This window comes from Hyperolius riggenbachi, chromosome 1 (genome assembly GCF_040937935.1).
Source record: "Hyperolius riggenbachi isolate aHypRig1 chromosome 1, aHypRig1.pri, whole genome shotgun sequence".
Lineage (NCBI taxonomy): Eukaryota > Metazoa > Chordata > Amphibia > Anura > Hyperoliidae > Hyperolius > Hyperolius riggenbachi.
The window spans coordinates 600941595-601085773 of NC_090646.1; the positions used below are offsets into that span (position 1 = coordinate 600941595).

The following is a 144179-nucleotide window of genomic DNA, read 5'->3' on the forward strand; positions in this document are numbered from 1 at the left end:
TCATCATCGGAATACCCCTTTCTTGCCATGGTGGGCTGCTAAATTTAGGGGGTATTCCTCTGAGACTACGCAGAAAAAAGAGCACCTACCTAGCAAAAGGGAGTATTTGAGAGGTAGAAAGCTGTGCTCACTGAGTTTTGATAAAAAAAATAAATCAAAACTGAGGTTTACAGTGCCACAGCTATTGTACAGTGTTTTTTGCAGTGATCAGAAAAAAAATTCTGTCACTGCGGTGGGGCGGGCTGAACGCAAGTGCAGGCGAACGATCAGGCCTGATCGGGCAAACACTGCGGTTTTTTTTGTGGATCCTAGTGACCCTAATAGATCTGACTGCGATCAGTAATGATCACTTACAGATACTATATAGTACCAATGTTGATTAGCGACAGTGATGACGCTAATTAGTGACTGTGGTGCAGTGGGCTGAGCACTAACTGACACTTACAAAGGGGCCTAGCTAACTGGCCTAACTGCTAACACTAGTGATACTAAAAAAGTGACAGTTTTCACTGTTTTTAGATCACTTGGATAGTGACAGGGGGGTGGTGGCGAGTGGGGAATCGGAGGCAATCAGAAACAATCACAGGACAATCAAAGGCAATCACAGGGCAATCGCAGGCCAATCACAGGGCACTCAATTCCCGGGACAATCAAAGTCAATCACAGGGCAATCAAACCAATCACGACACAATCAAAGCCGATCACAGGCCAATCAAAGCAAATCACAGGCCAATCACAGGCCAATCACAGGGCAATCAAACCAATCACGACACAATCAAAGCCGATCACAGGCCAATCACAGGGCAATCAAAGCCGATCACGGGACAATCAAAGCCGATCACGGGACAATCAAAGACGATCACAGGCCAATCAAAGGGCAATCACAGGGCAATCACGGGACAATCAAAAAAAATCACGGGACAATCAAATACAATTACAGCACAATAAAATTGAATGTCAGCACAATGAAATTGAATGTCAGCACAATCAAATACAATTGCAGCACAATCAAATACAATGCACTGGGAAGGTGATTGGGGGGGGGGGGGGGGGGGGGGCTGAGGGCGATCTAAGGGTGTGGGGGGTTGATTAGGTGCCCGCACGGGGCAGACTGGGTCCTGATCTGGTGGGTGGCAGACACAGGGGGTGACGATAGGAGATCAGTGAGGGATTACAGGGGAGAATAGATGTAAACAATGCACTGGGGAGGTTATCAGGAGGGGGGGGTCTGAGGGCAATCTGAGGGTCTGGGTGGGTGATCAGGTGCCCCCAAGGGACAGTTTAGGGTCTGCGCTGATGGGTGGTGGTGACAAGGGGTGATAGACAGGTGATAGATGGGTGATAGACAGGTGATCAGTGGGTAAGACAGCTATATAGCTGTATACAGCATACAGGGGGGTGGTCTGGGAGGGGGGTCTGGGGGGGATCTGAGGGTAGGGGGGGTGATCAGGGGACCCTAGGAGGCAGTTAGGGACCTAACCTAGGGGATAGCGTCCCTAGATAGTGACAGGGAGTGATTGATGGGTTTTTAGGTGGGTGGTGGGGTGCAGATGCTGGTGTGCTGGGGTGGTCAGGGGGGTTCTGAGGGCTGGGGTGGGCGATCGGGGGGTCTGTGTGGGGCAAAGTGTGTTTTTTTTTTACTTATCTGTGGGCTGCCTGTCCTCCCTGATGGTCGCACGACGAGTGACCATCAGCGGAGGAGGCAGCCAGTATAATACACTTTGTTACAATAACAAAGTGTATTATACTCCTCTGATTGGCCGGATCGCCGCATTTGAAACCCGCCGGCGCTGCTAATTGGCCGGCGGGTTTCCGTGCAGAGTGGGCGGAGCCTATTGCCGGCGGCGATCGCGTCATTGATGACGCGATCGCCGCACAGCCACCGCTGATGCCGCCCCCGCCGATGGGCGTATTGCGGTCGTTTGGGCCCGGTCTTTGCCGCCGCCCATCGGCTGGGGGCGGTCCTCAAGTGGTTAAGATGTTGCTTATCTTTTAGAGCAGAGAGGAAATTCTGACTTCAGGTCCGCTTTACAATATAACGGAGCTCTAGGCAAACTAGCAATTTAGGTTCCTCCTCCTACTAATTTGTCCACTAGAATCAGTCGTGATGGACATTATTACAGCCCTTCACTATGCTAGTAGGCTTGACCAGCATATTAATACTCTACCACTAATTCCATGGCAGCACCTCCGCAGCCAATGCATGCTTTCTCACTGAGATCATACAGCAATATACAAATTCTTTATGTAAATTTATGCTGCTTGAAAATAGTCCAATCGTATTCCACCTTGGAGCTGGGTTTATATTGGCCCACTTTCAAGCTGCATAAATTTGCATACAGTATTTGCATAATCCTCCTGTATGACCATGGAACGATTTGTATTGCATTGACCATCCCTATTCTTTAATAAAGAATGTGGGGCTTAGCTGGAAGTCATGGAAAACTGAATCCCCAGGAATCCCCCTGATGGGATGATTGAGCTCCTCCCACCACAACCCCGTACAGCTCAACCAACACATCAGCCCCACCCCTTAAAGGGACTCCGAGCTCACCCAAAAAAAGAAAGTTGTACTCACCAGGGGCTTTCTCCAGCCCAGTGCTGGTCGGGAGGTCCCACGCCGGCATCCTGGCTCCTCTCCTTCTCCCCGCTCCGGAATGGCTGACAGGCCGCAGCGGCGGCCGGCGTGAAAGTACTGCGCATGTGCAATTAAAGCACGCATGCGCAGTACTTTCACGCCGGCCGCCGTGATGACGCGAGGTGGCCGGCGTGTGACGTAATCCGCGTCATACGCGGAAGGAGCAGCCCGACACTCGGGCGAGTGTCGCCCGGGCTGCGGCCTGTCAGCCATTCCGGAGCGGGGAGAAGGAGAAGAGCCAGGACGCCGTCGTGGGACCTCCCGACCAGCACTGGGCTGGAGAAAGCCCCAGGTGAGTACAACTTTCATTTTTTTTTATGAGCTCGGAGTCACTTTAAAGCAGAACTATACTATTAAAGTAAATCTCCACATCATCTCTGCTGAACCTTTAGGGCCCTTTTCCACTAGCGGTGATTGCGATGCTGAATCGCAAATCGCTAGGTTTTTCTAAATAACATAAGAATCGTGGTAGGTCTTTTCCACTACTGTGATTCGATTTTTACAAAAGCGCAATCACGGCACGGAGCGATTTTGGCCGCGATTGCGATTCAATGAAAAACTTAGGAACGCATGAAAATTGCTTTGCAAATCGCTATGCCAAACAATTTTCATGCCTTTTTTATCCAGAAACAATTGCTTTGTCCTAGAACGCATCTCCTGCCTCTTCCTGTTCACGTCCCGAGAAGAAGCAGCATGGCGTGGTTTACCACTGAGGGGCAAAATCCAGGCCTATCCATGCCTTTATGAGAAGGGGACCGAGGAATGTAGGGACAGTAGAATGCACGCGATGCCTGGATTGAGATTGCCACGGAATTGTTTAATGGATGCTGGGATGATCTCACAAACAAAGCAAAGGATTCTAAAAGTAAGAATACATATGTTGTTTTGTGTAAATAGCATGCTATTTTGCATTTCTTTTTCAATACTGTCATCTGCATGTATTCATGTATTGTGATTTGATCTGGCCCAGTTATATGGTCTGCCCCAGCCACATGGCCTGCTCCCCTCTGCTGACACATGGCCTGCTCCCCTCTGCTGACACATGGCCTGCTCCCCTCTGCTGACACATGGCCTGCTCCCTTCTGCTGACACATGCCCTGCTCCCCTCTGCTGACACATGGCCTGCTCCCCTGTGCTGACACATGGCCTGCTCCCCTGTGCTGCCACATGGCCTGCTCCCCTGTACTGCCACATGGCCTGCTCCCCTGTGCTGCCACATGGCCTGCTCCCCTGTACTGCCACATGGCCTGCTCCCCTGTGCTGCCACATGGCCTGCTCCCCTGTGCTGACACATGGCCTGCTCCCCAGTGCTGCCACATGGCCTGCTCCCCTGTACTGCCACATGGCCTGCTCCCCTGTGCTGCCATATGGCCTGCTCCCCTCTGCTGCCTCATGGCCTGCTCCCCTGTGCTGACACATGGCCTGCTCCCCTCTGCTGACACATGGCCTGCTCCCCTCTGCTGCCACATGGCCTGCTCCCCTGTACTGCCACATGGCCTGCTCCCCTGTACTGCCACATGGCCTGCTCCCCTGTGCTGCCATATGGCCTGCTCCCCTCTGCTGCCTCATGGCCTGCTCCCCTGTGCTGACACATGGCCTTCTCCCCTCCGCTGACACATGGCTTGCTCCCCTCCGCTGACACATGGCCTGCTCCCCTCTGCTGCCTCATGGCCTGCTCCCCTCTGCTGACACATGGCCTGCTCCCCTCTGCTGACACATGGCCTGCTCCCCTGTGCTGACACATGCCCTGCTCCCCTCTGCTGACACATGGCCTGCTCCCCTCTGCTGACACATGGCCTGCTCCCCTCTGCTGACACATGCCCTGCTCCCCTGTGCTGCCACATGGCCTGCTCCCCTGTGCTGCCACATGGCCTGCTCCCCTGTACTGCCACATGGCCTGCTCCCCTGTACTGCCACATGGCCTGCTCCCCTGTGCTGCCACATGGCCTGCTCCCCTGTGCTGCCACATGGCCTGCTCCCCTGTACTGCCACATGGCCTGCTCCCCTGTGCTGCCATATGGCCTGCTCCCCTCTGCTGCCTCATGGCCTGCTCCCCTGTGCTGACACATGGCCTTCTCCCCTCCGCTGACACATGGCCTGCTCCCCTCCGCTGACACATGGCCTGCTCCCCTCTGCTGACACATGGCCTGCTCCCCTCTGCTGACACATGGCCTGCTCCCCTCTGCTGACACATGGCCTGCTCCCCTGTGCTGACACATGGCCTGCTCCCCTCCGCTGACACATGGCTTGCTCCCCTCCGCTGACACATGGCCTGCTCCCCTGTGCTGACACATGGCCTGCTCCCCTCTGCTGACACATGGCCTGCTCCCTTCTGCTGACACATGCCCTGCTCCCCTCTGCTGACACATGGCCTGCTCCCTTCTGCTGACACATGGCCTGCTCCCCTGTACTGCCACATGGCCTGCTCCCCAGTGCTGACACATGGCCTGCTCCCCTGTGCTGCCACATGGCCTGCTCCCCTGTACTGCCACATGGCCTGCTCCCCTCTGCTGCCACATGGCCTGCTCCCCTGTGCTGACACATGGCCTGCTCCCCTCTGCTGACACATGGCCTGCTCCCCTCCGCTGACACATGGCTTGCTCCCCTGTGCTGACACATGGCCTGCTCCCCTGTGCTGACACATGGCCTGCTCCCCTCTGCTGACACATGGCCTGCTCCCTTCTGCTGACACATGGCCTGCTCCCCAGTGCTGACACATGGCCTGCTCCCCTCTACTGACACATGGCCTGCTCCCTTCTGCTGACACATGGCCTGCTCCCCAGTGCTGACACATGGCCTGCTCCCCTCTACTGACACATGGCCTGCTCCCGTGCGCTGACACATGGCCTGCTCCCCAGTGCTGACACATGGCCTGCTCCCCTCTACTGACACATGGGGCTTGATTCACAAAGCGGTGCAAAGTGTTTGCACGCCTGTGAAAAGCCCTTTATCACGCCTAAACTCAGTTTAGGAGTGATAAGAAGAAACTCGCGCGATCTCCCGCGCGCAAAGTTTTGCGCGCGTAGCGCACCGCGCTGCGCGCGCAGTGTGCCCTGCTTCGCGCGCAGCGTCCATTGAGCCCTATGGGACTTTGCGCGCGCAGCGCGGTGCGCTACGCGCGCAAAACTTTGCGCGCGGGAGCTTCGCGCGAAGAGCAGCACAAATCGGTGATAACTCAGCTTTGCACCGCTTATCACGCCTAAAGTCTTTTAGGCGTGATAACTGAGTTATCACCGCTTTGTGAATCAAGCCCATGGCCTGCTCCCGTGCGCTGACACATGGCCTGCTCCCCTGTGCTGTAGTAAGGAATTAAATACTTTTTTTTAATAATGAAATGAAGACACAATTAAATAAAATGTTAGGAATATTTAATAGAATTTTCACAAAATTACAAAACAGGTGCAAGTAATATCCAGTATAAGTAAAATTAGATGTAATCATCCTGCCAATAAGTAGAACCTTCTTCAAAAATAAAGTAGAAAGAAAGTATGTCTCTTTGTGATAGAGCAGAAATACTTCCTCTTGCGCTTGTTCCACTACTGATTGGAGCAATCATATTCTCCTCCACAGGGATTACTTCATGAGTCATGACATAATTGTGTGAAATGCATGCAGCCTTGATTACAGCTACAGCATTTGATGGCTTTAGGTTCAAGGATGTGTGGAATACACGCCACTTGTTGGAAAGAATGCCAAAAGCACTTTTCACAACTTTTCTTGCTTTGCTTAGTCTGTAATTTAAAGATTCTTCTCTCATAATTTAGCGTTTTGTGAGGTTAAGGCCTCATCAAATTTGTCGACAAACCAAATACCTCATCTCCCACAAAGGACGATCCTTGAGTTTCAGGCTTTGGTTTGTTGTCTGGAAGGTCCAGATCTCCATGAAGAAGTTTTTGTCCAAATCTACTATTCTGGAAGATGCGCAAATTGCTGTTTTCTTCGTAGGCCCCAACGTCTATGTAAAGATACTTGCTGTCCGCATCAGCGACAGCCTGGAGTACTATAGAGTAATATTTTTTGTAGTTAAAATAATAACTACCACTATGTGCAGGCATAACTACACGGACGTGTTTACCGTCAATTGCCCCAAGGCAATTGGGAAATTGGCGTTTTCTCCAGAATTTATGAGAGACTTTCTCCCACTTCTTCTTATCTGGAAATGCCATGTAGTTCTTGCATAGATTGCTCAATATTACTTTACACATAGTAAAGAGCTGAGCAGCGCTACTTAAAAACAGATGAATGCTTACCTGCAAAAGTGTGCAAGCCCCACTAATGGGATAAAGTACACACTGAGCACACACATGACCTGTCTACCGCTTGGAGGATGTTGGTTTCCTCTAACAGCTTGCATGCAACTTGTTAGGTACTCGTCCCTCCCACTGTCGTAGAAGTCTTTCCTCCATGGGAGGGACCTAACACTAACTAAATTATACCTATGCATATGCATAGCCTGGGCGCGCTACCAAGTAAAATTGAAAATTGCGTAAAAAAAGTGGGATCAGCGCATCACCAGGCCGCCACCGATTGGCCTCAACTCAGAGATGCGCTGAGCCCCCCCAGAGACTGCAAACGCACCTTGAACCAAACAGAAGCTCTGCATATACACCAAAAGCAAAACTGTTAAGTGGGAGCAGCTGGCCGGAAATAAATTAAAACATAGTAAAGAGCTGAGCAGCGCTACTTAAAAACAGATGAATGCTTACCTGCAAAAGTGTGCAAGCCCCACTAATGGGATAAAGTACACACTGAGCACACTTTTGGTGCTTTTGGTGTATATGCAGAGCTTCTGTTTGGTTGAAGGTGCGTTTGCAGTCTCTGGGGGGGCTCAGCGCATCTCTGAGTTGAGGCCAATCGGTGGCGGCCTGGTGATGCGCTGATCCCACTTTTTTTACGCAATTTTCAATTTTACTTGGTAGCGCGCCCAGGCTATGCATATGCATAGGTATAATTTAGTTAGTGTTAGGTCCCTCCCATGGAGGAAAGACTTCTACGACAGTGGGAGGGACGAGTACCTAACAAGTTGCATGCAAGCTGTTAGAGGAAACCAACATCCTCCAAGCGGTAGACAGGTCATGTGTGTGCTCAGTGTGTACTTTATCCCATTAGTGGGGCTTGCACACTTTTGCAGGTAAGCATTCATCTGTTTTTAAGTAGCGCTGCTCAGCTCTTTACTATGTTTTAATTTATTTCCGGCCAGCTGCTCCCACTTAACAGTTTTGCTTTTGGTGTATATGCAGAGCTTCTGTTTGGTTCAAGGTGCGTTTGCAGTCTCTGGGGGGGCTCAGCGCATCTCTGAGTTGAGGCCAATCGGTGGCGGCCTGGTGATGCGCTGATCCCACTTTTTTTACGCAATTTTCAATTTTACTTGGTAGCGCGCCCAGGCTATGCATATGCATAGGTATAATTTAGTTAGTGTTAGGTCCCTCCCATGGAGGAAAGACTTCTACGACAGTGGGAGGGACGAGTACCTAACAAGTTGCATGCAAGCTGTTAGAGGAAACCAACATCCTCCAAGCGGTAGACAGGTCATGTGTGTGCTCAGTGTGTACTTTATCCCATTAGTGGGGCTTGCACACTTTTGCAGGTAAGCATTCATCTGTTTTTAAGTAGCGCTGCTCAGCTCTTTACTATGTTTTAATTTATTTCCGGCCAGCTGCTCCCACTTAACAGTTTTGCTTTTGGTGTATATGCAGAGCTTCTGTTTGGTTCAAGGTGCGTTTGCAGTCTCTGGGGGGGCTCAGCGCATCTCTGAGTTGAGGCCAATCGGTGGCGGCCTGGTGATGCGCTGATCCCACTTTTTTTACGCAATATTACTTTACACGTTGTGTGTACAATTCTGTGTATGGTTGTTACTCCCAACCGAAACTGGTAATGTAGAGACATGAAAGTCTGTCCAGTGGCCAGGAACCTGTAAAAAAATATATTAATTTTATTTTAGCATAGTATTTTCAATATAATAATTACATTTCATTATTTCAGTTGCAGATCTAAGGAGGAGATGAAAGTCTGTCCGTGACAACTATAACTGTGAACTTGGAAAACAAAGAGAAGAAGACAAAAGTGGAGCAGCCGCTTTAAACAGAACAAATTACAAATATGCAGCAATGTTGGAATTCCTGAGATCATCAAGTGAAAGCCAACCGTAAGTTTTGAATAACATTCTGGCCTTGTTTCACTAAGCTACGTTGCTACAGTAACCTATCTGAATGAGAGCACAGAGCCCTCATTCAGATGGGTTACTGTAGCAGCGTAATGTAAAGAATAATGGTCTAAATTTTCTTTTTTTTGGGGGGGGGGGGGGGTGCTCCAGTATAAATTTGCAAATAAATATGTATGGAATCAAGGTTTTAATAATTATTTTCCTCTGTCTACAGTACAGAATGTAGTCTGATAGAAATGGAGAATACTTCGCAGTGTTCCACTACAGAAGATACACAGTTAGAAGCTTCCGATACAGACATGATAGAAATTCAAGATACACAGTCCCCAGGATCATCTGTGAGCATTCAATTTGCAATTTTTGATTAGTTTACATATTTGGAGAAGGTACCTTCAGGTCTAAATTTATCTTGCAAAAAGGCAATTATTGTTGTAACAGAGAAATTAATTCCCACTGATACTTCAAGTGATAGGTTTGGTGGATATGTCATGCCACCAACACCAATCCAAATACATAATCCCTATTATGAATCCAGCATTCCTCAAGTGCATGAAGGTAACGTTCAGTACGAATCTCAGTTTGATGCAAACTTAGTTTCAGGAAGAAGTAATTTCATGCCCTCTAGGCCAATGGGTCAGTACTCCAAGACTCCCTACCAGCACTCATCCCACACCATCAAGTACTGAGAGTTCAAACTTAACTTCCTACAACATTTTGCAACCTATGGTTTGGAAAACAAACCCAAATGACCAACAACTTGAAACAGTTAATTTGTCATTTGTTGAGATGCTGTCTGAAAATACAGAATAATTTGCACAATAAAGATATATACATCGTTTGTAGATTGTTAAACATGTTAACACAGTTGAGTACAAAATTGGTTCCACACATTAAGTTGTTTGGGTAGCTAAAACACTATTTATGCATGTTGTAGAGGGATATAGAACTATGAGTATATAATACTTAACTTTTATTGAACATTAACACTTCAGGCCTGTATTGCCATGTGGTTTATTTAAAGGAATCATCAGTCAAAAAGAAGAACATCCGCTTTACTTATTTGGGGCTTTCTCCAGCCAAGGTGGTTAAAAGTTGTTTAATTCTTTTAAATCACAGAATAATTAATACATATTCATTCATAACACCACCCTCCACCTAGCCTGACATGTTTGACTCCAATAACTACTTGAAGCATCATCAGAGGACACACAAATAGCAGTAGTGCAAAACATAGTTAAAATACATTCATATTACCATTATTCATCAATGTACTATAACCTCATGGACATATATACAAGCTTGTATATATGGCCATGAGGCTATACTATATTGGTGAATAATAATAATTTTGGGAATCTGGCATGTCAGGCTAGGTGGAGCGTGGTGTTGTGAATGAATAGGCATTCATTATTATGTGATTTAAAGGGGTAGACATCCTTTTAATACTGAGGCTACATCAATCCTAATAGGGTGTTGTGACATATTTTAACCTCTTATGTCACTTGTTAAAGGACTTAATAAAAAAAAAAAAAAGTTCTGTACCTGCATGATTTTTGAATGCATGGAGGACGCCATTCGCACCCTCCGTGCAGTTCCGCCGGGTCCCCGCTGCTTAATGTCCCCCCTGGGCCGACTCCCGACCCCACAGCCTGGGTCGGGCTGCCTGTCATGCCTCCTCAAAAATGGCCGCCGGTGGTTGCCGCGGCTGCGCAGTCCGCATAGACGCAAATGCGGCTGCGCAGCCCTAGGGCCTCCCTCCCCTATCCACACTATAGGCTGTCTCCTGTGCGTGGATCTGGGGGGGTCAATGCGGACTGCGCAGCCGCGGCAAACTCCGAGGGCCACATAGGCAATACAGGCCATGTATGAAGTTTAATAAAAAAGTTAATTATATACTGGTAGTTCTATATCTTAGTACAACATGCATAAATTGTGTTTTTTTAATGTTTTCTAGCATAGTGCTTACTGTTTGTATGGCTGACGGATTTAGAAAGTTCTTCGGTGTGCATTGATGAAACGTGTGTATCCATCTGCTGCCATGGTGAAGTGGAGCATTATCCAGGTGTCAGCATGCAGAAACTTTACTGTACTGCATGTGGAAACAGTGCAGAATAGAGCATGTTTATGCTGTTCATGCACACTGTTTTCCCATGCAGTACACTTTTGTTTCACATGTTGGCACTGGGATATTGTTCACCTTCACCATGGCAGCCAAAAGTCACACAGGTTTTCTCAATGCACTTCAAATATGTTAAAAGAAAAAAAAAATTACCCCGTGTGTTACAATAAAGTACATATTGTAATCATACATAACACAACGTTATCAGCAGACGTTCCGTTGGTGTCACACTTTTCCGGAAAGATGTGTCCGTCTTCTTCAAATCCTCGCCCACCAAAAGAAGGAGTCTATCAAAGCTAAAAGAATAAAAATAAAAAATGAGTTGAATACAACAATGTTTGCTATTGTAAGTTTTTCTAGTTGTCTATTTTTGCACTTTAAAAAGGTATTAGCACTATTACTACTGCAAAACAAATTGCAATTATTTTACACTACTATAGTGTTATTAGCAAGGCTACAAAGTATGAGAAAAGAGTTGGTTATTGTTTACAAGTGAATTGTTTGCACTTTAATTTTGAAGTTATTTTATTTGAAATTTATATAGAAGTACATAGTACAATACATATTTGTGTATTTTCAACAAGCAGCTTAAAGGGAAGGTCCAGGTAAGTAAAAAAATAAAGATCCACTTACCTGGGGCTTCCTCCAGCCCGTGGCAGCTGTCCTGTGCCCTCGCCGCAGCTCCAGTGACTTCCGGTCTCCTGCTCTGCTGAAACTGACCACTCCAGGTAGGCTCCCTGGTCGGCTTCTTCTGCGCTCACCCGGTGCAGGTCACGTGGTCTGGCTGACATCATCAGGATTGTACTGCGCAGGCGCAGTACAATCCTGATGACTTCAGTGTTAACACGTAACCCGCACGGTGGAGCGCAGAAGAAGCCGACCCGGGAGCCTACCTGGAGTGGTCGGTTTCAGCAAAGCAGGAGACCGGAAGTCACCGGAGCTGCGGCGAGGGCACAGGATGGCTGCCACGGGCTGGAGGAAGCCCCAGGTAAGTGGATCTTTATTTTTTTACTTACCTGGATGTATCCTTTCATGACAGTATGAGGTCAGTGCGAACTATTCTCAGGAATTGCATCTAGCGTGCACTGGTTATTTATGGTCGCAGCTCGGGATTAACGTCACTCTCATGAACCATAAGTAACCAGTGAACGCTAGATGCACTACCACTGCATAGCTCGCACTGATCTCAATCTACTATCAAGCAGAGCATTTGGCTCAAACCACACCGTTGTATTATTATGTTATAATGTTGAGTAGCATATTTCTATTAAAATATGTTTTCAAATTTGTACTGTCAGAGTATATGAAGGTAAACCTTGCACTATGATACATTCATATCTGTTGGATTTTTGTTTTCTATTTGCAATTAAAAAAATCCTTACGAAAAAAAGTTCCATTTACAATAAAGTTGTTGTAAAAAAAAGTCTTAATTTAATTATTATATTGTTATTATTTCTTTATGAAAGGATCAAATTAATTCACAGGTAAATCAAATATGGTGAAAATATCAAACCAAAAATGCGACTTTAGAAAAATGTGGTAACAGTACTTCACAAAATGAGGGCCGATTCACACAATATATGTTGCGCTGTCAATTTTGACACACTTCAGATATTGTTCAACCCACAGAATTACAAGAAAAATGCAGGTTGATATACACAAGAAACCTAATTACTACTACCAGCTGGGCGCTACAATCTACTTTTTTTTTTTCTTTAATTTTGTTTTTTGTTTAGTTCTTTTTTTTTTTTTGCTATGACCTACTTACTACAACCAGATGCAAACCACCCGGGGACAAGTACAGTTTTTGCTGCCCACCCTCTAGACAAAATGGTTGTGTCCACGCATCAAAATTTGGTCATGGAGCAGTCAAATGTACAAATGCTGTTTAGATAGCCAGATGTGCCTTTCCCCCCCCCCCATTTTGATAGCCAGATGTGCCCCCCCCCCTTTAGATACCCAGATGTGCCCCCCTTTAGATAGCCAGATTTATGTTTTTTATTTCTATAACATACTTACTACTACCCGATAGCCACTAAAATCTACTTTTTGTTTCTAGGTTTTTGTTTTTTTGCTATAACCTACTTACTACTACCAGCTGGCAGCTAGAGTCTACGTTTTGTTTTTTTTGTTAATCTACCTAGCACTGCAGTGAATGTGTGATTTTGTGCTGGTGTAATGAATGTGCACATGTTGTTATTGCAGTGTGTGGGCCATACAGGCAGGTAACAGTGCTGCTGTAGATGATAGTCACAGCTCTGTCCTCTATGGTGTAAATTACCTGTCTAGGCGTCTTCTGCAGCCTGGCCGGTGGATTCCTCAGGATCTCCCCTGCAGCACAGATGGAAATAGTGGTAGTCGCACAGTGCACAAGGTCGGAATCCACGGCCTGGGGGGAAAACGGCCACCTCCTCCAGGTACCTCTTAGCATAACGGATTGCCCAGCCATGGTGCTGCAGATGGTTCCTACCAGAAGTCTGGATGTTCCTCCATCAGTTGCAATGCTTACATGGTATACATATCATGTTCCATCATTTTTGGGTAACTTGCTGTACCTGGTCACAGCTCTTTTTAGACACCCGGGCCCTGAAGTGGAGCTTCAGAAGGAGCTTATTCCGGCGCTGGAGCAGCTTGGACATCCTGGTCTGCCATGTGGATCCAAGGGCCCAGGGGTAGATCTGGACTCGGAAGTCTGGCTCTTCCTCCTCCACCTGGTTGGCAAGGAACCTGAAAGAAAACATGAAAGTGTTATCTGGAAGTCCTCAAGCACTTGTCTCAGGCCAGGAATTCTGCAACTGTTTTGTCTGAAAGGTAGAAAACACAATGCGGTACTTACAGGGCTGGGAAGAAGTATTTCCCGTACTCCTCCGTCTTCAGGCCTGCGCGGAGGAAGTACGCAAGCACCACGGCCAAGAGTTACCTGTCGGAGATCTTATAGCACCGTTCCCAGGCCAGGAACTGAAGGATGTAATCCTCCTCCACCAAGGCGCAAAATGCGGTCCATTCCTCCGGCTTCAGGGAGATCCTGGGTTCCTCCACCGGCTGCTGCGAGCGGGCCATCCACTCCTTCCACCGCTTCTTTTGTGGCACCACAAAGGACCAGGAGGCTGATCTGTAAGAGGAAAGGAAAGGAGCATGGTAGTCGTATGTGTACACAACTTACAGACTGAGCACTGTTGCATTGTACAAATCTACGGTAGTTCAACATGGAGCTCAGAGAGAGAAGACACTGAGAGCTGTGGTGCTTAAATTGAACCTAAAGTGAAAAAAAAAATGCCCATTTACTCACCTGGGGCTTCTTTCAGCCCCTTGAAGTCTTTCCTCTCCCTCATTGTGAGTTCATGCTCAGCTGTTCCTCCAAGGCCCCCCTTTGTAATCGTCTGGCCACTACGCATGCGCGGCGACTGCTGTGCGCATCCTCTATTGCGCATCCTCTGCTGCTAATTGCCCTCCTGCACCCGCTTCCGGGTTGCCGAAGTCGGGCATCACTGCGCCTTCGCTTGGCTGGCTGCATGTCTAGGAGCGCCCTACACATGCGCATTACATAATTGTGACATCACACGCATACGCAGAGCACTCCTGCCCTGCGGTCGCATGCTGTGGGATGCGCGCAGTCGGTCCAGTGAAGGTGCGGAGATGCCCGACTTCGGCAACCCGGAAGAGGGTGCAGGAGAACAATTAGCAGCAGAGGAGGGGCAGAAAGGAGAATGGGGGGACGGTGGGCATCATGACGTCTCACCATACTTGCCAGCTCCCCCGTTTCTCCTATATTTTTTGCCTTTGGTATACTGTAAGTTTAATAAGCAGAGGTACAGGGGTTTCAGTAACCCATTAGCAATGCTTTACCATGTCCAGGAGCAAGGCAGAGCAAGCTGCAAATGAGCACAGATCCTCCCAATAGTGATGAAGCCATTTAGTGACTCCCAGCATCCACTGATTGGCACTGCTACTAATGTAATCAATGGATACAGTCCAGACAGGTATATGTGACCTTGTCTTAGCTTGACACCAGTAGTTTTAGCACTGGAGCTATTAGGGCTCTGCAGTCATTTAAAGTTCACAGTCAAAAACACTGGTCCACACGACAGCCAGGGCCCCAGTCTCTCTCACTGGCTGCGGCCCCCAAACCACCATGTGATACCTAGAGGAAAGTGCGGGCGAGCGAGCCCTGGACCTCTCACCCCCAGGGAATTCACCCCCACTGCCTCTAAACTGAATGCTTACTGCAACAAACACAATTGCTAACTCCCAGCTAAAGCAATTTCCTACCTTTATCTGGTCAGCAGACGCCAGTTAGCCACCAGTTATCTTGTAAGTAGTCTCAGCTGGTCCTCTTATACCTATCGCTACACTTTAAGTGGACCTGAACTCTTGCACAGGACAGAAGGAAAACCTAGAGAAATGCACCCTGTATGTATTTAGAGAGTTTAGCCTGTCTAATTCCCCCCTCATCTGTGACTAATCACCACTGTGATTTGATCTCTCAGCTGTGTCAGCTCAGGAATGTCCTCTGCCACGGCAGAGCAGGTAATTTGTAAACACAATGAATGAATTGTATGTGTGTCTACAACAACAACAACAAATAACATTTGTAAAGCGCTTTTCTCCCATGGGACTCAAAGCGCATAAGCATGGCTCAGACCGTCGTGGTACAGAGGAAGTCTGGAAATGCCAGGCTAAACAGGTGGCTTTTCAGTCTGGATTTGAATAGCTCCAGGGATGGTGCTGCCTTTACTGGGTGTGGCAGGAAGTTCCAAAGAGTAGGGGCAGCATGACAGAAGGCTCTATCTCCAGATTTTTTGAGGTGCACTCTGGGAGTGACCAAGTTTATAGAACTTGCTGATCTGAGGTTGTGAGAGGTGTGGTGCAGCTTCAGCAGGTCCTTCATGTATTCAGGGCCCATATTGTGCAGGGAGTTGAATGTCAGCAGTCCAATCTTGAAGAGTACTCTCCATTCTACTGGTAGCCAGTGCAGTGAGCGAAGGATCGGTGTAATGTGACAGTGGCGAGGCTGGTTTGTTAGCAATCTGGCAGGTCCTTTTTGGGGAGGCCAGCATAAAAAGCATTGCAGTAGTCCAGCCGTGATGTGATGAAGGCGTGGACTAGGGTTGGAAGATCCTCTGGGGGAATCAGATGTTTAATCTTTGCAATGTTCTTCAGATGAAAGTAGGAAGATTTAACTACAGATGAAATTTGGTTTCTGAAACTCAATTCCCCATCGATTAGTACGCCAAGGCTGCGCGCAAGGTTGGAGCTGTTTATGTCTGAATTCCCAATCCTGATTGGTGTTGCTTTAGGATAGAGCTGTTTTGATGGCGAGTGCTGGCTTTGGACAAACAGGACCTCAGTTTTGTCAGCATTCAGTTTCAACCAGTTATCATTCATCCATGCCTGTAGCTCAGCTAAGCAAGAGTTTATTTTTGGAGTAGGGTCTGTTCCACCAGGTTTGAAGGACAGGTATAGCTGTGTGTCATCGGCGTAGCAGTGGTACGTCAGGCCATGACGTATTATAAGTGTACCGAGTGGCAACGTGTAGATTGCAAACAGCAGAGGGGATAGGATTGATCCTTGTGGCACTCCGAATTGTAGAGGTGCAGGTTTGGACATAATAGGTCCTAGGGATACTATCTGTGTTCTGTCAGTCAGGAATGAACTGAACCACTGGAGGACTGATCCACTGATGCCACAGTACTCCTGCAGTCTTTTAAGCAGGATTTCATGGTCAACTGTATCAAAAGCCGCTGAGAGATCCAACAGGATTAGGATGGAGCATTCCCCTCTGTCCCTTGCCATGAGCAGATCTTTGCAGACTTGGATGAGGGCTGTTTCACAGCTGTGGTGTTTCTTAAAGCCAGATTGTAGAGGGTCCAGGATGTTGTTCACTGACAGCCTGGTTTCAAGTTACAGATAGACATCCTTTTCAATAACTTTACCTAAGAAGAGGAGGTTGGAGACAGGTCAGTAGCTGCTCATAGCATCTGGATCCATGGAAGGTTTTTTAAGAAGGGGCTTGATGATTCCTTCTTTTAGAGAGGTAGGAAACTTCCCTGCTTGCAGAGAGCAATTTACTATTTTGTGAAATGCTGGACCAAGCAGGTCAGGGCATTTCAGCATATGTTTAGTTGGTCCAGGGTCCAGGTCGCAGGTTGTCTGGCGGAGGCGACGGAGGATGTCTGAGATCTCTTCCTCACTAATACTTTTGAAGTCAGTCCAGGGCGTTAGGTTGTTTTTGCAACTATTTCCAGGAGTTTAATAAGTCTTAGGTGCTGTGGACTGAATGAGAGACCGAATAGAGGATACTTTGTCAGCAAAGTAGCAAGCAAATTTCTCGCATACTTCCTGCTTTCATGAAAGCAGAAATAGGGTTAACATTATGTGCTTACAAATTAGCTGCTCTGCCATGGCAGGAGCTGACACAGCTAAAGAGATCAAATTACAACTTGTGATTAGTCACAGATGAGGAGGACTTAGACAAGCTATACTTTCTAAATAAATACAGGGTGCATCAAACCATAGCAAACTAATCTGCCTGATGCGGTGCAAACCTATGGAGCCCTGACCTGACCTGCTGCCAATCAATGGCCTCAATTCACTAAGATCATGCTGGAGATAATAAGGCAAGAGAAAACTTACCTCCACACAGTGAGAGCGTTATCTTATCTCTTCATTCCTTAAGTTACCTCTGTAGTTATTTTCACATGCAGTTAATTAACAGCCTGTTAGAATTCTGGAGTTATTTTAAGGATTGAAGAGTTAACTTAAAGACAGAAGAGTTAAATTTAGGTTTGTCTGAGGTAAAATGTTTTCTGAATACTGCATGCCTTGTCACCATGGTGATAACTCTAGAAATGTTATTAAAGACAGGAGATAAGCTTAGTGAATTGAGGCCAATGTCTTCCATCCAGTGAGATTGACCAATTTGATAAATCGATCAGGTTGACATGGAATAATGATTTCTATTTCTAGCAGATACCATGAGAGAACGGTTAGTGAATGGCCACCTATAATCACCAGGTCCCCTCCCCCCCCCATCCTCTAGATTACATGGTATACATATCATGTTCCATCATTTTTGGGTAACTTGCTGTACCTGGTCACAGGTCTCTTTAGACACCCGGGCCCTGAAGTGGAGTACGCAAGCACCACGGCCAAGAGGTACCTGTCGGAGATCTTATAGCACCGTTCCCAGGCCAGGAACTGAAGGATGTAATCCTCCTCCACCAAGTCGCAAAACGTGGTCTATTCCTCCGGCTTCAGGGAGATTCTGGGCTTCTCCACCGGCTGCTGCGAGCGGGCCATCCACTCCTTCCACCACTTCTTTGGTGGCACCACAAAGGACCAGGAGGCTGATCTGTAAGAGGAAAGGAGCATGGTAGTCGTATGTGTACACAACTTACAGACTATGCACTGTTGCATTATGCAAATCTACGGTAGTTCAACATGGAACTCAGAGAGAGAGAGAAGACACTGAGAGCTGTGCTTAAATTGAACCTAAAGTAAAAAAAATGCCCATTTACTTACCTGGGGCTTCTTTCAGCCCCCTGAAGTCTTCCTTCTCCTTCATTGTGACTCCATGCTCAGCTGTTCCTCCGATGCCCCCCTTTGTAATCGGCTGGCCACTACGCATGTGCGGTGACTGCTGTGCGCATCCTCTATTGCGCTTCCACAGCCGGTAACATTAGCATATGCAGTGATAATTTTTACATACTACCCAAGTGCAGAGCGCTGGAGGAGGCGCCTGGTATGGGGCCGCGCATCCAGTATTGGAGGGGGACACCGGAGGAACAGCGGAGTGCGGGATGATGATGAGGGACCAGGAAGAATTCAGGGGGATGGAAGAAGCCCCAGCTAAATCAATGAGCATTTTGTTTTTACTTTAGGTCTCCTTTAAATCAGGAAGGCAGTAAGCTTATAAGATTCTTCTAGTAAGATTGCAGAGCTGAAAGAGTACTTATGTACTCTTTTCCCTCGCTACTCTGCCGCTGCTCCACCGATAGTGGGGGCGCCCCTGTTGGATCAGGTCAGGCACGGCATCCCCCTATTTTGATCAAAGTGTCAGATAAATCCTTGCTAGCTGCACGGAGTGCCATGTAGTAACAGCATTACACTGGTGACCATGCAGGGGGGTGGAGCTAGAGCGTGCAAGCTTGCACTGCCCCCCCCCCCCCCTCATATGCCAGGTCACCTCCTCGCTCTAAAGGCACCCTTAACCCCCTCTACACCATGAAATTTCACGTGCGATCGATCACATTTGATTGGACCGAATACGATTAGATTGATTAAATCTGACATGTCCAATTGGGATTCGATCGATCTTGTGATCGATTTTGGTTAGTTTTGAATGCAAAATCGATCACACGATTGATCGAATCCCAATCGATCATGTCGGATTTAATTCGATCCAATCAAATATGGTCGTTCGCACGTGAAATTGCATGGTGTAGGGGGGCTTAAGTCTATGATACGGACTTGAGATCATAACTATGGTAAAGATTAGATAGTGGCTACAGATATACTGTACTATTTAGTTCAGCACCACCCACTTCGCCTCCGTAGCAGTAATCCCGAGTCAGGCTCGGGACAGAAATCCGCAGCTCAGAGCGGTAATCCTGTGCCTGAGTGAGTTATATGCAGGAGTTGGTGCAGATCTCTCTGTGGTATGAAAAATTTGCACAGCTTTTAGGCCCTAAATCTGAAAACAATCATAATGCCAGGGAGATTAATAAATATAAATATAAAATACACAATTGTGTCTAATTATTCCCTGTCCAACTGGTCATAAACAGAACAGAGCGCTGGAGGAGGCGCCTGGTATGGGGCCGCACATCCAGTATTGGAGGGGGACACCGGAGGAACAGCAGAGTGCGGGATGATGATGAGGGACCAGGAAGACTTCAGGGGGATGGAAGAAGCCCCAGCTAAATAAATGAGCATTTTGTTTTTACTTTAGGTATCCTTTAAATCAGGAAGGCAGTAAGCTTATAAGATTCTTCTAGTAAGATTGCAGAGCTGAAAGAGCTTATACTGGTTGAACTCGATGGACGTATGTCTTTTTTCAACCAAAATAACTATGTAACTATGTAAGAATGGCCTCAATTCAGTAAGATCATGCTGGAGATAATAAGGCAAGAGTGCACTTGCCACCGCACAGTGAGAGAGTTATCTTATCTCTTCATTCCTTAAGTTACCTCCTCTGTAGTTATTTTCACACGCAGTTAATTAACAGTCTGCCTTTAACTTTAGAATTCTGGAGTTATTTTAAGGATTAAAGAGTTAACTTAAAGACAGAAGAGTTAACTTTAGGTTTGCCTGAGGTCAAATGTTTCCTGAATACTACATGCCTCATCACCATGGTGACAACTATAGAAACGCTATTAAAGACAGGAGATAAGCTTAGTGAATTGAGGCGAATGTCATGCAACACTCCTGGCGGCTGACTCTCTCCTTCCGCCTATGTCATCAGCTGAGCAGGCCGGCCACAAGGAGTCACGATTTTCTTCAAATCAAAGGACTAAAATTAGTGATTGTGGCGCTTAATTATTGATAAATGTATAGGCTGCAGAAAAAACTATGAGGTTTGCTCTAACCTCATCAATTCTAGTGTACAAAATGCAAAAAAAATTCTTTCTGTGCAGAAAGACATTTTTTGCATTTCTTCAAATCAAGCCTTAGCACTAAATTCACAATGCAGTTACATTTACAAACATGACAGAAAATGACATACTATAAATTTGATAGTATGATGTCATTTTCTGGCAATGCATGTCTGTAAATGTTACTGTACGCTGTGAATTTAGTGTTAAAGTTTGATTTGAAGAAAATCGTGAATCGAATCGAAATTTCTGACAGAAATTGGGCAATCTTTTCCTAAACTCGTTCAGGCCTAATGTGCAATATTGCATTGTGTGAAATCACACTTTGCTTTTCAAGTGTGGACCCAGCCTGAAGGACTAAATCTCTGCATGCTTCTACTGTATATGTAGACACAGCAGCATCAGCAGCCATTGGATGGGAATCACTGCAGCCATCATCGGGGGCGATGGGAATGGCTGGTGATCACACAGTGAATGCCTGACCTGCTGATGTGTCTACACACGTGTCCACATGCAATCAGGTTGTGATCAGTTTTCCCAACTGCACCCATTTATTCTTCAGGGCCTACATGTTATACTTACGATGTTCCTTCTCCAGCCTCCTCTGGTGCCGGACGCTTCCTCGCCCCATCTGGTGTCTTGGGAGGTCTGTAAAAGGAAAATATTATTACACAGATATATGAGATCACTCCATATCATCAGATATTACTTTACCAGTTCATATTTGCAGGGGCGTAACTGAAAAAAAACTGGGCCCCCTTGCAAAACTTTGGATGGGGCCCCCTCCTCCTCCAATCCCCCATCCACTTTCTGCACAGGTTAACTGAGAACCAATGTTATTTAATTAGCTAGTGCACACTTGAATATGTTTTCCCCATGCCAATAAAAACAGACAGCAGTGAAGCACTGCACATTTTCTACATCAATTACATTAACTTCTGTGATAAAACGTTCATGTTTCACACATACAGACACACATGGTGTGCAGAAAACCGACAGACGAGTGTGCTTCCAGCCTCAGCTTATTACACTCACTCTGTCCACCTCTGATGGAGCAGAACTGGCTCTGCAGACTTCTCCAGCACCACTACAGTACACAGCACTTGGGGAAGGGTAGAGAGGTTGGGGGCTGGGTGCTGTGCACAAGACCCTGCTTCTCACTGTATAGGGACTGTGTACAAATCTTTGTCTGCAAAACTGTGATTCCTTATCAGTGGCAGATTCAGTCTTTAGCACAATTGTGCAGAGAGCAGAAAGTTTTTTTCCATCCGTGCCCTTAGTTGCCAGTCTTTCAGGACAGGGAAAAGAAACTCCTGCGCCCGCTCTGCCCCCCCACCCCTGCCTGTAATAAAATAATGCCCCAAATAGGTTCTTACTCAAGTAGAGGAAAGGCTCTGGAGAATCCAGAGGTGTTCCGCATCCCCCTCCTCTTTACCATTCCAGGGCTAGGACCTCGAAGTCCGCCAGCGAAGGCTTGATGATGGAGCTCACCTGCACTGCGCACATGCCTCCCACCTGCACAGGCAATGATCAATGAATGTTGTAATTAGGCAGCACGGTTATTGGCAGAGGGTATTGCAGCAGCGGGGGAAGGGGGTACATTAGGGCTAGGCATCGATAGAGAAGGGTGTCAAGTGAGAGCACGGTAGGGATTATTAATGATAGTAAAATAATTTCTAAAAATCACTGATATTCAATTATCTTACTAGCAATTATCTTATCTCACTACCAGTGCCTAAAAAAAGCATGCCCTACCGGGCAGGAGTTTGTGATCTGTTTCTGCTGCAGTTTTAAACAGATGCGTTAAAAAAATGGGACAAGTCAGAGCGGTTCCTGTAGATAACATAGGATCCACTTTTCTCTGGTACAGAAAATGGGAACATTTTTATGTATGGTGTGAACCAAGCAAGAACTATATAGGCTGAAAAGAGACATGGCAGCACAGGGACTCTGATCTATACAGGCTGGAAGGGGGCATTGCAGCACAGGGACTCTGATACATACAGACTGAGAGAAGGAGGGATGGCAGCACAGGGACTCTGATACATACAGGCTGGAAGGGGGCATGGCAGCACAGGGATTCTGATAGATACAGGCTGAAAGGGGGCATGACAGCACAGGGACTCTGATACATACAGGCTGGAAGGGGGCATGGCAGCACAGGGACTCTGATACATACAGGCTGGGAGAAGGGGGCATGGCAGCACAGGGATTCTGATAGATACAGGCTGGAAGCGGGCATGGCAGCACAGGGATTCTGATAGATACAGGCTGGGAGAAGGGGGCATGGCAGCACAGGGATTCTGATAGATACAGGCTGGAAGGGGGCATGGCAGCACAGGGATTCTGATACATTCAGGCTGGAAGGGGGCATGGCAGCACAGGGACTCTAATAGATACAGACTGGAAGGAGGCATGGCAGCACAGGGTCTCTGATAGATACAGGCTGGGAGAAGGGGGCATGGCAGCACAGGGACTCTAATAGATACAGACTGGAAGGAGGCATGGCAGCACAGGGTCTCTGATAGATACAGGCTGGGAGAAGGGGGCATGGCAGCACAGGGTCTCTGATAGATACAGGCTGGGAGAAGGGGGCATGGCAGCACAGGGACTCTGATAGATACAGGCTGGGAGAAGGGGGCATGGCAGCACAGGGACTCTAATAGATACAGGCTGGAAGGAGGCATGGCAGCACAGGGACTCTGATACATACAGGCTGGGAGAAGGGGGCATGGCAGCACAGGGACTCTGATAGATACAGGCTGGGAGAAGGGGGCATGGCAGCACAGGGACTCTAATAGATACAGGCTGGAAGGGGGCATTGCAGCACAGGGTCTCTGATAGATACAGGCTGGGAGAAGGGGGCATGGCAGCACAGGAACTCTGATAGATACAGGCTGGGAGAAGGGGGCATGGCAGCACAGGGACTCTGATAGATACAGGCTGGGAGAAGGGGGCATGGCTGCACAGGGATTCTGATACATCCAGGCTGGGAGAAGGGGGCATGGCAGCACAGGGACTCTGATACATACAGGCTGGAAGAATGGGCCGTGGCAGCACAGGGACTCTGATACATACAGGCTGGGAGAAGGAGGCATGGCAGCACAGATACTCTGATACATACAGGTTGGAAGGAGGCACAGTTGTCCTTTAAAGGCATACTTGAAGGCTCCCTGTGGGCCTCACCACAAGTTAAAGGACAACTGAAATGAGAGAGATATGTAAGTTGTCTGGCTATCCTGCTGATCCTCCACCTCTAATCCTTTTAGCTATAGACCCAGAACAAGCATGCAGCAGATCAGGAGTTTCTGACATTATTGTCAGATCTGACAAGATTAGCTGCATGCTTATTTCTGGTGTTATTCAAACACTACTACAGCCAAATAGATTAGCAGGGCCACCAGGCAACTGTTATTGCTTAAAAGGAAACAAATATGGCAGCCTCTACAATCTTCTCACCCCAGTTGCCCTTTAAAATTTAGGCCTCCCCTTCATAGGCCCATCACTGGGGTATTCCCTGCACAAATCTTATGGCAGCCATGGGATTAGGAGAGGAGAGTATGTGATTGGTGACTGCAGAGGAGAGGGCAATGCATGGGCAGGTATCTATGCACTGTTCAGTGTGCTCCCTGCTCTGCAAATACTCTGCATTGGTGGATGGAGTGGCCAGAGTCAGCCACCCCTGGAACACCAGCCACCTCCAGGCCCAAACCTATACGGGCAAATCTCCTCCTAGTTACTTACACAAAAGACCCAAAAGAGAGACACTTGAGAAATAAAGAGGGGAAAGGAATATTGTTCGGAAATATTTAGGGCCTATAAGGTACACTGGGCTATAGGCAGATATGCTAACTATTCCTACTGAATTCCTCCCTATACAGTATTAATAAGACCTCCCATTAGAAATGGATTAAGATGTAATGGGGCCCTAGGCAAGGAAATTGATTCCACCCCCCTTGGGGTAATCTGAAATACATATAGCCCAGGGGAAGATGTCAGCAGGGGCGTAACTAGGCCCCACCGGGCCCCCCTGCAGAATTTCAGAGCGGGCCCTCCCCCCTCCCTGGGGCACGCTCGGGGCCGTTTTGTGGGGGCTGGAGGGGTGGCAGCAAGAGAGGAAAGCCTTGGCCACAGTTGGCGGGGAGAGGGGAAGTTCCCCCCTCTCCCTCACCTCGGGGCTCTCCCCTCTGCGCTCCCCTCCAGCTTAAGTGACGTCACTTCCGGAAGTGACAACAGACGCTAGAGCGAGGAGTACGCGGTGGAACGCACGGAAGGTATGTATCTGCCCGCCGCTGCCCACACTGTAACTTAAGCTGGAGGGGAGCGCAGAGGGCAGAGCCCCGAGGTGAGGGAGAGGGAGGGAACTTCCCCTCTCCCCGCCGACTGTGGCCAAGGCTCTCCCCTCATGCTGCCACCCCTCCAGCCCCCACAAAATGGCCCCGAGCGGGCCCCCCCCCGGGAGCAGGGGCTGCAGGCCCTATTGTTACGCCAGTGGATGTCAGGTATTCCCCTTGACACCCACTAGGCCCCAGGCTCCTATCTAGGTTGCCTGGTGGATTATTATTATTATTATTATTTATTGTATTTATAAAGCGCCAACATATTACGCAGCGCTGGACAATAAATATATACAATGAAACAAGGATGACATACATAGGGTTATACACATAGAACAAAGTTATACATGCAAATTGTACAAAATACATGATCATGCAATATGGGCTGGTTAGGTAGGCCCAGTAATACAAGTACAGGCTGTCATAGGACAGGAGCACACAGGGGCGTAGCAATAGGGGTTGCAGAGGTAGCGATCGCATCGGGGCCCTTGGGCCAGAGGGGCCCCGAAGGGCCCTCCCTCAACTACAGTTTTAGCTCTCTATTGGTCCTGTGCTCATAATAATCACTTATATAGATACTTTGAATATTAGTAATCATTAACAAACTGTTCCTCATCCCCTTCTTGCACCTCTGACACTGTAGTTGCCATTGGCAGGTTTTGGTGCGCCGTATCAATTGTTATGTATAGAGCGCTTGGGGGGCCCCATTGTAAAACTTGCATCGGGGCCCACAGCTCCCTAGCTACGCCACTGGGAGCACATGATCCTGTAGATTACACTAGGGAGTGGAGGACCCTGCCAGAGGCTTACAATCTAAAGGGAGGGGTGGAAACACTAGGGGGCGATGATCCTGCTCTGCCTCCCATACATGAAACTCTCCACTTACCTTGTGGTCATCACTGTGGTCTGTTCTTGCAGAAATATATAAGCGCTGTGTGTTTTTTTCGAGAAAAACTGTGGAGTTAAGAGAAAAAATGTAGACGATGCGATTCCTGTCTGCTCCCTCTCTAGAGAGCCTCGAACTGTCACAGGGCCAGATTTATCAGAGCATTACCGTTTTTTCTTCTAAAACTGTTCTAACCAGTAGAGGAACTGTTCAGTATGAGAGTAAGAAACTTCTCAAATCCAACGCAATAGCGGCAGTTTAGCGTGGATTTCTAGAGCTGCACTACAGTTAAGAAAAGTGTAAATCCATCCCTAAACTGCTGCAGATTTTGGGCTGGTGCACACCAGAGCGGTTCTGAAGCGTTTTTTAAAACGCTTGCAGGGGGAAAACCGATTAGCTAATGAAAGTGAATGGGATGGTGCACACCAGAGAGGTTCGTTTTTTCCACAAACGCAAACTTGGGGGCAGAAGCATTTTTTAGATTTCGGAGGCGTTTCTGCCTCAATGTTAAAGTATAGGAAAGTGGAAAACTGCTCTGAAAAACGCTAGATCAGAGCGGTTTCCCAGGCATTTTTGTTACAGAAGCTGTTCAGTTTACTTCAGTTTATTTTTACAGCTTTACTGTAAAAATATTTGTAATCTGCTACACAAAAACGCTCTCCAAAAAACGCTAGGCATGTTTAGAAAACGTCTCTAAACATGCCTAGAATCGCTCTGAAATCTGCTTCAAAAACCTCTAGCGTTTTGCTGATCTGCCAGAGGTTTTTGGTGTGCACTGGGCCTAAGAAGCAGAGTTGCTCAAATCCGAATTCGGGAGATACCTGGATAGTTTTATCCGGATATCTCCCAGTAAACCTGTGCGGGCTGGGCGTGGTCAATCCTACCTGTATGACGTCTTCTTCGGTCTGTTCCTGGCGCCTCCCACGATGCGTTCCATGTGCCGGTCACGTGACTACAAACACTTCCTCCTTCAACCCGGAAGGAGGAAGTGTTTGTAGTTACGTGACTGCTGCTTGGTCCGCATCGTGGGAGGCGCCGAGGGACGGACCGAAGAAGACGTCATACAGGTAGGATTGACACCCCCGCCCGCACAGGTTTACTGGGAGATATCCGGATAGAATTATCCGGGTATCTCCCGAATTCGGATTTGAGCAACTCTGCTAAGAAGTGCTTCATTGCAGTTCTCCAGATATTATTATTTTTTGTTTCCCTGCATACGGAATATGGTTGCACGCACTGGCCACACTGAAGGGGTGTGAGGAAGACCTTTCCGGGCACAGAGATGGGGTAAAGTTTATATTTTTGCTACTCTCCAATGGCGGGGATGATTGGTTTCACAGTGGCTCCTGTTATACCCCTGCTCTAATTAAAAATAAGATGCAATGGTACTTTACACATCGCGTTCTTTGCAATGAAGCTGTTGCCACGGAAATGTTATTTCTTTATAGATGAGTCAGGATATCTCTATTATAAAGTGCTGCAATGCACAGCAATGTGCCAAGACAGCATGTTTGTGATCATTGTAAATATACCTGACTGGTGAAAGCGGGGATCATTTGTATAGAAGTCTATGTATAGTGCCTTGTGGCACTCCAGGACAGTAATGTATGTGGTGATGTCAGCTCTGCCAGCTCAGCAGCTGCATGGGAAAAATATTAATGGCAGCGCTGTAATCTTATTAAAGTGATTTTTTTCTTCTTCTTGATAAGTATATTAAAGAGGAACTCCGGTGAAAATAATGTAATAAAAAAGTGCTTCATTTTTACAATAATTATGTATAAATGATTTAGTCAGTGTTTGCCCATTGTAAAATCTTTCCTCTCCCTGATTTACATTCTGACATTTATCACATGGTGACATTTTTACCGCTGGCAGGTGATGTCAGTGGAAGGAGATGCTGCTTGCTTTTTTGGCAGTTGGAAACAGCTGTAAACAGCTATTTCCCACAATGCAATTTGGTTCAGAGACAGGAAACTGTCAGGACCATGGTCCTGACATCACACTGTGGGAGGGGTTTCACCACAATATCAGCCATACAGAGCCCCCTGATGATTTGAGAAAAAGAAAATATTTCTCATGAGAAAGGGGGTATCAGCTAATGATTGGGATGAACTTCAATTCTTGGTTACGGTTTCTCTTTAACCTCTTCGGTACCAGCAGCCTCTGCACCCTTAAGGACCAGAGGCTGCTGGTACGCTAAAACGCCGAATACCGACGAATCGCCGCAAAAATCCGTTGCTCCCGCCGGTCACGCGGCTCTGTCCCCGCCGCAGGCTGCTCTCTCTGCCGTCTCTATGACGGCAGAGCGCTGTGTGCCGGTCAGGAGCCGCTTTCATTGGCTCCTGACCCTATCACTCAATGTAAGCCAATAGGATTGGCTTACAGGAATGACAGGGCCAGGAGCCAATGAAAACGGCTCCTGCCCGGCTCACAGTGCTCTGCCGTCATAGAAACGGCAGGGCAGCTAATTGCGGCGGGTGGAAAGCGGCGAGAGCGGCGGTGTCGGGCAGAGACGTGCGGTGAATGGGTTGTAGAGTTTGCGCCCGGTCAGAACCGCAGCGCCACCCGCCCGACGTAGATTTATACTGCTTCCTATAAATAATCTTACCAATGTTTACTAATGTGCAGACAAATAAGTTTCTAATCATAGTTAATGAATAAACAACAAGGGAACTGAGAATTAGGGCTAGTTTACACTCGGTGCTTGCCCGCCACTTGCCCCGCGATCTCGTTCGTTCTGCAATCATGAATCAGTGGCAAAATCTTGCGATTTGAACGCGATTTGCGCTTGTGATTCCCATAGAACGATAATCAAAGCACAATTACCCCAAAGACGCTGCATTCAGCGTGTTTGCAATTGATCAAAATCACAAACGCCTCAGTGTGAATGTATCCATAGGGATACATTCACATCAGCGCTTTGATAATCGCCGGCAGGAACCAGGTTCCGGCACAGGAGAAGGCTGGCGACGGCGGAGTGGGAGCAATACGTGCGGATGGGGCTGGAGGAAGCCCCAGGCATATACAACACTTTCTATATATTTTTACTGAACTCTGATTTCCTTCCACTAGGTTTAATTCACAGCATTTCCAAGCACAGGAATTCGGACAGGGAATCACGGCCTATTGAAATCAAAAGGCTGCTTCTAAATTCACATGAAGGGAGAAAACACTTTCTGCCAGAAGCATCAAACTGTGTGTGTGTGTGTGTGTGTGTGCGTGCGTGTTTTTTTGGTAGATTTTTGTTACATTCTATGTTTTTATTGGTCTCTGATGAAGCAGGGACTCCTGCGAAATGGCTGTCAGGCGGTCTTGATCACTCCCTTTTTAATGTGAAATATTGTACATTCATGGATTAAAACTACACTGAAGCATTAACGGGTGCCCAACCTGCTTTTCTTCTCTGAACTCAATGTTTTTATCAGCCCTGTGGCTTGGTGCATTTTGCACAAGTGCAGTTACAGTCTTAGAGAACTGTTCATGTGCGGAACACTTCCGATCACGGAAGCGCAATCAGGGGGGCGACTGTGAGTGTGACTGGGGAATTTACCGGGTCACATTGCAGGAGAACGGAGTGGCACGGGAGGATGCCGATTGAGCAGAGGCTCTAAGGGGGGACGCTGGAGGAAGCTTTTTTTGCCCCTTAAAGTCACAGATTTTCTTTAAGCAATACATTTGTATGAGAGTAACCTGTTGCTCTACGGGTTTTTTCATACAAGAAACTGAGGGATTCCTGTTAGCTGCCTCTATGCAACAACCACTAGCTTGCTAGCGAGACGGGCAAAAAAGGTGTCGGACATTTGGGTACCCGCCATAGGCTGTAATGTGAATTAAGGCTATGGCGGCGCTCAGAGGGTAATTTGGGCGCCGGCAAAAGACGGAGCCCAAATTAAGAAAAAAACAAACAAACAATGCAATTCAGCTGCCAATAGCTGTCAGGCGAATTGCATCTTTCCCGGGTCTATGGTGCCCTGGAGGAGGAATAGTAATTAATGCCACCGGGAAATTTGCGGGGCATCTACCGAACAGTCCAGGAGGCGGAGGAAGATGGCCAGGGAGCGATGAGTATGCAGGGGGCTGGAGGAAGCCCAAAGTATGTATAAAACTTTTATACCCTGTCGTCTCAGGTTTACTTTAAAGAGAACCTGAGGTGTGTTTAAAGAATGTTATCTGCATACAGAGGCTGGATCTGCCTATACAGCCCAGCCTCTGTTGCTATCCCAAACCCCACTAAGGTCCCCCTGCACTCTGCAATCCCTCATAAATCACAGCCGTGCTGTGAGGCTGTGTTTACATCTGTAGTGTCAGTCTCAGCTGCTCCCCCGCCTCCTGCATAGCTCCGATCCCTGCCCCCGCCCCTTCCCTCCAATCAGCAGGGAGGAAAGGGATGCAGGCGGGGACTGGAGTTCTGCAGGAGGCGGGGAGAGCAGCAGACTGACACTATAGAGATAAACACAGCCAGCTCTGACAAGCTGTTTGTCAGCAGCGTGGCTGTGATTTATGAGGGATTGCAGAGTGCAGGGGGACCTTAGGGGGGTTTGGGATAGCAACAGAGGCTGGGCTGTATAGGCAGATCCAGCCTCTGTATGCAGATAATATTCTTCAAACCCACCTCGGGTTCTCTTTAAGTGTCAGTATCAGGTTAGATACTTAAAAGGGAACCTAAAGCAAAATAAAAGTGCCCAGTTTAACTTACCTGGGGCTTCTTGAAGCCCTTGCAGTCCTTCTGTGCCCTCACTGTCACACTGTGCTCCTCTGATAAGCAGTAGTGGCCTTCTGACAGCTGCATGTGGGCCTCTGGGCAGCACCTCCTGATCCCATGCCCATTCTGCACTTGGGCCGTTCCTAAATATTGGAACTGCGCATGCACAGAACACTCCCGGCCACGGTAGTGCGAATGGATAGCCTGCGACGAAATGGAGCAGCGCGGAATGACGGTGAGGGACCTGGACTTCACAGGGCTGGAGGAAGCCCCAGGTAAGTTAACCTGGCATCTTTTATTAATTTTACGTACCTTTTAAGGCCTCTTTCAGATGGGCAGCTACCGGCTGTCAGCTGCTTTCCTGCACCTGCCGGGCACTTGTTGGCGTTCCATGTTCGGCACCGCGTGGCACAGCGCTGACATGCGTGGTATTGCAACCGCTGCTATTTGGCTGCATTTAAATTGCACCCGAATGGCCCTCGTGGGTGGTAGACAGGGCACTGAACTGCACCACATTGCAATGCAATTAAATTCATATGAGGCTAAAGCCCCATACATACGCCTGACCAAAATCGACTGGGGCGATTGATAAAGACCGCCTCTGCCGATAGGCGGGTGGACAGCCCAGATCATCACCCCACAAGTGATCCACGTGGCGAATCGACTTGGTCGAGCAGCGGCCAACTTCTATGTCATTCCTCTGTCCCCCCCCCCCCAAGCATAGCAACATGCATTGAGGTGCGGCGGCTCCTGTCAGGATAATGCACAGCATGCAGTGCGTTTCCAGTGAAACATGCTCGCTTAAGCTGGCCACTAACGGACCAATTTCTAGCGAAACATCATTCGATCGATCCTAAATTGTAGGTCGGCAGTGATCGAATTGCCAGGAAATAATGTCCGTTAATGGTTATGATCGATTATGAGTTATTGAAAAAAAAGTCGTCCGACTGAATTTTCGTCGAACGAAATTTTGAATTTTCAAGACGATCGTGATCGATAGATAGCGAAGATTGGTTTGCTGATGGTGTAGTGAACAATTTCACTTCCGATCAGAATTTCTGATCGCTCGAACGATTTTTCGCTTGAAATTGGACTGTTAGTGGCCACCTTTACAGTAGCAGTGGGGCATACTTTCACTTTACTGTATGCCTCACTGTACGTAACGGTACCGAGCAGCGCAACTTTCCGGCTACTTTTCTCTACTTGCATTGCGTGAAGGGCGACCTGAGGTAAATATCAAACAGTGAATTCCTCACTTCAGGTTTGTTTTACATCATTTAAAATAATGTAAGGGCAGCCATGCCTTCCCATTGCTGCAACTCCTATTAAGTTATTGTGTGAAGTTGTCATTCAATGAAAACCAGCAGTCTTCATCAAGTGTGCAACTCACCTGACTCTTTGGAGCAATTTGCTTTTGAAAAAGGAGAAAGAAGAAGAAGGAGAGAGAGAGCAACTTCCTGCTGCCATGCGTCCAGCTCATGATGACAGTGAGGTGTCTCACCGCTGGAGGAAGCTGCATCCACCGGCATAGAGCAGCTCTATATACACACAGTCAGGGCAGCCCATACACAGACAGGCAGCAGCACAGCGCAGTGACAGGGGAGCCTCGCTGGAGGGAACAGCTGGTGTGTATAGCCGGTGTACAGCGCAGTCACACCCTGCAGTCTCCTCATACACACAGCCTCATACACCACCATGCGCCTCTTCCCTCTGCACTCCATCCTGGTCCTCCTCCTCTGCGGCCTCCTCTATGCCTCCTCTCCCTCCATCACACACTCAGCAGGTAAGTGGCCTCCTCTGACTATGCGGGTCTGCTGTGCCCTTGACTGGGGGAAGGTGACTGGGAAGGACTAGGCTTAGATCTTTCTGATCAAGCTGCTGATATCCTTACTCTGTGTATTGGAATTATTAATAATAATAAAAAGAGTGATCCTATCGTACAGGGAATAAGCTTTTTATTAATAGTGAATGTTATAAAACAACCAAGGAGTACTTTTATGCTTCTAATGTAAACTGCCATTCATTTCTCACATCACTATCTCTGCCTGTATCTTTAGGGCTGTTTTGTACATACTGGCTGTGCTTCAACTCAATTTTAGAATCGTGTTTTTTTTTCCATATCGTAAGGTCATTGCAGTAGTAGTGAGAATCGCAAAGTGTTGTACATAGTGATGTGATTGCAGCGGTTTTGGAGCGTTTGCAGGGCCATTCACACTTTAAATCGCCGAAATGCTAGTTGCTCTAGTGATTTTACCTCGATTAGCACGGTAAAAATCACTGTATACTTCCGCGATTTTAGAGCGATCGCGGTCAGCGCTATAGAGCACTGTACCACGATCGCTGCTGAATCGGCCAGTAAATGCTGCAGGTAACACGTTTGTGATTACGCTAATCGCAAAACACCCACGATCGGCGCCCATCGCAGCAGTGAGAACACTGCCATAGAGTAACAAAGCACTAGCACTTTAAAAAGCGCTAGCGTTTTAGCAATTAGCGGGAATCGCCCGCTTATCGCATAAGTCTGTATGGGCCCTAAAAATGCGTTGAATGCAATTTTCATAGTGTTTTTTGGGACGTAAATCATCTCAGTAGACCTTCCAACTTCAAGGAAGATGGCTTCAGCAAAATTACAAGTACAGAAAACAAAAAACACATCGCAAATGTACAAAAATTGCAAGTAGAATTTTTAGGAGCATTTGTGCGTTGCAATTTTAAGCGTATACAGGCCCTTACACTGGCTGCGATTTGTTGCGTTTGCATTCAGTTACGGATCACTTGTAAATTGGCAAATGCAAGGACAGCTCTATAATGTAAATCGTGCGGATACATTTCCAATGGTCCAATTTGTAGCGAAAATCGTTCGAGCAATCAGAAATTCTGGTCGGAAGAAAAATTGTTCACTACACCATCAACATACAAATCTTTGCTTCCTATCTATCACAACCAATCAAGAAAATCTAAATTCAATCGTTCTAATTTATTGTGCCCATCAACTGAGATTATTTACAACCAATCGGATCAGAATTTCTGATCGCTCAAACAAATTTTCGCTAGAAATTGGACCGTTAGTGGCCACCTTAAAGGGAACCTGAACTGAGTAAAATTATTTAAAATAAAGACATGACGTAGCTGCAAATTAATATTACAGGGCTGTGGAGTCGATCCAAAAATCCACCGACTCCGACTCCTCAGTTTGGGATTCCACCGACTCCTCGACTCCGACTCCTCGACTCCGACTCCTCTAATTTGCATATTACAATTTTGTTGATTAAAAGTATGTAACATGAAATTCGTCTCTTAACTGCCAACGCTTAGGAATTTTACAAGACAACTGAAGTGAGAAGGATATGTAGACTACTATATTTATTCCCTTTAGACTAAAACTAGTCCTTGGTAAGAGTACTTGTAAAAGGTACAAACCGGAACAAAGAACATCTATCAGGCCCTAGGCAATGTAAGTGTGGGTACATGTAAGAATGATGTGCAGGTACTCTGCAGGGTAATGAGGAGATTCTTCCACTATTACACATTCTTCATGCACAATCTGAACAAAGTTTATGGGTGACAGACAACACCTCTCTGTTCAAAGTGCACAGCATTCTCAGTGGATTCCCTGCAGCTCTGTGGGGAGTGCATATGTAGAGTATAGTACTACTGTGTAACAAAGTAAACCTGAGAAAGATGAAATTAAAGTTTTATACATACCTGGGGCTTCCTCCAGCCGCCTTCAGGATAATCAGTCCCTCGTTGTCCTCCTCCACCACCTGGATCTTCTGCTATGAGTCCAGGTACTTGAGCCAGTCGGGCGTAGTGCGCATGCACCCACTCCACCGCCAGGAGCATACTACACCTGTGCAGCACTATTGCGGAGGTGCAGAATGTTCCTGGCTGTGGGAGCGGCATGCGGCCGGACAGCGCTGACTAGCTGAATTACCAGGACTCATAGCAGAAGATCCGGGTGGTGGAGGACAGCGAGGGACTGATTAGCCTAAAGGGGGCTGGAGGAAGCCCCAGGTATGTATAAAACTTTACTTTTCATCCGTCTCAGGTACCCTTTAATTTGCAGTCACCAAACCAAATTTTAACAACATATCAAATTATTTGATTTCATCAGCAAAGGGAGTGCATACATTTGCATAAATCAGCATCAGTGCAGAATTATTTCCATCTTATTGACCATCTCTATTAGTGACCCGGCTACACATCAGTCTTTATTCTTACAGCATAGATGGCCGGCCAATGCGCGAAGTGGCCGCTGCGCTGCGGCCAATGTTAGAAATGGAATGATTCCTCTGAGGTTAATGTATCTTCTGGCCGCAGCGCAGCGGCCAAATGTATAACAACTTAGTGAATTTATTGCAATTCAGCCGGCGGCAATGTAACAATTCAAGCCGCCGGCTTTTTTTTTCTGCCTCTCTCTCTCCTCTTATGGGCAGCCGGCGGGGACATGCGTGTCCCCGGGAGTCGTTCGTGGCGCCAGGGCAGCAGAGCGGGGAGGCTGCAGACATTGCTTCTGCCAGCACCTGCTCTGCAAGAACAGCAGGATTCCCCTGCCGCGACGAACGACTCCGGGGGGACACGCGTGTCCCCGCCGGCGGCCCATAGGAGAGCGAGAGAGGCGGGGGGGGGGGGGAGGAGAGAGAGGCAGAGAAAAAGCCGGCGGCTTGAATTGTTACATTGCCGCCGACTGAATTGCAATAAATTCACTAAGTTGTTATACGTTTGGCCGCTGCACTGCGGCCAGAAGATACATTAACCTCAGAGGAATCATTCCATTTCTAACATTGGCCGCAGCGCAGCGGCCACTTCGCGCATTGGCCGGCCAGAACCCGAAGTGGCCGGCCAGAACTAGAAGTGGCCAAACTTCGGGTTCTGGCCGTAACATATATAAGAGATTCCTGTGTACACATCATATATACAGTCACAATCAGATATGTATATCTGACCTTAAAAATACGGGGACTGCTTTATTGAAGCAGCACAAGTAACTCATTTTGATTGGTTTATTTCATTTTTGTGGACTAAGCACAGCTATTACTGTATATATACATCATTTTTAATGACTATTATCTGATAAATAGAACATTTTATCATATTTTCTATTTTAATTACAGTTACAAATTCATTAGGAGTCGGAGTCGGTGCATTTTTTCCCGACTCCGACTCCAGGCACCCAAAATTGCCCGACTCCACGACTCCGACTCCACGACTCCGACTCCACAGCCCTGTAATATTACATACTTACCTCGCCGTCAGTTCCTCTCAGAAGCTCATCATTTTTTTCTTACAGTGATCCCTTCCAGTTTTGACAATATTTTGTCAGAACTGAAATATAACAGTTGCTGTCAGTTATATATTAGCTGCTGTCAGTTACAACTGAATGTGCAAGGTAATGTCCATGTTTCCCTATGGCTCAAGTGGGCGATACTACAGTTTAAAGGGACTCCGAGCAGTGCAGAAACTATGGAAAGATGCATATCATTTTAAAGCTCTCTTTCTCATCTTTCCAATGATATATAAACCGCCACCCTACGCCTTTTATTTTTCGCTATTTTCACGATTGAAATTGCAGCGGCCGCGATTTCGATCGCGAAAATAGAAAAAACTAAAAGGCGTAGGGCGACGATTTAGGTGTCGTCAGAAAGAGGAGAAAGAGAGCTTTAAAATGATATCCATCTTTCCATAGTTACATTGTATTACACAGGGTGACTTTTTCTGCTGAATGGAGCTGCTGACTTTGAGAAAAAGGCGCCCTGTGTAATACAATGTAACTATGGAAAGATGGCAATTTCAATCGCGAAAATAGCGAAAACTAAAAGGTGTAGGGCGGCGGTTTATATATCATTGGAAAGAGGAGAACGAGAGCTTTAAAATGATATGCATCTTCCCATAGTTTCTGCACTGCTCGGAGTCCCTTTAACAGTGTGATGACCAGGAAGCTGTTATGGGGTAATGGCCATTTTCAAAATGGAGGACAGATAATTCCATTGATCACAGTGGACAAACAGGACGCAGGAGAGGAGAAAGAGATTGATGAGTAGACAACACGGGAGGTAAGTATGATGTGTTTATGTTTATTTTGACTTTTCATTTTCAGTGCAGGTTCTCTTTAAGTATTCGTGCTTGTTGTGTTTCTAGAATCCATAAAAAATGCACGGCTACAGAGTTTGGGATGCATAGGTCTGCTGTCCAGAATTGCACTGACATGCGATTCGGATGGCAGGCTGGTGTCTGAATAGGCAGCGTTTCGCGTACATTCATTTTCACTGGTCGGTCACTTTGGCGCAAGGTGAGGCGATTGACGGCTCACCTTGCTGCTGTCGAAAGTTCCGGGCAGCGTTAATTACTATCCTCCCTCCAACTCGTAGCAACTCAGAGGAAAGAGTAATTTGGGATCCCCAAATTACCCATGTATGGGCCAGGGACTATAGCGTTGCTGCGATAGCCGCGCCAAACTGACGCAGCGTGCGCCTAGAAGCCCTGCCTCAGGCGTTTCACCGCCTAGGTGGCATGTGGAGAAACACTGTGTATTGTTATTTAGTGGATACAGGCCCTTACCGTCCTCACTGTGCTTTCTCAGTATCCCCCACCTCACTGCCTCTCCTATTGCTCTCTTCCCCCACTGCTGTCTCTCCATCACCCAGTGCACTCTCTCAACTCCACTATCTGTGTTTTCATCTCCCTTACTCTCCTCTCTCATCTATTTATTTATTTATTGTATTTATAAAGCGCCAACATATTACGCAGCGCTGGACATTAGTTTAGGTTGCAGACAATATTTAGGGGTGACATACAGCAATATGACCATAGAGGAATACAAGAAAACCCGATCACACAGCACAGTATGAGTACAAGGTAATGCTTAGTCACTGGATGGGAGCATGAAGATTAGGCAAGTTAGGTTCACTCAAATGCATAGCATGGGTTCACAGTAATGGAGGTTTGCCCAAAGGCTTGCAATTTAGAGGGAGAGGTAGGGACACGAAAGGTAGGGACCAGAGTTCAGCTGTGGGTTTAGAGCAATTGTGAGGGGTGGTAGGCCAGAGTGAAAAGGTGAGTTTTGAGGGCCTTCTTGAAGATGTTGAAGGAGGGGGCTGCCCTAATGGATGGAGGTAGGGAGTTCCATAGTGTTGGAGCAGCTCTTGAGAAGTCCTGGAAGCGTGCATGGGACTGGGTGATGCGGGGGGCGGTCAGGCGAAGTTCATTGGAAAAGCGGAGTTAGCGGCTAGGTGTGTACCTCTGAGTAAGATCGGAAATGTAGGTTGGACAGGTTTTTCTGGACAGATTTGTAGGTCAGACACAGTATCTTGAATCTGATTCTGGACTGGATAGGAAGCCAGTGGAGAGATTCACAGAGGGGAGCCGCTGTAGTGGAGCAATGGGAGGAGTGGATAATTCTGGCTGCCGCATTCATGATGGACTGCAGAGGGGCTATTCGGGTTATAGGGAGACCAGACAGAAAGGCAGTAGTCGCAGGCGGGAAATTATGAGGGCATGGATGAGGAGTTTGGTGGTGGCAGAGGTCAGGAAAGGGCGCATCTTACAGATGTTACGAAGGTGGAAGTTGCAGTACTTTGTGAGGTTTTGGATGTGGCGAGTGAAGGAGAGTGCAGAGTCCAGGGTGACACCCAGACAGCGGGCTTGAGAGGTACAGTACAGCGAATGGTAGTGTAGTTAACAGTGACATGCACATCTGGGAGGTTCAGGGATGGCCGGGGTGGGAAGATCATAAATTTGTCTACATTTAGTTTCAGGAACCTAGCGGACATCCAGGAGGAGATGGCTGATAGGCAGGAGGAGACCTTGTCCATGGTAGTGCTGGATATGTCAGGGGTGTGGAGGTAGATCTGGATGTCATCTGCATACAGATGATCTCCCTTTCCCCTGCCCTCTCACCACCCTTCTTCTAACCATCACTCTTTATCTCCCTCCATTGCCCTCTCTCTGTCCTCTGTCTCTCCATCCTCCCTCCATGTTATACAGTATCTTCTATTTCACATCTGTGGATGACACATTTTCTGATTATTTATTTATATGGTGCCATGATCTACTACAGAGTACAAAGTTCATTATGGACAACAGTGGGTAAAAAAATTAAAATAAATCCATTGATTATAGGGACATCCAGGGATTAAGTACATCAATAAATACATAGAAAATGTAAAGTGTAATAAGAACGTAAATAATATAAGTACATGTTTTATTAAAACCAACACAGCACAGTTAACACCATGAAGAGAGCATCTATCTAGCTATCTATGTACATATCTATCTGTCTATCTACACAGCGGTATCCTGTGCTGTTCGTCATGTATAGGCATATGGTAAGTATTACCAGGGGAATAGGGAATATAATTACAGATTCACAGCCACAAGACTGATATGTTTGCTGCAGGGGGGGAGGGGAGGAAGGTTCTTGTTGTTGATGATAAAGGTACAGCAGACCGTTTCTTGCCCCCTGACACAACAAGAAGGTTTTAAAGAATGTTATGATTTGCCATGAAAGTGACACTAGTTATTATAAACAGAACACCATTGCTACTGCTACCCGTAGGGCCCATTTACACTGGAAATCACAAAATGCAATCGCAATGGCCTATTTTTGTATTGCGAAGTAGTGGTGCGTGCGCCTTGCGATTATCATTTGGTGAATGAGAATTGTATCGCGATTGCTCTAAAAATGCCACATGCAGCACGCTTGCGAGTTTCACAAAGTTTTCACAAAGTGCTGCAATGAGAATGATCCCATAGGGATACATGTGTCACAACGCTTTTCTGATCGCCGGCGACCAGAAAAGCGCTGAAACGCTGCAGGCAAGGGGCAGACCTACCATAAAGCTACCTGAATCGCAGGATTCAGGTGGCAAAATCTAGGGGGGGGGGGGGGGGGGGGGGATTAGATTGTGAGACCCTCTGAAGGACTGTTAAGTGACAAGACAATATATATTCTGTACAGTGCTGCATAAGATCTTGGCACTATATAGATACTAAATGCTCACCACCCCAAACTAGCAATTTTCAGGAGATACCGTACAGTATAAAGACTCTGTGCGAAACCTTGGGGTGATCCTGGATGGAAATCTAAAACTCAGACAGCAGGTATTAGCTGTCGTCAAGTCTTCCTTCTTCCATCTAAGAAATATAGCGAAAAAAACACCTTATCCCAGCTGAAGACCTACCTGCCCTGCTTCATGCATTTGTATCCTCCCGTCTAGACTACTGCAATGCCCTGTTTATCGGATCTACAGATAAGGTTCTGCGCCCCTTACAGCTAGTACAGAATGCTGCAGCCAGACTCCTAGCCAATGCCCCCCCGCAGCTCACACATCACCCCAGTACTGCAAACTCTTCACTGGTTGCCAGTAAAATGGAGAATCCATTTGAAGATCTGCCTGCTGACATTCAAAGCTCTAAACCACATGGGACCCAAATACATAGCGGATCTATTGGAACTTTGTGCCCCTCCACGCACCCTCCGCTCTGCCAACAAGATGAAGCTGGTTATTCCCAGGATACACCTAACATTTGGTGCTCGGGCCTTTTCCTATGCAGACCCTACTCTATGGGACTCACTTCCACAATCAGTGTGAGAGGCTCCTTCTCTGGACAGCTTTAAAGAGACACTGAAGTGAGAATAATTCTCGCTTCAGAGCATATAGTTAGCAGGGGCACGTGTGCCCCTGCTAAAACGCCGCTATCCCGCGGCTAAATGAGGGTCCCTTCACCCCTGCAAAATCAACAACCAAATTGGTCGTAAATTTTGCTCTTCCTGGAGGCAGGGCTAACGGCTGCAGCCCTGCCTCTCAGCGCGTCTATCAGACGCGCATCGCCGCCTCTCCCCCGCCCCTCTCAGTGAAGGAAGACTGAGAGGGGCGGGGGAGAGGCGGAGGTACGCGTCTGATAGACGCTCGGGAGGCAGGGCTGCGGCGGTTAGCCCTGCCCCAATGCGGAAGAGATTCCGCGATGTACAGAGGGGATTTGGGGTGAAGGGAACCCCGTTAAGCCGTGGGATAGCGGCGTTTTAGCAGGGTCACACATGCCCCTGCTAACTATGAGGTCTGAAGCGAGATTTATTCTCGCTTCAGACTCTCTTTAAAAAAAGGCAAAAAACGCACCTCTTTTTCCCTAGCCTTTGAGACTGCATAATGCAGGGTCACAGCGCTTTGAATCCCCAGGGAGAAAAGCGCTATAAAAATATTATTGTTATTGTTAAATATTAATAATGCCTGAATACGATACTGTTACATAGTTACATAGTTACATAGATATTTTGGTTGAAAAAAGACATACGTCCATCGAGTTCAACCAGTATAAAGTACAACACCAGCCTGCTCCCTCACATATCCCTGTTGATCCAGAGGAAGGCGAAAAAACCCTTACAAGGCATGGTCCAATTAGCCCCTAAAGGGAAAAATTCCTTCCCGACTCCAGATGGCAATCAGATAAAATCCCTGGATCAACATCATTAGGCATTACCTAGTAATTGTAGCCATGGATGTCTTTCCACGCAAGGAAAGCATCTAAGCCCCCTTTAAATGCAGGTATAGAGTTTGCCATAACAACTTCCTGTGGCAATGCATTCCACATCTTAATCACTCTTACTGTAAAGAACCCTTTCCTAAATAAATGGCTAAAACGTTTTTCCTCCATGCGTAGATCATGTCCTCTAGTCCTTTAAGAAGGCCTAGGGACAAAAAGCTCATCCGCCAAGCTATTATATTGCCCTCTGATGTATTTATACATGTTAATTAGATCCCCTTTAAGGTGTCTTTTCTCTAGACTAAATAAACCCAGTTTATCTAACCTTTCTTGATAAGTGAGACCTTCCATCCCACGTATCAATTTTGTTGCTCGTCTCTGCACCTGCTCTAAAACTGCAATATCTTTTTTGTAATGTGGTGCCCAGAACTGAATTCCATATTCCAGATGTGGCCTAACTAGAGAGTTAAACAGGGGCAATATTATGCTAGCATCTCGAGTTTTTATTTCCCTTTTAATGCATCCCAAAATTTTGTTAGCTTTAGCTGCAGCTGCTTGGCATTGAGTACGATTATTTAACTTGTTGTCAATGAGTACTCCTAAGTCCTTCTCCAAGTTTGATGTCCCCAACTGTATCCCATTTATTTTGTATGGTGCTAGACCATTAGTACGTCCAAAATGCATGACTTTACATTTGTCAACATTTAATTTCATCTGCCATGTATGTGCCCATATAGCCATCCTATCCAGATCCTGTTGCAATATTACACTATCTTCCTGAGAGTTGATGATTCTGCACAATTTTGTATCATCTGCAAAAATAGCAACATTGCTCACTACTGCATCTACTAGGTCATTAATAAATAAATTGAAGAGCACTGGACCCAGTACAGACCCCTGTGGGACCCCACTGCTAACAGTCTCCCATTTTGAGTACGATCCATTGACCACAACTCTTTGTTTTCTGTCCATTAGCCAGTTCCCTATCCATGAACACAGACTCTTCCCCAGTCCTTGCATCCTCAACTTTTGCACCAGACTTTTGTGGGGAACAGTGTCGAAGGCCTTTGCAAAGTCCAAGTATATCAAATCTGCAGCATTCCCAATATCCATATTAGCATTCACTACCTCATAAAAGCTGAGCATGTTAGTCAAACAGGACCTGTCTTTAGTAAACCCATGTTGATGCTGAGAAATAAGATTATTTTCTACTATGAAGTCATGTATAGTATCTCTTAGTAACCCCTCAAATAGTTTGCATACAACTGATGTTAAGCTTACAGGTCTATAATTTCTTGGATCAGATTTTTTGCCCTTCTTAAATAATGGGAAAACGTGGGCTGTACGCCAATCCACTGGGACTCTGCCAGTTGCAAGAGAGTCACAAAAGATAAGATAAAGGGGTTTATCTATAACTGAAATTAATTCCCTTAGGACCCGAGGATGCATGCCATCCGGGCCAGGTGCCTTGTCTATTTTTAATTTATTTAGTCTTGCCTTCACTTCTTCCTGCGTTAAGTATTTAATATTACAGTTAGAAAATTGAGACTCTTCCGCCTCTGTAGTTTGCAACAGTGCTGTTTCTTTTGTGAAGACAGAAGCAAAGAAAGCATTTAATAACTCTGCCTTACCTTGGTCATCCACCATTGAGTTCCCACCCTCATCCTTTAGGAGTCCTATACAGTCAACCTTTCTTTTTTTTAGAGTTAATGTACTTGTAAAACTTTTTTGGGTTAGATTTGATATGCTTAGCGATTTGTTTTTCAGCTGCAATCTTTGCCTGCCTAATTTCTTTTTTACAATTTTTTTTGCACTCCTTATAATTGCTTAGTGCAGCCTCGGTCCCCTCCTGTCTTAACACCTTATAGGCATGAACAAGCTTATAATAACGCCCCCCTCTCTGCACTACCAATGGTAAGCATTTTTTTCCATGCAAGGCCCATCCAGTCTATCATCTTTATAAGTGATTCTATTGCCTCTGGAGCTGTCAGTCTCCAGTCAGCTTACGCTTGAGGTAGGAATCAGAGAACTGAGCAGAAAGCATGAAAGACAGTAAAGTGTTTTGCAGCTGATTATTTTTGAAGGACAGGCAAAATATATTAGTTTTTAGTGTTCATTCTCTTTCCAGTGCAATGGGGTGGAGTTCTCTTAAGACTTCAGGTAGAACAGTATAAAGGGGAGTGGGGAGGATCAATGAGATGCAAATATTTCTGAGTTCATGCAGGATTATGTAAATTTGTATGCAAATATATGCAGCTTGAAAATAAACCCTTTTCAAGCTGCATATATTTGTATACAAATTTACATAGTCCTGCATAACTATTTGCATCTCATTGATCATCCCTAAAGGGGAGGGCTTTTGTCTGTTGCCATTCCTTTTCCCATTCTGTACATATTTCCCACCCCACAGAAAAAAACTTGATGCAGAATACAAGACAAGATAAATATTACATCCATTCTGGCCCCTGAGTTGTTGTAGAATGGAGCCGTTACATAATTGCAGCAGAGCGCTGTGGTGTTGGGGGTGTGGCTTGGTAGAGCCATGTGGCATTTAGCTCAGCGGGCTGTGGGGTGACGTACTGAGGGTTTTGGGAGAGGTCAGTGCAGGAGGTGCATGATGGCCTGTCTCAGAGGGAGTTACCCCACCTCTGACACTGAGGAACCCATAGGTAAGTATGACTGAGAATGGGAGAGGTACATGGTTCATTTAGGTAGAGGGTATTAGGGAGCCTAAGGGGGAGAAATAGATCATAAATAGAATTTTGTAGGAAAATAACATAAACATAGATCTGTGATGCACACGTCCTTTTTATTTGATGTAGTTGCAACAGGAAGTAGCAGACAGAGTTTTCTTTTACTTGGGTGCCAAGTAGTTGTGATGGACAAGGAGTATTCAACAAGTATTAATTGGTAACAATCAGCAGTGGCGCCATGTAACAGTGTGTGCTAAGAAGCAGTGGTGCCAAGTAACAGTTGGTGTTAAGAAGCAGTGGTGCCAAGTAATACAGTAGTTGGTGCTAAGAAGCAGTGGTGGCAAATAACAGTGTGTGCTAAGAAGCAGTACATGCCATGTAACAGTGTGTGCTAAGAAGCAGTGGTGCCAAGTAATAGTTGGTGCTAAGAAGCAGTGGTGCCAAGTAATAGTGGGTGCTAAGAAGCAGTGGTGCCAAGTAACAGTGGGTGCTAAGAAGCAGTGGTGCCAAGTAATAGTGGGTGCTAAGAAGCAGTGGTGCCAAGTAACAGTTGGTGCTAAGAAGCAGTGGTGCCAAGTAATAGTTGGTGCTAAGAAGCAGTGGTGCCAAGTAACAGTGGGTGCTAAGAAGCAGTGGTGCCAAGTAATAGTGGGTGCTAAGAAGCAGTGGTGCCAAGTAACAGTTGGTGCTAAGAAGCAGTGGTGCCAAGTAATAGTTGGTGCTAAGAAGCAGTGGTGCCAAGTAACAGTTGGTGCTAAGAAGCAGTGGTGCCAAGTAATAGTGGGTGCTAAGAAGCAGTGGTGCCAAGTAATAGTTGGTGCTAAGAAGCAGTGGTGCCAAGTAATAGTTGGTGCTAAGAAGCAGTGGTGCCAAGTAACAGTGGGTGCTAAGAAGCAGTGGTGCCAAGTAGCAGTGGGTGCTAAGAAGCAGTGGTGCCAAGTAACAGTGGGTGCTAAGAAGCAGTGGTGCCAAGTAACAGTTGGTGCTAAGAAGCAGTGGTGCCAAGTAATAGTTGGTGCTAAGAAGCAGTGGTGCCAAGTAACAGTTGGTGCTAAGAAGCAGTGGTGCCAAGTAATAGTGGGTGCTAAGAAGCAGTGGTGCCAAGTAATAGTTGGTGCTAAGAAGCAGTGGTGCCAAGTAATAGTTGGTGCTAAGAAGCAGTGGTGCCAAGTAACAGTGGGTGCTTAGAAGCAGTGGTGCCAAGTAGCAGTGGGTGCTAAGAAGCAGTGAGTACCGAGTAGCAGTGGGTTGCAAGAAATGGTTGTCAAGCAGCAGTGGGTGACAGGCAAACTTTTACTGATCTCTGGTAGTGAACTGGATTGGCAGCGCCTGGTGGTAATGGCCCAAAAAGTTGAGGGTGGCATCTCTTCCATTACATTCCACCCTACTCAGTATTCTCCTCTCCCTCTGTGGCATCTTGCTTCTATCTGTTGTAGGCGGGTCTCTTCCTGGAGCCATTTCACAGCCTTTTCTCTGCTGTCCAATCACGCAGCAGGGGCAGAGTGACTGATCAGATGCCAAGAGACATGTCTTGCTGAGTCCCGGGCCTCTCCACGCTTACGCTAGGTACACAAGATGCGTTTTTTCGGGCGATTTTCTATTCGATCAGTTTTCAATTCGTTTTTCGGCTCGATTCTCTTATCTTTTCTTATCAATTTCCATTCACTTCTTTGAGAAATCGACCACAAAAACATTGAAAATAATATCGGACATGATGGAAATTATCTATCGAACCATCTAACACAAAATTGTATGGTGTGTATCAAGCATTAAAGGGAATCTAAGGTGAAAATGAATTTATGAGGTAATGATTTGTATGAATAGTACAGCTACGAAATAGAACATGAGTAGCAAAGACATAAGTCTCATATTGTTTCCAGTACAGGAAGAGTTAAATAACGTCACTTGTTATCTATGCAAAAGAGCTTCTCTGAGCTCTTCGACCCAACTTAGGTCGGCTACAGTGCTATTTTCTGAAGCACTTATACATCAAAGAAACGGTGAAAGACAACTTATAAGATTTTACTGCAGGGAAGTTCAAAGGGTCATTAGCTCTGCTCTGTTTCATAGTTTAAAATACAGAGTGTTTTTTGAAATTGTAAATATTAGAGAATAATGCAAAGCTATACAACTGAAAATAAAAACATGAGACTCTTTTCTTTGCTGCTAATGTTCTATTTCTTAGCTGTACTACACATACAATTAAAGAGACACTGAAGCGAAAAAAAAAAATTATGATATTATGATTTGTATGTGTAGTACAGCTAAGAAATAAAACATTAAGATCAGATACATCAGTCTAATTGTTTCCAGTACAGGAAGAGTTAAGAAACTCCAGTTGTTATCTCTATGCAAACAAGCCATTAACTCTCCGACTAAGTCTTATGGTGCCCATACACTCGTCAGATTGGCAGCAGATAGATAAGAAATGCATCTGATGATCTATCTGATGCGTTTTTAGAACATTTTTTACCAGGATAGAATTCCAATAGATTTCAGTTTGAAATCTATTGAAATTTGATCTGATGGCATTTTTTTGCCATCAGATTTCCATTAAGGCCAATGCAAACTGATAAGCAATCTCATCAGATCGACCTAAATTTTCCACCCTGCCAGTTCGATGGAAATCGATCGAAATCGGCCATCGATCGGTCGATTGGCCAACCGATTTGCAAACGATCGATCGGGATCGATCGGTCGGCCAGAAAATCGGCTGAGTGTATGGGCCCCTTTAGTCGTGGAGAGGGCTGTTATCTGACTTTTATTATCTCAACTGTAAGTGAACTGTTTATTTTTTCTCTGCTAGAGGAGAGGTCATTACTTCACAGCCTGCTCTGAAAGACTCATTTTGAATGCTGAGTGTTGTGTAATCTGCACATATTAAAGAATGATGCAATGTTAGAAAAAACACTATATACCTGAAAATAAAAGTATGAGAATATTTTCTTTGCTGCTAATCTTCTAGTAATTATTCATAGTACACAACCAATTCACTATATCATATTTTTTTTTCGCTTCAGTGTCTCTTTAAAGGGGCACTATGGCGAAAAATTTTAAAATTTAAAATATGTGCAAACATAAACAAATAAGAAGTACTTTTTTTCCAGAGTAAAATTAGCCATAAATTACTTTTCTCCTATGTTGCTGTCACTTACAGTTGGTAGTAGAAATCAGCTCACCTCCTCCTCTGTTGTAAGCAGAGGAGGAGGTGTTGTGCAAAAAAGCGCCGGCCTTCCATTCTGTCATCTAGCCCCACCCAGCTATTTTTTCATACCACCCGGCTACTTCTTCATGCCACCTGGCTGGAAAACATTTCTGGGGAGAACACTGGTCTGTGCCCAGAAACAACTATGGTTCTTCTTTAGAGGATGTGCTGTGAAATCGCTGGTGTGCGTCCGATACAGTGTGAATCCAGCCTAATAGTAGATATAGCAATGTACCAGAAGTCAGAGAAAACAGTGTGGCACTTCCCTTTAACTTAGTGAGCTGGGGTAGTGAACACAGGCAACAAATCTTCCACCCTCCTGCTATATCCACTGTCTGCGACAAAGGATAGCCACTAAGATGTGTGCTCCGTCAACATCCATCAGAAAACAAACAATATCACTTAGGCAAGAAAAAGCAAAAAAAGTGCACCTTCCGTCTTGAAAAACAATTTTTACTTGCTGAAAAATGTGTGGCTATACCAGAATCAAAACACAGTCCTATCAATGTGGATACAAATCACTCAGACATTGCATAGAGTGATGGCCAGGTGTAGGCTTACGTATCCCCAGCGCAGCGGATTGGCGGCGAGCGGCGGCGATCGGAAGTTACAAGCAGCTAGCAAAGTGCTAGCTGCTTGTAACAAAATTATGCAAATCGGCCCAGCGAGGTCTGAGGAATCCTCCTGCGCAGGTTACCCCGAGCTGAGCTCGGGATAACCGGCAAGGAGGTTAAAGCGGGGGGAAGCCCCGCCTCTTCCGGTGACATCATCTCCCTAGGGGCAAAGGCTAGTTGTACTGGAGGCTGGAGTTGCCGTCATGCGTCCCAGTAAGCGGAAGTATACTTACTAACCAATGGGTGTCTATGCGGATACAAATCCGCATGACGCGTCCCCATAGGCTTTCCGCCGGGGATACGTAAGCCTACACCTGGCCATCACTCTATGCAATGAGTGATTTGTATCCACATTGATAGGACTGTGTTTTTATTCTGGTATAGCCACACATTTTTCAGCAAGTAAAAATTGTTTTTCAAGATGGAAGGTGCACGTTTTTTGCTTTTTCTTGCCTAAGTAATTGTAGATATAGCCCGTATACTGTGTAAGGGCTAGTACCAACTTTAAGCCATAACCCCCAATCAGTAGTAGTGAAAATTGTCTGGCACTCGCTAATGGTAAGGCCACAGTACTTGAGTGGGGGTGCTCACTGAATGCAGGAGGATGCCGCCTCCCACCACAATCATTCAGGCTGGTTTCAGACTGTATTTTGGTGTCAGCGATGTGGTGCGTCACTCCCGTTGCACCGCCAAGAACAGGCCTTCAGGGAACACCGCGTTAGTACACAGTGTTCCCTTTCTGGCAATCTTCCAGGCAGGAAGTGGCGGGCTCTTGTGGTCACTTCCTGCTTCAGGTATGCAAAATCCGCTTCCGCGTATGAGCGTTGCGTCGTCAACTTTAAAAAAAAACTGCATCGCCATAGACTAACATGACTTCCTGGCTGCACTGTAACGTAGTTCTGCGCTAACGTTAGATAGGGTACTTCCGGCGCAGTGTTCCGCAACGTGAGAAGTATGAACTTCCCCACATTGTTTCATTAGGACTCTTTCACACCAGAGCCCGTTTTCTGCGATTTAACGCAAATTCAAAACTTTGCGTTAACCAAGGTAAGATGAAAGTCCATAGACTTTCATTTTACCTCTCACATCCGATGCTGCGTTTTGGTGCGTTGCGGTTCAATGCACCCGGGAGCTTTAAATTGTCGGGACCCGTCGGTTGAATGCATTACTACCGCCGCTGATTGCTTCGCACCACTACATCCCGACAACACGCCGCAGGGCATATAACCCATGCAGGAGAACGGCTCTTGCATGTGTTCTAGATGTGAAAGAGCTCTTAGGCTGCGATGGCAGTTGCAGCAATTTGCCACACCTCACCACGCCAGTGTGAAAGGGCCCTCAATCAAAAACTGACACTACCTTTTAAACTTTGATTTATTTCAAGACAACATCCAAAACGCCAACATTTCCAGACCTCGCCAGGTCCCAGCTCGCCAGGCAAAAAGTGTTTGATTAGCTCTATAATGTCTTAAACAGATCGTAGTCCAGGGAAAAATCACCTCATTGCCCTCATAGCAGTGATGTGCAGAAGGCTGCTGCAGAAGGCCGCTTGCACGCTACGGATCACTGCTGTAAGAGCACTGAGGTGATTTTACCCTGGACTACAATCCCGGAACGCTGACTTCATGGATTTTGTCATGAAATAAATCAAAGTTCAACAGCAAGTGCCAGTTTTTGATTGAATAACCCCCTGAACAAGCACGCAGATCAGATGTTTGACTGGACTTGCCACATGCTTGTTTCAGATGTGTGATTCAGAAACGACTGATGTATTAAAGGACTTCCGATGTGAATAGCAAAATCTATTTTTTACTCACCAGCCCCGAGCAGCAGTTTCAGTCCCTCGCTGCAGCTCCGGTGGTCCTCTGTATCCTCGCTGGCCGCCGGCAATGATGGCGACCCGCCGTGGGGTCGGGTCTTCTGTGCGGGCGCGCGTCCACGGCATCTGGCACGTAATAGATTTTGTTCACATCGGAAGTCCTTTAAAGATTAGGACTGCCAGGCAACTGGTATTGTTTAACCACATCAGCACCATCAAGACCCCAGTGACCAGGCTATTTTTTACAATTTTGGTTCTGCAGCTTTAACAGCTTGCTGCAGAGCCATACCACACAGCACACAAATTAATCTCCCCCCTCCCTTTCTGGTGGTGGGCTATGATTGCTCCCCCAATGTTTATTTATGTGTGTATTTATTTGTTTATTTTATTTTTTATAAATTTACCTATATTTTTTATTATTATTTTTTCCCTCCCTCCCCCCGCCAGCCAATCACATCGATCAGCTCTCCTCATAGGCATCAGCCTATGAGAACCGATCGCTCTTGTACCTCCCCAGGGGACAGCCGTGTCAATACAGTGCTGCTGTAGATTGCAGGCTGTACAATGTAAAAAGACAGCGAACGCCGTTCACCACAGGGAGACTGATGACTGATCATTCAAGCGGAGATGTCCTGCAAAACACGCCCCCAGGACTTTACGCCAATTGGCGTTAGGCGGTCGTCTAGAACAGTGGTTCCCAACCTTTTCCGGCCCGGGGAACACTGTCTGACCAAATTTTTCTCCGGGGAACGGCGCGGGGAGGGGGGGGGGGGGTGCGGCCCCCGGTTGTTTGCGCGACCTAGTGGACAGTGCCGTGCGCAGCAGGCTATGGGGGGGGGGGCTGGGGTGCGGCTGCATAGCTAGCATAGTTGCCCCAGTGTAGGGAGTTTAGTTGCCCCAGTATAGCTAGTATAGTGCCCCAGTATAGCCAGTATAGTGCCCCAGTATAGCCCCCCAGTATAGCTAGTATAGTGCCCCAGTATAGCCCCCCAGTATAGCTAGTATAGTGCCCCAGTATAGCCAGTATAGTGTCTCAGTATAGCCAGAATAGTGCCCCAGTATAGCTAGTATAGTGCCCCAGTATAGCCAGTATAGTGCCCCAGTATAGCCAGTATAGTGCCCCAGTATAGTGCCCCAGTATAGCCCCCCAGTATAGCTAGTATAGTGCCCCAGTATAGCTAGTATAGTGCCCCAGTATAGCCAGTATAGTGCCCCAGTATAGTGCCCCAGTATAGCCCCCTAGTATAGTGCCCCAGTATAGCCAGTATAGTGCCCCAGTATAGCCAGAATAGTGCCCCAGTATAGCTAGAATAGTGCCCCAGTATAGCCAGTATAGTGCCCCAGTATAGCCAGTTTAGTGCCCCAGGATAGCCAGTATAGTGCCCCCCGCCCGTCCACGCCGCTGTTATTACCTTAACAGCTGCCGCTCTCCCCTCTCCGGCGCGTGTATAATTCGGGAGCGATTGCGATTAGCAGCATGCTATAGAAGCGCTAATAGCGATCGATCCAAGAACGCGTATATGCGCAGTGATTTTTTTCCGCGTTAAATCGCGGAAAAATTAGCCACGCAAACCGGTAGCGCTCGGCACATTAAAGAGACACTGAAGCGAAAAAAAAAATTATGATATTATGATTTGTATGTGTAGTACAGCTAAGAAATAAAACATTAAGATCAGATACATCAGTCTAATTGTTTCCAGCACGGGAAGAGTTAAGAAACTCCAGTTGTTATCTCTATGCAAAAAAGCAATTAAGCTCTAAGACTTTCAAAGTGGTGGAGAGGGCTGTTTTCTGACTTTTAGTATCTCAACTGTTCCTGAACTGTTTTCTTTTTCTCTGCCAGAGGAGAGGTCATTAGTTCACAGACTGCTCTGAAAGAATCATTTTGAATGCTGAGTGTTGTGTAATCTGCACATATTATAGAATGATGCAATGTTAGAAAAAACACTATATACCTGAAAATAAAAATATGAGAATATTTTCTTTGCTGCTAATCTTCTAGTAATTATTCATAGTACACAACCAATTCATTATATCATTTTTTTCCGCTTCAGTGTCTCTTTAAGGGCTTGATTCACTAAACCGTGGTAACTCAAATATCACACCTTATCAAAGATATCACACCTTATCAAAATTAACATGCCTTATCAGAGTAGCATAGCGAGCTCTACGAACCCGCAGGGGCTCAGGGCAGGACGAGTGCCATTGCCAATTAGCTGGCATAAATTCGTAGCACTCTCTATAATACTCTGATGAGGCGTGTTAACTTTGATAAGGTGTGATATCTTTGATAAGGTGTGATATTTGAGTTATCACAGTTTAGTGAATCAAGCCCTAAAGGTGTGAATGGGCCTTAAAGAGGAACTTCAGCCTAAACAAATATACTGTCATTAACCTATTTTAGTTCCTGGACGTAGAAACTACGTCCAGGAACCATGTACGCTCCCGCAGCCGATCGCGCGCGTGCACGCGTGCTCCCGGCCCGCGGTTTGTTAGCCAAGTAATCAGTGAATCGGGCTATGGTGCCCGATCACTGATTCCTCTCCCCCGCTGAAAAAGTATTTATTTATTTATTGTATTTATAAAGCGCCAACATATTACGCAGTGCTGAACATTAATTTAGGTTACAAACAATATTTAGGGGTGACATACAGCAATATAACAATACAGGAATACAAGAAAACCAGATCACACACCATAGTATGAGTACCAGGTAATGCTTAGTCAGTCACTGGATAGAGCATGGAGATTAGACAAGTTAGGTTCACTCAGATGCATAGCATGGGTGCACAGTAATGGAGGTGCATGATCAGGTAGGACACAAAAGGAGGAGGACCCTGCCCAAAGGCTTACAATCTCGAGGATTGCGACAGCTTCTCTAGGAAGCTTCGCTTTTTGTGGCTGTAGCGTCCCCCATGCGTCTCTCTAAGCGTATGTTACGCTTAGAGTGACGTCATGTAAACAAACTCATGGCCGCCATCTTGTGGCCAAAAAAGTAATACTACAACTAAAAGTAAAAAAAATAAAAATCAACACACATTTACATTATAAACCTATTGTTTACATCCCACCCTCCCAAAACTACCCAAATAAAATGTTTAATATAAAAAAAACAAAAAACATTACAATAAAATTTTTTTTTTTTTTTAAATATTTACCTAAGGGTCTAAACTTTTTAAATATCAATGTAAAGATGAAATATTTCTATATTTTTTTATTTTAAACTTGTAAATAGTGATAGATGCAAAACGGAAAAAAATGCACCTTTATTTCCAAATAAAATATTGTCGCCATACTTTGTGATAGGGACATAATTTTAACGGTGTAATAACCGGGACATATGGGCAAATACAATACATGAGTTTTAATTATGGAGGCATGTATTATTTTAAAACTATAATGGCTGAAAACTGAGAAATAATGAATTTTTTCCGGTTTTTTCTTATTCTTCCTGTTAAAATGCCTTTACAGTAAAGTGGCTCTTAGCAAAATGTACCCTCCAAAGAAAGCCTAATTGGTGGCGGAAAAAACAAGATATAGATCAGTTCATTGTGATAAGTAGTGATAAAGTTATAGGCTAATGAATGGGAGGTGAACATTGCTCAAGTGAAAACGAAGGAACGAGAATGGGTTACATTAGTTAAGTTAATTAAAATAGATAGGTAATATAATCTCTTACCCACCCTGTTTTAAAAGAACAGGCAAATTGTAACGATTGGTGTCAGCATGCAGAGAGAATCTGATTATTGGTGATCTGCAGTATCACCAAGAATGCAGATATATACCTGATTATTGATGATCTGCAGAATCACCGATAATACAGATATATTGCTAACCTCTGGACACCTATAGGTATGTGAGTGTTTGGTGTAACAGTAGTACTTTGAGTAATGCACCTGCTGAGCAGGTGATCATAGGCAGTAAAGGAATACTGCTCTTGAGGACACAGGAACCTTCCAGCAGCCTGAGACTCTCCAAGGGGTGGAGTCAGGCTGGAGAGAGGAAGAACCAGAGAGTGAGTGACACCTGAAGGTGGATGTCACTATCTGATCTGGAGACTATCTCTTAAGAGGAGAGATAGCTCTCGAGGTCGGGCACGCCTGGTCGGCAACACACGGACAGATAAAGTACAAAGACAGAAGGGTGATTCAGTATCCAAGGCAAGCAGGGTCTGGCAACGGAATATCAGATGTGCGAGGTACCGAATCAGAGATCAAAGGGATAGTCAGGAAAGCAGTAAGTCATAACAGATATCAACAATGCCTAGTCTGGGTGTGAGGTCCTTGGTCTCTACACCCTGGAACTAGTCTGATGAATAACAGATAGATAACGCAAGTTCCCTAGGCTGGGTGTGAGGTCCGTGGTCTCTACACCCTGGAACTAGTCTGAAGTATAAACAGATGGATAACACAAGTTCCCTAGTCTGGGTGTGAGGTCCGTGGTCTCTACACCCTGGAACTAGTCTGAAGTATAACAGTTTGATAACACAAGTTCTCTAGTCTGGGTGTAAGGTCCGTGGTCTCTACACCCTGGAGCTAGTCTGAAGTATAACAGATGGATAACACAAGTTCCCTAGTCTGGGTGTGAGGTCCGTGGTCTCTACACCCTGGAACTAGTCTGAAGTATAACAGTTTGATAACACAAGTTCCCTAGTCTGGGTGTAAGGTCCGTGGTCTCTACACCCTGGAGCTAGTCTGAAGTATAACAGATGGATAACACAAGTTCCCTAGTCTGGGTGTGAGGTCCGTGGTCTCTACACCCTGGAACTAGTCCGAAGTATAACAGATAGATAACACAGTACAAGTAATCTGGCTCAGTGTGAATTCCCAGGTCCACCTGGTTCAAACACACTGTTGGATCTGACTAAGGTCTGAGTGCTTCCACGTAGTGTTCGCAACGGCAGACAACTTGAGACTGGCCAGCAGTAACTATATATGGAGTAGTGCTCTCCGGCACCACCCCTAATTGATCAACCAATAGTAAGCTGTGCTGGAGTCAGCTGATCAGCGTGATCAGCTGATCTCTCCTTGCCCAGTATAAGAGTTCTGCCTCTCAGCGCACGCGCGCGTATTCCTAAGCCTGTGTGCACTAACAGACTCAGCCACACCAGACACACGCTGCCACGTGCAAACCTCCACGCTGGACGCGGAACCAGCCGCCTTACTGTTGTTACATGCGGCGGCTTTTCCGCGTTCTGCCCTGTTACCAAAAATCAATTAACCCTTCGCACACTCACATGCAAATGTTCAAACAAATGCATTCACGGATTTACTCATCCAGGCACAACTGTTATCCCTACAGCTAAATTAAAAGCCAGGGTTTTAGTTCACAGAAGAATGCATTCTTATGCTTAGTCACTTATACTGCGTAGAAGTACCCAGGTAATCATAGGTGTCCTAACTCTGGCCCTGTAACATGCATAGTGCAGACATGCAAACACATTCATTGCATCAAACCTATCAATGGATTAGGAGCACACATCCTAACTTCCTCTCCTGGGAAAGACAGTGCATCTTACCAATCGCACAAGGGAGCTAATGTTATGTGTCCATGTGCACCATGCGCATACACCAGCATAAGCTGTCTGCATGCTGACAAACATACAGGGGAAGGGGGGAGTGCACCGAATTGGACCCTAGCCACACTGGTCAATGATAAGAATAAACATACATATATCCAGGCACATCGCCTCTAGCTAGGACATCAAACAAATTATTAGGGAAAGGGAGGTGCTGAAGGGGGTGTGGCTAGAAACAGCAAAAATCAAATAACCCTTCGCACACTCACATGCAAATGTTCAAACAAATGCATTCACAGATTTACTCATCCAGGCACAACTGTTATCCCTACAGCTAAATTAAAAGCCAGGGTTTTAGTTCACAGAAGAATGCATTCTTATGCTTAGTCACCTATACTGCGTAGAAGTACCCAGGTAAACATAGGTGTCCTAACTCTGGCCCTGTAACATGCATAGTGCAGACATGCAAACACATTCATTGCATCAAACCTATCAATGGATTAGGAGCACACATCCTAACTTCCTCTCCTGGGAAAGACAGTGCATCTTACCAATCGCACAAGGGAGCTAATGTTATGTGTCCATGTGCACCATGCGCATACACCAGCATAAGCTGTCTGCATGCTGACAAACATACAGGGGAAGGGGGGAGTGCACCGAATTGGACCCTAGCCACAGGGGTCAATGATAAGAATAAACATACATATATCCAGGCACATCGCCTCTAGCTAGGACATCAAACAAATTATTAGGGAAAGGGAGGTGCTGAAGGGGGTGTGGCTAGAAACAGCAAAAATCAATTAACCCTTCGCACACTCACATGCAAATGTTCAAACAAATGCATTCACAGATTTACTCATCCAGGCACAACTGTTTTCCCTACAGCTAAATTAAAAGCCAGGGTTTTAGTTCACAGAAGAATGCATTCTTATGCTTAGTCACCTATACTGCGTAGAAGTACCCAGGTAAACATAGGTGTCCTAACTCTGGCCCTGTAACATGCATAGTGTAGACATGCAAACACATTCATTGCATCAAACCTATCAATGGATTAGGAGCACACATCCTAACTTCCTCTCCTGGGAAAGACAGTGCATCTTACCAATCGCACAAAGGAGCTAATGTTATGTGTCCATGTGCACCATGCGCATACACCAGCATAAGCTGTGCGATTGGTAAGATGCACTGTCTTTCCCAGGAGAGGAAGTTAGGATGTGTGCTCCTAATCCATTGATAGGTTTGATGCAATGAATGTGTTTGCATGTCTGCACTATGCATGTTACAGGGCCAGAGTTAGGACACCTATGTTTACCTGGGTACTTCTACGCAGTATAGGTGACTAAGCATAAGAATGCATTCTTCTGTGAACTAAAACCCTGGCTTTTAATTTAGCTGTAGGGATAACAGTTGTGCCTGGATGAGTAAATCTGTGAATGCATTTGTTTGAACATTTGCATGTGAGTGTGCGAAGGGTTAATTGATTTTTGCTGTTTCTAGCCACACCCCCTTCAGCACCTCCCTTTCCCTAATAATTTGTTTGATGTCCTAGCTAGAGGCGATGTGCCTGGATATATGTATGTTTATTCTTATCATTGACCAGTGTGGCTAGGGTCCAATTCGGTGCACTCCCCCCTTCCCCTGTATGTTTGTCAGCATGCAGACAGCTTATGCTGGTGTATGCGCATGGTGCACATGGACACATAACATTAGCTCCCTTGTGCGATTGGTAAGATGCACTGTCTTTCCCAGGAGAGGAAGTTAGGATGTGTGCTCCTAATCCATTGATAGGTTTGATGCAATGAATGTGTTTGCATGTCTGCACTATGCATGTTACAGGGCCAGAGTTAGGACACCTATGTTTACCTGGGTACTTCTACGCAGTATAGGTGACTAAGCATAAGAATGCATTCTTCTGTGAACTAAAACCCTGGCTTTTAATTTAGCTGTAGGGATAACAGTTGTGCCTGGATGAGTAAATCTGTGAATGCATTTGTTTGAACATTTGCATGTGAGTGTGCGAAGGGTTAATTGATTTTTGCTGTTTCTAGCCACACCCCCTTCAGCACCTCCCTTTCCCTAATAATTTGTTTGATGTCCTAGCTAGAGGCGATGTGCCTGGATATATGTATGTTTATTCTTATCATTGACCCCTGTGGCTAGGGTCCAATTCGGTGCACTCCCCCCTTCCCCTGTATGTTTGTCAGCATGCAGACAGCTTATGCTGGTGTATGCGCATGGTGCACATGGACACATAACATTAGCTCCCTTGTGCGATTGGTAAGATGCACTGTCTTTCCCAGGAGAGGAAGTTAGGATGTGTGCTCCTAATCCATTGATAGGTTTGATGCAATGAATGTGTTTGCATGTCTGCACTATGCATGTTACAGGGCCAGAGTTAGGACACCTATGTTTACCTGGGTACTTCTACGCAGTATAGGTGACTAAGCATAAGAATGCATTCTTCTGTGAACTAAAACCCTGGCTTTTAATTTAGCTGTAGGGATAACAGTTGTGCCTGGATGAGTAAATCTGTGAATGCATTTGTTTGAACATTTGCATGTGAGTGTGCGAAGGGTTAATTGATTTTTGCTGTTTCTAGCCACACCCCCTTCAGCACCTCCCTTTCCCTAATAATTTGTTTGATGTCCTAGCTAGAGGCGATGTGCCTGGATATATGTATGTTTATTCTGCCCTGTTACCAGACGCACGCTTCTGCGTGCAAACCGCCGCATTGGACGCGGAATCAGCTGCCTCCTTAGCAGCACACGCGGCGGCTTTTCCGCGTTCTCTCACACAAATGTTTGATTTCATGATGGCAGCCATCTTTTTGGTTGAAAGGAGGTGACAGGGAGTTTGAGACACAGTTCCAACTGTCCTGTGTGCTGATTAGAGTTGGGTCGAACAGTTCGCCTGCGAACGGTTCCATGCAAACTTCAGTGGTTCGCGTTCGCGTCCCGCAGGCGAAGTTTTGCGGAAGTTCGGTTCGCCCCATAATGCACCATGAGGGTCAACTTTGACCCTCTACATCACAGTCAGCAGGCCCAGTGTAGCCAATTAGGCTACACTAGCCCCTGGAGCCACTCCCCCCCTAATAAAAGGCAGGCAGCGGCGGCCATTAAGCTCACTCGTGTGCCTGCGTTAGTGAGAGTAGGGCGAGCTGCTGCAGACTGTCTCTCATAGGGAAACATTAGTTAGGCTTAGCTTGTTCCTGGCTGCATACCTGTTCTGTTCAGTGAGCCCACCATACCTGTTCTGTTCAGTGAGCCCACTGGATACCTGCATACCTGTTCAGTGAACCTGCCAGTGCATACCTGTTCTATGAACCCACCACTGCATACCTGTACTGTGAACCCACCACTGCATACCTGTTCAGTGAACCCACCACTGCATACCTGTTCAGTGAACCCACCACTGCATACCTGTTCAGTGAACCTGCCACTGCATACCTGTTCAGTGAACCCACCACTGCATACCTGTTCAGTGAACCCACCACTGCATACCTGTTCAGTGAACCCACCACTGCATACCTGTTCAGTGAACCTGCCACTGCATACCTGTACTGTTCAGTGAACCCGCCACTGCATACCTGTTCTGTTCAGTGAACCCGCCACTGCATACCTGTTCTGTTCAGTGAACCTGCCACTGTATACCTGTTCTGTTCAGTGAACCCGCCACTGTATTCCTGTTCAGTGAACCTGCCACTGCATACCTGTTCTGTTCAGTGAACCCGCCACTGTATACCTGTTCAGTGAACCTGCCACTGCACACCTGTTCTGTTCAGTGAACCCGCCACTGTATACCTGTTCAGTGAACCTGCCACTGCATACCTGTTCAGTGAACCCACCACTGCATACCTGTTCAGTGAACCCACCACTGCATACCTGTTCAGTGAACCTGCCACTGCATACCTGTTCTGTTCAGTGAACCTGCCACTGTATACCTGTTCTGTTCAGTGAACCCGCCACTGCATACCTGTTCTGTTCAGTGAACCCGCCACTGTATTCCTGTTCAGTGAACCCGCCACTGCATACCTGTTGTGTTCAGTGAACCCGCCACTGTATACCTGTTCTGTTCAGTGAACCTGCCACTGTATACCTGTTCTGTTCAGTGAACCCGCCACTGTATACCTGTTCTGTGAACCTGCCACTGCATACCTGTTCTGTGAACCCACCACTGCATACCTGTTCTGTTCAGTGAACCCGCCACTGCATACCTGTTCTGTTCAGTGAACCCGCCACTGCATACCTGTTCTGTTCAGTGAACCCGCCACTGTATACCTGTTCAGTTAACCCGCCACTGCATACCTGTTGTGTTCAGTGAACCCGCCACTGTATACCTGTTCTGTTCAGTGAACCTGCCACTGTATACCTGTTCTGTTCAGTGAACCCGCCACTGCATACCTGTACTGTTCAGTGAACCCGCCACTGCATACCTGTTCTGTGAACCCGCCACTGCATACCTGTTGTGTTCAGTGAACCCGCCACTGTATACCAGTTCTGTGAACCTGCCACTGCATACCTGTTCTGTGAACCCACCACTGCATACCTGTTCTGTTCAGTGAACCCGCCACTGCATACCTGTTCTGTTCAGTGAACCCGCCACTGTATACCTGTTCAGTTAACCCGCCACTGCATACCTGTTGTGTTCAGTGAACCCGCCACTGTATACCTGTTCTGTTCAGTGAACCTGCCACTGTATACCTGTTCTGTTCAGTGAACCCGCCACTGCATACCTGTACTGTTCAGTGAACCCGCCACTGCATACCTATTCTGTGAACCCGCCACTGCATACCTGTTGTGTTCAGTGAACCCGTCACTGTATACCTGTTCAGTGAACCTGCCACTGCATACCTGTTCTGTGAACCCGCCACTGCATACCTGTTGTGTTCAGTGAACCCGCCACTGCATACCTGTTCAGTGAACCCGCCACTGCATACCTGTTCTGTTCAGTGAACCCACCGCATCAGTGCGCATACCTGTGCAGTTAAGTGAACCCACCTACCTACGTGAGTGCACGCAGTGTGATATACCACTCCGTGCATACCCGATATGGACAAAACAGGTAGAGGAAGAGGTAGTGCCAGAGCCAGAGGAAGGCCACCCGGCAGGTCTGTGCGAGGTCGTGTAAATGTAATTTCGTGTGGACCTGGCCCACAGTACAGTGCTCGGAAGAAGGCATGTCCAATCACCTCCCAAGATTGTCAGGACGTGGTTGAGTATTTAGCGACACAGAACACCTCATCTTGCTCAGCCACCAGCGCTACTACTAGCACCACTTCCGCTGCATTTGACACTTCGCAAAAATTATTTAGTGGTGAAATCACTGATGCACAGCCATTGTTGTTACAGCCAGATGAATTTTCACCAGCTCATATGTCTGAGTTACGCAGCAACACTATGGGTGTAACGTGTAAGGAGGATGAAGGACCTACTGATGGTGCATGTTTGGATTTTTCTGAGGCAAGCGAAGCTGGGCAGGATGATTACGATGATGACGATGATACGGATCCTCTGTATGTTCCCAAAAGAGGAGATGAAGAGAGGGACAGTTCAGAGGGGGACTCAGAGAGTAGTAGGAGGAGAGAAGTTGCTGAAAGAAGCTGGGACAGCTCTTCGTCAGAAACAGCTGGTGGCAGTGTCCGGCACCATGTATCGCCACCTATGTACAGCCAGCCAACTTGCCCTTCAGCATCAGCTGCTGAGGTCCCCATAGTGCCCACATCCCAGGGTGGCTCAGCGGTGTGGACATTTTTTAATGTGTGTGCCTCAGATCGGAGCAAAGCCATCTGTTCGCTCTGCCAACAAAAATTGAGCCGTGGAAAGGCCAAAACTCACGTAGGGACAAGTGCCTTACGAAGGCACCTGGAGAAAAGGCACAAACAGCAATGGGATGGCCACCTGAGCAAAAGCAGCAGCAGCACACAAAAGAAAAGTCACCCTCCTTCTCTTCCTCCTTCAGGTGCATCATCTGCTTCTGCCGCTTTCTCCCTTGCACCTTCACAGGCACCCTCCTCCACTCCGCTTTGCCCTTGAGCGCTTCCTGCTCCTCTGCTCCTCTGCCCACAGCAGCAGTCAGGTGTCCGTGAAGGAAATGTTTGAGCGGAAGAAGCCAATTTCGGCCAGTCACCCCCTTGCCCGGCGTCTGACAGCTGGCGTGGCGGAACTGTTAGCTCGCCAGCTGTTACCATACCGGCTGGTGGACTCTGAGGCCTTCCGTAAATTTGTGGCCATCGGGACACCGCAGTGGAAGATGCCAGGCCGCACTTATTTTTCTAGAAAGGCCATACCCCAACTGCACCGTGAAGTTGAGAGGCAAGTGGTGTCATCTCTTGCGAAGAGCGTTGGGTCAAGGGTACACCTGACCACGGATGCCTGGTCTGCCAAGCACGGGCAGGGCCGCTACATTACGTACACAGCCCATTGGGTCAACCTGGTGAACGATGGCAAGCAGGGCGCAGCGGACCAAATTGTGACACCTCCACGGCTTGCAGGCAGGCCTCCTGCCACCTCCTCTCCTCCTGCTACATGTTCTTCGCTGTCCTCCTCCTCCTTGGCTGAGTGGCAGTTCTCCTCTCCAGCTACACAGCCCCAGCTCCGCAGGGCCTATGCTGCATGCCAGGTACGACGGTGTCACGCCATCTTAGACATGTCTTGCCTCAAAGCGGAGAGTCACACTGGAGCAGCTCTCCTGGCTGCTCTTAAAAAACAGGTGGATGAGTGGCTGACCCCGCACCACCTGGAGATAGGCAACGTGGTGTGCGACAACGGCAGCAATCTGCTTGCCGCTTTGCATATGGGGAAGCTGACACACATACCCTGCATGGCACATGTCATGAATCTAGTTGTTCAAAGATTTGTGTCAAAGTACCCTGGCTTAGCGGATGTCCTGAAGCAGGCCAGGAAGTTCTGTGGGCATTTGAGGCGGTCTTACACAGCCATGGCACGGTTTGCGGAAATTCAGCGGAAAAACAACTTGCCGGTGAGACGCCTGATTTGCGATAGCCCGACTCGCTGGAAGTCGACCCTGCTCATGTTCTCCCGCCTGCTAGAACAGAAGAAAGCATTCACCCAGTACCTCTACAACTACAGTAGAATGAAACAGTCTGGGAAGATGGGGATGTTCTGGCCCGACAACTGGACACTGATGAGAAATGCATGCAGGCTCATGCGGTCGTTTGAGGAGGTGACCAACCTAGTGAGCCGCAGTGAAGGCACCATCAGCGACTTGATTCCCTACGCTTACTTCTTGGAGCGTGCTGTGCGTAGAGTGGCGGATGAAGCTGCGAATGAGCGTGACCAGGAACAGTTACGGCAGGAACAGGCATGGGACCAATTTTCATCAGACCCAGCTGTTTCTTCAACACCTGCGGCAGCACAGAGGGGGGAGGAGGAGGAAGAAGAGAAGTTGTGTGCAGAAGACGAGTCAGACTCAGAGGATGATGAGAAAGGTGTTTCTTTGGGGGAGGAGGAGGAGGGGACGGCGGCAGGAGAACAACCGCAGCAGGCGTCGCAGGGGGCTTGTGCTGCTCAACCTTGCTGTGGTATTGTTCGCGGCTGGGGGGAGGAGGTTGACTTACGTGACGTCACTGAGGAAGAGCAAGAGGAGATGGATGGTACATCTGGATCCAACTTTGTGCAGATGTTGTCTTTTATGCTGTCCTGCCTGTTGAGGGACCCCCTTATAAAAAACCCTAAAGGGGAATGAGCTGTACTGGGTGGCCAAACTACTAGACCCTCGGTACAGGCACAAAGTGGCGGACCTGTTACCAACTCACCTGAAGGTGGAAAGGATGCAGAACAAGCTGTCAACTATGCTTTACAATGCCTTTAAGGGTGATTTGACAGCACAACGCTAGCAAGGTACCACTGCCACTAATCCTCCTCCCGTGTCCACGCAGTCAAAGACAGGACGCTCCAGCGATCTCATGGTGATGTCGGACATGCGGACGTTCTTTAGTCCAACGCCTCGCCGTAGCCCTTCCGGATCCACCCTCCACCAACGCCTGGAACGGCAGGTAGCCGACTACCTGGCCTTAAGTGTGGATGTAGACACTGCTGTGAACAGCGATGAGGAACCCTTGAACTACTGGGTGCGCAGGCTTGACCTGTGGCCAGAGCTGTCCCAATTTGCCATCCAACTTCTCTCCTGCCCTGCCGCAAGCGTCCTGTCAGAAAGGACCTTCAGCGCAGCTGGAGGCATTGTCACTGAGAAGAGAAGTCGCCTAAGTCACAAAACTGTTAAGTACCTCACCTTTATCAAAATGAATGAGGCATGGATCCCGGAGGGCTGCTGCCCGCCCCAAGACTAAGTCAGTCCCCGCACACACAGCATCTCTGCCTGCACGCCGTGTGACTGGCTGCCTGGCCTGCCCCAAGAAGACTAAGTCGCTCCCAGTCCCTCCACACAGCATGTCTGCCTGCAGGCCGCTTGACTACCTTCTCCGCCACCACCAACAGGGTCCGGGACTCCAGGCGGATTGCTGAATTTTTTAGGCCGCTGCTAGCAGCGGCCGCTGTAATAATTTTTCTGGTGCGTGTACATGACTGCCTAATTTTTCTGGCTGGACTGCGGGCAGCTGCAACAACAAAAGAAAAGGCATGTACATGCGCCCATTCCCCTTCGTGATCATTACCTTGCCGTGGTGAAGGGGCTTGCGTATCACAATGAAGCAATGACCGGCGCCTAGATGAGTGTCTCGGGGGGCACACCCACGATAATAAGGTCGTTGCCTCATTGTGGTCAGACCAAATTTGATCAGCTGGACAGTCACTGTTCTGTCATTCAGCTACATCAGCCAGGCGACCATATGGGCTGTAAAGCCACCAAAACCTGCACTCTCGCCATGGTGCGCACCAGTCCAGCACGGCCGTCACAACACAAACAGCTGTTTGCGGTGCGTTACACGGTGAGTTTGGTGTGTCAGTGCGAAGCAGTACCTTAATTACACTACCTGATTGATGTATACACATGCAAGATGTTTTAAAGCACTTTAGGCCTGTCATTTAGCATTCAATGTGATTTCTGCCCTTAAAACGCTGCTTTGCGTCAAATCCAGATTTTTCCCGGGGACTTTTGGCATGTATCCCACTCCTCCACCTGGGGGTCCAGGTGTTAGACCCCTTGAAACATCTTTTCCATCACTTTTGTGGCCAGCATAATTTTTTTTTTTTCAAAGTTCGCATCCCCATTGAAGTCTATTGCGGTTCGCGAACTTTTATGCGAACCGAACCTTCCGCGGAAGTTCGCAAACCCGGTTCGCGAACCGAAAATCGGAGGTTCGGCCCCACTTTAGTGCTGATCACCCCTCCCAGTTGCTAGGCAACGTGAATAACAACATAGGAAATCCCATCATGCTTTGCACAGCATCAGGGAAAAACCGCCTGGCAGTTTTCTTTGATGGGTGATGCTTTGGTAAGAAAAACAAAGTTCTGATGCTGTGAAACTGTTAAAGAAACACCAAGCATTTTCAGTTCTGCTGAGTAAATTTTTAGCCTAGAGGTTCACTTTAAGTGCTTTTGAAAATGAAGAAAATCCTGAGAATCTCCACGAGGAGATGGGCCAGTCTAAAACCTGCCAGTTCTGTCAGATTACTACTGACTGTAAGTGACAGCAGCATAGGAGAAAAGTAATTTATAGCACATTTATATAGCACGTTTTATTTATGTGCTTCCATGTTTTTTAAATTTAAAAAAAACAATGTTTGCAAAAGTGGTCCATTAAGGCATGGAATGTCTGCTTGCCTTGCTCTTTGGCAGTGTAGTCATCAGAAAGGACACTTGACAAATCATGCCATGAACTTTCTCAGTGCAACATATTGCATTTTTTTGTTTTGATGTACCTTAAGGGCCCTTTTCCACTAGAGCGATTGTGATTGCTGAATCACAAATCGCTAGTGATTTTTAAATCGCTAGGGTTGTTACTTTATCATAGAAATCACGAGAAGTATTTTCCACTACAGTGATTCGATTTGGAAATCGCAATCGCTTTCTGGAGCGATTTTTACAATGATAATGCAATGCAAATGAAAATCGCAATCGCATAACAGAATTAATGAAAAATTGCTGGCGTTTGTGATTTGTGATTGCGATTGCTAGTGGAAAAGGGCCCTAAGATGCAGCGTTTTGGCAGCATTAGTGGTAGTTTATGACTGTTTGGGTTATTAGTGAATTTTGGAATGCAAGGGGTTAATAGCTGGATGTGTTATGTAATGTGTGCACCCACCCACCCACACACACACACACACACACATCAGGAACTATCACGCGGCCTTACAATGTCAGCAATACACTATCATTTAGTAAGTACTGTGGGAAGCATATTTGGTGAACAGCTTATACCAGCTGCTGGAACAGAAGGTCATAAAAGAGCTTAAAAACTGATGTGCGGGGCTTAGTGTGCTTCATACCTGTCTGCAGTGATTGCAGCAGTGAAGTGGTACACGGCTACAAGAGGGGACAGGGGCTGGCGTAAGAGCCAGAACACACAAGAAGAACGGAATAAGTAATAAGGGGGAGACGTGGACGGAGTATAATTACCATGAAAATGACATTCATTTCATCTGGAACATTGACTTGCCAGCGGTTACACGTTCCCTTGCTAAACCTTTCCTGTTTCTGCAATAGGGTACGTATGTCATGTGTGGTTTCACAGACAATGACGCACAAAGCTAGAGACCAACAGCCTCATTTGGATACTCTGATGTTATAGCCAGCCTGCTATATGCAAATATTGTCTCATGCATATTGCATACTTAAAGGACAATCAAAGTGAGAAGAATATGGAGGCTGACATATTTTTCTCCTTTAAAACAATACCAATTGCCTGGCAGCCCTGCTGGTCTATTTGGCTGCAGTAGTGTTTGAATAACACCAGGAAAAAGCATGCAGCTAATCTTGTCAGATCTGACAATAATGTCAGAAACACCTGATCTGCTTGGTCAGGGTCTATGGCTAAAAGTATTAGAGGCAGAGGATCAGCAGGATAGCCAGGCAACTGGTATTGTTTAACCACTTGAGGACCGCCCCCAGCCGATGGGCGGCGGCAAAGTCCGGGCCCAAACGACCGCAATACGCCCATCGGCGGGGGCGGCTGCGGGAGTGGCTATGCGGCGATCATGTCATTCGTGACGCGATCAGCCGCCGGGGACTCGCTCCGCCCACCGCTCGTAGTAACCCGCCGGCCGTTCGGAAGCGCCGGCGGGTTACTAGCACCCGGATCGCCGCTGCACCTATGTATAATAGGCTTTGTAATGTATACAAAGCCTATTATACTGGCTGCCTCCTGCCCTGGTGGTCCCAGTGTCCGAGGGACCACCAGGGCAGGCTGCAGCCACCCTAGTCTGCACCCAAGCACACTGATTTCCCCCCCCCCTGCCCCCTGATCGCCCACAGCACCCCTCAGACCCCCCCCCTGCCCACCCCCCAGACCACTGTTTGCACCCAGTCACCCCCCCTAATCACCCATCAATCACTCCCTGTCACTATCTGTCAACGCTATTTTTTTTTTATCCCCCCCCCTGCCCACTGCCCCCTCCTGATCACCCCCCCACCCCTCAGATTCTCCCCAGACCCCCCCCCCCCCCGTGTACTGTATGCATCTATCCCCCCTGCTCACCTGTCAATCACCTGTCAATCACCCGTCAATCACCCCCTGTCACTGCTACCCATCAATCAGCCCCTAACCTGCCCCTTGCGGGCAATCTGATCACCCACCCACACCAATAGATCGCCCGCAGATCCGACATCAGATCACCTCCCAAGCGCAGTGTTTACATCTCTTCTCTCCTCTAAACACCCACTAATTACCCATCAATCACCCATCAATCACCCCCTATCACCACCTGTCACTGTTACCCATCAGATTAGACCCTAATCTACCCCTTGCGGGCACCCAATCACCCGCCCACACGCTCAGATTGCCCTCAGACCCCCCCTTATCAATTCGCCAGTGCAATATTTACATCTGTTATTCCCTGTAATAACCCACTGATCACCTGTCAATCACCTATCAATCACCCCCTGTCACTGCCACCCATCAATCAGCCCCTAACCTGCCCCTTGCGGGCAATCTGATAACCTACCCACACCAATAGATCGCCCGCAGATCCGACATCAGATCACCTCCCAAGTGCAGTGTATACATCTCTTCTCTCCTCTAAACACCCACTAATTACCCATCAATCACCCCCTATCACCACCTGTCACTGTTACCCATCAGATTAGACCCTAATCTGCCCCTTGCGGGCACCCAATCACCCGCCCACACGCTCAGATTGCCCTCAGACCCCCCCCCTTATCAATTCGCCAGTGCAATATTTACATCTGTTATTCCCTGTAATAACCCACTGATCACCTGTCAATCACCTATCAATCACCCCCTGTCACTGCCACCCATCAATCACCCCCTGTCACTGCCACCCATCAATCAGCCCCTAACCTGCCCCTTGCGGGCAATCTGATCACCCACCCACATCAATAGATCGCCCGCAGATCCGACATCAGATCACCTCCCAAGTGCAGTGTTTACATCTCTTCTCTCCTCTAAACACCCACTAATTACCCATCAATCACCCCCTAGATCCCCCTCAGACCCCCTTCCGATCACCTCCCCAGTGCATTGATTGCATCTATTTTCCCCTCTAACCGCCCCCTGAGACACCCATCAATCACCTCCTGTCACCCCCCTAGCACTCCTATCCATCAGATCAGGCCCAAAACATCCTGTCATCTAAGAGGCCACCCTGCTTATGACCGGTTCCACAAAATTTGCCCCCTCCTAGACCACCTGTCATCAAAATTTGCAGATGCTTATACCCCTGAACAGTCATTTTGAGAAATTTGGTTTCCAGACTACTCACAGTTTTGGGCCCGTAAAATGCCAGGGCAGTATAGGAACCCCACAAGTGACCCCATTTTAGAAAGAAGACACCCCAAGGTATTCTGTTAGGTGTATGATGAGTTCATAGAAGATTTAATTTTTTGTCAAAAGTTAGCGGAAATTGGATTTTTATTGTTTTTTTCACAAAGTGTCATTTTTCACTAACTCGTGACAAAAAATAAAATCTTCTATGAACTCACCATACCCCTAACGGAATACCTTGGGGTGTCTTCTTTCTAAAATGGGGTCACTTGTGGGGTTCCTATACTGCCCTGGCATTTTAGGGGCCCTAAACCGTGAGGAGTAGTCTAGAAAACAAATGCCTCAAAATGACCTGTGAATAGGACGTTGGGCCCCTTAGCGCACCTAGGCTGCAAAAAAGTGTCACACATGTGGTATCGCCATACTCAGGAGAAGTAGTATAATGTGTTTTGTGGTGTATTTTTACACATACCCATGCTGGGTGGGAGAAATCTCTCTGTAAATGGACAATTGTGTGTAAAAAAAAACAAAAATGTGTCATTTACAGAGATATTTCTCCCACCCAGCATGGTTATATGTAAAAATACACCACAAAACACATTATACTACTTCTTCTGAGTACGGCGATACCACATGTGTGACACTTTTTTGCAGCCTAACTGTGCTAAGGGGCCCAAAGTCCAATGAGTACCTTTAGGATTTCACAGGTCATTTTGAGACATTTGGGTTCAAGACTACTCCTCACGGTTTAGGGCCCCTAAAATGCCAGGGCAGTATAGGAACCCCACAAGTGACCCCATTTTAGAAAGAAGACACCCCAAGGTATTCTGTTAGGTGTATGATGAGTTCATAGAAGATTTTATTTTTTGTCACAAGTTAGCGGAAATTGATATGTATTGTTTTTTTTTTCACAAAGTGTCATTTTCCGCTAACTTGTGACCAAAAAAAAATCTTCTATGAACTCACCATACTCCTAACAGAATACCTTGGGGTGTCTTCTTTCTAAAATGGGGTCACTTGTGGGGTTCCTATACTGCCCTGGCATTTTAGGGGCCCTAAACCGTGAGCAGTAGTCTAGAATCCAAATGCCTCAAAATGACCTGTGAATAGGACGTTAGGCCCCTTAGCGCACCTAGGTTGCAAAAAAGTGTCACACATGTGGTATCGCCGTACTCAGAAGAAGTAGTATATTGTGTTTTGGGGTGTATTTTTACACATACCCATGCTGGGTGGGAGAAATATCTCTATAAATAGACAATTGTGTGTAAAAAAAATAAAACAATTGTCATTTACGGAGATATTTCTCCCACCCAGCATGGGTATGTGTAAAAATACACCCCAAAACACATTATACTACTTCTCCTGAGTACGGCAATACCACATGTGTGGCACTTTTTTGCAGCCTAACTGCACTAAGGGGCCAAAAGTCCAATGAGCATCTTTAGGCTTTACAGGGGTGCTTACAATTAGGCACCCCCCAAAATGCCAGGACAGTAAACACACCCCACAAATGACCCCATTTTGGAAAGTAGACACTTCAAGGTATTCAGAGAGGAGCATAGTGAGTCCGTGGCAGATTTCATTTTTTTTTTTGTCGCAAGTTAGAAGAAATAGAAACTTTTTTTTTTCTTTTTTTTGTCAGAAAGTGTCATTTTCCGCTAACTTGTGACAAAAAATAAAATCTTCTATGAACTCACCATGCCTCTCACTAAATACTTTGGAATGTCTTCTTTCCAAAATGGGGTCATTTGGGGGGTATTTGTACTATCCTGGAATTTTAGCTCCTCATGAAACCTGACAGGTGCGCAGAAAAGTCAGAGATGCTTGAAAATGGGAAAATTCACTTTTGGCACCATAGTTTGTAAACGCTATAACTTTTACCCAATCCAATAAATATACACTGAATGGTTTTTTTTTATCAAAGACATGTAGCAGAATAACTTTCGCGCTCAAATGTATAGGAAATTTTACTTTATTTGAAAAATGTCAGCACAGCAAGTTAAAAAAGTCATTTTTTTGCCAAAATTCCTGTCTTTTTTGATGAATATAATAAAAACTAAAACTCGCAGCAGCAATCAAATAGCAGCAAAAGAAAGCTGTATTAGTGACAAGAAAAGGAGGTAAAATTCCTTTAGGTGGTAGGTTGTATGACCGAGCAATAAACCGTGAAAGCTGCAGTGTTCTTAATGGAGAAAAAGGCTCTGCTCCTTAAGGGGCGAAAAGACTGTGGTCCTCAAGTGGTTAAAGGGTGTAACTTTCACAAGCTGTCGGGTTTGGCTTTTTCTGTGCAAGTGTCAGCGGTAGCTTGGTTAGATGGGACTGCGAACGGTCAAAGCTCCTTCCTCTGCATCATCATCATCACCCATATACGATTGTTAAACAGGAGCTGGTTAAAGGGCACCCACCAGTCTTTTTCTTTGGTGTGGAAGAGGCGGGGTAATCCACCATGCCCATTAAGTACTGTGGGTATACCAAGAAAACGATCCATTTTTAGAGTTGATATTTATGCATAGTATTAACATACATCACATGTGTTTTTAAGTTGCCATTTAGTACAGAATAATGCAACAAATAATTCCGAAATTAAAGTGAGCCTGAGGTGAAAATAAACTGATGAGATAAACAATTATATCTATCCATCTACTCCTAAAAATGACTTTTTTTTAGTATCCCATGCTTTTCTTTTATATTTAAACATTTACAAAGTAGGTTGAATGTTTTACTGTCTCTAACCGGTGGCAGCCTATTAACCTGCTGGGCGGTATGGACGAGCTCAGCTCGTCCATCACCGCCGGAGGCTGAAATAAAAAGACTGAAATAAAAAGGTGCACACGCAGCCGGCACTTTGCCAGCCGCGTGTGCTGCCTGATCGCCGCCGCTCTGCGGCGATCCGCCGCGAGCAGCGGCGAAAGAGGGTCCCCCCAGCCGCCCGAGCCCAGCGTAGCCGGAACAAACAGTTCCGGCCAGCGCTAAGGGCTGGATCGGAGGCGGCTGACGTCCATGACGTCACTCCGCTCGTCACCATGGCGACGAGGTAAGCAAAACAAGGAAGGCCGCTCATTGCGGCCTTCCTTGTTAATTCTGATCGCCGGAGGCGATCAGAATGACGTGTCCGGAGCGCCCTCTAGTGGGCTTTCATGCAGCCAACTTTCAGTTGGCTGCATGGAATAGTTTTTTTTTAATTAAAAAAAAAACCCTACCGCAGCCGCCCTGGCGATCTTAATAGAACGCCAGGGTGGTTAAGTGTCTCAGAGTTAGAAAAAAGGTCAATAGTTCATGTATTTTATCTCTCCCTGCCCTCGGAAGTTGTATTCTGCCAGGAAAACTTTTATGGTTGTCATTTTCTTATCAGTGAAGTCTACTATATTCACGACAAGGTACAGACAAGACAGAAGCTGTCACTTCCATGCCTAAAAATTAACTCTTTCAGGCAGCAAAGTAAAACAAGTATAACAGCCTGTTTATTAATATGTTTTCTACTGTACATACACATGTTTATCTCATCATGTCACATGTCGCCTCGGGTACACTTTAAATTCAAAAGCAGTGCATAAAATTATTCCAAATTTACATACTGTCATACTTACCTGCCTCCTCCTCCTCTGCACCCTGTTCACATGCAAAGCAGGATCTGCGTTTTGTTTGTTTGGGGGGCACTTATTTCCTCTACAGCAGGGGTCTCAAACTCAATTTACCTGGGGGCCACAGGAGGCAAAGTCAGGATGAGGCTGGGCCGCATAAGGGATTTCACAATCAGCAGCTCCCGCCCCCCATCCCGCATCCCCCCCATCCCCCGTGTCCCCCCCCCCCCCCCCCGTATCTTGCATTGATTTTTATTTCAAAATCAAATTCACACTGAAGCGAACTATTTTGCTTATTTTACCTTATATTTTGCTTATTTTACCTTATAGTTCGCTTCAGTGCTCCCATTACAAGTAATCCGTCATGTCCCCGACGCAAAACAAGGGCTGCAGAGCCCCCAAATCACCCAGGGGGCAATCCGCCGGCATTTCCTGGAAGGGGCAGAGCTTTCAGTTTCAGCTCTGCCCCTCCTGACGTCAATCGTGGCGCATCGCCGCCTCTGCCCGCCCCTCTCACTCTTCCTTCACAGAGAGGGGCGGGGAGAGGCGGCGATCCGTGCGGCGATTGACTTCAGGAGGGGAAGAGCTGAAGCTGAAAGCTCTGCCCCTTCCAGGAAATGCCGGCGGATTGCCCCCCGGGAGATTTGGGGGCTCTGCAGCCCTCGTTTAGCGTTGGGGATTCGGCGGATTACTTTGGAGCACTGAAGCGAACTATAAGGAAGCTTTTGCCGGTGCGGGCCACAAAATATTGTATCGAGGGCCGCAAATGGCCCGCGGGACGCGAGTTTGAGACCCCTGCTCTACAGGTACACTTTACCCGTAGAAAAGAACTTTACTAAATGCATCACTGAGGAATATTTGCTTGTTGTGTGTTTTGAAGTGAGCAGAAACAACACATGGTCTCCCAGAGTACTCTGGGCCAAAAGGCTGCATCACTAAACAGCCCAGGCTAAACGTCACTGGGTGGGCGGGGTTACATATCAGTATACAGCAATATATGCACCCCACTTTGCAGTTATATTTTTTTAAATGTTTGGAATCATGTATGATTTTCGTTCCACTTCTCACATGTACACCACTTTGTATTGGTCTTTCACGTGGAATTACAATTCATGTTTGTGGTAGTAATGTGACAAAATGTGGAAACCGTCAAGGGGGCTGAATACTTTTGCAAACCACTGTAGATATAGGAAGTGTTTTCTGATGCTGAAACCAACCTACATAGTGTTAGGTATCCTAAATATTGTATCACATTCTACTATATGTCATTGCAGTACCTATTTAAAGACCATGGAAGGGAGTTTACCATTCAGTTACATTGGTCATGCAAGTTGAAAGGCCCACAAAACAATTAAAATATGAAGGAACATGACTGTTACCGGAGAAATTATATTATTATATGTACAGTATAATTATATATACTGTATTTTTCGGACTATAAGACGCAGGTTTAGAGGACAAAAAACAGAGGAAAAAATATATACTAAACCTGGTGCATCCATGGTGAAGCTGCATCTTGTGTATTATGCCCCCTTTGTACCTTGTGCCCCCTTGCGCCTCTTGTGTCCCCCTGTGTCCTCCTCTGTCCTCCTTGTGTCTCCCTGTGTCCTCCTCTGTCCATCCTGTGTCCGCCTCTGTCCCGCTTGTGTCCTCCTGTGTGCCCCATGTGTCCTCCTGTGTCCCCATGTGTCCGCCTCTGCCCCCCTTTTGTCCTCCTGTGTCCCCCATGTGTCCTCCTGTGCCCCCCATGTGTCCGCCTCTGCCCCCCCTGTGTCCCCCATGTGTCCGCCTCTGCCCATCTTGTGTCCTCGTCTGCCCCCCTTGTGTCCTCCTGTGTCTCCCATGTGTCCACCTTTGCCCCCCTTGTGTCCTCCTCAACCCCCCTTGTGTCCCCCTTGTGTCCTCCTGTGGCCCCCATGTGTCCGCTTCTGTCCTCCTTGTGTCCTCTTCCCCCCTTGTGTCCTCCTGTGTCCCCCATGTGTCCACCTCTGTCCTCCTTGTGTCATCATCTGCCCCCCCCTTGTGTCTTCCTGTGTCCCCCATGTGTCCGCCTCTGTCCTCCTCTATACCCCTTTGTGTCCCCTTGTGTTTTCCTCTGTGCCCCTTTGTGTCCCCTTGTGTCTTCCTCTGTGCCCCTTTGTGCCCCCCTTGTGTCTTCCTCTATGCCCCTTTGTGTCTCCATCCTCCTTGTGTTCTCCTCTATATCCCTTTGTGTCCCCTTGTGTCCTCCTCTATGCCCATTTGTGTCCTCCGTTTGTCCCCCTGTGTCCTCCTGCATGGGCACAGTACAGGGAGTCCCTAACATTGCGATGGGTTGGAGGTTGGTATTGGCAAGTGTTCACAGGTCAGAAACTTCCTGCATTTGGACTATAAGACGCAGTGACTTTTCCCCCCCACTTTTGGGGGAGAAAAAGTGAGTATTATAGTCCAAAAATACAGTATGTCCTGATAATAAAAACTGTTCAAGCACAAAGAAACAGAGGACAAACTCTGTGATTCATCACAGATGTTATAAGTGTCCTATAATTCTTGTAACCCATAATAGGCATGGCTGGAAATGCTGATTTTTCGATTTCCGCGCAAATTCTGATTTCCGCCAATGCCGATTACTGATTTTGCGGATTTCCGATTTCTGCTTTCCAATTCCGTTTCTGAATAATCATTTTTTGGCCATGTTTTTTTCATTCTCTGATTGGTCTAATGCTTCCGAGTTCTGCAATTGGGCTAAAAGTACCAAGTTGTGGTAATCTGGTATTTCCACAGAAATCCGTTTTTTTCCGATTTCTGATTGGAAACGCGGAACTTTAATTTCCGCTGAATCCAAATGAGCATCCCTAACCCATAAGCCAATTGATCCATGCATGTGAATAGACCATTTGCATAGTTTCTAAACACGTTGAGATCCAATTAATACTTTTAAATGCTTACTGAAAGCATAGCATTGTTTACCTTTATTGTTTCGTCTGTTTGTTGCGTGTTGTGTGGTGTGTTGTGAGGTGGTGTGTGGTGGTGTGTTGTGTGTTGCGTGATGTGTTGAGTGGTGGTGTGTTGCGTGGTGGTGTGTTGCGTGGTGGTGTATTGTGTGGTGGTATGTTGCGTGGTGTCTTTTGTGGTGTGTTGTGTGGTGGTGTATTGTGTGGTGGTATGTTGCGTGGTGTCTTGTGTGGTGGTGTGTTGCGTGGTGTGTTGCGTGATGTGTTGTGTGGTGTTGTGTTGTGTTGTGTGGTGGTATGTTGCATGGTGTGTTGTGTAGTGGTGTGTTGTAAGGTGGTGTGTTGTGTGGTGGTGTGTTGCATGGTGGTGTATTGTGTGGTGGTATGTTGCGTGGTGTCTTGTGTGGTGTGTTGTGTGGTGGTATGTTGCGTGGTGTCTTGTGTGGTGGTGTGTTGCGTGGTGTGTTGTGTGGTGGTGTGTTGTGTGGTGGTGTGTTGCGTGGTGTGTTGTGTGGTGTGTTGTGTGGTGGTGTGTAGCGTGGTGTGTTGTGTGGTAGTGTATTGTGTGGTGGTATGTTGCGTGGTGTCTTGTGTGGTGGTGTGTTGCGTGGTGTGTTGTGTGGTGGTGTGTTGTGTTGTGTGGTGGTGTGTTGTGTGGTGGTATGTTGCATGGTGTGTGGTGTGGTGGTGTGTTGTGTGGTGGTGTGTTGCGTGGTGTGTTGTGTGGTGGTGTGTTGTGTGGTGGTGTGTTGTGTGTTGCGTGATGTGTTGTGTGGTGGTGTGTTGTGTGGTGGTGTGTTGCGGGATGTGTTGCGTGGTGGTGTGTTGCGTGGTGATGTGGTGTGTTGTGTGGTGGTATGTTGCGTGGTGCGTTGTGTGGTGGTGTGTTGTGTGGTGGTGTGTAGCGTGGTGTGTTGTGTGGTGGTGTGTTGTGTGGTATGATCCAAATCATTGCATTTCCCTGCTCGGGTTTCCTTTTTCTGACCACACAAGGAGTTAAGCTGTGTGAACGTCAAGGAGGCCGCACAAATGAATGAGACTTTTAGTAAAATGAGTACTATTGATCTGTGAGATGTGCACTAGAGGTTAAGCCTAGAACATGTTAGTCTACGATGTGTTGTGTGTTGCGTGGTGGTGTGTTGCGTGGTGGTGTATTGTGTGGTGGTATGTTGCGTGGTGTGTTGTGTGGTGGTGTGTTGCGTGGTGTGTTGTGTGTTGCGTGATGTGTTGTGTGGTGGTGTGTTGCGTGGTGGTGTGTTGTGTTGTGTGGTGGTGTGTTGCATGGTGTGTTGTGTGGTGGTGTGTTGTGTGGTGGTGTGTTGCGTGGTGTGTTGTGTGGTGGTGTGTTGTGTGTTGCGTGATGTGTTGTGTGGTGGTGTGTTGTGTGTTGCGTGATGTGTTGTGTGGTGTGTGGTGTGTTGCGTGGTGTGTTGTGTGGTGGTGTGTTGTGTGGTGTGTTGTGTGGTGGTATGTTGCGTGGTGTGTTGTGTGGTGGTGTGTTATGTGGTGTGTTGTGTGGTGGTATGTTGCGTGGTGCGTTGTGTGGTGGTGTGTTGCATGGTGTGTTGTGTGGTGGTGTGTTGTGTTGTATGATCCAAATCATTGCATTTCCCTGCTAGGGTTTTCTTTTTCTGACCACACAAGGAGTTAAGCTGTGTGAACGTCAAGGAGGCTGCACAAATGAATGAGACTTTTAGTAAAATGAGTACTATTGATCTGTGAGATGTGCACTAGAGGTTAAGCCTAGAACATGTTAGTCTGCGATTACATCAAATGAATGCGGCCCAATGTAACCATGTGTTTATTATCTCTGTTTATTCTTTCCCAGGTACTGATATGACAGCCCCGTCCTCTGCGAAAACTACCAAAACCGCTGACAATTCAGCAAAAGTACACAGCCTGTCTATACCAGGTACAGTGCGCAGGAAAAATCTATAGTAAATCTGGTCGATCATCATGTTGCAGAGACAGTCTACCCTCTAACCTAACACTGCTCGCCCCAAGTTCCAAAAAAGACTGCGCTTCCAATAGTCCACCTTGATTCAAAACAGAACGGACAGTACACTAAAATGCAAATAAAATAACCCACATAGTGCTCAATACTGTTTGATTAAAAACACAATGACACCTTGTGCTGCACTCCTCAGGGATGTGCCACCACCTGGTTACAGACACAGGGCAAAGCAATCCCCCCTCGTGAATCCACTCACCAGATGGTTGCTTGAACTCTGCATATCACAGACATACATCTGTACTGTACATCATATGCGGCAGCCTCAGGAATCCGGTAAAAGAGAGTTTATTACACTTCAAGCCGAGATAACAGACCAAAACACCCTGGCCGCGGACCTCAGTGCAGTGCGTCCAGTCGCTGCTTGCTGTCTTCCTGTATGCAGCGTCAGCGTGATCCAGCTCCGACACTGCTCGCCCCACACTACAATACAATAACATTTCTATAGCGCTTTTCTCCCATAGGACTCAAAGCGCTTAGGCTCTCTCAGATTCAGTAATTGGTAGTAGGACGAAGTATTCACACAACAAAGGCTATATTTCTGCAAATGCCAAACTGAACAGGTGGGTTTTCAGTCTGGATTTAAACACGGCCAGGGATGGAGCTGTCCTGATCTGTTGAGGTAAGGAGTTCCAAAACGTAGGGGCAGCATGACAAAAGGCTCTGGGACCAAAAGTTTCCAAGTGGACTCTGGGTATGACTAGATTATTAGAACCTGTGGATCTGAGAATGCGAGGATTGCTACGCAGCTGCAACATATCTTTCATGTATCCAGGGCCCGGATTATTCAGTGATTCAAATGTCAGTAGGCCGATCTTGAATAGGACCCTACATTCTATAGGTAGCCAGTGAAGGGAGTGCAGGACTGGCGTTATGTGGCAGTGACGGGGTTGGTTAGTTAGCAGTCTGGCAGCAGTACTCTGTATCAGCTGTAGGCGGTACAAGACCTTTTTTGGAAGGCCAGTGTAGAGAGCATTGCAGTAGTCCAGTCGGGATGTGATGAAGGCATGGACTAAGGTTGGCAGATCTTCTGGGGGGATGAGGTGCCTGATTTTTGCAATGTTCTTCAGGTGAAAATAGGATGATTTCACCACAGCAGAGATTTGAGTTCTAAAGTTTAAATCCCCATCAATTAGAACTCCCAGGCTACGCACATGATCAGAGCTGCGTAGATCCGTGCCTCCTATTCCCAGTGGTGAAGACTGCAAGTTAAGTTGTTTTGTTGTCATGCGCTGCCCTCCGATCAGAAGGACTTCATTAATTCATGCCATGCTTTGTTTTTTATGATTTGTTTATTCAGCAGTGATGCATCGTGGGAAACATCATATGCTCACTCCAATCTGAATAATTGCAAATACCTTCTGTTTTAAAGAGACTCTGAAGCGAGAATAAATCTCGCTTCAGAGCTCATAGTTAGCAGGGGCATGTGTGCCCCTGCTAAACCGCCGCTATAGCGCGGCTTAACGGGGGTCCCTTCACCCCCAAAGCGACCACTGCAACACTTGGTCGCAGATTTGGTCGTGATTTATGGCTTCTTGGAGGCAGGGCTAACGGCTGCAGCCCTGCCTCCAGTCGCGTCTGTCAGCGGCTCATCGCCGCCTCTCCCCCGCCCCTCTCAGTGAAGGAAGACTGAGAGGGGCGGGGGAGAGGCGTAGATACGCGCTGACAGACGCGCGTGGGGCAGGGCTGCGGCGGTTAGCCCTGCCCCAACCAGGAAGCGCTCCCCCGCTGTACGGAGCGGATTTGGGGGGTTAAGCCGCGGGATAGTGGCGTTTTAGCAGGGGCACACGTGCCCCTGCTATCTATGAGGTCTGAAGCGAGATTTATTCTCGCTTCAGACTCTCTTTAAGCAGGCAGACTTTTGTTTAGCATAACATTTTAGTAAGATGGCTTTTTGGTTCTTTGTAACCCCTTACACGCTTCTAGGAGTTCTGGTTCACCATGAGCTTGCTGGGTAATCTGTAACTCTGAGAGTTCTAAGCACAGCGGCTATATCGCTTTCTTGGCAGTTGGACAAAGCCGTTATTTCCCACAATTCAACGAGGTTCACAGACAGGAAACTGTCAGGACCATGGTCATGACATCACACTGTGGGAGGGGTTTAACCACAATATCAGCCATACAGACTCCCTGATGATCTGTTAGAGAAAAAGTAAAGATTTCCTGTAGGAAAGGGGGAATCAGCTAAAGATTGGGAGGAAGTTTAATCTTGGGTTAAAGTTTTTCTCTTGTATGATGTGGAGCTTAAAGCGGACCTGAACTGAGAACGTCCTCTCTGCTCTAAAAGATACACAACAGCATGATAACCTTTAAACAAAAACATTTGTTTGTTACATCTGATACAAATTCTCCCATAAATCTGCACTGTTTCTACTTCCTGATTCATAAAAGCAGACATATTGTTTACACCCTGTGCTTTTCATGTGAGCTTATCTGCCATCTCTGCTGTGGAAGTCATGTGACACAGGGGGGTGATCAAACTACAACTTGTGATTAGATACAGATGAAGGGGGAATTAGACAGGCTAAACTCTCTAAATACATACAGGCTGCATTTCTCTATGTTTTCCTTCTGTCCTGTGCAAGAGTTCAGGTCCACTTTAAGGTGGCTGCTGGAAGAGGCTTTTGTTCATTCCCTTAGACGGTTAGACCACATTAACATTATCTGCCGCGGGAGCCATAAGAGGTCCTCTGTTCACCAGTTTTACTTGTATCCTTGCAGGACTATCATCCCCAGAACTGGTAGGGAACGTAACTCTAGACAGCCCTACACACCTGAAGCTGAAGTGTGGTCTGCAGAGAGACTCTGGAGGTCAGCAGATTTCCAATGTGACTTGGAAGCATGGCGAGGAAGAGGTCAGCAATGAGCGTTATACCTACAACACCACTGACAGTGAATGGAGCACCACATTGGAGTGAGTATTGCAGATGTCAGACATAGGGCTGGTGCACACCAAGAGCGCTTCTGAGCATTTTTAAAAACGCTTGCGCTTTGAAAAGCACTTGGCTAATGTATTTCAATGGGATGGTGCACACTGCAGTGATTTTTTTTTTTCCCAAACGCAAATTCGGGACATTTTTGCTGATTTCTGAGTCGGTTCTGCTGCAATGTTAAGTACAGGAAAGTGGAACATTGCTCTGAAAACACTAGATCAGAGCGATTTTCAAAGCGTTTTTGTTACAGAAGCTGTTCAGTTACAGCTCTACTGTAACATAAAATAAAAAAAACTCTACACCAAAACGCTGTAAAAACCGCTAGGCATGATTAGAAAATCGCTAGGCATATGCCTAGAATCACCTAGAAAAATCACTTCAAAAAGCGCTGATCGTTGGCGATTACGCTACCGCTGTTTGGTGTGCACTGGTCCATTTAGCATGTTTGAGTTTTTCTGTATAATAAGGGCATCTGCACAAATGTTTTTGGTTGACCTCCTTGACTTAGAAGCCCGACGAGTCTAGGAGCAACGATTCTGTTGGAGAGAACAGGATGTAGGAATATTCTTATATACGGGTGTGGCCCTCTGACATAAAGGAACATTGATAAAGCGGTTCCAATTAAGGCTGAGCTTAAAGAAGAACTGTAATGCCAATAATGTAATGAGTAAAATTCTTTTTTTTCCATCTATAGATTATTAAAGGGCACTATAGCTAAAATGGTAAAATTTAAAATATGTGCAAACATATACAAGTAAGAAGTACATTTCTTCCAGAGTAAAATGAGCCATAAATTACCTTTATCCTATGTTAATGTCACTTACAGTAGGTAATAGAAATCTGACAGAAGTGACAGGTTTTGGACAAGTCCATCTCTTTATAGGGGATTCTCAGGGATTTATTTATTTTCAAAAGCACTTAGTGATTGGCAGTTGCTCTGTCCAACTGCGAAAAAACTGTGTAGCGAGCAGGGAGGCTGGTCAGCATGATTGTTTAAATCCTTTTTAGGGAATCCTCTCTAATAAAACCCCTGTGTCCCTGCGTGTGCTGTCTCTGTGTAGCTAGTCTGTGCTTTTTGGTACTGCGCATGTGCGCAGCACGGACCCAGCCTCACAGAAACAGGAGGACGGAGCCAGGGGGCCGGGTGTGCGTGCGGCGCTGGGAGTGTGCGCTTACACAGTAACATGCGGCGGCGAGAAACAGACCCTAGTGCCCGTTTTTTAACAAGCTTGGATCTACTAGTATCTTTATAAAGAATAAAAGCATTGCTAAGAATCCCCTATAAAGAGAGGGACTAGTCCAAAACTTTGCTTCTGTCAGATTTCTACTACCTACTGTAAGTGACAGCAACAGAACAGGAGAAAAGTAATTTATGGCTCATTTTACTCCGGAAAAAACGTACTTCTTATTTGTCTGTGTTTGCACATATTTTCAATTTTACATTTTTTTTGCCATAGTGCCCCTTTAAAGTGAACCTTAAGTCAAGGGGGAAAAATGAGTTTAACTCACCTGGGGCTTTCCTTAGCCCCCTGCAGCCGATCGGTGCACTCGCAGCCCCGCTCTGATGCTCCTGGACCCTCCGGCGGCGACTTCCGGTTTCGCCGTCACCGGCCGACAGGCATGGGAACACGAGTGATTCTTCGCGTTCCCAGCCACAATAGCACCCCCTATGCTGCTATTGCGGCTTCATGGCCGCAATAGCAGCATAGGGGCGATATTATGGCTGGGAATGCGGAGAATCACTCGAGTTCCCATGCCTGTCGGCCGGTGACGGCTAAACCGGAAGTGTTCACCGGCGGGTGCAGGAGCATCTGAGCGGGGCTGCGAGGGCACCGATCGGCTGCAGGGGGCTGAGGAAAGCCCCAGGTGAGTTAAACTCATTTTTCCCCTTGACTTAAGTATCCCTTTAAGTCAGTGTTTTCCCATTGTAAAGGCTTTCCTCTCCCTGATTTACAGCCTGAAATTGAACATCTTTAATCCTGCCAGGTGATCTTCGAAATGTTTGTTTCTGAGAGTGCTATGCACAGAGGGAGATGCTGCTTGCTTGGCAGTTGGAAAAAGCCGTTATTTCCCATAATGCTACAAGGTTCACAGACAGCAAACTGTCAGGGCCATGGTCATGACATCACACTGTGCGAGGGGTTTTACCACAATATCAGCCATACAGATGTCCCTGATGATATATTATAGAAAAAGTAAAGATTTGATGTGGAAAAGGGGGTATCAGCTACTGATTGGGACGAATTTCAATCCTGGATTATAGTTCTTCTTTAAAGTCTTGCCAAAAATAAATACATAAAAATAAGGTATCTGGTATCTGTGGAGGGTAAAGCTGGCCATACACTGGCCCGATTTACCGCCGTTGCGACAGCAGATTCGATCACTGGGATCGAATCTGCTGCCAATCGTTCGCGCTACACGCCGAATTTCGATTCATTTCGTCCGATCCCGTCGATCGCGCCGTGCGGAAAATTACCGTCGATCGCGCGCGGGTAAAGAGTGCATCGCTAGCGGCGTTCGAGTGCCCGACGACCGACGCAATAGAGCCCGCATACATTACCTGCTCCGCCGGCGCGACTGCCCCCGCTCGTCTCCGCTCTTCTCCGCTCTGGTCTCCGGCATGCCTTCACTTATTCCTGCCCGGCAGGAAGTTTAAACAGTAGAGGGCGCTCTACTGTTTAAACTTCCTGCCGGGCAGGAAGAAGTGAAGCATGCTGGAGCCGGAGACCAGAGCGGAGACGAAGAGCGGAGAGAGACCCGGGAGTCGCGCCGGCGGAGCAGGTAATGTATGCGGGCGGGGGGGGGGGAGCGGCGGCAGCACCACCACCACAACAGATTGTGAACGGTTTTAGGCTGAAATCGGTTCACAATCTGTTTGCAGTAAAGGTAGCCATACGATCCCTCTCTGATCAGATTCGATCAGAGAGGGATCTATCTGTTGGTCGAATCTGATGGCAAATCGACCAGTGTATGGCTACCTTAACAGAATTGTTTGGTCTTTCCATTCTTTCCATTGTCTGCTGCTTTGTTTACATATCGTAAACCACAAACGGGCTCATGTGAAGTATAGAGAGAAAAGAGCAGTGATAACGAGACCAATGGATACATGCAACGAATATTTTCCATATTATGAGTGTTAATGTACAATATCTGATTACTGTTAATCTGCTCTGAAAGCTGCCATTGTAATTTATTGCATAGGTGCTGTATTGTTATATTATAATGTAGCCATTGAGAATGTGTCTTCTGTGTATACTTCATGCTTTTATTTAGCTGAAACACTGCTTAGCAGTGTTTACTAGTAGTGGCTGATAAGAAAACAAACAAGATAATGTAATCATTTCAGCATCCTAGCTAAGCTTCCCACTGAGGAAGAAAGTGCCGTATTTAACTGTTCGAGTGCTGTTCTGCTACCAATTGTTTTTTTCTGGTAGTAGGTTTTATGCTGTAAATAATCTTTTAGAGCAAATAAGAAATGTTGAGTTCCATACCACTTTAAGAATGTAATTTATTGTTTCTTTTATTTCATATGTCAGTACATTTGTGATATTGTTACGTCTGACTGAAGCTCAGCTTTATACATTGTCTCATTCTGTTATTCTTGCATGTAGTCTATTTGTGGAAAATGCGTCTGGGGCTGGAAATTATACCTGTGTTTTCCTTTCCACTCCAGAAACAAAAGCTACTTTTTTCATAACAGGTAAGATGAACACTCTTGCAACATTTTTTCATGCAGTTTTTATGAATCCAATATTGCAATTACAGCAAATTTCAGCTATAGTGCAATAGGGCTATTTTAAAAAATGAGTTCCAGTGGGACAGAGAAAAAACACAGCACATGTGAAATATTAAACCTGCCAAAAATATTTGTAATCCTGAATTTTTCACACTAGTAATTATCATTGGCATTGCAAATTCCCTGTGATTGTGATTTCCTCTATTTATCTTCAATTTCGTGCTTAGCATGATTTGCCTTCTTAAAACAGAAGATATTTGCACCCCTACTGAACATGCTAATGATCTCTTGATGCCCCTGAATTCAGGCTTACATCCAGAACCGCTGGTGTATAGCAAACCTATAGCCTGTTACAGAGCCACATATACCCAACATGCAGACAGCCTGTTTCAGACTTTTGGTCCTCATCAGTGCATGGCAGGGATTGATATGGCTCTATAGGATAGGGCTTAAAGTGAACCTAAAGTTAAGTTAAAAAAATGAGATTAACTCACCTGGGGCTTCCCTCAGCCCCCTGCAGCCGATCGGTGCCCTCGCAGCCCCGCTCCGATGGTCCAGGACCCGCCGGCGAACACTTCCGGTTTGGCTGTCACCGGCCGACAGGCAGGAGGCCGCAATAGCAGCATAGGGGGCGATATACAGGCTGGGAACGCAAAGAATCACTCGCGTTCCCATGCCTGTCGGCCGGAGACGGCCAAACCGGAAGTGTTCGCCGGCGCGTCCTGGACCATCGGAGCGGGGCTGCGAGGGCACCGATCGGCTGCAGGGGGCTGAGCGAAGCCCCAGGTGAGTTAATCTCATTTTTTTAACTTGACTTTAGGTTCACTTTAAAGGAATCATCAGGCGAAAAATAACAAAATCCCATTTACTTACCTGAGGATTCCTCCAGCCCCTCGCAGCTGTCTGTCCCATGCAGACAGCTCTGCTCTCCTCCGCCGGCCTGGGGTCCCCGCAAGGTGCAGAGGACGACCTTGAGGTCGTCCTTACTGTGCCTGCATGAAGCAAGGCTGTCAATCAAGCCCGGTTGTCCGCGTTGTACTGCGCAGGTGCAGAACCACTGCACCTGCACAGTACTCAGCGGACAACGTGAGCTTGATTGACAGTGTTGCTTCACACAGGCACAGTAAGGACAACCTCAAGGTCAGCTGCAGGGGGCTGGAGAAAGCCCCAGGTAAGTAAATGGGATTTAGTTTCGCCTGATGATTCCTTTAAAGGACAAATGAAGCGAGAGGTATATGGAGGCTGCTGTATTTATTCCCTTTTAAAGCGGACCCAAACCAAACAATTTTTTAATTCAAAATATTTAGTAGCACCACTCTGACACATATAAAGATAAATAAACAGTCCTTCAAACCTATGAACATTTCAGTGCATGCTTTTCACCCTTCTCTTTTCATACCTAGGGTTATACAGGTGGCAGCCATTAGCAATTCCTCCTTTGCCGCACCCCGTTCTACTCCACCAGTGTGCCGGATTCTGTCCCGGCAATATGAAAGGAAGGGAGGGGTTCCTCCAATAAATGTAAAATATTTTATATTTGTCATCATGCAGCTGAAAAAAGGCTGCTATTTATTATTATAATTTAATAAATAGATTTTATTTCTGAAATCTTGTATTTTTAATTTGGGTCCAAATTACCTGGCAGTCCTGCTGATCCTCTGCCTCTAATACTTTTAGCCATAGACCCTGAACAAGCATGCAGCAGATCTGGTGTTTCTGATATTATTGTCAGATCTGACAGATTAGCTGCATGCTTGTTTCTGGTATTATTCAGGCACTACTGCAGCCAAATAGATCAACAGGGCTGCCAGGCAACTAGTATTGTTTATTTGGTTATTTGGAACTAAACTCAAAGTTTCCTCTCTGCTCTAAATGATTAGCCACAATATGATAACCTTTATGGACAACATTTTTTCTTCATGACAATTCATGACAATTTGGTTTTACTTTACATGGAGCTTTCACAAGGTTAGGCCTCTGTGTTTACTGTATGAGGAGATCTTGATGGGCAGAGCTCCTGCAGTCTATTCACAGCTGCTGATAAGAACTAATTAGGCATTTTGATCTGGCTAAACAAAACAGAACACAGAGAAGTTAATTTCTTCAGCAGCTCTATGTGAAATAAAGACTTTTCATTGTTGTGTGATGTGCAAGCATAATAGTGTCTGTTCTAGGCCCCTTTTACACTTGACTTGCAAAGCTGCGCTGCATTACCCTGTTTTACCGCAATGCAAGGGAATGGGGTTTAGCACACTTACAGCGTCGCGTCAGAAGTGTCTGATCGGCCGCTTAGCCGCTGCAAAGTCAACAGCGTGTTAATCAGGGCTGTGGAGTCGGTACAAAGATCTTCCGACTCCTCAGTTTCTGAAACCACGACTCCGACTCCGGGTACCCAAAATTGCTCAGACTCCGACTCCTCGACTCCGACTCCTTAGTCTAATACTTAACAGGGCTGTGGATTTTGTACAAAAATCATGCGACTCCGACTCCCGCCTCCAACTCCTTAGTTTCTGAAACCACGACTCCAACTCCGATTCCGGGTGCCCAAAATTACCCAGACTCCGACTCCTCGACTCCGACTCCAACTCCGACTCCACAGCCCTGCTGTTAATGTCAGACTTCCCCAGCAACGCAGTGGAAGTAATGCAAGTCAATGGGCGCTGCAGGCAAGTAAAACATATTGGCAATTGCTGTACGACGCACATGTGTGGAATAAAGGGAATACGAATACAGGAATTCCAGTGACGTTCTTCCTATCCAGCATTGAATACGTCACGGGACGAGGGCAAGCAGGGGGGCTGCTCTATGCATATGACCCTGTCGGTGCACTCTGCCGCAGGATCATATGATTGACAGTTGTGCGGTGTAATGTGAGAGGGGCAAGGCATCACACCCACCGCAAATGCCCTTAGGTGCTTTAAGAAATACCAAGGTGAAAATAAACTGAACAGATAAACAATTGTATCTAGTATCCTACTCCTAAAAATAGACATCGCACAGTTTTATTTTATGTTTAAGTCTACTTTTTAAGTTTTAGTGCGTCATTGTCTTAGCTCAATGACAGTTTTTGAAGTGTGCCAGAGCTAAAATCTATGAACTATTGACCAAGTTCCCCCCCCCCACACACACACACAATCTGGAATGATAGCACAGCACAACCATATGCGCCATGCGTTATAGCCGCAGTGCACAAAAAAATGCCCTCAGACTGAGTATAGGTAGGTAGCCATGTATAGGTGCCCCCGGTATATGATCTCATGTGTAGATGCCCTCAGTATAGGTAGCCAAAAGCATAGGTGCCCCCCGGTATAGGAAGTCAGGTGTAGGTGCCTCCAGTATAAGTAGCCATGTGTTGGTGCCCTCCCTCAGTATAGGTAGCCAGCTATAGGTGCTCCCAGTATAGGAAGTCAGGTGTAGGTGCCTCCAGTATAGGTAGCCAACTATAGGTGCTCCCAGTATAGGAAGTCAGGTGTAGGTGCCTCCAGTATAGATAGCCAGGTGTTGACACCCTCATTAAAGATTGCCAGCTATAGGTGCTCCCAGTATAAGAAGTCAGGTGTAGGTGCCCTCAGTATAGGCAACCAGCTATAGGTGCTCCCTTGGAAGCCGGCACCCTGAGCGACTGCTCCAGTCGCTCAGGTCAAAGGCCGACTATGGGGTTACATTATAGTCCCAACTTGAGAGAAAATGTCACTTGCATACCTGAATGTCAACTCTTTCAGGCATAGAAAGAAAAAAAGGAACACAGCATAGTCATTTGTATGCTTGGCACTGTACATATAACTGTCTATCACATCCTGTTCACATGTAACCTCGATTTCTTTTGACTACAAATACTGCACACCTTTATAAGTGGTACCTATGGTTTCAGCATACTGACTAGATCAATCTTGATAATGGGGTTGGGCATCAGAATTAAAGGACAATTGAAGTGATTAGAACATGGAGGCTGCCATATTTATTTCCTTTTAACCTCCCTGGCGTTCTGGGTAATACGTACATAAGTACACATTACCGTTTTTGTTAATTATTTTTTTTCCCTTGCTGTAGCTAGCGTATTGCTAGCTACAGCAGTACGCCATGCCGTCCACGTCCGCATCCACCCTCCCAATCCTCCCAAGTAAGCCATACTTACGCGTCCGAGATCCCGCGAGAAGCGTGACTTCCTATCGTCGCTTCTCCCGTCGCCATGGTGATGATCGGACATGACGTCATCGACGTCATGACATCATGGGGAGCTCCAATCCTTCCCGGTGATTCGCCAGGCTGCGCCAGGCGTTTTGGGGGGGACAGCCCCTTTAGCGGCGGATCGGCGGGTAGCGGCGGCGATCGGACAAAACATGTAGCTAGCAAAGTGCTAGCTACATGTTCTTAAAAAAAAGTAAGTAAAAAGACCCTCCAGGGGCTGAGCAATCCTCCTTGGCGTACAAGGACGAGCTGACCTCGTCCATACCGCCAAGGAGGTTAAACTGATTATCTATTTGGCTGCAGTTGTGTCTGAACAACACCAGAAACAAGCATGCAGGTAATCTTGTCAGATAAAAATGTCAGAAACACCTGATCTGCTGTATCCTTCTTCAAGGTCTATGGCTAAAAGTATTAGAGGCAGAGGGTTAGCCCGGATAGCCAGGCAACTGGTATTGCTTAAAAGGAAATAAATATGGCAGCCTCCATATCCCTTTTGCTTCAGTTGTCCTTTAAAGTGTCAATGAAGTGAAAAAAAACAAAACAAACTTATTATATAATGATTTATATGTGTAGTACGGATAATGAATAGAACATTAGTAGCAAAGAAAAGTGTCTCATATTTTTATTTTAAGTTATATAGCTTTTTTTTTTTTACATTCTATCATATATGTGCAGTCACAAACTACTCTGTATTTTAACCACTTTACCCCCGCGCGTACGGATTTCTCCGCCCCTTTTTCCATCCTTTCACCCCCAGGGACGGAGAAATCCGTACTTTGCACACTCCCGCCGCTGTCCGCGCTCCCGCTCGTAAACACGCCGCCCGCCGCTAGTAAACACGCCGCCGCCCGCTCGCCCAGAGATCGACGAACGGGAAAATCCATTCCCGTTCGTTGATCTAAGCCCCGCAATGATCTGCTGCCACTCGGCTGAGCAGCACGATCATTGTGAAAAAATAACAAAGTCCCAGCCTCTTTCTACTTCCTGCAAGCGTCCGGAAGGACGCTTGCAGGTCGCATGAAACAAATTGGTAATGTTGCCATCTTGTGGCCAAATAGTAAAACTACACCCTAACCATTTTTTACACACAAATAAACTTGTTTTACACAAAAAATTAACTCCTTACCTCCCACACTCCCCAATTTTTATTTTTTTTTGTAATTAGAAAAAAAATAAAAAATTTACAATTTAAAAAAAATACATAAATAGTTACCTTAGGGACTGAACTTTTTAAATATTTATGTCAAGAGGGTTACTTTATAAACTATGGGCTGTTACTGTAACTGTTACTTTATAAACTATGGGCTTGTAATTAGGGATGGATGCAAAACTGAAAAAATGCACCTTTATTTCCAACTAAAATATTGGCGGCAAACATTGTGATAGGGACATAATTTAAACGGTTTTATAACCGGGATAAATAGGCATATACATTTAATGGGTTTTAATTACAGTAGCACGCATTATTTAAAAACTACAAAGGCCGAAAACTGAAAAATAATAAATTTTTTCCCACATTTTTTCCTATTTTCCCATTAAAACACATTTAGAATAAAATAATTCTTGGCATAATGTCCCACCTAAAGAAAGCCTAATTGGTGGCGAAAAAAACAAGATATAGTTCATTTCATTGCGATAAGTAATGATAAAATTATAGACGAATGAATGGAAGGAGCGCTGAAAGGTTAAAATTGCTCTGGTGGTCAGGGGGTAAAACCCCTCAGTTGGGAAGTGGTTAAACTATGAAACAGAGCAGAGCTAATAACCCTTTGAACTCCTCTGCAGTAAAAGCTTATCTGAAGTGGTGTCTCACTGTTTCTTTGATGTATAAGCGCTTCAGAAAACAGCACTAAGTTAGTCGGAGAGCTCAGAGAAGCACTTTTGCATAGATAACAAGTGACGTTTCTTAACTCTTCCTGTACTGGAAACAATACGAGTCTCATATCTGTGCTGCTGATGTTCTATTTCTTAGCTGTACTATACAAACAAATCATTACCTCATAAGTTTATTTTCACTTAAGATTCCCTTTAAAGGGAACCCGAGGTGAGAGATATATGGAGGCTGCCATATTTATTTCCTTTTAAGCAATACCCATTGCCTGGCTGTCCTGCTGATCCTCTGCCTCTAATACTTTCAGCCATAGACCCTTAACAAGCATGCAGCAGATCTGGTGTTTCTGACTATATTGTCAAAGCTGACGAGATTAGCTGCATGCTTGTTTCTGGTGTTAATCAGAAACCACTGCAGACACATAGATTAGCAGGGCTGCTAGGCAACTTGTATTGTTTAAAAGGAAACAAATATGGCAGCCTCTATATAACTTTCACTTTGGGTTCACTAAGAAATAGAACCGACTACTTGGAGGAAGAGGGGAAGTCCTTGTGTTTGGGAACCTGCTACTGCAGCTCTACAGCACAACCCATGACAAGACTATTACATAGTGCCTGTATTCCTCCAGCACAGAGACAAAGTGAAATGTACAGATGTGAAACTGCCACTACAAATGACTGAAAGTTCATTCTCTCAGCTTGTCATCTTGGCACATTGTTAATTTGCCTGTTGTTCTGCTGTTACAGTTCCAGGTGTCCATGGTGGAGGCAAGACATTAGTCACTTACAACGGTGATTCTGTCGTCCTAAAATGTGATAGTACCAATAACTACAAACCTCTACAATGGGTCTGGTACAAAATCAACGAGACAGAGCAGGTAAGCGGGGACAGAGCAGGTAAGACTGCCTAAAATAATGCATTTAAAGCCTTATTGTGGAAGAACTATAATCTGCAGTTTTAGAGAGTGTGGTAAAGGAGTTAAAAACCTATTTTTGGTTTAATTGCTGTCTTGTGTCCTTTCATGCTGAACATTTTAATTACTTCCTGTTCAGACAGGAAGTGGGGACATCTATCCAAGAGGGACAGAACACAGCAACAAAGGAAACATTTTTTTCATTTGTTGCTCTCTGTCAATCTTGGACAGTTTGTATAGCTACCTTTCATCTCCTGAATCTCATGACTACCAGTTCTCATATTAAGGTCACAAAGGTCCATGTAGGTTGTCAGTGACAGGATGTGAGGGAAGATAGTCACAATTGGAATGCAAACAACATCATAAACCACAGAAGTTTCTAATCCCTTTCCATGGTATTCAGAAAATAAAATGTAACAAAGAAATGTTTTTCTTAAAGGTTATTATGCTGTTGCTTAGCTTTTAGAGCAGAGAGGAAGTTCTGAGTTCAGGTCCGCTTTTAGCTCTCTGGTGATAGCTCAGTGTGGGTGCCTCAGCTTAGCACTGGTCTGGGATATCTTTTTAATCGGAGGAAGATGTAGAAGCCCCACTCTGCTGTTGCACCCCAGTTAGATAAAAGCTCAGGCCACATACAGATATCTTGGATAGGCCAGACACACTGAGGAGGGATTCATAGAACCAAATTAATAGTTTGTAAGTACCTTCCATTTGACCAGATGCAATATCACAAGGTGGTCATGGCGAAATGCATCACCGAAAGACGACCAAAACCAGATGCAGAACCACAAGATGTTTATGAGCAGATGATCCTCATGACCAGATTCAGTAAAAACGATGGTCATGACCAGATGCAGTGTCAGGTGATAATAATCAGCAAATGTAGAACCACAAGTTGGCCATGACCAGATGCAGTGTCAGGTGATAATAATCAGCAGATGTAGAACCACAAGTTGGCCATGACCAGATGCTCAACACAAAAGGTCTTGACCCCATGCACTTCCAGAATTAGGCCATGACTAGATATTTTAGTATCACTGTGGTTGTCAGTTATTTTTGTTACAACTTGTACTGGCAAATATCCGTAATCATTGGCTCTGTCAACCTTATTTTGAGAGTTTCCATCCTGATTGGATGCTTTACAGTCCCAAGATGAATGCCCTGTACAAGCAGCATCTGACAGATCTCTAGGGACATGCAGTGCGTGTAGGAGAACATGTCTTGCTGCTACACAGTTAAAGGACAACTGAAGTGAGAGGTATATGGAGGCTGCCATTTTTATTTCCTTTTCAGCAATACCAGTTGCTTGGCAGCCCTACTGATCTGTTTGGTTGCAGTAGTGTCTGAATCGCACCAGAAACAAGCATGCAGCTAATCTTTTCAGATCTGACAATAATGTCAGAAACGCCTGCCCTGCTGCAGGCTTGTTCAGGGGCTATGGCTGAAAGTATTAGAGGCAGAGGATCAGCAGGACAGCCAGACAGTGCTTAAAAGGAAATAAATATGGCAGCCTTCATAACCTCCTCACTTCAGTTGTCAGGAAGGAGTTTGTGAAGGCGATATCTCTGTTTTTATCAGTCTGTGATGGTTAGGGAGTAGGGGGGGAGTAATATCCTACATGTAATTAATTCTTCATTATAGCATGTGGGCATTCTCTGTTTCTGCTGGTTTGCAGGTGCTCTTAAACTTTTCTGCAGACTCATCAAAATACAAAGAGAGCAGCGAAGAAGCCAATGAGACCAAGCTGCACATAGCAGACCTGAGTGAAAGTGATGGTGGAGCCTATATCTGCAAGGCAGTGTACAAGATCGGGGAGAGCGAGGAACACCTTCACCTCAAAGTGCTCAGCTTAATGGCGCCTCTTAAGGTCTTCTTCGCTATAGCTGCTGAAGTTGTCGTTTTAGTAACCATTATTTTAAGTTATGAGTTTATATCCAAGAGGAACCAGAAGAATGAAGGTATGCACATTTAGATATTTTAATATAATAACAACAACTGCTGTGATAATCCGAAAATAAAAGGGAAGGGAATGTGGGAAGGGACGGAGAGCCAATATAGTGTAGTATGTTAATTCACCACAGGAGGGAGATAGATGTGATCAATTACACCAGGGGTAGGGAAACTATGGCTCAGGAGCCAGATGTGGCTCTTTTGATGGCTTCATCTGGCTCGCAGTAAATTCAGTAGGGATTGATTCACTAAGCTACAATGCTCAAGAAGCACAAAAAAAAGTCAAAGTGGACACACTACTGCACTACTAACTGACTCGTGGTCCCTCCAAAAAGAAAAGCTGCTCCAATTGTCCCATTCTGGACCCTGACAGGTCCACAAACTTTGTAAGACGAGATCCCGTCACTTTGATTGGCCCAATAGGCTGCCTGTCACTTGACCTACAAAGTGAAACAACCCCCAAGTCAGCTAGCTAATTGTACAAGCTGTTAGTCGGTATTTCTCCTGTCTGGCTCTCGGTGAAAAGCTGATGTTGCTGAAACCCAAGAGAAGCTGAAGACATGTCTGACACTTCCGCTGCCCGGCGGATCAACTGTATACACATCACCATGGCAACAGGGACGTTGAGCCCTCTGCTGAACATGCGCACTGTCCCAGTTTGAAACATATTGTATGGTTCTCAGAGAAATACATTTTAAAATAGATGGCGTTTATGGCTCTCTCAACCCAAAAGGTTCCTGACCCCTGAATTATACTTATAAGTGTGCCACAAATTGGCCATACAGTAAGCAGGTGGGGAGAACAAACCCGAGCCCAAGTTGCTCTCTGTAGGATAGGACAAACCCCCCCAAAATAATCCTCCATTTGGGGTGGTAAAAAGAAGAATCTTATGTTTCAGAGGAGCTCAAATCAAATAAAATAGTTACAAGCTGTTCAAAAACAGGATATCGAATATTGAGAGCAAAATGTTGGTATCGATATTTGCTTGATGAAGCGGGAATGTAGTCCCGATAAACGCGTAGCATTCTGTTGGAGTTGTTTTTTGAAATATTACAGCTATCATTATTTATCTATTTATCTACCTAATTTATTTATAAAGTTCATATCTACCTCCTCTTTTTTTAAACTATTTTTAACCATTTTATTTCATTTTGGGGCCTTTGAAACTTAAGTGTCAGTAGTGACATTCCACTTTCCTTGAAAAAAAAAATTGCTATGACACATCGTTGCTACAGAAGTCATTGCAAAGGATTCGAAGTTAAGGCAGATTTATGCAAATATTATATGCAAATTTATACAGCTTGAAAATGGACCAACTAAATCCTGCCAAGGTGGAATTTGATTCATCCATTTTCAAGCTGCCTAAGTTTGCATACAAAGTTTCCATAAACCTGCATCAACTTGGAATTACTTGTATCTCATCGACGTCAAACCATTGTTCTTCTTTAACCTAAGCCTGTGTGTCCTCTCTGCGCATGCGCAGGCTTCCTGGCTTCTTCCCCCTCCCTCTGCCGCGCGTCATATTACGGTTCAGGCGCGGAGGGGAGGAAGAAGCCAGGAAGCCTGCGCATGCGCAGAGAGGTTACACAGGCTTCCTGTTCCAGAGCACAGCACGACTTTATGCCCGTTTTTATTTTCCCCATTTTTTTGCCTGAAAAGATAAGTAAATATATTTTCTTCCTCTAAGCAAAGCCAAATAAAAGCCATAAGCAAATCTGTTTGGCTACACACACAAAAAAAACCTGAATGAAATGTGCCTACCAGTAGTTAAAGGATACCCGAAGTGACATGTGACATGATGAGATAGACATGTGTATGTACAGTGCCTAGCACACAAATAACTATGCTGTGTTCCTTTTTTTCTTTCTCTGCCTGAAATAGTTAAATATCAGGTATGTAAGTGGCTGACTCAGTCCTGACTCAGACAGGAAGTGACTACAGTGTGACCCTCACTGATAAGAAATTTCAACTATAAAAAACTTCCCTAGCAGAAAATAGCCTCTGAGAGCAGGAAAGAAAAAAAGGGGTGAATAGTTCATAAATGTTAGCTCTGGCATACTTCAATGAATGTGTCATTGAGAAAAAACAATAAAACAGTTAAAACGTAGAAAGTAGATTTAAACATAAAATAAACTGTGGAATATCTTAAAAAGTCATTTTTAGGAGAAGGAGGATAGATACAATTGTTTATTTCATTTGTTTATTTTCGCTTCAGGTATCCTTTAAACGCAGGGCTAAAATGCAATAAAAAGGAGGATGGTTTATTATTTAGGGAGTGCAGCAATTCATAACCACAGTCACTTATGATGTCTTCATCAATGAATATATTTCAATGGTGTGTTCCCTTCTTTCACAGATGATGAAGTAAAAGAAAACGAACAAATGACACACTTGTAAGAATATACCAGACATCTTATCAATCATTTATTTCCTTTTGATTTTTTTAGAGATTTAATATTTTTTAATTTTTTTTTTTGCTCATCAGGAAGTCAGAGGAAAACAGCACCAGTGAGAGCAGCAACACAAGACAGAGGAAGGCTTAGTGCATAAGGTAATAATAAGCTGCATGAGGGATGGATTTGCATGTCTCCGCCCATCAAACATATATTGGTAATGTTAATGATATGCTAAAGATGACTGAAGACTCACTATACACAGTGGTGTAGGTACAGAACTATGGGCCCAGTGCACATTTTACTCCCCTGCAGTAGGTGCTGCTAAGCCCACACATAGCACTGTATATGTAATTATCACATGATAGTGATCACCAAAACTGTCTCTCCAAGTACAACCACAGTGTGAGAGAGGTGTAATGCTGGGAATACACGGGTTGTTTCTGCCGTGCGTTTTTACACTCGATCGTTTTTGCCGCTCGATTCAGCTCTCGATTCAGCTCTGGATTCTTATCTTCCTCTCGTTTTTCTTATCTTTTGCCATTCACTTCTATCAGAAAACGAGCGGCCAAAGAATCGAAAAAACGAGATCGGACATGTCAGAAATTATCTATCGAACCATCTTATCAGCTTAAAAACAAACTGTGTAGTCCCAGCATAAGCAGAGAACAAACAATGGCTTATCACTATTCAAAGCGTATAGTGGTGGTCATTACCTCTACAGCACCCATACAGCGACTGGGGTAAGGTACCAAGTGTGCCCCTCAGTTCCACAGACAGTCATAAACTCTGCATCCCCTATTGCTACGCCACTGACTATACATAATATATGTGTTTTATAGATCGATAAATTGACTCATTTATCTTGACACTTGCTTGATTGTGACACAATGTTTTTTGTCACTAAGCAGAGGCTGGTATTTTGGACCGCCAGCAAGTGGGTGGCTACATACCGCAAAATGCATCCTCAGCAATGCTCTGGGGTTGACTGAATCATCCACTGGCATTGTCTGTTTTTGTTTTCATATTGCTTGGTCAATGCTACGGCCAATTTCACTTTATAATTAGGTCCAGACAAATGACCGGAGAATAATATAAAATGTAATTGTAGGATATTAAAAGATGAATAGTAAAGGGAAGAAAAGGCTAAAAGCGAGTGTAATTTGCAGCTACATTAATAATGAATTGGAATCTTTCCCATCTAAGACAGCTTTGATATTCTAACAAGATTACTAGACGACATTCCGTCTCTGTTTAGTCAGTATTTCTGCTTTCTTCTTATTGAGGATATCAGGTACAATTCATGTCACCATCAATCCTGCGTTATTATTGTGAACTTTCTAAGAAATCATATGTTATCACTTATCATGTTTTATTATAGAGATGTAAGGAAATGAGGAGGAAATGTAGGTTTCCCGGGGAGGAATCACTGAAGCCAGATAAGGCAGCAAGGTGGTTACGTGAGATAATTGGCCACAAGGGGATATAATGTCAGTGGGGAAAGAGAGGGGAATCCTGAAAGGGAACACTGGCAGAAGAGGATGGTCAAAATATTGAGTAGAGAAGAATAATTGATTAACTTTCAAAAATTTTCTTCTGGGCAGCTACGGGTGGCCTGTGTCTCCCTCAGCCTCAGGTCCTCTTCCAGGAGCCTGGGTGCTTGTACGTTCTCACTGGTAGAAGACAGGGTGGTCAGCACTATGGCTTCACTAAGAGGGTCTGAGGGACAACTCCAAAAGGTTTCCTGTATGTGCAACCCACACTACGCCGACATATCGTGCTCTGACTGTGGAATCAAGAGGATACAGGAGATGTCATGTAGAAGGTAGTCGGCACTGCCAGTGTGGCATTTATGGGTGCTTCTCGTCAGTCAATACATGAAATTTAAATAAGCCATTTGGATTAAGGTGGCCACACACCATACAAATTTGTTTACGTGGTGCTTAGTCTTCAGTACTATGCGCAACACTGAGGGAAGGGAGGGAGGAGAATATTTAAATTAGGAAAATAAATACTTACCTAGGTAGATCAATCTTTTTTCTTATCCTTGATCTTTGTCCCCCTACACTTTCCTGCACAACAATATTGAGGTTTGGACCAGGTAACAGTTGAAACGATGGGAAATTACTATTTAGATTTTAATAAATTGAAAACACACCTAACCATGTTGACATCAATAGGTGGATATGTCCTATATAATGTTTTATTTTTTTCCTGGCTTAGTAAACCCAAGGTTAAAATAAACTGATGAGATAAATAATTGTATTTATCCTCTCACTCCTAAAAAAATACTTTTTTAGATATCCCATGGTTTTATTTTATATTTATACATTTACAAAATAGAGTGAATGTTTTCTTGCCTATGCTCAGTAGCAGCCTATTAAGTGTCCTTGAGTGAAAATTCATGAACAACTGACTGTTTTACATCTCTGCCCAGCACTCAGAAGTTGTATTCTGCCAGGAAACCTTTTATGGCTGTAATTTGCTTATGTTTACTATATTAGCGACAAGGCACTGACAAGACAAAAGATTTCAATTCCATGCCTAGAAATTAACTCTTTCAGGCAGCAAAACAAAACTAGTAAAACAACCTGGTTATTAATGTTTTGCCCTCTACATACATCTATTTATCGTATTATGTTGCCTCGGGTCTTTAAGCCTTCTGGTAAACCACTCCATGAACAGGAAATTGGGGAGCTGTAGCAAATAATAATTGAATATGCTTTAATTCAGTGGATTGTCTGATGTATGTTCTTAATTATTATCCTCTCTCTGTAGTGTGACCGTGTGCCCTGTGTCACCAGCTGTGTATCCAGCAGGATGGACCCCCACTTTCTTTAGTGTCAACCAAAGCTTCACCCGACCTTCCATACATCCAAAAATAACTGTGTTCTTCCAAGCAATAAAAATGAATGCATAGTGTTGTGCATATACCGCTCAATGCTAAACCTCCTCTCTCTTACAGCCAGGCTGCACCCATAGAGTTTACGGTAGTTCTAGACTGAGTGAAAGGGGGTTCTTTCTTTTTTTAGTGTCCAGTTGGGAAGTAGGTACTTCTGTTTGTAAGTGGCTGACATAAAAACAGTAACATTCTTATGCAGGGTAAGGTAGAGATAAATTGTACTTTTTCTTTACTGCATTCATTGACACCCTTTTCCAGGTGACACCATTAGTTCAGATTAAATCTTTTGGTGTCACAGTGTTAGGAATTACCAAGATTTCTCCCCAGTGGAAAAACAGAATTAACAAACATGCGCCTTCCCTCTCTCCAAATCTGCAAAAAATAAATTTTGGGGATGGAGACGAGTTCTAGAGTCCCTTTTCAGCTTAGTTTTATGGAGGTTTTGTTGCCTCGCCCCCTTCCCCCAACCTTCCTCACTAATAGTTTATTAATATGTATCTGAATTTGAAGCTTCAGCAATGTGGTCACCTGGCTCTGCGCCCCCCTCAATACAGACATGATTCTGGAAGAGAAGGAGGGGAGTTAGCTGGGCTGCTACACACTACTACCATAGTCAGGACACTAGAGAAAGGGTGTCTCTGAGCTTCCATGACAGAGAGGGGTGTGTGGCTCTGACAAGAGGCTCTACCTGAGTGTGTGAGAGGGAACCCACCAATTTCCCAGCACAAGTCACATGACCACACTGCTACCCTGTAAAATGAAGGCATTTAGTATTTTGTGAAACTGGATATATGTTAATGAACTAAGCAAAGTGTAAGTGTTCAGGAAGGCTTGGGCAAAACAACTTTAAGTGAAGAGGGGCTTTAATAACTCTTGGAAAATAATTCAAATATCAGTGCTTTAGTAACAACAAACCAAGTAGTACTGTAATGCATTACAATTTTGTAACCATTTTTGGATTTTAATTGCATTGTTTGGTGGCTCATGACAGATATGGTGATAATGGTTACAGCCTTAGTATGGTCTTATCTTCACTGTGTACTGTATATTTTCAACTTGTATGCAAACACCTCTTTTGGCAAAGGACTCTGGGAACTGTAGTGCAAACAGCCTAGGCTGATATATTACCTCAGTTAAAAATACTTGTAGCTTCTTAAGAATGTTAGCAGAGTTCTAGTGAATGTGATGTGAGCTTCCATCTACAAGGCTCTGAGTGGGCAGTGGGCCTGTGTGTTTATTTCATACTATTATCACATTTTAATGCTGCAATTGAAAAGTGTACGCCTTCTGATCTATAAGGTTTAAAAACAATATAAAGAAGTATTATTATATATCTTAATATATTGTGTAGGAAGTTGTTATTAAATGTTATTAAAGTAAATTAAAAACAACTCGTGCTGTTTCTTATTGCCTACTTATCTTTTTTGTAATTATTATAAAAATGCATCTAAAGACAAAAATCAGAGTTAGCCTAGTGCTCCCTAGTTCAGCACTGCCATCCATGTTGTCCCCTGCAACACTTTTTGTTTAATTAGGTAGGCTGAGGCCTGTTCTTCACCACAGTAGCTGCTGTCATCTCCAGAGCCACAGCTTTGACAAGCTTACCTATTGGCTCTCCCTGCTGCCGCTCAAATCCCGGTAATACTGTGATTCGGGGTCCGGCGATCGCCATAATGGCTCCCATTGACTAAAGTATGTTGGTAGCTAGGAGTGCCAGGAATAAGAGCGAAGTGGTGGTCCTGGCTCCAGAAATGATAGCACAGTATCTACAAAATAGGCCTGCTCCCTCCTCCCTATAGAAAATGAGATCTGTGGGTGAGTTATGTACATTCACTAGGTACACCTTTCTAGTACCAGGTTGGACCCCTTTCGCCTTTAGAACTGCCTTAAAGGAATACTATCAATGCCCAAGTGTTCTAAAATGACAATGTACAAATAATGTCTATGTAGCTGTGTAAATATTTTCCTACTTTTCATGTTAAATATCAGAGGCAAAATCTTTAATTTATTGAGTGTAGGATTTAGCTATATTGGGACAAATCAATTGCAGAAGGGGTGTCTGCTTCAATGCACAGCCAGTGTTGCATATCAGACTACAGAGTATTTTTCGCTGAAAGCAAAAACAGTATGAAAAGCTGTGACCATTACAAATGTTCATAACAAGTTTCCTCTGCTCTCTTCAGACACTTCAGTCAGAAACACAGGACACAGAAGCTGCAGCTGTTGGGAGCTTTCTATCTCTCACACACACAGTTACACACAGGGTTAACTGATGAAGTGTGAGGGGAATTTCCTCTCCCCACATGGTTCATTCTGCCATCAGTTTTGGCTTCAGTAAAGTTTGTAAACAAAATGGTTGCTAGTGAAATGTATACACCAGTACTTCCCAAACAATTCCTATCTCAATTGAAAAAAATATGTAAATCGACAATGTTCTTTTAATTCTTCGTGGCATGGATTCAACTAGGTGTTGGAAATATTCCTAATACAGTATATTTTGTTCCATATTGACATGATAGCATCACACAGTTGATGCAGATTTGTTGACTTCACATCTGAGATGGGAATCTCTTGTTCCACCACATCAGAAAGGTGCTCTATTGTAGGGTTTCTTAAGTCCCATACCTACCCCCAACAGAGAATGTTTTGCAGAAGACCACAAACATGTACAGGTGAGGGAATTAGTGTCTCAGCAGAGCTCTTTGGATTTTCAGAAATCATGCACTGTTGGGGGTACTTGAGGACTGAGTTTAGAAACCCTGCTCTGTGAGATTGAGATCTAGTGACTGTGGAGACCACTGGAGTACAGTAAACTCATCATCATGTTCAAGAAACCAGTTTGAGATGATGTGACCTTTGTGACGCAGTGCATTATCCTGCTGGAAGTAGCCATTAGCAGACTGGTACACAGGTCATAAAGGGATGGACAAAAACAGCAACTATAATCAGCAAACTCATGTAGGCTGTTATTTAAACAATGCTTAATTGGTACTAAGGGGACCAAGGTGTGCCAAGAAAATGTCCCCCACACCAATACACCACCAGCAGCCTGTACTGTTGACAAGTGGCAAGATAGATCTGCTTTCATGTTTATGCTAAAATCGGACCCTACCATTTGGATGTTGCAGCTGAAATCAAGACTCATCAGACCGGGCAAGGTTTTTCCAGTTTTTTTATTGTCCAATTTTGGTGAGTCTGCAAATTGTGGCCTCAGTTTTCTGTTCATAGCTGACAGGAATAGCACCTGGTATGGTCTTCTGCTGCTGTAGCCAATCACTTCAAGTCCAATATGTTGTGTGTCCAGAAATGGCATTTTCATACCTTGGTTGTAATGAATGGTTATTTGAGCTACTGTTACTTTTCAATCTACTCAAAGCAGTCTGCTTATTACAACATGGCATTTTCCTCCACACAACTGCAGCACACTGGATATTTTCTCTTTTTCCCAGCAGATCAGGAGTTTATAAAAGACCCAGACCTTCTGGCACCCACAGTCTTACCACGTTCAAAAGCAGCCTAAATCCCCTTTCTTCCCCATTCTGATGCTCTGTGTGAACTATAGCAACGTGTCTTCACCATATGTAGATGCTTGATTGCATTGAATTGCTGCCAAGTGATAGATTGTGTTAACAAGCACTTGGAACAGGTGTACCTAATAGAATGGCCAGTGAGTGTAAAAGTGGGTACACACATCAGATAAAAGTCTTTGGAAAATGAAAGATCACAGACCAATTTTACCCCCTTCCATGTAGTATGAGAGCCATACCTTCACAGTCTATTCTATGGAGCTGAACTCCCCATCAGATAACAAATCTTTGCAAGATGATGTACACAAAGATGCTGTACACATGCAACAGATCAGTATCTGCAAAAGATTAGTTCCTGCAAATTGCATTCATAGTCTATGATATCTGCAGATCTCATACACACCTTGTTTAATAGACATTCATCTGCATATCTGATAATCATCTGCAGATCTGAAAATCCATCCTGTTGGATCTGATCTGTAGATGAATGTCTGTTAAACAAGGTGTGTATGATGCTGGGTACACACGTTGAGATTTCCCGCTCGATTCGTGGGATCGAACGGTTCGATTCGATTATTTCAAACATGCTCGATTGGATTTCGATCGTTTTTTTTATGTTAAGTATGCAAAATCGACGGCAGGAACGATCGAAATCCAATCGAGCATGTTTGAAATAATCGGATCGAACGGGAAATCTCAACGTGCGTACCCAGCATGAGATCTGCAGATATCATATACTATGAATGCATTTTGCAGGAACAGATCTTTTGCAGATACTGATCTTTTACATGTGTACAGCATCTTTGTGTACATCATCTTGCAAAGATTTTTTAATCTAATGGGGGGGTTCAACCTAACAGAATAGACTGTGCAGGTATGGCTCTCATACTACATGGAATGGGGTAAAATTGGTCTGGTCTGTGATCTGTCATTTTTAAAAAGACTTTTATCCGATGTGTGTACTCACCTTAAGTCTGCAGTGACTTACTTTGTAATACAAGTAAAAAAAGAAAACCAAACAACACTTGCTATAAGCCAGGGGTGTCCAAACTTTTTAAGCCAAGGGCCATATTACTATTCTTGAGAGTGCTAGGGGGCCGAACTACAGCAATACTACACTCTATAAGTACAACACTATTTTTGCGGCACCACAGCTACAGCCTGCATGGAATTAACAACTGTAGAGAACTTTGGGGGGCCCACCAGAAATGGCTCGGCAGGCCTCATTTGGCCCCCAGGCCAGACTTTGGACATGCCTGCTATAAGCGTTAGCAAGAGTCTGTGGATTTGTAGTCGGGACTTCCCAAAGATCACATCTCAGTCTGTGCCATTTGCCAGGGCAGTTTATAGGCTAAATTGCACACAGGGCGAGAGTGTAAAATTTGCGCCCCCTTCCCCCCACCCCCATGGACTTGTAAACCCTTACTCTTTAGGGACAGTCATACAGCCACAGCTATATCTGCCTACTTACTAGTGACCAGCCGCTCATCCGCCAGGAGGCAGGGACCACGAGAAGACACAGGTGAATAGAGCCTGGAAAGCCGACTCCTCCATGAGCGCCGCGCACTGACAGCCTGCAGTACCGCTACAGGACATCAGGTGTCATCACGCGGTGGTGACGTGATGATGACTTGACAACGGATGCAGGCAGCCCAGGAGGGGTCAAGGAAGGTGATTGTACTGGTAATCATCTTCTTCCATTTGGCTGCGCTGCGCGTCACCAGCTCCCTAGCGGTTATGCTCCTCTGCCTGCGCCCCCGTTCTTCTACTTACCGGTCTGCGTGCCCGCACTGCCCAAGAAACAGCACTGCCATTTGCTCAGACAGGGGTCACACTAGTTTATATCTGGTAAGTTTTACATATACTCTGCTATCTCTTTAGCTGACCTTCTACTTCCACTAACCCTCCTCTATCTACTCCTGAAACAAACCTACCGCTACCTACTCCTAAAACTAATCCCCCACCCCCACCAATGGCTAGCACTTGCTCTGGGTATTTTTTCCCCCGCCACCACTATCTGCACCGTAATCCCCACTTCTATTGGTCCCTCTACCGCCACGTTGCTTCGGCTATATCTGTCACCTCTGGTGCCCAAATTGTTTACTAACGTGGCTATAGTTGCAATAAACATTGTGGTCTATGCGGTGCTCCAAGTTTCCTAGGGGCCGCAGTCGCCCACATTTCCAGCGTACGCTGGAGGTGCCCTTTTTTCCTATTCATACTAATCTCTCCTCTCAATTCACTTCTTGCCAGGAAGTCATTCCAACAAATTGCAGGGTCAAATCCACAGCATGACCTGTATATTCATGTTATTATTTAGTATTTATATAGCACCGACACCTTCCACATCGCTGTACAGAGTTATTATCTTTTCCCTTAATTGTCTCTCAGTCGATAACAATCTAATCCCCATGATTGTCCTATGTCTTTATTATGTAGTGTATGTTTCATAGTCTATGCTCAATTTTTTTAGGAGGAAACCGAAGTTCCCAGAGGAAACCCACGCAGACATGGGGAGAACATACACCTCTGTGCAGATAATTCCATGGCTGGGATTTGAACCCAGTGCTGCAAGGCGAGAGCGCTAACCACTACGCCACCATGCTGTCCCTAACACAGTTTGGTCAAATGCTTGCAGTGCATATAGGAGATCTTTTGTTTTTTAGTCAGTGAAAGTGCAGTTACTTAGCACTAACATATTCCATGAAGCTGTACAAAGAGAGATAGCAACATGGGTACATAAATACAGAAGCGGCACACAAATATGTTAAATATTGGTACTCGTATCTGGGGGAAAAGGGAGGCCACCCCTCTTAATACAAGATCAGAAACAAACAAAATGCAAATTGAGGGGAAAGCAGCCTAGTAATCTTATGCATAAAACATAACTTTTAATAGTAATGCCAATAAATATTTATGTGATATAGCATAAAAAAGTTCTTAATACTTGTTGGTCATAATGTCCATAGCCTAACACATGTTTCGCGACCAGTGACCAGGTCGCTTCTTCAGAGGCAGAGATTTTTTCCAGTGTTCGTGGTTTGTGCATTCAGGACGGTTCATAAAAACATCTGCAGCATCAAAAAGGAACATATACTGTATATAGTTAATCAAACAGTCCAAACCAGCAAGTGCTCAATAAGCACACATAATTTAAAATAGTATAGTCTCTAGAGATCATTACATTTGTAACATATGCACTGTCAAGAAGAAAAAGCATATAAACAGCCACATCCAGGTATGTATGGCACTTTTTTATCGCCCTGTCAGCCCAATATATGGGCGATTACGATTGCATACGATAGTCAATCTCTGCAAAGTAACCAAAGCAGAATATACTGGTATAATCAGAGTATATACTGGAAGCCAATACTAGAGAGGATAGTCCCATGCCAGATTGTAAAAGGCAACAAAATAGGTGGAGAAAAATCCCCCATGCTGTGCATAGTTCCTACATTTGAAAAGTAGCTATAGTGGAAAAAGTGCTATATGACCCAGTAAACAGCCAAGAGGGAGACCTATAGTAACCATGCATACATATAAAGCCATATACACCACATGGCCACCTTAAAGTGGACTCACATTAAAAATACAAGGTTTCTGAAATAAAATCTATTTTCTAAATTATAATGATAAATAGCAGCCTTTTTTCAGCTGTATGATGACAAATATAAAATATTTTACATTTATTGTAGGAACCCCTCCCTTCCTTTCATATTGCCGGGACAGAATCCGGCAGACTGGTGGAGTAGGAGGTGTCCGGCAAAGGAGGAATTGCTAATGTCTGCCACCTGTATAATCCTAGTTATGAAAAGAGAAGGGTGAAAAGCATGCACTGAAATGCTCATAGGCTTGATGGAGTGTTTATTTATCTTTGTATGTGTCAGAGTGGTGCAACTAAATATTTAAAATTAAAAAAATGTTTGGTTTGGGTCCGCTTTAAATGTGAAGCAATTACAGAGCACAATGGGCTTGATTCACTAAGACAAGTAGCCTGCCTAATCAACGTTAACACGCCTTATCAGAGTAGCATAGCAAACTTATACCTGATAATTGGCAATGACGAGAGCTCCACTCGTCCTGCCCTTAGCCCCTGCGGGTTTGTAGCGCTCGCTATGCTATTCTCATAAGGCGTGTTAACTTTGATAAGGCGTGCTAACTTTGATAAGGCGTGCTAACTTTGATAAGGCATGCTATTTGTCTTGGTGAATCAAGCCCAATGAGTTTCCATCGCAGTGAGGCAGTATATAGGTCAAAACTAACAGCCAAAACAGATCTGAGAACAGATATAAACAAAAGTTAGAGCACAACAGCATGAGTTTCCTACTTGCAAAACAGCATAACGTACAAGACTGAGGTCCAGGGATTGCACTAAATTGCCTACATACGGTACATACAAATATGACCGTAATTGATACAGAGAAAACCTGGTTTACTAAATGCATCTCCAGACATCCGCAGTGAGGTAATCTAGCATGTTTGGACTGGAATTGAAAAAATTACTGCTATTATGTGACTGAATTAATTAACTGCACTTTTTGAGTATAGAGTGTCTGGTGGGAATGAGTTCAATGCAGAAGGAGAGACAATGAAAATGATCACTAATAAAGAATTTTAGTGCACTTATGTTGCCATGAAGAAGGCCCTGATCGATAATGTAATAGACTTGCATTATTATGTATTGATATTGTACTGACATTTCCCACAGCACTTTACAATTCATGTCACTAAACGGCCCCTCAGGGAGGCCTTACAGTCTAATGTTAAAGGACAAATTAAGCTATACGGAGGCTGCCATTTGTATTTCCTTTTATGCAATACCAGTTGCCTGGCTAGCCTGCTGATCCTCTGCCTCTAATACTTTTAGCCATAGACCCCGACCAAGCATGCAGCAGATCAGGTGTTTCTGATGTTATTGTCAGATCTGACAAGATTAGCTGCATGCTTGTTGTTATTCAGACACTACTGCAGCCAAATAGACCAGCAGGGCTGCCAGGCAACTGGTAATGTTTGAAAGGATATACATATATATGCCTCCATATTTTTGTCACTTCAGTTGTCCTTTAAAGAGGAACTCCAGTGAAAATAATGTAATAAAAAAGTGCCTCATTTTTACAATAATTATGTATAAATGATTTAGGCTGCTTTCACACCAGGACGTTGTGTTTTAGGGGACGTTATGGTCGCATAACGTGCCCCTAACGTAACGCCTGGTGGTTTGGATGTGGACGTCAGAGCGAGCCGCGTTGTGCAGCTCACTCTGGCGTCCGTGATGTCGTGATGTGTACTCTTGGACGCATGCGGCATTACGTGGCCCCGCCAGCCAATCGCCGCACAGAGCGGCCGCTCCAGGAAGTAAACACTGCACACGTCACAAAGTGCAGTGAATATTAATTAGCCGTGTGCCTGGCCGCTCTCCCCTCCTCCCCAACATTACTGAGTATGTGCAAGCAGTCTAACGTATAAAGTCCTGCATGCAGTACGTTGTCTTGACGTCTTGCGTTACAATGTAACGCAACGTGGGCACTGTGAACAGCCCATTTACTTTTAATTACTGTGCGGTGGGCTGCGTTATAGGCTGCTCTAACGTGCGCCTGTAACGTCCCACTGTGAAAGCAGCCTTAGTCAGTGTTTGCCCATTGTAAAATCTCCCTGATTTACGTTCTGTCATTTATTGCATGGTGACATTTTTACTGCTGGCAGGTGATGTCAGTGGACGGAATTGCTCCTTGCTTTTTTGGCAGTTGGAAACAGCTGTAAACAGTTGTTATTTCCAACAATGCAATCAAGGCTCCCACAGTGTGATGTTAGAACCTTGGTCCTGAGATCACACTGTGGGAGTGGTTTCACCGCAATATCAGCCATACAGAGATCCCTGATGATCTGTTTGTGAAAAGGAAAAGATTTCTCATGGGAAAGGGGGTATCAGCTACTGATTGGGATGAAGTTCAATTCTTGGTTACAGATTCTCTTTAAGAACTGAAAAACTGTCCCACACAAAAAATTGCACAAAAACGCTAAGGGGTGTGTAAAGTGTTATGCACGTTAAGTAGAGCATATTGCATGTAATGTATTGCATTATGCTCTACTCATCGTATGCTAAGACTTTACACACCTTATTTCGCTTACCCCAGTTTAGTGAATATTCCCCTGGCTAGGGTCAGGACCTATTCAGTAAGGAGTTCAAGGCAAGACTCCCTAACACTGCAGGGTGGCCTCCTGAGCGCCCCCTGGTGGCTGCAGCTCTTGAGCGCTTTGAGTCCAACAGGAGAAAAGCGCTATATAAATGTTCGGATTATTATTATTTATTATCTTTCCTACTTATTAAAGGCTGGTTCAGACAGGCATCTGAACCAGCATCCTCCTGGCGTCTCGTTCTTTGTAAACATTCAGCAACGTTCGGCAAATGCGTGTTTCCCCCCTGCAGGAGACACGGAAGGGAAACGGTTAGCCGACCCTGGACATTGCTTGTCAGCTTCTGCCAGCTTCTGCTGCCAATGCCTTGTCTGGAAAAATGCAGCAGGTGAGGACTCTGTGTTGCGTAACTTGCGTTTACAGCAAAACAGCAAGCAGATCCGGCAAAAATAGCAAGTGGAAGCACAAGCTATTTATAACATTAGATCCGTTAGCATGTCCGTTGCTACAGGGCAGAAAATGTATCGAACTGGTACGTTTTCTTTACAAGTGGGAACCAACCCTGAGGGTCCTTTCACACTGGAGCGGTGTGTTGCAGCAAATTGCCGCACTGCTACCGCAGATGGTGACTCAGGTTTTTTTAAAAGTTGGCATCATGGCACGAATGCACGGAAGCGAATTTCTACAATACTCTTCCTCATATTCGAAGCATGAAGTGACTGCAAGTGCGCGTCACTTCCTGTTCGGCTGGTGGCCAGACAGGGAACATCCCTGAAGGACTGTTTTTGGTGATGCGGTGCAGCGGGCATGTCGCAATGCTACCGTCAGTTTGCAGTGTGAAGCCAGCCTTAGTTATTACACTTCTAGACAAATCCATTGTGACTGCCACTATGTACTGTACCCAATATTCATATAGATTATTTGGGTACTTGTAGCTAACAATGGTTTAAAAAGATATGAAAAAACTGTAGAATTAAAAAAACACAACAACATGTACACAACATATATATTTGACTCAAAGTTAAATGCATAGTAAAAAAACAAAACTGCAAACCTATGGGAACCAATGGTGTCTGTACCAGCTAGGCTCTTTACCACATTCATTCTTCTGTCTTCTGTCACCTTCTACCTTTATCACTTTTTCTGTTGTCACCTACCTTCATCTGTGGTGGTCACTGCCATTGCTCAGGTTGCTGACGCTCGGGTTGCCATCGCCGACAAGCACTGCAGTACAAGTGTGAGCCCCGGCAAAAGCCTAGTAAACTGCTGGGGCTTCCTATTGGACATGAAATAGACCAATGGGAGTCCTCGATCCGTCTTGGCGATCCCTTTAGCCGAGCGACAGCCGAAAGCATTGCTTCCCCACTTACCCTGTCCGTCACATGACATCAATCCTGTTCTGCACCGCCCCCTCCCGCATAAAAAAAAATGTTGCTCTTACAGGCGTGCAACACGTCTGCATAATCTCGGCCATGCAATGTCACCCGAGCAATCAGGTCCCTGTCCCTGCCTGGGGACACTGATTGAGCATTTATACGGGCCTTTATGGTGGCCATACATGGTACAATTTTTTCATCTAATCTTACCATTTCTATGTAGTATAAGGGTAAATTAAGTGAATATATTTGATAATTTAGGCAGTTACCTTATATTACATAGAAATGGTAAGATTGGATGAAAAAATTGTAACATGTATGGCCACCATTATTACAAAGACTTATGCCAGATTCAGTGTCCCATACACCCGCCTCCTTTGATTATGCAGAGCAGCTGCAGCAAACCACAATTACCCAATCCTCTTCTGCACTGCAGCCCATCACTGCGGTAGCATCCCAAAGTCACATGACATGCATTGGGATCCTACAAAGAGGCAATGCTGCATGGTTATAGGATGCAGTGCTCAAGAGGTGATAACACAGCAATGCATCAGGTAATTGTGCACCTCTGCAGCTGCTCTGCATATTAAGATGGCACTGGTGTGGCTATGATACCTTTATGATTGCTATCTGAATGACAGGGCTCCAGAGGTCTTTCCCCCAAGTGAATAGTGGTCCCCAGGTCCCCTACAGTATATTCCCAATGGAGCAAACTCACCTGTCTGGTCAGTTTCCATCTTCATCCTTGCAGGGATCCTCTTCTCAGTGCCTCTATGGCATACGTGTGCTCACATAACATGCCACCAGGTCACAGAGAAGAGGCAGCCAGCGGGATTGAAGACAGAAGTACACAAACTGAAGGAGGAGAGCGACGGAGGGACAGGTAAGTCTTCTCCAGTGTGAATACTCTGCAGGGGCCCCAGGGACCGCTATGGACTTGGGGGAGGGGGCTGGAGGAGGGGGGCTGGGGCGCCAGTTCTGGGGCCGTAGGCAATTACTTAGTTTGCCCCTATAGAAGGGCCAGCCCTGCGGCCCTGCCCCTGTGAATGCACCTTGTGTAAAAGTGTGCTGGTAAGAACACTGAAAAGACTACTTAACCAGTTCACCAGGGAACTACAGCAAAGTCCCCGGTACCGGCACCGGCGGGGATCGCCTGATGCTGGATACGTGTGCTTGCCAAAAAAGCACAAACCTCCCTCCCTCCCTCCACCTCGTGCAGCATAAAATACTTACCGAGCCTCCGGACGATGTCTTCTAGCCTCCCTGTAGCTCCTAGCATCCTCCATGTAAGTCGGAGGCATGTCACCTGACCCATGTCGGGTCACGTGACACACTGGGAGCCATGGAAAGCCGCTAGGAGCTACAGAAAGAACAGAAGATGTTGCCTGAAGGCATGGTAAGTATTTTGTGGATTGCAACAACCCCCCTAAAAAACAAAAACAAACCCATAGTACTGTCCCCGTTATCCTCTCAGTCATGCCAGTTAGTTGAGACTTCCGGTTGCCTGAGCTCTGGATAACTGGGACTTTGCTGTAATATTCGGTGATCTGCGGCAATTCAAATAGTTCAAACCACAAAACAGATTTCATCTAAGACTAGGCAGACTATATCTGTTGACTTCTATCCATATTTTTATAGCAAGCAGAGCACACCATGCAGACTGGAATGTGGCACTGGAGGGAGCCACCTGCTGGTTTTTATGGCATACTGCGACATTGTGTTTATTTATCTTCTACAATGTTTACTTGTTTTCAGTATCCTGCAGGGATTCTGTTATAAATAGATTAAAAGAAATTGTGTAACTTTAACATGTTAACAAATACAAAAATACTGACCTGTCCTTTATTGGAAAAAGTGCTGACATTTCAGCATTTAGCAATAAGTTATCTCATTGCTTCATTTTCCAGACAATTTTTTTTTAAATGATTAAAAGTGGCTATACACGACACAATCAAATGAATCGACTTTCCCATTTTTTTCTATATAAATGATGGATTGCATATTTCAATTTTGAAAAAGCAATCAATTTTCATTCTTTTAAAAAATAAAAATATAATTGGATGAGTTGGCAAAATCAGATAGAAAAGTATAAAAGAAAAAATGTTTTATTTGAAGTATCGGATTCAAATGATTCAATCAAGTGGACATATCGATCACATTTCTCTGGTCAAAATACAAAAAAAAAATGTGTATGGCCACCTTAACACAAACTTTGACAACTCAAAGTGGGTTTTCGGGGTTTTGACCCAATGAGAACGCAAAGCACCTTCACAACTTATGGGGTGTAATGGTTGCATAGGAGTCATGCATTGCACATAAAGCATTTAATGAGCAATGCATAAGACCACCAACTCAGCAGAGATGTCACTGTTCAGGAAATAACTGAATAACCAAGGCCAGGAATAAAATGAATGATGGGAGTTTATTAACAAAGGCAAGGAATAAATAAACGTTATCAGCAGCATACATTTATTTATTTATGTATTTATTTATTGTATTTATAAAGCGCCAACATATTACGCAGTGCTGGACATTAGTTTAGGTTACAGACAATATTTAGGGGTGACATACAGTACATGAATACAAGAAAGACCACAGTAGGAGTACAAGGTAATGCTTAGTCACTGGAGGGGGGCATGGAGATTAGGCAAGTTAGGTTCATTTAGATGCATAGCATGGGTGCACAGTAATGGAGGTGCATGATCAGGTAGGACACAAAAGGAGGAGGACCCTGTCCCTGCCCAAAGGCTTACAGTCTAGAGGGAGAGGTAAGGACACGAAAGGTAGGGGACCAGAGCACTAGAAATCACTGGGCCCCCCTGCGAATATTTGGATGCCCCCCCCCCCCCCCATAGGTGCCAAATAATCGTAATGGAGCAGCGTTTCACTGTAAATTAATTGTAATGTGAGCAGCATTTCACCAGACAATCGTAATGTGGTCCAGAAAATCGTAATGTGGGCAGAGTTCACCAGACAATCGTAATGTGGGCCAGAAAACCGTCATGTGGGCAGCAGTCACCAGAAAATCGTAATGTGGGCAGCAGTCACCAGAAAATCGTAACGTGGGCAGCGGTCACCAGAAAGTTGTAACGTGGGCAGTGGTCACCAGAAAATTGTAACGTGGGCAGCAGTCACCAGAAAATTGTAACATGGGCAGTAGTCACCAGAAAATTGTAACGTGGGCAGCAGTCACCAGAAAATTGTAACGTGGACAGCATTCACCAGACAATCGTAATGTGGGCAGTGTTCACCAGAATATTGTAATGTGGGCCAGAAAATCGTAATGTGGGCAGAGTTCACCAGAAAATCGTAATGTGGGCAGCGTTCATCAGAAAATCGTAATGTAGGCAGCAGACACCAGAAAATCGCAATGTGGGCAGCAGTCACCAGAAAATCGCAATGTGGGCAGCAGTCACCAGAAAATCGCAATGTGGGCAGCAGTCACCAGAAAATCGCAATGTGGGCAGCAGTCACCAGAAAATCGTAATGTGTGCAGCAGTTACCAGAAAATCGCAATGTGGGCAGCAGTTACCAGAAAATTGCAATGTGGGCAGCAGACACCAGAAAATCGCAATGTGGGCAGCAGTCACCAGAAAATCGCAATGTGGGCAGCAGTCACCAGAAAATCGCAATGTGGGCAGCAGTCACCAGAAAATCGTAATGTGGGCAGCGTTCACCAGAAAATCGTAACATGGACAGCATTCACCAGACAATCGTAACGTGGGCAGTGTTCACCAGAATATTGTAATGTGGGCCAGAAAATCGTAATGTGGGCAGAGTTCACCAGAAAATCGTAATGTGGGCAGCGTTCATCAGAAAATCGTAATGTAGGCAGCAGACACCAGAAAATCGCAATGTGGGCAGCAGTCACCAGAAAATCGCAATGTGGGCAGCAGTAACCAGAAAATCGCAATGTGGGCAGCAGTCACCAGAAAATCGCAATGTGGGCAGCAGTCACCAGAAAATCGTAATGTGTGCAGCAGTTACCAGAAAATCGCAATGTGGGCAGCAGTTACCAGAAAATTGCAATGTGGGCAGCAGACACCAGAAAATTGCAATGTGGGCAGCAGACACCAGAAAATCGCAATGTGGGCAGCAGTAACCAGAAAATCGCAATGTGGGCAGCAGTAACCAGAAAATCGCAATGTGGGCAGCAGTTACCAGAAAATTGCAATGTGGGCAGCAGACACCAGAAAATCGCAATGTGGGCAGCAGTCACCAGAAAATCGCAATGTGGGCAGCAGTCACCAGAAAATCGCAATGTGGGCAGCAGTCACCAGAAAATCGTAATGTGGCAGCAGTTACCAAAAAATCGCAATGTGGGCAGCAGGCACCAGAAAATCGCAATGTGGGCAGCAGTTACCAGAATATCGCAATGTGGGCAGCAGAAAAACTGAAAAGATAAACAATTTCATCCATCCTACTCCTGAAAAAATATATTCTTTTTTTAGAACCTCCCAGTTTTATTTTCTGTTTTAAAAAGCTAAAAAAGTAGGTTTAATGCTATTGCCTCATATGATGATGATGGCTGTGTGAAGTTGCCCCCCCTACAATCAGCACAAATAAAAGTTCTAGCATGTTTGGTTAGTTAGTGCTACGTTTGTGCCACAAAAATAAACATTTGTGCTGCTTTTGTTTTAAAGATAATAGCAATTATTTTTTTCGAAACTATGACATCACCCAGCCCCCCTACAACAGCGCACGGACACGAAAGTGGTGTCCTTGGTTAGTGCTGGGTTTGTGCTCATTTGTGCTGCAAAAATCACCGTTCTATCTGTTATCGTTTTTCAGATATTAAAGGTTTTTTATAAGGGTCAAAAGTTCACCAAAACCCCCTACAACAGCGTACAGACACGAAACTGGTGTCGTTGGTTAGTGCTGGGTTTGTGCTCATTTGTGCTGCAAAAATCACCGTTCTATCTGTCATCGTTTTTGAGATATTAAAGGTTTTTCAATAAGGTCAAAAGTTCATCTAGCTTCATTCACTTCACTATTGAGATGTTTCTGGTTTATTTAATGTACAGATAGTCCCTGGTTACCGAACAAGATAGGGACTGTAGGTTCATTCTTCTATGTCCCCACCTCTGTTTGTACCCCCTCTGTGTACCTCTGCTTGTACCCCCCCCCCCCCCCCCCCCCCGTGCTCTGTAACCCCTCTCTGTCTCTTTTAGTACCCCTGTGCCTCTGTACCTACTCTGTGCCTTTGGTTTTTACACCTAGTGCCTCTGCTTGTACCTCTCTGTGCCTCTATTTGTACCCCTGTGCTTCTGTTTGTACCCACTTGCCTCTTTTTGTACTACCTGTGCCTCTATTTGTACCCCCTGTACCTCAGTTTGTACCCCTTGTGCCTCTGTACCTCTGTGTGTACCCACTATGCCTCTTTTTGTACCCTGTGTCTCTGTTTGTACCTCCTGTGCCATTCCCCCCCCCCCCCCCCGTGACTCTGTAACTTTGTTTGTACCCACTCTGCCTCTTTTTGTACTCCCTGTGTCTCTATTTGTACCCCCTGTGCCTCCATTTGTACACCCCTGTGCCTCTTTTTGTAACCCTCACCCACGTTTGTACCTCCTGTACCTCAGTTTGTACCCCTTGTGCCTCTGTACCTCTGTGTGTACCCGCTATGCCTTTTTTATACCCCCTGTGCCTTTTTTTGTACCTCCTGTGTCTCTGTACCCCCTCTGTGCCTCCGTTTGTACCCCCTGTGCCTCTGTTCCAGCTCTCTGCCTCTATTTGTACACCCCCCCCCCCCCCACCCTGTGGTGGACTCAGTTCAGAGGTGAGAAGTATTAGAGGCAGAGGATCAGCAGGACAGCCAGGCAACTGGTATTGCTTAAAATGAAGTAAATATGGCAGCCTCCACATACCTCTAGCTTTAGCTTCCATTTACGTTAGAATAATACTAGGGAGTGGATATCCACAACTAGAAGATACCTTGTATCCACATTTATATCTTGTCCATACTTGCTATTCTTCATGCACTACATTGACCAGAAGTAGCTAATGTTGTTTTACCTGTTCGCAGTCAACAGTTGGCTTGTTTGTGCCTTAAATCTGGTTAAATGGAATTATTTTGTTACACTCTGTATAATTTAGCGAAATAAAATTTCCAACCTTTACTGCAACTTGTCTCTCGGCAACTGTCGCTAGTCCGACACGTGTCTCAGCTTGTGTATGCGGACTAGCGACAGGCAACACTGTGAAGTGAAGGGAGCATCCGGCCGGGGAATGCTCCCTTCGGCGATAGCTTCCGCCACGTCTCTGCCCTGTAGCAGAGACATGTAGATGGCTGCCGCTGCTGCGGAGCTGTCATCTAGCTGTCGTCAGCACGTCCCCTGTGCGCTGGCGACAGCTACAATTGTAGCCCATGTGTATGGGCCTTTAACTTTGCTGTGTCTCTGCATCTCACCTAAATGTTCCACACCACGCTCAATATATCAGAGACTTCTGGGTTCATAGCCAAAAGTGAGAACTATGGAGCACAGCATGGAACACAATTCTGAGATGGAGTGATAAAGAGAAGTTGACCCTCTGGGCCACAGCCCAAGCAGTCCTGATTTGAGATGAGTAATTATTGAGCAGTAGGGCTAATGTTGGTTTTCTGCCTATGGACTTGTGTTTGATTTTAAGCTTTATAGATTGTGGCCGGGGCATCCGTGCAACAAACTTTCATTGATCTGAAGCAAGGGGAACTTTAAAGTTATTGCAGCGCTCTATTTAATTTGAGGGCTATAAAAAATGGACAGATAGTCCACGACTTATGAATGACCCAATCCCATTGCGATGACATCATTTCTGCATGGAGGAAGTTTGAGTCCACTTGAGGAACTAAGTCCACCACAGGGTGGGGGTGTACAAATAGAGGCAGAGGGCAGGGACAGAGGCACCTGGAGGCACAGGGGGTACAAATGGAGGCACAGAGGGGGTACAGGGGGGGGGGGTACAGGAGGTACAAACAGAGCCACAGGGGGTACAAAAAGAGGCATAGCGGATACACACTAAGGTACAGAGGCACAAGGGGTACAAACTGAGGTACAGGGGGTACAAACTTGGGTGAGTGTTACAAAAAGAGGCACAGGGGTGTACAAACGGAGGCACAGGGGGTACAAAAAAAGGCATAGGGAGGGTTACAAATAGAGGCACAGGGAGGGGTACAAACAGAAGCATAGGGGTACAAACTGAGGCACAGAGGGATACAAGCAGAGGCACTGGGTGTAAAACCAAAGGCACAAAGTAGGTACAGAAGTTTAAAGTAGCGGCTTAAAACTTCCACAGTGCCGGGGCATGTCCCCGCAGCAGTGTTGGACTCACCTCTGATCTGAGTCTTACCTCTGAACTGAGTCCACCACAGGGTGGGGGGGTGTACAAATAGAGGCAGAGAGCTGGAACAGAGGCACAGGGGGTACAAACGGAGGCACAGAGGGGGTACAGAGACACAGGAGGTACAAAAAAAGGCACGGGGGTAAAAAAAGGCATAGCAGGTACACACAGAGGTACAGATGCACAAGGGGTACAAACTGAGGTACAGGGGGTACAAACTTGGGTGAGGGTTACAAAAAGAGGCACAGGGGTGTACAAATGGAGGCACAGGGGGTACAAATAGAGACACAGGGAGTACAAAAAGAGGCAGAGTGGGTACAAACAAAGGTACAGAGTCACAGGGGGGGGGGGGCACAGGAGGTACAAACAGAGACACAGGGTACAAAAAGAGGCATAGCGGGTACACACTGAGGTACAGAGGCACAAGGGGTGGGGTACAAACTGAGGTACAGGGGGTACAAATAGAGGCACAGGGAGTACAACAGGAGGCAAGTGGGTACAAACAGAAGCACAGGGGTACAAATAGAGGCACAGAGGGGTACAAGCAGAGGCACAGAGGGGTACAGACAGAGGCACAGGGTGTAAAACCAAAGGCACAGAGTAGGTAGAGGCACAGGGGTACAAACAGACAGAGAGGGGTTACAGAGCACGGGGGGGGGGGGGGGGTACAAGCAGAGGTACACAGAGGGGGTACAAACAGAGGTGGGGACATAGAAGAATGAACCTACAGTCCCTATCTGGTTAACCGGGCACTATCTGTACATTAAATAAACCAGAAACATCTCAATAGTGAAGTGAATGAAGCTAGATGAACTTTTGACCTTTATAAAAAAACTTTAATATCTCAAAAACGATGACAGATAGAACGGTGATTTTTGCAGCACAAATGAGCACAAACCCAGCACTAACCAACGACACCACTTTCGTGTCTGTACGCTGTTGTAGGGGGGATGGGTGAACTTTTGACCCTTATAAAAAACCTTTAATATCTCAAAAACGATAACAGATAGAATGGTGATTTTTGCAGCACAAATGAGCACAAACCCAGCACTAACCAACGACACCACTTTCGTGTCCGTGCGCTGTTGTAGGGGGGCTGGGTGATGTCATTGTTTCGAAAAAAAATTATTGCTATTATCTTTAAAACAAAAGCAGAACAAATGTTTATTTTTGTGGCACAAACTGGCACAAACGTAGCACTAACCAAATATAGTAGAACTTTTATTTGTGCTGATTGTAGGGGGGCCAACTTCACACAGCCGATGAGGCTTCATTTTTTTTCCATAGTCTCGCAGTTAGCAATCATGTGACCCTCAACAAGACAAATTCAGCAATCATGAGGCCCCTATCAAGACAAATTCAATTCAGAAATCATGAGGCCCCCAGCAAGACAAATTCAGCAATCATGAGGCCCCCAACAAGACAAAGTTAGCAAGCGTGAGGCCCCCAACAAGACAAATACAGCAATCATGAGGCCCCCAACAAATCATGAGGCACCCAACAAGACAAATTCAGCAATCATGAGGCCCCCAACAAGACAAATTCAGCAGTCATGAGGCACATAAATAGACAGCATTTCACATAAATAGGCAGAATACCCCCTTAATATGGTAAAAACCCCTACCTGGCTTCTGAATTTTCCTCTACTGGCTGCTGTACCTGGCAATACTGTTTTTGGCTGGATTGGGGATGATGTGTGAGCTGAAAGGTCTGGCAGTGATGCTGTGGCCTGGCTGGCGGTGATGCTGTGGCCGATGTTGTGGCTGGGTTGGCTGGCAGTGTTGCTGGGCTGTGCTTGACTGGTTGAAGTAAATGCTGGCCTGACTGGTGGTGATGCTGTGGCCTTTTTGATAGTGATTCTGGGCTGGTTGGCTGGTGGTGATGCTAGGCTGGCTGGCCTGGATAGTTTAGGTAGCGACAGGTGCCCCCTAGTTAAGGTAGCGCCAGGAGTACCCCAGTTTAGGTAGTGACAGGAGCCCCCCAGTTCAGTTAGTGACAGGAGCCCCACAGTGTAGGCAGTGACAGGCACCCCCCAGTTAGGTAGTGACAGGGACCCCCCAGTTAGGTAGTGAGTGACAGGGACCCCCAGTTGGGTAGTGAGTGACAGCAGGGACCCCCAGTTGGGTAGTGAGTGACAGCAGGGACCCCCGTTAGTGAGTGACAGCAGGGACCCCCGTTAGTGAGTGACAGTAGGGACCCCTAGTTAAATAGTGAGTGACAGCAGGGACCCCCAGTTAAATAGTGAGTGACAGCAGGGACTAGTGGTGCTCAAATACCCCTTTTAAAAATTCGAATTTGGTCGAATTCGAATAGTAAATTATTCGAGGTCAGTCGAATATTCGAGTCGAATATTTTTTACTATTCGATTCGACCTCGGACTTCGAGCTCACTATTCGAGTCGGTATTCGAGCTCACTATTCGAGCTGACTATTCGAATTGGCCCAAAATAGCTTCCAACACTTGTTTTGAGGGTGAATGATGCAAGAAACATCTTTTTTTCCAAGTAACAACAGCAAGTGATTATGTGGGGATGTTCCTTTAAAAAAAAATGTGGAAAGAGAAGTTGTGTCCTTAATTTGGTTCAGTAGTGTAGTGTTACTGTATATACTTGTTCTTCTTCTTCTTTATCTTTCTTAATCTTCTTCTAGATCTTCTTCTTCTTCTTCTTCTTCTTCTTCATCATCTTCTTCTTCTTCTTCATCTTCATCTTCTTCATCTTCTTCTTCATCTTCTTCTTCTTCTTCTTCATCTTCTTCTTCTTCTTCATCTTCTTCATCTTCTTCATCTTCATCTTCTTCATCTTCATCTTCTTCATCTTCATCTTCTTCTTCATCTTCTTCATCTTCTTCATCTTCTTCATCTTCTTCTTCTTCTTCTTCATCTTCTTCTTCTTCTTCTTCATCTTCTTCATCTTCTTCTTCTTCTTCTTCATCTTCTTCATCATCTTCTTCTTCTTCTTCATCTTCATCTTCTTCATCTTCTTCTTCATCTTCTTCATCTTCTTCTTCATCTTCTTCTTCTTCATCTTCTTCTTCTTCATCTTCTTCTTCTTCTTCTTCATCTTCTTCATCATCTTCTTCTTCTTCTTCATCTTCATCTTCTTCATCTTCTTCTTCATCTTCTTCTTCTTCATCTTCTTCTTCTTCTTCATCTTCATCTTCTTCATCTTCATCTTCTTCTTCTTCATCTTCTTCTTCATCTTCTTCTTCATCTTCTCCTTCTCCTTCTTTTTCAATATCGTCTTCTTCTTCTTCTTCACGTATTTCTCTTTTCAAATTTTTTTTTAAAGAAATGCAGCTATTTTTGAGCGTAACAAATAGCTGGTGGGCGCACGCATGTTGGAAGCGCCATTGTATGTGCTCCCTGGCAGTGGAAACACAAAGACAGCAGGAGGTAAATTCAGCAGCAGGAGGAGGAGGATGAGTGTGTGGCAGCAGGCAGTCAATGAGGCAGGCAGCTCGCCGTGACATAATAGCCCTGGTACCTAGCGGTGATACCAGGGCTGTAAATAAACACAACAGGAGGTCCCAGACAGCGGTCGTGCAGCCCACATTGTGTCCAATACACAACTGGGACAACACAGTTTTCAACCCGGGCACCTCAGAAAAATTAAACCTTTTTTTTTTTTTATTGGTTTTTTTTGGTTTTGGTTTTACAACCAATATAGCTATTGTTTTGACGTAATAGCTGGTGGCAGAGTGGCAGCAGAAGGTAATTCTGTGTACCCTGGCAGTGGGAAACACAGACAGACAGCAGCAGCAGGAGGAATGGAGGAGCAGTGTGAGCAGCTATTGTTGTGACGTAATAGCTGGTGGCAGAGTGGCAGCAGACGGTAATTCTGTGTACCCTGGCAGTGGGAAACACAGACAGACAGCAGCAGCAGGAGGAATGGAGGAGCAGTGTGAGTGTGGCAGCAGGTAGGCAGCGTGACATAATAGCCCTGGTACCTAGCGGTGATACCAGGGCTGTAAATAAACACAACAGGAGGTCCCAGACAGCGGTCGTGCAGCCCACATTGTGTCCAATACACAACTGGGACAACACAGTTTTCAACCCGGGCACCTCAGAAAAATTAAACCTTTTTTTTTTTTTATTGGTTTTTTTTGGTTTTGGTTTTACAACCAATATAGCTATTGTTTTGACGTAATAGCTGGTGGCAGAGTGGCAGCAGAAGGTAATTCTGTGTACCCTGGCAGTGGGAAACACAGACAGACAGCAGCAGCAGGAGGAATGGAGGAGCAGTGTGAGCAGCTATTGTTGTGACGTAATAGCTGGTGGCAGAGTGGCAGCAGACGGTAATTCTGTGTACCCTGGCAGTGGGAAACACAGACAGACAGCAGCAGCAGGAGGAATGGAGGAGCAGTGTGAGTGTGGCAGCAGGTAGGCAGCGTGACATAATAGCCCTGGTACCTAGCGGTGATACCAGGGCTGTAAATAAACACAACAGGAGGTCCCAGACAGCGGTCGTGCAGCCCACATTGTGTCCAATACACAACTGGGACAACACAGTTTTCAACCCGGGCACCTCAGAAAAATTAAACCTTTTTTTTTTTTTATTGGTTTTTTTTGGTTTTGGTTTTACAACCAATATAGCTATTGTTTTGACGTAATAGCTGGTGGCAGAGTGGCAGCAGAAGGTAATTCTGTGTACCCTGGCAGTGGGAAACACAGACAGACAGCAGCAGCAGGAGGAATGGAGGAGCAGTGTGAGCAGCTATTGTTGTGACGTAATAGCTGGTGGCAGAGTGGCAGCAGACGGTAATTCTGTGTACCCTGGCAGTGGGAAACACAGACAGACAGCAGCAGCAGGAGGAATGGAGGAGCAGTGTGAGTGTGGCAGCAGGTAGGCAGCGTGACATAATAGCCCTGGTACCTAGCGGTGATACCAGGGCTGTAAATAAACACAACAGGAGGTCCCAGACAGCGGTCGTGCAGCCCACATTGTGTCCAATACACAACTGGGACAACACAGTTTTCAACCCGGGCACCTCAGAAAAATTAAACCTTTTTTTTTTTTTATTGGTTTTTTTTGGTTTTGGTTTTACAACCAATATAGCTATTGTTTTGACGTAATAGCTGGTGGCAGAGTGGCAGCAGAAGGTAATTCTGTGTACCCTGGCAGTGGGAAACACAGACAGACAGCAGCAGCAGGAGGAATGGAGGAGCAGTGTGAGCAGCTATTGTTGTGACGTAATAGCTGGTGGCAGAGTGGCAGCAGACGGTAATTCTGTGTACCCTGGCAGTGGGAAACACAGACAGACAGCAGCAGCAGGAGGAATGGAGGAGCAGTGTGAGTGTGGCAGCAGGTAGGCAGCGTGACATAATAGCCCTGGTACCTAGCGGTGATACCAGGGCTGTAAATAAACACAACAGGAGGTCCCAGACAGCGGTCGTGCAGCCCACATTGTGTCCAATACACAACTGGGACAACACAGTTTTCAACCCGGGCACCTCAGAAAAATTAAACCTTTTTTTTTTTTTATTGGTTTTTTTTGGTTTTGGTTTTACAACCAATATAGCTATTGTTTTGACGTAATAGCTGGTGGCAGAGTGGCAGCAGAAGGTAATTCTGTGTACCCTGGCAGTGGGAAACACAGACAGACAGCAGCAGCAGGAGGAATGGAGGAGCAGTGTGAGCAGCTATTGTTGTGACGTAATAGCTGGTGGCAGAGTGGCAGCAGACGGTAATTCTGTGTACCCTGGCAGTGGGAAACACAGACAGACAGCAGCAGCAGGAGGAATGGAGGAGCAGTGTGAGTGTGGCAGCAGGTAGGCAGCGTGACATAATAGCCCTGGTACCTAGCGGTGATACCAGGGCTGTAAATAAACACAACAGGAGGTCCCAGACAGCGGTCGTGCAGCCCACATTGTGTCCAATACACAACTGGGACAACACAGTTTTCAACCCGGGCACCTCAGAAAAATTAAACCTTTTTTTTTTTTTATTGGTTTTTTTTGGTTTTGGTTTTACAACCAATATAGCTATTGTTTTGACGTAATAGCTGGTGGCAGAGTGGCAGCAGAAGGTAATTCTGTGTACCCTGGCAGTGGGAAACACAGACAGACAGCAGCAGCAGGAGGAATGGAGGAGCAGTGTGAGCAGCTATTGTTGTGACGTAATAGCTGGTGGCAGAGTGGCAGCAGACGGTAATTCTGTGTACCCTGGCAGTGGGAAACACAGACAGACAGCAGCAGCAGGAGGAATGGAGGAGCAGTGTGAGTGTGGCAGCAGGTAGGCAGCGTGACATAATAGCCCTGGTACCTAGCGGTGATACCAGGGCTGTAAATAAACACAACAGGAGGTCCCAGACAGCGGTCGTGCAGCCCACATTGTGTCCAATACACAACTGGGACAACACAGTTTTCAACCCGGGCACCTCAGAAAAATTAAACCTTTTTTTTTTTTTATTGGTTTTTTTTGGTTTTGGTTTTACAACCAATATAGCTATTGTTTTGACGTAATAGCTGGTGGCAGAGTGGCAGCAGAAGGTAATTCTGTGTACCCTGGCAGTGGGAAACACAGACAGACAGCAGAAGGGCAGTACACAGCAGCAGCCCACTGTAGGTGTGAAATGTGTGGCTGCAGGCGACGTAATAGTCAAAGTGAACCAGGCTGGCTTAGTGAGCAGGAGCCAGGAGGTGGTAAAGGGTGGTAAGGCACATTAACGATGGTACTAAGTTCCGGCAGCCAGTTCATGTCCCCCTCTCGCCGACAACAGGGGCCAGGAACTCGCCTTCCACCCACGCCTGGTTCATCTTGAGAAACGTCAGTCTGTCCACAGACTTGTGAGACAGACGTGAGCGTTTCTCGGTGACCACGCCACCAGCTGCACTGAAGCAGCGCTCGGACAGCACGCTGGAAGGGGGGCAGGACAGCACTTCCAGGGCGTACTGCGCCAGCTCGCTCCAGATCTCCATGCGCTTGACCCAATACTCCATGGGATCAACAGGGGCATCGCTGTCAAGCCCGCTGTAGGACCCCATGTAGTCAGCCACCATGCGGGTCAGGCGCTGGCTGTGACCGGAGGAGGATGCTGCTGCATGCATCTCCTCTCTAGTCACTGCTGCCGGAGCCTCTACAGTCCTGTAGAGCTCGTGGCTGAGAGACAGCAGGTCTGTGGGGCGCTTGCTGCTGCTGGATGCAGGCACCTGCTGCTGCCTCTGTGCTGGCTGCTGGACAGTGGGGGTGGAAGGCTGGGGGAAGGCTTCCTCCAAGCGCTCAACAAGGGCCTGCTGCAAGCTCCTTATTTGTTGCGCTGGGTCTCCTCCTGCAGGCGGCAGGAACTGGCTCAACTTCCCCTTGAGGCGTGGGTCCAACATCATGCTGATCCAGATGTCCTCCCTCTGCTTCATCTGGATCACCCTGGGGTCCCTGCGCAGGCACGTCAGCATGTGCGCTGCCATTGGGAAGAGGCGGGCCACGTCTGCTGGCACATCGACGTCAGTGCTGTCCTCCTCATCCTCCTCCTCTGCTGCCTCATCCTCTCTCCACCCCCGCACCAACTCAGCTGCACTGCGCTGATCCCCCTCATCAGCAGCCAGGTCAGGGACCTCCACCAAGTCCTCCTCCTCCTCCCCCTCAGAGGTGGACTGTGCAGCTGCTTGCCGCTCCTGCTGGTCCAAGGCTGCCGCTCCCTGTGCCAGCAAAGCATCGAGTGCCCTGTTCAGCAGAGAAACCAGGGGCACCCACTCGCAGACCATAGCATGGTCCCTGCTCACCATGTTTGTGGCCTGCAGGAAGGGAGCCAGCACTAAGCACACCTGCTGCATGTGCCTCCAGTCATCATCGGGGACGATGGACGGGATGTTGCTGGTCTTGTCCCTTCTCTGAGCTGCGGAAACAGTGGCCAGGGCAAGGTAGTGGTTGACAGCGTGCTTCTGTTCAACCAGACGCTCCAACATCGCCAGGGTGGAGTTCCAGCGAGTCGGAACGTCAATGATCAGCCGATGGCGTGGCAGATCCAGCTCCTTTTGCACGTCTTCCAGGCTCGCACAGGCTGCAGCCGAGCGCCGGAAGTGACGCACAACGTTCCTTGCCGTTTCCAGCAGCTCGTCCATCCCCTGGTAGGTGCGCAGGAACTTCTGCACCACCAGGTTCAGCACGTGGGCAAGACAGGGGATGTGGGTCAGGTTTCCCCTGTCTATGGCAGCAACCAGATTGGCCCCATTGTCGGACACCACCTCTCCGACTCTGAGGCCTCTGGGGGTCAGCCAAATCCGCTCCTGCTCCTGGAGTTTGGCCAACACGTGGGCTGCCGTCAGCTTGGTCTTGCCAAGGCTGACCAAGTGCAGCAGCGCTTGGCAGTGGCGGGCCTTCACACTGCTGCTGAGGCGGGGGGTTTGGCCAGGTGTGGCGGAGGATGGCAGAGGATCGGAGGAACCCGCTGCAGTTCCCCTGACCCTGCGGGGTGGCACCACCCACTGTGTTGCTGCTGCTGCTGTGCCCGCTGCTGCTCTCCCATCCTCACCCCCTTCCACCAAGCTGACCCAGTGGACAGTGAAGGACAGGTAGCGGCCTGTCCCGAAGCGGCTGCTCCAGGAGTCCATGGTGACGTGGACCCTTTCACCAACCGCGTGCTCCAGCCCTCGCTCCACATTGGCCATCACAAAGCGGTGCAGTGCAGGAATGGCCTTGCGGGCGAAGAAGTGTCTGCTGGGGAGCTGCCAGTCTGGGGCTGCACAAGCAAGCAGCGCCCGCATGTCGCTCCCCTCCTGCACGAGCGTGTACGGCAGGAGTTGGGAGCACATGGCCCGTGCCAGCAAGCCGTTCAGCTGCCGCACGCGACGGCTGCTGGGAGGCAGAGCCCTAACCACCCCCTGGAAGGACTCGCTCAAAAGGCTCTGGCGTGCCTTTTTGCTGGCACGGGAATCAGCAGACGGAGCAGAGGAGGCCACTGAGGACTGGCTGCCAGAACAGGCCTCAGTGTCGGCGGCAGGAGTTGCAGAGGGGGGAGGAGCAGGGCGTTTCCGCACTCCTGCTGGTGCTGCTGGAGGAGCAGGAGGGCGGGTGGCTGCTGTTGCTGCTGCTGCTGCTGAAGGCTGTGCAGTGATGGGATTGGTGCCACTGCCAGCACCAGATGCCTTCAGCCTCTGGAACTCCTCATGCTGGTGGAAGTGTTTCGCAGAAAGGTGGTTGATCAGCGAGCTGGTGCTGAACTTCAAGGGGTCTGCACCTCTGCTCAACTTCCGCTGACAGTGGTTGCAAGTGGCGTACTTGCTGTACACTGTGGGCATGGTGAAAAACCGCCAGATTGGTGACAAAAACATCCCCCTACGGCATGGAAGCGCTGCTGCCTGTTTCCCTGTGGTGGTTGGGGGGGGGGGGGGGTCTTGGGTGCGGCTGGTGGTGGTACTGGCTGATGCTGCTGCTGCTGCTGCTGAGCCTGAGACACCAGCAGGCTGTGGGACGCTGCCAATGCTTGCAATGATGCGCCTCCTTGCAAGGCCCACAACCGCATCCTCCTCCTCCTCCTCAGAGCTGCTGAGGACGACATCCTCTGGATGTGTTGGCACCCAGTCTCTGTCTGTCACCGGGTCATCATCATCATGCCCCTCCTGAAACATGTCCTGCTCTGATGATGACCCCCCAAACTCCTCTGCTGATGCATGGATGGGACGCTTGACTGTCGCCACAGTCTTGCTGTCCAATCCCTCCTCCCCCAAAGTGCCCATCAGCATCTCCTCCTCCAAATCGCCAACAACAGCATTCAATTGACTCATCATGCCTGGGGTCAAAAGAGTGCTGAGTGACAGGTCGGCGACTGACGGTGAACTGGCCTCCTCCCCAGGCCCTGCTGGGCGGCTGCTGCGAACAGGGGTGGTGGTGGTGAGGGTGGAGGCCTCGGATGCAGAGCTGATGGCGGGCTGCTCATCCTCCGTCATGAGTTGCACCACAGTGTCTGCATCCTTTTCCTCAATGGGACGTTTCCGACCCGGCTGGAGGAAAATGGGAGCAGGTGCTACACGCTGCTGCTGCTGTGTCTCTGCAGCGTGAGTTGCAGATGCTCCTCCTGGGCGGCGCCCAAGGCGTCCACGGCCAGTGGCTATGGGAGGAATGTTAGCCACTGACGCTGCTGCTGCTGCTGCGGAACTGTGCATGGTGGCGCGCCCGCGGCCGCGGCTTGCCACAATGCTGCTCCCTCTCTTCCTGATTCCCTTGCTGCCCTTCCCCTTGCCCAAACCGCGCTGGCTGCCACTTCCAGACATCTTCAATGTTTTGGGCGTATAGACAAAAGTTTTGTAAAAGGGCGGGTGAAAAGTGGGGTACTTTAATGGAGTGGGTTGGTTGGTGAGGTGACTGAGTGAGTGTCCCCTAGTACAGTAAGTAAGTATTAACAGTCAGGAAGTACAACTAGCAGTTACAATAATCAGTAGTAGTAATCACAAGTAAATTTAGTGTGTGTACACTCAGACAGTGAGTGCACGCACGCAGGAGCTAGTAGCCTATGGACACAGTGACTGAGTGTCCTAGACTCCTAGTACGGTAAGAGTAAGTAAGTAGTAACAGTAAGTAGAACTAACTAATAACAATAATCAATCAGCGATCAGAAGGAAATGGAGTGTGGGTGGTGTGTGTGTACACTCAGACAGTGAGTGCACGCACGCAGGAGCTAGTAGCCTATGGACACAGTGACTGAGTGTCCTAGACTCCTAGTACAGTAAGAGTAAGTAAGTAGTAACAGTAAGTAGAACTAACTAATAACAATAATCAATCAGCGATCAGAAGGAAATGGAGTGTGGGTGGTGTGTGTACACTCAGACAGTGAGTGCACGCACGCAGGAGCTAGTAGCCTATGGACACAGTGACTGGGTGTCCTAGACTCCTAGTACAGTAAGAGTAAGTAAGTAGTAACAGTAAGTAGTAGAACTAACTAATAACAATAATCAATCAGCGATCAGAAGGAAATGGAGTGTGGGTGGTGTGTGTACACTCAGACAGTGAGTGCACGCACGCAGGAGCTAGTAGCCTATGGACACAGTGACTGAGTGTCCTAGACTCCTAGTACAGTAAGTAGTAACAGTAAGTAGTAGAACTAACTAATAACAATAATCAATCAGCGATCAGAAGGAAATGGAGTGTGGGTGGTGTGTGTACACTCAGACAGTGAGTGCACGCACGCAGGAGCTAGTAGCCTATGGACACAGTGACTGAGTGTCCTAGACTCCTAGTACAGTAAGAGTAAGTAAGTAGTAACAGTAAGTAGAACTAACTAATAACAATAATCAATCAGCGATCAGAAGGAAATGGAGTGTGGGTGGTGTGTGTACACTCAGACAGTGAGTGCACGCACGCAGGAGCTAGTAGCCTATGGACACAGTGACTGGGTGTCCTAGACTCCTAGTACAGTAAGAGTAAGTAAGTAGTAACAGTAAGTAGTAGAACTAACTAATAACAATAATCAATCAGCGATCAGAAGGAAATGGAGTGTGGGTGGTGTGTGTACACTCAGACAGTGAGTGCACGCACGCAGGAGCTAGTAGCCTATGGACACAGTGACTGAGTGTCCTAGACTCCTAGTACAGTAAGAGTAAGTAAGTAGTAACAGTAAGTAGAACTAACTAATAACAATAATCAATCAGCGATCAGAAGGAAATGGAGTGTGGGTGGTGTGTGTACACTCAGACAGTGAGTGCACGCACGCAGGAGCTAGTAGCCTATGGACACAGTGACTGGGTGTCCTAGACTCCTAGTACAGTAAGAGTAAGTAAGTAGTAACAGTAAGTAGTAGAACTAACTAATAACAATAATCAATCAGCGATCAGAAGGAAATGGAGTGTGGGTGGTGTGTGTACACTCAGACAGTGAGTGCACGCACGCAGGAGCTAGTAGCCTATGGACACAGTGACTGAGTGTCCTAGACTCCTAGTACAGTAAGTAGTAACAGTAAGTAGTAGAACTAACTAATAACAATAATCAATCAGCGATCAGAAGGAAATGGAGTGTGGGTGGTGTGTGTACACTCAGACAGTGAGTGCACGCACGCAGGAGCTAGTAGCCTATGGACACAGTGACTGAGTGTCCTAGACTCCTAGTACAGTAAGAGTAAGTAAGTAGTAACAGTAAGTAGAACTAACTAATAACAATAATCAATCAGCGATCAGAAGGAAATGGAGTGTGGGTGTGTGTACACTCAGACAGTGAGTGCACGCACGCAGGAGCTAGTAGCCTATGAACACAGTGACTGAGTGTCCTAGACTCCTAGTACAGTAAGAGTAAGTAGTAACAGTAAGTAGAACTAACTAATTACAATAATCAATCAGCGATCAGAAGGAAATAGAGTGTGTGTTGTGTGTGTACACTCAGACAGTGAGTGCGCACACGCAGGAGCTAGTAGCCTATATGAACAGTGACAGTGAGTGTCCCTACGGGTACAGTAAGAGTAAGTAGTAAGTAAGTACAACTAACAATAATCAATCAGTAATCAGAAGGAAATAGAGTGTGTGTACACACAGACAGTGAGTGAGTGCACACACGCAGGAGCTAGCTAGTAGCCTATAAACAGTGACAGTCAGTGAGTGTCCTACTCCTAGTACAGTATAACTACAATACTATTAGTAAAGGACAGCAGAAATACTGGTATAGATGATGAGAGAAATAAACAGAGGACAGCTGCCCACAGAGGCAAGGCCCCCCTGAGGCCTAAACCTGTAAGCTTGCAGCAGCTGCCTGTCTCTAATGTAACACACAAGCTACTAACTAAAATACAATGTCTATCTAAATAACAACAATACAGGTGTATATGGCAGGTGTAGGTGAGCAAAAACGCTAGGTAAATGAACACAATAGAGCACTTGCTAAGCCAAAGCACAAAGGAGCAGATCTCTCTCTGTACAAGTCTCAGGCAAGCATGGAAAACCCGAACATGGCGGCCGCTATTTATAGGGTAGGGGCTGGCCAGGGTCCCCCTCTGTGATTGGCTGCCGTCAGAGGGCCTGGGAGCCCTCTGATTGGCTCTAAGCACATCAATCTGGGCTATGACGCTATTCGAGCTCGGTACCGAGCTCGAATAGCGCCGGTTTGCTCGAATAGCTCGAATAGTGAATGGGCTATTCGAGTGTTCTCGAATAGCCCATTCGAATAGCTACAGCTATTCGGAGCTCGAATACCGAGCTCGAATAGCTGAAAAAGAGCTCGAATATTCGAGCTACTCGAATATTCGAGCTCTGCTGAGCACCACTAGCAGGGACCCCCGTTTAGATCGTGAGTGACAGCAGGGACCCCCGTTAGGTAGTGAGTGACAGCAGGGACCCCCAGTTAAATAGTGAGTGACAGCAGGGACCCCCATTAGGTAGTGAGTGACAGCAGGGACCCCCGTTAGTTAGTGAGTGACAGCAGGGACCCCCGTTAGGTAGTGAATGACAGCAGGGACCCCCGTTAGGTAGTGAATGACAGCAGGGACCCCCGTTAGGTAGTGAATGACAGCAGGGACCCCCGTTAGGTAGTGAGTGACAGCAGGGACCCCCGTTAGTGAGTGAGTGAGTGACAGGGACCCCCGTTAGGTAGTGAGTGGCAGGCGCGCTCCCCACCCCACCTACCTTGCCGTTTCAGACCTCAGGATCAGCGGGCGACCCGACCAGATACAGCGGGACCTGGGCACAAATATGCGGAAGTGATGTCACTTCCGCATATCAGCGGTGTCCGCTAGGTCCTAGCGCCCGCTCTATCTGGTCGCCCGGCGCTGATCGAGGTCTGAATGGCAGCGCAGCGGGGACAGCAGGGCAGTGCGGGGCAGCGGCGGCCGGGAGATCCGTAGCACCCCAGGACAGATTGGGGGCACGGGCCCCCCCAAAATAGGGCTAGCGACGCCCCTGGTAGTCAAGGCGGGAAATTATGAGGGCATGGATGAGGAGTTTGGTGGTGGCAGAGGTCAGGAAAGGGTGAATCTTACAGATGTTACGAAGGTGGAAGTTGCAGGACTTTGTGAGGTACATTAACCTCATGCACAGCAATAGAAATAAATGCAACAACCAGGTAACAACACAACAACACAAGATAATAGCCCTGAAGGTAGGTGTATTCAAATAGGCATACACATGCAATTAGACCGTCCTGCATACAGTATTAATGCAGAGCAACCCAGTGTATATTCATTAGTGTGCATACAAACCCCGGAACCTGGTTAATACATACAGAGATATTTACACAAGGCAAATCGAAGGACACAAGGAAAAGGCAAGCAGATAGTCATGCAGGCGAGTCAGAAACCAGGAGATCAAACCATACAATGTAGTTGCTTTGGCAAAGAATTGTCTAGTGATAAGCAATAGATCATACACAGGAAGGCAACAAGAACAGGAATACAGGGTAACTAGGATCAGAGTACAAGAGCAATAACTCAGGCTAGGAGGGCCAGAATGCAGAAACTCTGAACTAGCTCTGGGTTAGTGCTCAGGGCAGGGGTGCATGTGCGGAGAGATAAGGTGATTGTTCAGAACTCCTCCCAACAGTCTGTAGAGGAATACAAGTCCTGGAGGAGTGTAAAATTCCAAAATAACAGAGGCGCCAAAGTAGAGTAAAAACGTTTCAAAACCGTTTAAAAGAAAGGGGGTGGGTGGATGCACCTCCCTCCAGCAAAAATGATCAGGCTAAATAAGCCGTTATAGATATAACAATAACATTTATTAAAATAAGTCTCCAGTTGTGCAACGCGTTTCACGGGCCAACATCCCGCTTCATCAGGCAATCAAGTGCGGAGAACACCACGCTGATCATTGAAAAAAACAGAGCGCCTCTATGGAGGCTCCATAGAGGCGCTCTGGTTTTTTCAATGATCAGCGTGGTGTTCTCCACACTTGATTGCCTGATGAAGCGGGATGTTGGCCCGTGAAACGCGTTGTACAACTGGAGACTTATTTTAATAAATGTTATTGTTATATCTATAACGGCTTATTTAGCCTGATCATTTTTGCTGGAGGGAGGTGCATCCACCCACCCCCTTCCTTTTAAATGGTTTTTAAACATTTTTACTCTACTTTGGCGCCTCTGTTATTTTGGAATTTTACACACATCTAGTCCACCCCTTGGTGGAGGGGAGTTTCCCCAACCTTTTTTCTGTCTACAGATAGCGACTGTTTTAACCTGAGTGGGGTCAGATCCTAATTCTCCCCACCTGCCTGATCAGTGGTCGCCTTTGAGGTGACCCACATTTGTAAGTATATTTCTTATACTAAATAATTCATTTCAGTTTTATCACAAATACTACGTTAGATTGGGCTCTCGGTTTCTATTTTTTGTCTTTTAAGTCCTGGAGGAGTGAGCCCTCTGCTGGCAGACAGAGAAACAACATGATGCAGGGCAAAGTTCATGAGGACATTTGCTGGCAAATAGAGGAAGTCCATGCACCGCACAGGGATGTCGCCAACAGAAGCAGAGCATGACATGGGGGTTGTTAACATATAAATACTGGAATATGCTTGCACCTGCCTGTGCTGTTTTTTCACAGGAGCAATTTGACAGCACCCCCTAGAGGCAGGAGGACAACATTACTTAGCTTGAATTGGTGAGGGTAGAGATAGTTCTGCACAAGTCTCAGGGAAGCCTTGAATTAACTTACTTCAAATGAGATTAAAAGGGTACCTGAACTAAGAATAAATATACCAGCTGGCCATACCTGGAGGCTGTTCAATGCCTGCATAACCTTGGTGCACACCCAGCTTAGCTGGCCTTCCTCCTCCTTTGTATTTCACCAGCCCCTTCCCATTTAAAACCATGCTCTGTCCTTTTGCGCACCCCCTTTGCGTGCTGGTCTCGCTGGTGGGACCATGGCTCTGTCATTGGGCCAATCACTGCACTTGCTGCTACTCAGCAAATGCAGTGATTGGCCCAATAATGGAGCCATGGCCCTGCCTGTAAAAACAAGGGCTCCAGTAGAAACACAAGTTGCAATACTTCTTCCCCATAGGCTGTAGCTGGGGGAAGGACACAGGGAACAGCATGGCATGGAGCTGGGGGTAAGAGGAGGATGCAGGGGGACATAGGAGGACCTGAGACCCCCATTAACAGCCAGCAACCCATGAGACTCCCCAGTAACAGACATCACTCCATGACAGTCTCCTAAGTAAAAGGCATCACTCTAAAAATCAGACCAGCTGCACTGTACACTCCAGCTGTCACTATGGCTGGTGATCACATGCTCCTATCCCAATGTTCTTCAAACCAGATAAACAGTGTTAATTTGGCCATGCGGCATATCCTGACTTCCAATCCCCCATGAACAATGCTGGCTGGCCTTGTTGAAGAGTATCAGGAAATGTGAGTGCAGTCAGATTCAGACCGAGGCAAAGGTTCGGGAGGCACCTTCCTCTGTGAGCAAAGTCCTGAGGCTGTGCCTGTTCCTCCATTAGCGCCCCCCTCGCAAAGCCATACACAGAGCAGAGCATGCTTTACTCACCTGTTGTCATGAACCATGTACTGCCATTTCCTGCCTGCTGGTGGTAGAATTGACTTGGACTGACCTGGTGATCTGCCTATATACACTGCCTATATACAGGGGGCTATCTGCCTATATACCTGGGGGATCTTACTATGTACACTGCCTATAAACCTGGGGGATCTGCCTATATACACTGCCTATATACCTGGGGGATCTTACTATGTACACTGGCTATAAACCTGGGGGATCTGCCCATATACACTGCCTATATACCTGGGGGATCTTACTATATACACTGCCTATACAGGGGGCATCTTACTATATACACTGCCTATACAGGGGCGATCTGCCTATTTACACTGCCTATATACCTGGGGGATCTTACTATATACACTGCCTATACAGGGGGCATCTTACTATATACACTGCCTATACAGGGGCGATCTGCCTATTTACACTGCCTATATACCTGGGGATCTTACTATACGGGGGTCACCTGGCTCTACCCAATGTGTGTCTATTTTGTGGGCAAATTCTGCGCTAGCGCATGCGCAGTAGTGAGCGACTTTCTGAAAGAGACTTTTTGTGGAACCTCCCCCCCCCCCCCCTTTGAAAATCCTGGGTTTGCCCCTGCTTACTAAGGGTTTTGGGCACTGGTTGGTTCGACAAACTGTGCATTGAGCCATTACCTCTTCAATGTATCTCACTTAGACTGCAGTATATTGTGCTTACAATGCTGTATGTGTATGTGTAATATTTCCTATCTCTTACTTAAGCCCTGTAATTTGCCACATCCAATTCTGGGCACAACCCAATCGTGCTTGGCAAATAAAAATATTCTGATTCTGATTATTGCATACACCCACACAAAAAACTTTTTGCAGTTGAATACACCTCATTGTCTTTCATGGTTACTGTGAGTTAGAAAGAATACTGGTGGATCTTAAACTATGGATTCAACTGGAACTGGCCGTTTATTGTAAGATGGTCACTTTTTTTCATATTTTGTAAGACAGCCTCTTCATTTTCTTTGTTTCACACTCCACAGTCCTACTGCAGGAACAGTTATGTAGTTGTGTAAGTAAAACAAGTATCCAGCAGATGGCGCAAGAGTATGAGCAATAACATGAAATCTCCAATGATAAGAAAATTCAATCAGTTGCAATGGATAACCACATATAATTCCTTTTGGCAAAGATGATGCATAATATGAACTATATTTGTATGCAAAGAAAGAGAAGAGATCATGTTGTAAAATTAAAATAAAGGAACCGTCTAACAAAAATGCTGCAGCTAGCCAGACTGCGTATCTGCCAGCATTTCTGATATAATTTCCAGAGAATACTGATTGACGCACCCTACACTTTTCAGGCACAGTGTACAGACAGTCTTCTACTTACAAACAACTCCAGTTACAACGTTTCAGAGATACAAACGTTGTCTTCATCTACAAATATACATATAATATATACATTTGTATTACATATTTTTGTTAAAGTGAATGGGAATTCGTAAAAAAAAAAAAAAGTCAGAGACTTACCTAAGGAGAGGGAGGCTCTGGGTCCCATAGAGCATCCCCTCTCCTCTCCCAGTCCCCGCTGTTGTCCTGGCTCCCCCGTAGTGGTATTCAACCGTTTCGGTCAAATACCGCTGTCTCCCAGCCGAAGGGAGGCTTCGGAAATGCTTCGGGAGCACGAGTGCAGGGCCGGAGCTACCATAGGAAAAAATGGGCAATTGCCCCAGGGCCCAAGAGCCTGTAGGGCCAGCGCAGCACTGAAGGCACCGGGAGAGGAGAGGAATGGCTCAATAGGACCGAGCCTTCCCTCTCCTTAGGTGAGTATCTGACTTTTTTTTTATTTAATAACCGATTCCCATTAGCTTTAAAAGTATTGTATAAACTGTTATACATACGTTTAAACACTCTAAAAGCACATTGAAAACTATCAAAAAAATGTAGTTTATACTATATGTACAAATTCAGGGTTTTCACGGCCTGCACGGGCCTATGTCCGCCTCTGTATGACCGTACACTTGATTGGCTGACTGGAGCCTGCTGAACAAATAAAGGTAGGAAATTGCTTTAGTTGGGAGTGAGCCATTGTGTTTGTTGAGGTAAGCATTCAGTTTAGAGGCAGTGGGGTTGAATTCCCTGGGGGTGAGAGAACCAGGGCTCGCCAGCACTTCCCTCTAGGTATCACATGGTGGTTTAGGGGCCCCGCCTAGTGAGAGAGACTGGGCCCCCCGGCTATCGTGCGAACCAGTGTTTGTGATTTTAAATTTCTTTTTTGCAGCTTCCAGGATGCGGTTGACAGGTGAGTGGTTAGGGAGGGGACCGTGTGGGAAATGTGCCTACACGGGGCGTCCCTGTAAAAGATGTAATCTACAATTGCGTCCAACTGAAGCCTCCCACCTGAATGCTAATTTATGCAATTCCTGTTAGATTTGGTATGGCAGGCAAAGGGTGTACAAGGGACAGTACACCTGATTGGCTGACTGGTGTCTGCTGACCAAATACAGGTAGGGAATTGCTTTAGCTGGGAGTGAGCAATTGTGTGTGTTGCAGTTAGCAAATCCAGGGTTGTCAGAAAGAAATCATTTATCCACATTTAAAGGAACCCTGAACAGAGGTCAACAATGGAATGCTGAACTTACCTGAGGCTTCCTCCAGCCCCCGTAGCCTGTAATGTCCCTCGGCGTCTTCTGGGTCCCCTCCATTCTCCTGCTGGCAGCTCCATTAGCAGCAGGACCCGGCCAGGAGTCATGCGCAGTTGCGTTGGGCGGTCCATCCAGGCACCCATGTTGATCACACGCCCATCACTGTGAGCATCATGCACGATTTATTATTTCGATAACCACATATGCGCAGAACGCTCACGCCAACGAGCAAGTGATCAAGATAAGCGCATGGACATGATGCGCATGCGCAACTTACAAACAAATTAAACTTTCAAACAATCTCTCTTCGAAGCCCTACCTTCTTCAGGATCAGTTTGAGGGCCTGTTTCTACTTGCACGGTTTCCACGCCAAATCCGCAGAGTTTCCCCGCAGACAAATCGCGCGGGGAAACTCTACTATAGGAAGTAATAGCGCTAACGATTTGGCCGGCTTTTCCATCCGAAGTTGTGTGGGAGGCTGCGAATCCCATAGCCGTGCATGGCACGGCTGATTGGATTCTTCTGCGTACCCGCAGACCCGGAGGTGCCGCCGTGCATCTCGCAGATGCATGCGGCACAAGTGGAAACGGGCCCTTAACGTTCGGTGCCTTGCCTACAAATCTGTGCACAAGACCTGCCCAACCTACATTTCTGAGCTCGTCAACAGATATATACATGCCCGCCCCCTCCGGTCCTCCAATGATCTCCGCCTGACCTCTCCACGCATTTCTCAATCCCCTTCACGCCTACAAGACTTCTCAAGAGCTGCCCCCACCCTATGGAACTTCCTTCCACTCCCCCTCAGACTCGCTTCTTCCTTCAACACCTTCAAGCAGGCCCCCAAAACATATTTCTTTAAAATGGCCTACCCCACATCTACCACACTCTAACTCTCTCAGTCAACCACCTTTTCCACAACCCTACCTTATGTGTTCCTCCCCCACCCTTTAGATTGTAAGCCTTTGGCAGGGCCCCCCTCCCTTAGTGTGTCCTTCTTAACTACCTAAAGACCGCCCCACGCCAACGGGCATGGACGTGGCGGCAGCCCCAGGACCACCTAACGCCAATTGGCGTCAGGTCCTGGAGCCGGCTACTGAAGAAGATCACGCGCAGGCTGCGCGCGTATCTCCTTCTTGGGGGGTGGATCTCCACCCCGCCTTCAGTCTCTGAGTGGCAATCGACACTCGGTAGACTGTCAGATGGCGTAATCGCCGTCTATTTACATGTACAGCGTTGCGATCGGCAGCAGTGCTGTACTGGGGACAACCGTGTGACACAGCTGTCCCCTCCATAGGCTGGACAGTGATCGGCTGTCATACGCTGAAGCCTATGACAGCTGATCACCCTGATTGGCTGGCGGTGGGAGAGAGGGAGCAGGGGAAAAGAAATAAAAAAAGGCTATTTTTATTTTAAAAAAAGGAAATAAATATTTATATAACAAAAAAATAAACAAATGTGAAGCATTCAGACCCCACCAACAGAGAGCTCTGTTGGTGGGGGAAAGGGGGAGGGATCACTCGTGTGCTGTGTTGTGCGGTCCTGCAGCTTGGCCTTAAAGCTGCAGTGGCCAATTAGGGAAAAAACAGGCTGGTCTTTAGGGGGGTTTAACAATGCGGTCCTCAAGTGGTTAATTTTGTTACCCCAGCAATGACACCCTTCCTATGGACTAACTCAAAGTTGATTTGCTAAGTCTCTGTAAACCGCATTTTATACCCTGATTCCATGTATAACCTTGTGCTATGTTGTATAACTGTTTGCCACCTCTCTGTCTGTCACCCCTTGTTACAATGTATGTATCCCTATTTATTGTCCAGCGCAGCGTAATATGTTGGCGCTGTATAAATACAATAAATAATAATAATCTCTCAGAATGGAACCTGTTTGTAAGTAGGGGACCGTCTGTATAGCAGAGCAATACCTTTCTGCTATGCTGCCATCACACACATTGATTCCCACCATGTCCACCTTTTGTGCTTCCAAAGCAGTTCTGACTTAACAAGACATGGTCTTCCTGACTGCCTAACACGGAATGGCGGCGGGACAGCATCTCTCTCGCTCCTTCACGACGCATATATGTGTCATCTCGCGAGGAACGAGATTTGACGGGAGCTCGCACAAGTGCGCTCTCCCGTCACTGCATACAGGGGACACCAGCCTGCCAGTCAGCAATCGGCACCAGGCTGTTTATTTTATTAATAAATAATTTAAGTATTGATATAGCACTTACATCCTGATCTTTCACAGCGCTGTACAGGGTACAGTCTTGTCCCTAACTGTCCCTCGGAGGGGCTCACACTTAGAGATGGCCCGAACCGTTCGCCGGGCGAACATCTCTGGGCCTTCTACTACTTCCGGGTCGCTATGACCCGGAGTAGTACGCCTGCGCTGCCCGGCGGAGTGCGTCCTAGATCGCGCTCCTGTTGCCGGGCACTCTCTGCGCATGAGCGTGACGTCGTTCATGATGCAGAGATGTTCGCCGGCGAACGGTTCGGGAACCGTTCGCGACATCTCTGCTCACAATCTAATCCCTGCCACAGCTATATGTCTATGTATGTATAGTGTAGTGCATGTATCTTAGTCTAGGGCCAATTTAGGGGGAAGTCAATTCACTTATCTGTATGTTTTATTTTTTTAACAAAATTTCAGGCTTTTTTATTAATTGAACATAAAAAAAAATAGCAGCAGCAATCAACTAGCACTAAAAGAAAGCTCTATTTCTGAGAAGAAAAGGAGGTAAAATTCATTTGGGTGCTAAGTTGTATGACCGAGCAATAAACCGTTAAAGCTGTGTAGTGCCACTAGGGGGTATAAGTCCTCAAGAGCAGAGTTCCACTACCTTGTCCTCAAGGCCCACCAACAGTGCATGTTTTGTATAAATCTACAGAGGTAGTTAATCAGCTCTGCCGAGACACTAATTACCCTACATGTGATTGTGTGTGGCTTCCTGCAAAACATGTACTGTTGGTGGGCCTTGAGGACAGGGTTGGGGAACTCTGCTCAAGAGGTTAAGATCACAGAAGGGGCCCTGGGATATCTAAAATGTTACCAGCGGATCCGTCTACATCTCCGCTATTAGGGAATACTGCGATCATGAATAGGTGAGTGTGGTTTGCAAAAATCTACTGGTATATGTAGGTAATTCATGTCCATGTAACACCCACATTTTCTAAAAGATTACACAATTCATCAGAGCAAGCTGTCTTCTCCAATTGCTCCATGGTCCAGCCTTGTGCTTATATGCCCATTGTGGGTGATTTTGGCAAAGGACAGGCATAAGCATGGGCACTCTGACTGGGCTATGGGTTTTTCAGCAATTCGTGCTGAAATAGTTCTGTGAGAGGTTATCCTGAAATGCACTATCTTGTCTTGGGTGCACCTGACTTGTCATTCGTTCACCAATGTAATTGAATTGTCACCAATTGGCAAGTGCTGCAAATACAATACAATAACATTTGTAAAGTGTTTTTCTCCCATAGGACTCAACGCGTATATATATATATATATATATATATATATATATATATATATATGTATATGTATATATATATATATATATATACATATACATATATATATATATATATATATATATATATATATATGTGTGTCTCAGATCAAGGCATGGTTGCAGGGTGGACATGATTGAACTGTTTTCTGATCAAGTCTGCCACATGATTGAAGTGTTTTCTGATCAAGTCTGCTACATGATTGAAGTGTTTTCTGGTCAAGTCTGCTACATGACTGAAGTGTTTTCTTGTCAAGTCTGCCACAAGATTTAAGTGTATTCTGGTCAAATCTGCTACATGATTGCATGTATTTTCTGGTCAAATCTGCCACATGATTGCACATATTTTCTAGTCAAATCTGCCGATATGATTGAACGTATTTTCTGGTCAAATCTGCCACATGATTGAATGTATTTTCTGGTCAAATCTGCCACATGATTGAACATATTTTCTGGTCAAATCTGCCGACATGATTGAACTATTTTCTGGTCAAATCTGCCACATGTTTGAATGTGTTTTTTGGTCAAATCTGCTACATGATTGAATGTGTTTTCTGGTCAAATCTGCCACATGATTGAACATATTTTCTGGTCAAATCTGCCACATCATTGAACGTATTTTCTGGTCAAATCTGCCGACATGATTGAACTATTTTCTGGTCAAATCTGCCACATGTTTGAATGTGTTTTTTGGTCAAATCTGCTACATGATTGAATGTGTTTTCTGGTCAAATCTGCCACATGATTGAACATATTTTCTGGTCAAATCTGCCACATCATTGAACGTATTTTCTGGTCAAATCTGCCGACATGATTGAACTATTTTCTGGTCAAATCTGCCACGAGATTGAACGCGTTTTCTGGTCAAATCTGCCATATGATTGAAAGTGTTTTTTGGTCAAATCTGCCGACATGATTGAACGTATTTTCTGGGAAAATCTGCTCACATTACGTGTATTTTCTTGAGAAAACCTGCACAATGATGTGAATTTTCTGGGGAAAGGGTCACCAAAACTTGGGCCCACTGTCTTTGGGTTGCACTTTTATGGGGAACCCGAGGTGAGAATAATATTGAGGCTGCCATATTTATCTCCTTTTAAGCAATACCAGTTGCCTGGCTGCCGTGCTGGTCCTCTGCCTCTAATTCTTTCAACCATAGACCCTGAACAAGCATGCAGCAGGTCAGGGGTTTCTGACAATATTGTCAGAACTGACAAGATTAGCTGCATACTTGTTTCTGGTGTAATTTAGTTCACTACTGCAGCCAAATAGATCAGCAGGGCTCCCAGGTAACTAGTATTGTTTAAAAGGAAATAAATATGGCAGCCTCCATATCACTCTCACCTCTAGTTCACTTTAAATTACAGTTAGCTCCAACCTCATCCAGTCATGGCCACACCCATTTTGTGCACACCCCAGGTTATAGCCTCACCCATTTTTTGCCGCGGTGCGCTTCGCGGCCCATGGGTCATCAGCTACCCCAGAAGTTGGTCCAGCACCTGCATAGCACCCCCCCCCTCCCAAAAAAAAAATCCTGGAGCCGCCTCTGCCTGTGTACCACTGCAAAAGTCCAGCCGTCATCTGATGAAGGCATGAACTAGATTTGTTGGAGGAATTAGGGGCTTAATTTTTTGCGATACTCCCCATCCCTAAGTCCTATGGGAGGTTCAAAAATGTTTTGTTGTTGATACAGGTAAAGGTTAAAAATCTTAGATGATTATCAGAGAAAGTCCAAGTTTGTTGGATACGATGAGCTTTCTGCTGGTCTTCTTGGATGCACAACGTAGCGGTAACAGCGGATCCACGCAGGTTCCATCACATGTCCACGTGCATCGTTCACATACCTCCACTGTGCATTCAGTTCCGCTTGCGTCGCTGCCTGTCTGCTCCACCTGCTGTCACCCATTTAGGTCCTTTGCCACTGAGTGCTGACACAACGCTTGGGTCCTCTGCACAGAAGAAGCGGCGGTATATACTGTAGATTCAAGCCCAAGCAAAAGCATCAGTCTTCTATTAGATTGCAAAAGACCAATGGGAATCCTCCCTGTCCTTGGACTTCTGTAGAGACATTACATTGTAAGCAACTGAATATTAAAAGTCTTGATTTACTTTATTACTAGTTTACAAATACTGCTTGAAGATTTTGCTATAAAAATGCTATAAAAAATGAAATAAAGACTGGGGGTTTAACTGTAAATTAATTTTCAAAATGATATATTAATCTACAAAAAAATGAAAACTTAGCTCTATTATGAATGAGATGAGTGAGAGGAGGAACCACAGGGATATAAAAGTATTTATACAAAGTTTAAAAGAATGAACTAGTCTTTCCTCGAAATGAGGTGCAAGGGATAAGAATTTTTATTGAACACGAAAGACAATGCTTTTTGCAGGTCCTACACGCTTCCTCAGTTCAATAATATAGTATCTAGCGGCTGTGATAGGATCTGTCCTTATTGCCCTTTAGAGGGGCCAGGGTCTACACTGACCTACCCTCCACAATGATACTTACTATTAAGGTATGGGAAGTAGTTAAGTTATTCTTTACCAAAAAGAACTGCCTTTCACCCTTTACCCTCTTATGATGCAACCCCCTCAGACACCTTCAAAACTGCACCAACAGCAGGTACGTCATCATCCTCATCCTCACACGTTACGTCCATAGTGTCACCTAACTCAGACAGGCTGAGGTAGCTGAATGACAGAACAGTGACTGTCCAGCTGATCAAATTTGGTCTGTCCACAATGAAGCAACAACCTTATTATCTTTGGTGTGCCACCCCCCGAGACACTCATATAGCCGGCGGTCATTGTTTCATTGTGATACGCAAGCCCCTTCACTGCGGCAAGGTAATGATCACGAAGGGGAATTGGCACATGTACATGCCTTTTGTTTTGCTGTTGCAGCTTCAGTGCTGCTAGCAGCAGCCTTAAAAATTCAGGAATCCACCTGGAGTCCTGGACCCTGTTGGTGGTGGCGGAGAAGGCAGTCAAGTGGCCTGCAGGCAGAGGTGCTGTGTGGGGAGCAACTTAGTCTTGGGGCAGGCAGCCAGTCACACGGCGTGCAGGCAGAGATGCTGTGTGTGGGGACTGACTTATTCTTCAGGTGGGCAGTAGCCCTCTGGGATCCATGCCTCATTCATTTTGATAAAGGTGAGGTACTGAACACTTTTGTGACTGAGGCGACTTCCCTTCTCAGTGACAAAGCCTCCAGCTGCGCTGAAGGTCCTTTCTGACAGGACGCTTGAGGCAGGGCAAGTCAGAAGTTGATGGTAAATTGAGACAGCTCTGGCCACGTGTCAAGCCTGCGCACCCAGTAGTCCAAGGGTTCATCGCTGCTCACAGTGTCTACATTCACACTTAAGGCCAGGTAGTCGGCTACCTGCCGGTCCAGGCGTTGGTGGAGAGTGGATTCGGAAGCGCTAAGGTGAGGTGTTGGACTAAAGAATGTCCGCATGTCCGACATCACCATGAGATCGCTGGAGCGTCCTGTCCTTGCCTGTGTGGACATGGGAGGAGGATCACTGGCAATGGTACCTTTATTGCGTTGTGCTGTGACATCACCCTTAAACGCATTGTAAAGCATAGTTGCCAGCTTGTTCTGCATGTGCTGCATCCTTTCTGCCTTCAGGTGAGTTGGTAACATTTCCGCCACTTTGTGCCTATAGGGTCTAGTAGCGTGGCCACCCAGTACAGTTCATTCCCCTTGAGTTTTTTTTATACGGGGGTCCCTCAACAGGCTGGACAGCATGAAAGATGCCATCTGCACAAAGTTGGATCCAGACATACTATCCATCTTCTCTTGCTCTTCGTCAGTGACGTCAGCTAAGTCCTCCTCCTCCCCCCAGCCACGAACAATACCACGGGAATGTCGAGCAGCACAAGCCCCCTGCGACGTCTGCTGCAGTTGTTCTTCTGCCGCCACCTCCTCCTCCTCCTCCAAAGAAACACCTTCCTCATCATCCGAGTCTGACTCCTCTTCCCCACATGACTCTTCCTCCTCCTCCCCCCTCTGTGCTGCCGCAGGTGTTGAGGAAACATCTGGTTCTGATGAAAATTGCTCCCACAACTGTTCCTCCCATAACTGTGTATGTTCACGCTCCTCCACAGCTTTATCCACCACTCTACGCACGGCACGCTCCAGGAAGTAAGCGTATGGGATCAAGTGGCTGATGGTGCCTTCACTGCGACTCACCAGGTTGGTCACCTCCTCAAACGGCCGCATGAGCCTGCATGCATTTCGCATCAGTGTCCAGTTGTTGGGCAAGAACATCCCCATCTCCCCATATTGTGTCCTTTTACTGTAATTGTACAGGTACTGGGTGACGGCTTTCTCCTGTTCTAGCAGGCGAGAGAACATGACCAGGATCGAATTCCAGCGAGTCGGGCTATCACATATCAAGCGTCTCACCGGCAAGTTGTTTCCCGCTGAATGTCCGCAAAGCGTGCCATGGCAATGTAAGACCGCTTGAAATGCCCACACAACTTCATGGCCTGCTTCAGGACGTCCTAAGCCTGGGTACTTTGACCCAAATCTTTGAATGACTAGATTCAGCACATGTGCCATGTAGGATACATGTGTCAGCTTTCCCAAATTCAAAGTGGAAAGGAGATTGCTGCCGTTGTCACACACCACATTGCCGATCTCCAGCTGGTGCGGGGTCAGCCACTGATCCACCCGTTTATTAAGAGCAGCCAGAAGAGCTGCTCCAGTGTGACTCTCCGCTTTGAGACAAGACATGTCTAAGATGGCGGGACACCGTCGTACCTGGCATGTAGCATAGGGGGAGATGGGGCTGTGTAGCTAGAGAGGAGATCGCAGCACCAGTAGAGTTGAACTGCCACTCAGCCAAGGAGGAGGAGGATGACGACAGCGAAGAGGATGTAGCAGGAGGAGAGGAGGTGGCAGGAGGCCTGCCTGCAAGCCGTGGAGGTGTCACAAGTTGGTCCGCTGCACAGCCACGTACTCCCTGCTTGCCATCGGTCACCAGGTTGACCCAATGGGCTGTGTAGTAATGTACCTGCCCTGACCGTGCTTGGCAGACCAGGCATCCAGGGTCAGGTGAACCCTTGTCCCAACCCTTGTCCCAACACTGTGTGCCAGAGTTGTCACCACTTGCCTCTCAACTTCACAGTACAGTTTGGGTATTGCCTTTTTAGAGAAATAATTGCGACCTGGTATTTTCCACTGCGGTGTCCCAATGGCCACAAATTTACGGAAGGCCTCAGAGTTCACCAGCTGGTATGGTAACAGCTGGCGAGCTAACAGTTCCGCCAAGCCAAGCCAGCTGTCAGACGCAGGGCAAGGGGGTGACTGGCAGAATTTGCTTCTTCCGCTCAAAGATTTCCTTCATGGACACCTGGTTGCTGTGGGCAGAGGAGCAGGAACCGCTCAAGGGCAGAGGCAGAGTGGAGGAGGGTGGCTGTGAAGATGCAAGGGAGAAAGCGGCTGAAGATGCTGCACCTGAAGGAGGAAGAGGAGAAGGAGGGTGGCTTTTCTTTTGTGTGCTGATTTTGCTCAGGTGCTCTTCCCATTGCAGTTTGTATCTTTTCTGCAGGTGCCTTCGTAAGGCAGCTATCCCTATGTGAGTGTTGGCCTTTCCACGGCTCAATTTTTGGAGGCAGAGAGAACAGATGGCATTGCTCTGATCTACGGACGACACACTAAAAAATTTCCAAACCGCTGAGCCCCCCTGGGGTGATGGCACTATGGTGGCATCAGCAGCTCATGTTGAAGGGCATGTTGGCTGGCGCCGGACACTGCCACCAGCTGTTTCTAACGATGAGCTCCCCCTGCTTCTTTCAGCAACTCGTCTCCTCCTACTTCTCTCTGGCTCCCCCTCTGAACTGTCCCCTTGGTCATCTTGTCTCTTAGGATCCCACGTGGTATGCGTATCATCATTATCATCATAATCATCCTGCCCATCTTCGCTTGCCTCAGACACCTTCAAAACTGCACCAACAGCAGGTACGTCATCATCCTCACACGTTACGTCCATAGTGTCGCCTAACTCAGACATATGAGGTGGTGTAACTTGCTTAGCGCCTTCATCTGGTTGTAACAATAATGGCTGTGAATCAGTTAATTCCCCACCAATTAACTCCTGCGAAGTGTCAAATGCAGCAGCTGTGGTGCTTGTAGTAGCGCTGGTGGCTGCGGAAGATGAGGTGTTCTGTGTTAAAAAGTCAACCACGTCCTGACAATCTTGGGAGTTGATGGGACGTGCCTTCTTCTGAGCACTGTACTTTGGGCCAGGGCAGCACAAAATCACATCAACATGACCTCGCACAGACCTGCC

General features: G+C 46.3%; 1 protein-coding gene and 1 pseudogene across 2 annotated transcripts; one reads left to right on the top strand and one right to left on the bottom strand.

Annotated features, from left to right (window-relative positions):
• Positions 1-11047: 11047 nt before the first annotated feature.
• LOC137558938 (speedy protein 1-A-like) lies at positions 11048-18145 on the bottom strand (annotated as a pseudogene).
• A 13445-nt stretch (positions 18146-31590) lies between these two features.
• EMB (embigin) lies at positions 31591-98383 on the top strand. Of its 2 annotated transcripts, none has more exons than XM_068271778.1 (9): positions 31591-31667; positions 75967-76050; positions 78871-79063; positions 82694-82782; positions 89584-89714; positions 91423-91705; positions 94054-94090; positions 94183-94248; positions 96869-98383. In XM_068271778.1, exons 2-8 carry the CDS (start codon positions 75975-75977, stop codon positions 94238-94240), a joined length of 867 nt encoding a protein of 288 aa, XP_068127879.1. In that variant the 5' UTR covers positions 31591-31667; positions 75967-75974; the 3' UTR covers positions 94241-94248; positions 96869-98383. The 2 variants fall into 2 exon arrangements, with proteins under 2 accessions (XP_068127879.1, XP_068127878.1); XM_068271777.1 differs by lacking the exon at positions 31591-31667 and adding an exon at positions 31871-32221.
• The last annotated feature ends 45796 nt before the right edge of the window (positions 98384-144179 follow it).

Bases quoted from the DNA above. Each gene is read 5' to 3' on its own strand.
- EMB (XM_068271777.1), top strand. From the start codon at position 32,134: ATGCGCCTCTTCCCTCTGCACTCCATCCTGGTCCTCCTCCTCTGCGGC. The intron at 79,064-82,693 runs GTGAGTATTGCA...TCTTGCATGTAG, and splicing joins GAATGGAGCACCACATTGGA to TCTATTTGTGGAAAATGCGT. The intron at 89,715-91,422 runs GTAAGCGGGGAC...GCTGGTTTGCAG, and splicing joins AAATCAACGAGACAGAGCAG to GTGCTCTTAAACTTTTCTGC.